The 121,810-nt window shown below is 36.9% G+C and overlaps 1 long non-coding RNA gene across 1 annotated transcript; it reads right to left on the bottom strand.

The window, feature by feature from the left end:
- Positions 1-39,359: 39,359 nt before the first annotated feature.
- Positions 39,360-70,689, bottom strand: LOC145279090 (uncharacterized). Its single transcript, XR_013868393.1, has 2 exons — positions 70,567-70,689; positions 39,360-45,084 (listed from the first exon to the last, which is right to left on the bottom strand). It is a non-coding gene; the product is annotated as an uncharacterized LOC145279090 (long non-coding RNA).
- Between the last annotated feature and the right edge of the window lie 51,121 nt (positions 70,690-121,810).

The raw sequence follows: 121,810 nt of genomic DNA, 5'->3' as shown, positions 1-121,810 counted from the left end.
GTATTAGATATATGCAAAGTGAATGCTGATGCTCAAAATGTATAAGACCTAATTTTTAGTAAAAGAGAGTTTTAGAGGTGTAAATGTTTTACTTCTTATAAGATATATTCAATGAATACAGCACAAAAGGAACAACAAACAGTGTAGAATAGGGTTTTATTGGCAGCAGGAACTTGAATGTCGAACTGAGATAAAGGAAGAAGGTTCTTTTTGAGGTCATTGGCAGTCAGTACATTCCCTGTGTTGTCCCCAGCTAATAGCAGTTGTCTCCACTGGAGACCGTCACTGCTAGATCAAGATGTCTGGTGGACAGGGGACGAGAGAGGATAGGTGTTGCTTGGCTTAAAGTCTGATCCTGACTGAGGTTCTCCAAAGTCTTTCTAAGGAGCAGATGAATCAATATGCCTGGTTAGCTGATAGGTCAGCATATGGCCAAAAAACTCAGAGGGGGTGGCATTGATTCACTAGAGAAAATAGTTCTCTGCAACTCCTACAGAGTTCTCTCTCTGGAGAGTGAACGACTGTAAAACAGGGCCTATATATTTATTTATTTATTTATTTATTTTCAAAAACTAAAAATAGAACCGCATATTATTTCTACATATTTTGACATAAACAACGAAAGCAACGCGATTTTAAAATTCTCTTAAAAATCGAATAACTGATTAATTTATTTAAAAAAAAGCTGAACTACATATAAACTGAAATAAAATATTAAGAAGATTCTCATATTTTGCCCCCCCCCCCATAACGCGATTTATCGGAATTTTTTTTTTTGGGGGGGGTGTTCACATATTTATTTTTTTTTTACACATCAAAATATACTGGAATAATGACAAACTTTGTTGATTCATACGAATTTTAGTGATTTTTCTTCCGAAATTATTGGCCCACCGAGTTAGTCAAATTTAGACCTTAGAATTCATCCTTGTCCGTTTGTTCGTTCATTTAAAAAACTTTCAATGACTACGTGTTACATTTTTCTGAAATTTTGCATGAAGTTACAACTAGGCAAGGGAGGAAATGTAGCATTTTGTGAGTTTTTATGAAAATTTTTGTTGCATTCCCAGGGGGTCAAAAGGGGTCAAAATGGTCAAAAATACCACTTTTCAGGAAATAGAATCGTTTCCGGCCACTAGATTTTGCTGAAAATTACTCAAAACAAGACCAAATTATATACATCTGAAAACATAATATTTGACCCTGGGAAAATTCTGGTTGCTTCTCCAGGGACTAAAAAGGGGTCAAAATAAGCAAAAATAGCACTTTTGGTATATAGTATATTTTGCGACGATTAGATTTTGCTGAAAATTATCCAAAAGCAAGATCACATGGATATACATGTGAAAGCATTATATATTATAATTTTTGGTTTCATCATCAGGGAGTCAGAAGGAGTAAAAATGGTGATTTTTAGCCCAAAATGGACAAAAATAGCACATTTCGGTATGACACTACAGTGTCATGAGTTGACTGGTGAAATTAATCAGATCTTTAATTAATTAGGCAGATTATAATAGACTAATTTAATTGTGGAAATAATTAGTTTTCAAATTACTGAATCATTTGAATTTGAATAAATAACAGATTGTGAAAATCAGTTAAAACGAAAAAAAGAAAAGAAAAGGTCACCAAATACAGATATGTTGAAATAAAACAACGGAGTTGTTAAAAGAAAAACAAAATCATTTAGATTTTTAATGAAAATGACAAAAGTGTCAATCTTTTGCCAGTGGAGTTGACCTGCTAACCTTTGTGAAAAGCAAGATAATTGTAAGATGATATACAAAGTTATCGTAAGTTAAACAAGATTTCGATTTTAATAAAAATGAAAATGACAAAAGTGTCAATCTTTGGCTGACGAGGTTGGTCTGTCAACTTTTGGCCAAAAAGCAAAACAAATGTAAGAAGGTGCACAGAGTTTTCAGAAACAAAACAAAATCATTTAGATTTTTAAAATGATGAAAATGACAAAAGTGTCACTCTTTCACTCGCGGAGTTGACCTGCTAACCTTTGCCAAAAGCAAAATAATTGTAAGACGATATACGAAGTTATCATAAGTAAAATAAAATCATTTTAGATTTAATAAGACTGAAAACGACATAAAACTGTCGAACATTGACAGGTACACTGGGTCAACCTGATCAGGGAATAAAGTGCAAGGTTTGACACAAGACCTTGGGAGCGTTCAAAGGGAATTGAAACCCAGATCATTAATTATGGCAGTAGACCGACCAGCTCGAAAGCTGGGCCTAAAAGGGTTAGAAACGGCCTGTCTCTTCCTTTTATACTTGTTTCCGGTGGTCTTTTGCGCATGTGTGGATTTCCATTGAAAGGGAAAGTGACATCGTCCTTGTGTGCATATGTGAACGCATGTGTGAGTACATGTGTGTACGTTAGTGTGTGTGTATATACACATGAATGTGAGTGTATGTATGTGAACGTGAATATATGTACGTGTGTGGACGTGGGTGCGTATGCTTGTGTGTGCGTATGTATATGACAAGTAATATAGCTTGAAATGTGAACGCGTGTTTTTGTGTGAGACTTGAAAAGACTCGCGCAATACTCCCCTTCCTAGGAAAAAAAAATATGCAGTGTATATATATTTATGTATATATATATTTTTTTGTGAGTAATGTTTTCGGCAATTGATTTTTCGTCCTGTTTTTTTTTTTTTGCTGTTGGTGTGGTTGTTTGAAATACGTCAAAAACGGAATGTCAAAAATGGAGTGTGTTCGTGAAAAAAGTATTTACTTACGCGTGGAAAAGCGTTTACTCTTCTTTTTTTTGGGGGGGTGACATTTGTTTGTTCAGTTTTTGTTGTGTGCTGACATGTGCAACGAGTTGCTTGGACAGAGAAGTGAATTGTTCGTTTGGAAGGAAACTTTTTGTTCCGTGGGACGTCGTGTGTGTGCTCAGTTGACGGTATCTTTGCAAGTGAGTCTGCGGTAATGTGTGCATCGTTTGGACTGGTGCTAGTTGCGCATTCGTTCATGGTTGCCGGCTGTCAACGAAATTTCCAAGTTGTGAGTTTATCAGCGTGCATGGTGCATCCCAACTGGTGTTGTTGATTCAACTTCTTCCTATGTGTTGATAGAGATGTCTTGTAATTGTTTCTTTGTTGGTGCGTCTGCTGTGCGGCAGGGAATATGTATAGGCCTATGTGATTTTGCTCCTCGCATTTGTTGCAGGGTAATGTCAGGAAACTGTGAAAAATGTTTGTCGAGCTCAAATTTTTCTTTTAAATTCGCTATGAAGTCGACAGCTCCGTGTTCATTTTCTGCCGAGTCTGACGAAGGGTTTCATCATTGTAGTTTGTTGAGGTCCTTGTCAGTAGCAGTTCACTTGTTTTTCTTGTTGAAAAGTTTTTTTTTTCTTTATCAAATAAAATGCGCATCTCGCTCAAATCAATTAATTTCAAAACTGTAGGGTCGCCATGCTTGTTCGTTTCACGTCAGTCGGGCGCCAGTTTGTTGTGGACTTGTGGCATAGAAGGCAATACTTGTTCGTCTCGTGTTCGGTTGTCACCATTTTGTGGTGGTGGTGCAAAATAGGGAAAATGAATTGTCTCGTGGAAGAAATGAACGACGTGTTAAATTGAATTAAACGAACAGGAATTTCTTTCGTGAAAGAAACAAATGAAAGAAAATGGTACCACACGTGTTTAGTTTGTGTCTCTCGCTGTTTACTTGTGAGAAGAAAAGTGTATAGTTTGCCGTGCGTCTCTTGTTGTTTGCTGGTTTATTGTTTCGTTCAACCTCATCCATTTCATTTAAAAATAAAGAGGTCACCATCATTTGTAGAGGACTAGGATATATAAATCCCAATCCCATTACAAAAGAATAATGAAACGAATGGAATTGAAGGAAACAAAAACTCAATTGATGGATAAGATAAACGTTGTTTATTTATTGTTGAAAGAATGAATGCTTAGATATAACATGTGTTCATGTCCGCGTGGGTGTAACCATCGTTCGTTGCGGGACTGGTGTTGTAGAAAGAAAAGGAAATGTGTGTTCATCTCAAGCTCGGGTCACTATCGTTTGTTCGCGCGTGGGAAGAGAAGTGAGTAATGTAATAGGACGGGAAATGGCAGTCCATCGTGTAGACAAAGAAAAGGATAGAGGGTTGACGTCAGTTAGCAGTCAGCTACGCGAAGGTGTTCTCAGGGACCAGTAGTAGATAGAGAGAGAAAGAGTGAGAATGTGTACGTACGGTCTGTTAGCCTTTTGCCCCATATAGTAGCAAAGTGGACGTGATGCACGCAGTCGGTCCATAGATCAACCAGCTCGAAAGCTGGGCCTAAAAGGGTTCGAAACAGCCTGTCTCTTCCTTGTTTCCGGTGGTCTTTTGCACATGTGTGGATTTCCATTGAAAGGGGAAGTGACGTCGTCCTTGTGTGCATATATGTGCGCATGTGTGAGTACATGTGTGTACGTTAGCGTGTGTGTATATACACGTGAATGTGAGTGTATGTACACGAACGTGAATATATGTACGTGTGTGGACGTGGGCGCGTATGTTTGTGTGCGCGTATGTATATAACAAGTAATATAGCTTGAAATGTGAACGTGTTTTTGTGTGAGACTAGAAAAGGCTCACACAATGAAAAGGCTCGCGCACTACCAAAAAGTGACGAGTTTTCCGGGTACGAGTTTTCCAGGCATCGTAAAGATCCATGATCAGTTTTGCAAAAATTGTCAGATAAAAACAAACGGGGAGGAATGGTGGGACTGGTGGGTTCATTTCATTATTCTATCACATTTCATTCCTATTCAGCTTTTATCAACATTAGCTTTTCGAACACAATTGATTTTTTAAAATAAAAGTATCATTCATCGAATTTTTTTTCTTACATAAAAATAATACCTAGTATTAACTGATGCAAACTTTATCTTTTTGTATGGCCGTTTTTGCGGCAGATTTGCCGTTTAGTTGTATAAATAGCCCTGAAACCTATTATCACAAAAAGGGACACGTTGGGTCGACACCGGTATATAGCGATTAAGGCACCGCCAAAACTGGGGGGGGGGGCAGGTAAGTACTTTTTGACGGACCGTCTTTTTAAAAATCTACCAAAAATCAGGTAATTATCCAATCAATACGAAATTTTCAGCGATTATTGAGAGAAGAATGAACTTTATAACAGTGTACTTATTTTTCATAAACGATATTTATATATATATATTTCTTTTTTGCTTACAAAACCCTCCCTTGTTTTGAGAGGGTTCCAAATATGCTTAAAATAATCATCTGAAACTGAACAAAACAGATTGTGTTGTTGTAAGGGACAGGATTATAGATTTAAAAAAAATGCTTGCATACCTTATTTTGACGTCTGAATATCAGAACTTCGATTGTGTTTAATTATCCCGCTTTTTAGTTTTGAAGTATGAAATTCGGTGAATATGTTAAGTAAAATAATTATTTTAAGTTAAGCAAAACAAAAAAAAATCTTTTTTTAATATTTCTACAAAAAAAGCCATTTTAAACTCTTTGATAAATAAATTAACAATTTTTTTTTTAGCGTGGCGAATAATGCATGACCATTATTAAACAGAGCATGCTTTGAAGAATCGATACAAAACAAAAAAAATTCGATAAATATTGTGCCCTTTGTGTTAAAAATAGCATCATTTTTTCGATCCCGTTTGAAAACATTTGCCGCCTTTCAACTACGGTGGACCAAACGCGCTGAAATAATTTTCTTTTATTCTGCTTTAAATTGCCCTCCCCCCATTTTGGCGAGCCTGGCTAGCAGTATCAGAATTTTCAGCCGAGTCGCCATAAGAAACAGTTGTTTGAATAGACACCTATCTGTCTATCAGATTATAACAATATGAAAACGTAATTTAAACCCGTAAATTTTATTTCAATAAAACGAGCAAAGACCAAATTTTAATATCATAAAAGCTTTAATAGAGAAATAAACAATTTTATTTATTTTTCCTTGGATTGCTTCACTTAACATTTCACGGAATGTCGAACAAATAACACTTACGATATATATTTTAAATGGCAAAATATCAATTACCTGCTCCATGAGTAAGATATGCTTTCTTTTAATCTTCCTGTATGAGAATTTATTCATATTTATGTATTATAATCCATGTATTTTTTAAATGGAAGGATTTTTCCAACACATATCGCGACAACTCGTGTGTTTAAAGAAAGTTTAAAGAAACCGGATGTTAAGATTCTCACTTTGTTATCTACGGAAGCCTATAAGTGTAAAAAAACACTAATTCAGAAACGTTAGTAATCTCGATATGGGATTATATTCCTTCAAATTTTCCACTTTTAAAGGTTTTCGGGGCGCTGAAAACGGAAATAACCATTTATATATACGGCAAACGAAACTAGTAGTTTCCAAGATAAGAAATTTTACAAATGGTCACAAGTCTGCTTAAAAGAATGCTTATGGTTGGTTCTGTCCGACTTCTAAATACCAAAGGGAGATAACTTATCATCCTTTTTTTTTAATTTTGGCGCGTTTACGCTATCGTACATGAAAACTGGATCTTTTATTTTTGGATTTACATGGATTACGGAATGACGAGGATATGAAATGTAAATTTTTTTTTTTTTAATATCTTAAAGAAATACCTGAATTTTTTTTTATTTAATCTACTATAAATCTGCATTATAGGGTATCGTCTTTTTTTTTATTATATCGAAAAAAAGGAAACCAGGAATTGAATATAAAAATCTACACTTACCGAAAAATATTGACTGGAAAATTCTAAACGAAAATTAAGTTTCTACTTAAAAAAAACAAAAAAAAAAAACAAAAAAAACACGTGGTTATCGAAAAAAGAAGGATTTACATTTTGGATTTTACCGGTAAATTTACAGATAAGTGATATTTTTTTGTTGTTTTAAATTTGAGTATTTTATTTATTGATGTTTTATCTTCAATTTGTGATATATAAAACGTGTGAACCAAAATTAATTATTAAAATTCTCATAGACATTTCAAAATGGGGGGGGGTGAATTTATAAAACAACGTTTGTCTAAAATATTATATTCAGTTTATCGGAAAGAGCATAAAATTTTACATTCACCCTGAAAAAAACGTAACAATTGAACGAATAGGAAAATTTTGATAGATTTTTAAAGTTTAAAAATTGAAAAATATTCATCTCATAAAAATCAATTGATTTTACTACATAACAAAATGGCTGCCTGAGCGCACGCACGCACTTTGTAAACACTGTTTTTTAAAAAATGAAAAATAATATTTCTATTATTTTTTAAACAACTTAAATAGTTTATTTTGGAAGTATATTCTATAAAGAAAATAAATAACCCACTTTAGAAAGAGAAATTACGAGTTTTCTATATTTTAATCGCAGTTTTCTGTTAGGGGTGTCAAAAATTCCCCCAAAATTCTGATACTGCTAGTACTGGCCAGCCTCAGCTTTAATAATACATTGAAATTTTCGTCACTGAAAAATAAGGTTTTTTTTTTGCCTGTTTGGTCTTCCATAGTTTGCTTTTTATCAGGTACAAACGTAAACATTGTCTAGATCGATGCAAAGTAACTGGTTGCCTATATGAATAAGTGGAATTATTTGAAATCCAGGTACTTATATTATAATATTTTTGCATATTCTCATAGAAAATAACCCTAAATCTTAGTTAGACAAGAAATAAACAAATTAATTATTTGAAAAACCTTTATTTTTATTTTTTTTTTTTAAATATTTATGTACGTTTTTTGTGCAAGACAAAAAATGTCAATTGTTAACTTTGGGGGAAAATTTAACATTTAAAATTTAATCAAAAATAGTAGAAAAAGTTTTACATTATTCTGTTTTCTATATGATAAAATTCAGGGTTTTATCTTTCTGGAAAAAAAAAAGTTACTCAGAAATAATGGATTTTAATAAATGTAATTTCGTTTTAAAAAACAACAACTTGATTTTTCGGCCATTTTTGGCGGTGTCTAAGTGAACCAACCACGTTCTATAACAAATAAAAAAAAAAAAGAAATAATAATGAAAGATAAAGTTTTAAAATGATTAAATGTGTTTTATTTTATCATTTAAAATTTTATTTTATTTTATAATTTAAAAGGTTTATTTTTTTTTATAATTTAAAATTTTTATTTTATTTTATAATTTAAAATTTTTATTTTATTTTATAATTTAAAATGTTAAATATTGAACAATACAAATAATACGTTGATTAACAAATAAACAAAAAAAATAAAGATGAAGTTTAAATTTCATTCTTTTTTTGTTAAACAACGTGATTAATTTAAATTAAATTTTAGGATTACATTTTCAATAATCACGTAAATATAAACAAACGTTTGTTTACATTAATCGCTATATAACGGTGCCTACCCAACGTGTCCCTTTTTATAATAATATAGTTTAGGCACCGCCAAAACTGGGGGGGGGGGGCAGGTCAGTACTTTTTGACGGACCGTCTTTTTAAAAATCTACCAAAAATCAGGTAATTATCCGATCAATACGAAATTTTCAGCGATTATTAGGAGAAGAATGAACTTTATAACAGTGTACTTATTTTTCATAAACGATATTTATATATATATATTTTTTTTGCTTACAAAACCCCCCCTTGTTTTGAAGTGGGAACAAATATGCTTAAAATAATCATCTGAGACTGAAATCAACATATTGTGTTGTAAGGGACAGAATTATAGATTAAAAAAAAAAAAAAAAAAAAAAAATTGTTTGCATACCTTATTTTGACGTCTGAATATCAGAACTTCGATTGTGTTTAATTATTCCGCTTTTGAGTTTTGAAGTGTGAAATTCGGTGAATATGTTAAGTAAAATAATTAATTTAAGTTAAGCAAAACAAAAAAAATTTTTTTTTAATATTTATACGAAAAAAGCTATTTTAAAATTTTTGATAAATAAATTAACAATTTTTTTTTAGCGAGCCGAATAATGCATGACCATTATTAAACAGGGCATGCTTTGAATAATCGATACCAAAAAAAAAAAATTCGATAAATATTGTGCCCTTTGTGTTAAAAATAGCATCTTTTTTTTCGATCCCGTTTGAAAACGTTTGCCGCCTTTGACTATGGTGGACCAAACGCGCTGAAATAATTTTTTTTTATTCTGCTTTAAATTGCCCCCCCCCCCATTTTGGGGAGTCTGGCCCCCACACACATACGCATTAAAAACCAAACGCATACAAATGGTCACCCATCTGGTACTGGCCAGCCTCAGCTTAATAATACATTGAAATTTTCGTCACTGAAAAATAAGTTTTTTTTTACCTGTTTGGTCTTCCATAGTTTGCTTTTTATCAGACGAAAACGTAAACAGAGTCGATCTGAACTCTACGTCAACGCGAATATCTGGTTACCTATATGAATAAGTGGAATTATTTGAAATTCAGGTACTTATATTATAATATTTTTGCATATTCTCTTAGAAAATCATCCTAAATCTTAGTTAGACAATAAATAAATTAATTAATTATTTCAAAAACCCTTTTTTAAAAATATTTAAGTACGTTTTTTGTGCAAGACAAAAAATGTCAATTGTTAACTTTTGGGGAAAATTTAACATTTAAAATTGAATTAAAAATAGTAGAAAAAGTTTTACATTATTCTGTTTTCTATATGATAAAATTCAGGGTTTTATCTTTCTGGAAAAAAAAAGTTACTCAGAAATAATGGATTTTAATAAACGTAATTTCGTTTTAAAAAACAACAACAACTTGATTTTGCGGCCATTTTTGGCGGTGCCTAATATAGTTCGAGGCTATTTGTACAACTAAACTGCAAATCTGCCCGTTTTTCTTGTTCAATTTGACTTTCGGATAAATCGTCTTCTCACCCAAACACACAGAAAATCTTTCTTTTTTTTCTCCACCAATATTAAAAGTGGTCTGATTTTTTGTAAATAAAAAAAAAAAAATAGGTAATGTTTTTACCTACCAAAAAATATTTTTTAAATAAACATTTAAAAAATAGTTTTTTTTTTATCTCCACTCATATTAAAAGTGGTTTGCATTTTTACATTAAAAAATAGGTGATTTCTTTTATTATAAAAAATATCAATAAATGTTCAGCAATATATTCTTTTCAAATTTCACACAATATGTGACAACAAAAAATAAAAACCAGACTTGAAATTATGATAAAAGAAAATAATTATTTTAATTTTCTGCGAACTAGTTTTTCCGGTCGCCATCTTAAATGTCGAATCCCATATGTAAAGCTCATCTCGTTTCAATTAACTAATCTTAGAATCGTTTCTTTGTTGATGAAGATTGCCAAACATAAAGTAAGTATTTCTTGAATTGCTTTTGGGAGTTCTTTTGGTATTTTTTTTAGCTAAGGTCCACCTCCGCCATTTTCTTTTAAATGACGACTTTTATAAGTTTTCTACTATGCTGAATACGGAAATCGCATTAAAATTTTGCAGAAATAACTAGTTATCGAGATATAAAACGTTGTATTATGGATTGTATTCTTTGGCGGCCATCGTTTTCACGCGCATGCGCGCGTTCCATAAACAAATCTACGCGCGTAACAAAAATGGCCGCCAAAGAATATAATGCATAATACAACTTTTTATATCTCGATAACTAATTATTTCTGCAAAATTTCCAGGCGATTTTCGTATTCAGCATGGCCGAAAACCTGTAACAGTCGTCATTTAAAAAAAAATTGTGGAGGTGGAGGTGGACCTAACCTGAAAATTTACCGTTCTTTTTTACTACATGGGCGACGGGCGTGTCCATATCATTATTTTTCCCTTTGCTTTTAATATAGAAACGAGGAATTTAGGAAAACTCGTACCCGGAAAACCCGCACCTGGACAACTCGTCCCTTTTTGCTAGCTAGGAAAACCGGTCCATTGCTGAATAAATATCGGCTGCATACATATTTTATGACCGTTCTTGAAGGAGATATTGCTTTTAAAAGAGACTATACCCCCATAATATTAAAAAAAAAATTTTTTTTACTTGTTTACTATTGTTTAAAAAAATAAAATTGATTTTCTAAGTGTCCGTTTTCTTCCTAATTGGCTAAGTGGTTAGTGGTTTCACTTATTTTAAAGCGATTATTCTGTTCAAAAACGAGACTACATAGCGCATATTATTTTTTTCAAAATATTTATACTTATTTACTGTTGTTTTTAAAAGATCAACATCGAATTTTCTACCTAGCTGGCTAAGTTGTTAGTTGGTTAATTTATATTGATGCATTTAATTCAGTAGAATAATAATATAAAAAAATAAGTAGCGTTGAGTGTTACGTGAGAACGAGAAATAATGTCCGACATACGGGTATCACATCTTAGGGGTCTTGATAATCGCTAAAAAATAGAAGATTAAAGAAAATACTGAGGTAGATTTAGTTTTAAAAAGAGCCCTGACCCTTCAAAAGAAAATTGTTTTTAAAAGAGACTATACCCCCCCATAATATTAAAAAAAAAAATTTTTACTTGTTTACTGTTGTTTTTAAAAAAATTAAATTGATTTTTTTAAGTGTTCATTTTCTACCTAGCTTTGTAAGTTTTTAGTGGCTCAACTTATTTTAAAGAGTTTATTTAGTAAAACAAAAAACAAAACAAAGTATGTGGACTGTTACTTTTGAACAAAACATGTCTGACATGAGAGGATTACATCTTAGGAGTCTCGATAATCGCTCAAAAATAAAAAAAATTAAAGAAAATACTGAGGTAGATACAGTTTTAAAACGACCCCCCCCCCATCCAAAAGAAAATAAATTTGTATACTTTAGGTAATGTCCAAGATCACTGCTTGGAAAAAAAATCAAGCTCCTGGAAGTGGATAAGGTTTATGTAACAAAAGCAAACGGAAGACACAAGAAATGAAATATATATTTATAAAAAAATTTCTTTAGTTTTTAACATTTCTTGTGTTATTACGAAACAACCTAAAAAAAGAAAACACTTCTATCATCAAATAATAACACATAATTCATTTAGAAAAATTAATTTAGTTTTAACACTTTTTGTATTCACAAATCAACAAAAGGCACTTGTACAGTATGCAGACGGCAGCCATTTTTTCTTGATGCATTTCACTAAACCGTCGTCAGGTGGCGCTTTTCGGTCAAAAAACGTTTAAATACTTCATTTGTTGTAACTCTTCAAAGTTGTTTTAAGAAATGTTTCATTTAAATCATTTATTTGTTCGAAAAAAAAAGAGCTATTTTACTTCATAAAAACCCAATGTTGTTTTTATTACAAAATTGTTTTATAAAAATTATTTTTTTTTTACGCAGAATTTTAAATACATGTTTTTACAATTATATATTTATACATTTTTATATAATGAATGTTTGGATTTTCAAATATTTTTCTGTTCTGAAAAAATCTTTTTTTTTTACTTATTTGCCACGTTTTCCAAGAAGAAATTGGAGTTATCACCCCCTACCAATAGCCGCAATTTGGATACTGCAGAAGTGTCCCTGAAATTACTTTTAAATGATACCTTTCCCTCCCATGTTAAGAATGGCTTTCGAAATAATGTTATTATTTCAGTACGGTACCAAAAATATATACGTTTTCTTTTTTGTTGCTTTATAATAACACAACAACTTTTAAACTAAATTAATTCTTCTAAATAAAATAATTGCTTTCTTTGATAATATGTAAGTGTTTTCTTTCTTTTGTTTCGTAATAACACAAAAAGTGTTGAAACTAAATTATTTTTTAAAATAAATACATGGTTTCGTTTTTCAACTGCAACTTAGCCAGCTATGGTAGGAAAATCGATTTTGCCCTTTTAAAAACAACAGTAAATAAGTACAAATATTTTTTTTTTAAATATTATGCGGTTTATAGTCTCGTTTTTGAACAGAATAAACGCTTTTGAAATAAGTGAAACCACTAACCACTTAGCCAGCTTTGTAGAAAACGGACACTTAGATAATCGATTTGATGTGTTTTAAAAAACAACAGTAAACAAGTAAAAATATTTTAAAAAATATTATGGTGGTATAGTCTCTTTTAAAAATATCTCCTTCAAGAACGGTCATAAAATGTGTTTTAAATCGATATTTATTCAATAAGGGACCAGTTTTCCTACTTAGCAAAAAGGGATGGGTTTTCCTAAATTCAAATTCACCACAGAATCCCACCCCCATATGTAACACGATGTAACTTTATTATAAGGTAATATTATCAATATAACTTTTTCACCATTTAAAAGAAAAAGGGCATAGTAAACTAGGGTAAATGTTACCTATGCTACAACAGAACACCAACCACCATTTGTTTTTTTTTTTAGGTATTCGAGGTCGCTGACAAAAAATCTGATAATCAAACCTGTCGCAAATTTATGGTTTGCATGGTATGAACCCCTGGACCCTGGGACTATTTTGCGACATTTACCAAATAGAATACTCTTTTACATTTCACAAAAATTCTGTTTACATTGGGGGCGGTGTTGGGGCTGCCACCACCACCCTGCCTCTCCTCTATGTAAACAGAATTTTTATGAAATGTTAAACAGTATTCTACTCAGTAAATGTTGACATGCAGAAGCACCTGGTAAACTACACAAGTTCTATATTTAAATATCCCTAAAAAAAGAATGAAAAATATAACCTGTTTAACTACACGTTCTATAATTGAATACCCCCCAAAAAAGAAAAAAAAAACATGTTTTTGTAAACTCATGAAAACTTTTTTTTAGATCAATTAAAAAGCATTAAAACCTATGTAACACACAAAAAAATTAACCACTTTTTTGGGGGAGAATCTTGTTATTTCAAAATGTCTGCTAAAGATTCCTCCGTGATGTGATAAGTCACTTCACTACACAAGTGTGCACGCAAACACATCATGTAAGCAAACAGTACTTAAGGTGGTGAAATGGCGTAAAATAATTTCAGGGTCCAGGTGTTCATACCATGCAAACAGTAAATTTGCGAGGGATTTGATTATCAGATTCGTTGTCATTGCCTTTTAATATCCCTAAAAAAGCATATGGTAACATTTATCTAAACTAGTAATAATTTTTAAAAGATTATTTCATCGTAAGAAAATAATGAAATTGTGAGACGAAAATCGTGTTTACATAATTGATGCTTTAAAATAACATTCCCATGTAGCATACATTCTGAGCATGAAAACTTACCCGGGTTTAATAAATCTAGCAAAAATCAACTAATGGTCAGATTTTCGTGAAATTTTCGATATTATCCATTTCAGAATGAAATTACATATAAAATGCAGTTTCCGTAAAATATATGAGAATAAATATATTTTAGTGCATGTCCACCCCCATATTTATTTTTTTTCGAAATTTGAACAAAATCGATTTAAATTGATCAAAATTTCTATTTATTATGAAACATAAGAGTTCAAATAATATTTATTTTTTCAAAATTTAAATACATGTCTGGAACAAAAACTTACTTTGAAGTTGCAATTAAAAAATTGATATACATTTAATATTATTACTCTTGATTAGTAGCGTTTTTCTAATTAATATATACTATTATCAGTTGAATTGCCAAGAAAAAGAAACTTTCTAAAAATTAATTGATTTTTAAAAGATTAAAATTCCATTATTTCAAATTTTATGTTATGGCATAGATTTTTAATTAATAGTTTCTAATCTTTTTTGTAAATATGAAGTTATAATATAAACATGACTCTTGCCAGCTATTTTATGGCTAGATTAAAACCGATTGAAAAATATTATTGTGTTAAAATAAACGTTTTTTAGATGCACTACGATCCTCTTGTTTGTCTTGTTTTACCAAATGAAATATGGAAGCCGGTAATTAACCAAATGAACTGGTTGACTGGAACATTCACCTCCGCAGTTGTGTTCTAAAACTTCACAGCTAAAATCAATTATTCTGTTTGTGTTTACTAAAAAGTAACCAAATTATCTATTAAAAATAAATTGTCAAATCATTTTTATGAAGTTTTCTTTCTTGTGTTTTACATTTATTTTGAAATTTTTTCCAATCTTTGAGATAATTTTAAAAACTCAACTTTTTTCATTAGCGTTTGTTTTTAATTTTAGCAGTAATGAAGTGGTCAGAGTCTTTAGTGAAAAAAAATATCAAAAATGAACTCTTGTTTTTTTAGTATTTGATAATGTAATTTCTTGGGTATGGATTTAGGTACTTATGTGCCATTTCTTGATAGGGTTTTCAAGTTAAATTCAATTATTACGGTATCTTTAGTTTATTAAATTTTTAGGTGAAAAGTACAGAATATTTAAAAATCACTTTCTTCTCTCCATGTTAAGAATGGATTTCTAAATAATGTTAGTGTGTCAGCATGGCCCTTTCTCTAAATTATTTTGTTTACACAATTTTTCATTAATATTAAAAAAACAGGTTCATTAGATTTTGTGTTGTTAAATAAAAATACAGAACTTATGCAGAGAAAGGAGCACGCTGACATTATAACGTTATTTAGAAACCTATTCTTAACATGAAACTGTCTGTCTTGACTTTTACCTAACAATTTAATAAGATACCATAAAAATTGAATTTAAGTTGAAATTATTCCCAACTAGCATTCAGGGGAGAAAAACGCACTTTTCTATAAATAATGGGACATTCCATGCCAAATCATCCAGGCCACTTCACCACCCCTTCAGAATTTTTTTTATCCTTTTGACCCCTGTAAGATATACATAAGTTATGATGAAATGCCGAATTCCAGATCAAATGGAACCCTGTTTTTTGAGTCCAACCAAAATAAAGGCAAGAGGCTAAAAACAGACTGTTGCAACATGTTGTGACTGGACTACCTATTGTTACAGAATTATAAATATTTTAAAAAGTATTTAGTTTCTGGCCTAGAAAATTGCATAATAATGAATAAATATTTTTGACAGAGAAATCTGAAAATCAACCTTTGGAAGTCATCTTGTGTCTTGATTTTTGTGCCCATTTATATGATGAAATAGCTCCACCGGAATCCCCAAAAGGGGATTACTTTGGGGGTCAAGAAAAGACAACTCTAGAACGATAGGACTTGCAGAATATATATAGTTTCACACTTGCTGTTTTATTCCGTCACATTAAAATTTACAATTTTAAAAAAGTCGTAGTTGAAAATGCTCAATTTTTGTCTAATGTTGGTAAATATAAGAAAGTTTTATGGCTACGTGGGTGTAATTTAGAGGTATATATGTGTTTATCTTATGATTTTATATTTCAGTCGCTAAATTCTCTTACTCTTAGATAAAATTTTATCTAGCCGTATTTGGCCACAGAAATACATGATCTAGAACGCAAGTGCATTATTACCCTCCTCAGTGTGATAGACCTATGAATCTTGTCAGGTCATCCTCCTAGAAGAAAAAATCTGATATAAACCTGTGCTTCTAACAGCATATATAATTGTACTGAAGTGACTTGAGCCGATTATCTGGTTTGCAGAACTGAATTGTTTAAGAAGTTGCTTTAACTGCAACTGAGTGTTAATTATATTCATCACTGTACCTGTGCTGAACTGCATTGTACATCTCCCCTGTGGATTCTTCACCAGTGTCTCCCTCCTTGTACAGCAACTGCATTGTTAGGCACTACCACTTCAGTGGTACCTAGACACAGATCCTATATGTGCATAGTACATTTGCAAGTACAGTCATAGCCATGTTATTGTCATAATCTGCTTTATTGTGCAAAGGACCTCTCAATTTGTTTCTTGATGATTATGTTATATAAGCAGGTGTATGAATGCGTTCTATTATGACATACACATTGAATAGTTGGGTTTCATATTTTATCTGTATATTCATGTACATATAAATGCGTGTATATATATATACATCGTATCATTTAGTTGATCGTCTATATTTTAACACCGATTGACGTGGATGTATCAAAATAGTTGTAGACAAACAGTTTTTTTTAACAGATGTAAATAACACAACACTTACTTGAATTATTTACGAACATTTGTTTTCATGATCCGGCAGGCATTTTCAGTTCTTTTACATCTTGGCTGTCTGAAATGATGCCGCTTGCTGTGTCATTTTGAGTTGTCTGTTCTCTCTAATATCCAGCTAATGACTCCTAGAATCTCCCCAAATCTACATCACACACAGGTTCTCGGAAATCTGTCTTTTTACGAATTTCATTTACCCATGTAAGTTGGTTAGCTCTGTTATCATGAGAATTAACATGCACCATATCAATCTTTAGTGAATATTCTGAGGCCAACTTGAAGCATGGGAAGGTGACACCTAATTTACATTTGTTTGGACAATGTGTCAGCTATCCACTGATATACACATGCAGAGTTCATTCATAAATGAATTGGTTTGCTTTCTACTGCAATTCAAGGTTGTCCTCATGCATCTTCTGCCATGGAACCATTGCTTTCTGCAACCACACTGGCAATGGAATGAGTGTCCAACCACACTGTCAGATCTTCTCCGCAGATACACTAGTGTTCTTTCCTCTGATCACCATGGGCTACTTCGATCATCCATGTTAGAATAGTATCTTACACTATCATCCCATTCTTTCGTCCACTATGCTGAAACCTATTTTTAATTATAAATCCTTTATTTATACCTTAAAATATTTTGTTTGCAGTAACATGTATATAATTAACATGTTTTTCATGAAATTAATTTTTTATTTTGCAGACTATGCAGCAATTAATAAAAGAAAACAAATGTCACTGGATAAAAGCCTGAAATGAAAAAAGTCCTTTTGAAATATACGTTTTTCTTTCATTAAATAGCATTTTCTGATAATATATTAAAAACAAATGCCTATCAATTGTAAACATATTCCTTCTAATCATAGACTTATTCAGTAGAAACCCAGCTGGAATATATTTTACAACTGCATAACAATTACTTATGTGTGCATATGACACATATGACACATATAAAGTCATATGATTAGTCCCCGCATGTGTGAGTATTACTTATGGTCCCATTAATAAATACAAAATTTCATTTATCTACAATACTAGACAAAATTTAGTGTTGATTAAAATTATAATTTTAGTTATGTTTGTGAAACTATCCAAATTTTGAGAATCTATGCATCTTGTTTGATTATCATCTATATATGATATATAAAAATTGAATATAAAATTTTGTTTCTAATGATCAGCCAAGATATGGAAACACATACTGGAGAGAAACCATATTCTTGTGAAGTATGTGGCTCTTCTTTTACACAGAAACATTCCATGTTGCAACATATGCAAACACATATGGGAGAGAAACCATACTCATGTAAAGTATGTGACTGTTCTTTTACAAGAAAATCAAATTTGGTGACACATGTGCGAACACATACTGGAGAGAAACCTTATTTTTGTAAAGTATGTGGCTTTCCTTTTACACAGAAACAACATATGTTAGAACATATGCGAACACATACTGGAGAGAAACCATATTCTTGTGAAGTATGTGACTTTTCTTCTGCAAGGAGATCTAATTTGCTTAGGCATATTCAGACACATACTGGAGAGAAGCCATATTCTTGTGAAATATGTGACTTTTCATCTGCAAGGAAATCTCATTTGATGACACATATTCGAACACATACTGGAGAGAGACCATATTCTTGTGAAGTATGTGGCTTTTCTTTTGCACAGAAACAACATATGTTGGAACATATGCGAACACATTCTGGTGAGAAACCATATTCTTGTGAAATATGTGACTATTCTTGTGCAAGAAAATCTCATCTGGTGACACATATGCGAACACATACTGGAGAGAAACCACATTCTTGTAAAGTATGTGGTTCTTCTTTTGCATTGAAGCCAAATTTGTTTCGTCATATGAAAACACATACGGAAGAGAAACCACATTCTTGTGAAGTATGTGGTTCTTCTTTTGCATTGAAGTCAACTTTGTTTCGTCATATGAAAACACACACGGGAGAGAAACCACATTCTTGTAAAGTATGTGGTTCTTCTTTTGCACAGAAGTCAAATTTGTTGAGTCATATGAAAACACACACGGGAGAGAAACCACATTCTTGTAAAGTATGTGGTTCTTCTTTTGCACAGAAGTCAAATTTGTTTAGTCATATGAAAACACATACGGGAGAGAAACAAGTGCAAAGGAGATTCAAACAATTGCACTTAAAGGGACGGTTAGAATCTTAAAAAGATCTCTCGGTTGAAGTGTCTAAAATAGCAGGTGTATGTTTGGCATCTGGTAGGATGCCTCATCCCTGGCTTAAACAAAATGATAAGAAAAATGAAACAGAGAGAAACCTTATTCCTGTGAAGTATGTGACTTTTCTTCTACGAAAAAATCCTGTTTGGTGAAACATATGCAAACACATTCTGAACTCAGTGTTTGAGAAATAAAGAACTTAAGTGGAACATTCGAATATCTATGTATCTCATATAGACTTCAAGTTTTAGTCCCAGGTTGTGGGCCCTTTGATTTCTGAGAACTTCGACTGAAGTAAAATAAAACAAAAAAGAGAGAAACATGTAATGCCAACTGGAGAGAACTAGATTGCCCACAGTAGAAAACTTGAATGCCTATTGGAGAAAACTTGAATGCCAACTGGAGAAACCTTGAATGCCTACTAGACACTACCCTCATGCTTTAGGTCCATCGTTACAGGGGTTTTTCAGAAAAACCTGGCATGAGGATACTTTTCCCTAGAAGTAAACCCTGACCAAATATTCAAAACCACATTTTGTATTTGCAGCGCAAATACGATCTACTTCCTAGGGCTTATTCACATTAGCGTTTACAAAGAATGGCACACATCTAAGTGATGTTACATCAAGTAATAGCACCAAGCTGGATACTCCACGAGATTAGATAAATTTTTTTCTTGGAATCCAGTAAGACCAAGAGACCAAAACGAAAGATATACTACAACATATGAAAATGATTAATTAGTGAGAGGAAAATTGTGTTCTCAATTTCTTTACTAACTCAGTGTTTGAGAGATAAAGAACCTAATTGAATATTCGAGTAGCTATGTAGCTCATATAGAGTTCAAGTGTTAGCCCCAGGTAGTAAGCCCCTTCATTTCTTAGACCGTTGACTGAATTAAAATAAAACAAAAAAGAAGGAAACCATATTCTTGTGAAATATGTGACTTTTCTTTTGAAATGAAACCTGGTTTGGTGACACACATGTGAATACATTGAGAGTCCAAGTCACCCAATGTTTGGATGCTAAGCCTTATCGCCAGATGGCCTTTAAACTGTCCACCATAACAAAGTATGTAAATAGCTCGATTGGAAGATCTTTGCAGAGATGCAACTTGACAGATCGTCGGACATCTGGGAACGTGAACCACCATCAATAACATCAAACAGAAAATGACAGTATTCTATGACAAAGACATACAGGTGGGCAGACACTTAAAAAACCAGGCTATCAAGTCAGACATTGTCTTATGGAAGAAATCCAACAGAACTAAAAACTCGAAAATCTGCACTAATTATTGATGACACAGTCCCAAATGACTTTAATCTTAATAGAACTGAACGAGAAAAGAAAAATATCAGGACCAAAAAAAATGATCTAAAAAGAAAACAGGGATCTCTGAAAGAAATGAACATTATCCTGGTTGTGATAGGAGTAATTAGCCTAAGAAGAAAAAAAACGTTCATAAATATTTAGAAGCAGTCCTTGGAAGACTGAGATGTAACGTAGTACATATAGCAGCCATAACGGGAACAGCGTCTGCTCGTAAAAGAGGCATCAGATATAAATTAATTTTTAATGGAATCGTATGTAAATAAATGAAATATTCTGTAACATAATCGAACATAAGTTCTATGCAGATTTTTGAAAACTAACTGAAGTAAAATAAAGAGAAACCATATTATGAAGTATGTGGCTTTTATAAGGAAAGGAAATATGCTTCAGCATTTTCGAACACTAACATGATATCATATTCTTGTTTAATATATGCCACTTCTTCTCCAAGAGAAGACCATATGTTGCAACAGATGCCAAAACCATACAATCTCAACCTTGAATGGTCGATCAATGTTGTTATGAAACAAGAGCTAACAAAATAAGCTCTATCATGAAACTGGCCAAATATTTTGGACAAGACTTACTTACAAATGATATGCTTTTTATTACTCATTAATATATACAATAATTTTAAAAGCAAAAGAATAATTGAAACAAGTAATTTTCAATCGATTTAAATGAGTTAATTCTTTAACCCTATAGAAATAATTATTTCTCTTCCCATCTTGAAATTTCATTGGTTGAGATCTACATATGCGGTCATTCCGGAATGAAAGAAAGATCATTCAAAAATGAACATTCCAGAGATTACAACAAACACAGCTTCCTAGTGTAGAATCATTACATGTTAGATAACACGATTACAAAGTTTGGAATCTCAAAAAAAAAAAATAAAATAAATAAAATGATTCGTACTTCATTTAAATTATTAACTACTATTTTCATTAATATCTTACTAACATCACTAGGAAACAAATTAGTTGGTTTATTGATTTTTTGCCAACTAGAAATTGGGGGATTCATATTTTCCTTGCTATTTACTTTTATTTCATTTACAGTGACTAATTATTATTTATATTTTATTACGGATGCTTTAGAAAAATATTTTGTCACATTTTGTTTACGAGTTGCTGATTTAGTTTATTTAGTTTACAATTTTGTTTAAATTATAAATGCTTCAGGAACTTTAAATGGCTAAAATAATTCACACTATTATTTCACGTGTTCAGATGTGGTTAATTGCTTTAAATTAACTTTTTAGTTTAGTAATAAGGATACCACAATAGTATTTCGTTATTTAACAACAAAAAAGGTTAAATATGAAGATATTTTTTCCACCTTCGACCAATCCTTTAAAATTAACTCTTTTATAGATTTTTTCAGGGTGCTGAAAACAAAAACCACGTTTAAAATTCTGGCAAAGTTTTAAATATCTGAAGAAATGTTAATTTCAAAAAAGGTTCTCGAGAGGGGGGGGGCTGAAAATGAAAATAATGTTTAAAATTCCAGCAAACAAGTACTTTAAAAAATATTTAAAAATGTTAGTTCAAAAAAGTAAGGGATCACCTCTATATAATAATTTACAGTACAATGAACACTCACTTTTTATCTATCTTTTGTTGGGGGTGAGGGTCACCATACAATTAACACTTTCACATAAACTGTGCACCCACCTTGTTTTTTTGGGGAGGGGTCCATGTATTATAATCGATTTGATGTGCTTCTACCACAACAAAAGGGGTGCTTATTTGATGTTACATTATGTTCAGTGTATGTTGAACCCACCAAAAAAACGTGGCCATAAAGTGGCTGCTAATTTCGCCTTATATTATTATAGTAAAGTGATCCTCCCCCCACTTTTTAGAAACTAACATTTGTTTTCAACACACTCAAAATCCTTTAAAAGGGGTAATTTTAAAGGACTTTTTGAGGGCAGAAAGATTTTTCATATTTACCAAAAAAAGATATAATGCAAGATGAAGTTTTACAGTAAGTAAATGTGTATCATGTTATAATTTATAGTTAAAATAGTAAATGTGTATCATGTTATAATTTATAGTTAAAATAGTAAATGTGTATCATGTTATAATTTATAGTTAAAATAGTAAATGTGTATCATGTTATAATTTATAGTTAAAATAGTAAATGTGTATCATGTTATAATTTATAGTTAAAATAGTAAATGTGTATCATGTTATAATTTATAGTTAAAATAGTAAATGTGTATCATGTTATAATTTATAGTTAAAATAGTAAATGTGTATCATGTTATAATTTATAGTTAAAATAGTCACTTTCTTTAATAGCGTTTAATTTATATTTGGTGACTACTGGAATTTAGTTTCCTTTAAGTGACACAGGGTTTGATAGCTTTTTGTCACCATAACTCCAGTCTTGCCAACTAAAATATCATACCCTGAAAAATACCCTGAACCTTCCAGCAAATTTTGTGACAACCCCAACCCCCAGCACAAAATGGAGTATCTATTCCAAAAGCGATTTTTAAGATGAGGTTGGGGGTTGGTAACCAACAAAAACAACAACCATATTTTAAATTTTTACGTGAAGAGAGTGGAGTGCATGCTACTACTGGGCAACGCCAGTTAACGGGTCCTGCTAGTATTCTAATAGAAGAAAAAAAAACTTCACCTACTTGTAAAGCACAACGATCGACTTTGTTTATACACAAAATGAGCTTGGCTTTCAATATCTACGGATGATCAGAAATGAAATAAAATACTTTTCTTGCTTATGATTTTTGGTAGATTTTCTAATAGTTTTAGTTTTTCGATTAGACTTGTCTAACATAATCTGTGTTTTAAAAATTTTGGAATGAATTGAAGTTTACAACATAATTATTAATAATACTGGCATAATTTCAAAATGACCTAATTTTCTTGAAAAATAATTACCGACATTACAATTATTTTTCTATTAAAGAATATTTTACAATTGACATTGATCAAATTTACTTATGGTGTGTTGTGGGGTAAGGAAACTTGGTTGTGCAGACCAAGCTTTACTCAACTTAAACCCAAGGTACAGCCTGCAATACAAAAGAACATAACACTCCTGAGACATATTGTAAAGACAGTGACATATGAACAATGTACATATATAACAATAAATAAATGGTGAACAATGTGCAAACGAGACCACTGACTGGTTCAAAACAGCAATCGAAGCGCATGTTCCCATGCGGAAATTTTATTGTAAGCCCCACTCTCCCCAATGGTTTACGTCGACTTGTGCAACTGCCATTGCTCAAAAGCAGCATGCATACCTTAGGTTTAACCGACATAAGTCCAGTTCAAACAGACAGAACTATATAGAAGCTAGAAATATCGTTAAGAAAGAAATAGCGACAGCTAAGAGAGAATTTACGGGAACCACTAAAAAGCGCATCGAAGCACAAAAATTAGGAACTCGAGACTTCTGGAAAATCTAAAACAGTGTAGTAAATAATGGGCAATCAACAATTCCCCCACTAACCAACAATCACGAGGTTGTCTCCTCAGCAACCGACAAGGCTAACATGCTTGCCAGTCGGTTTGCCTCAAACTCCACACTGGACCCTTCCAACCACCCCCTACCTCAATTTCCTATGCGGACAGACGCCATGCTAGACGATCTGAAAACCACCCCTGCTCAGGTGCATGCTATCATAAAAACCTTGACACTTCAAAAGCATGTGGACCCGATCTTATCCCAGCTGTGCTATTAAAAAAGTGCTCAGCCGAAGTAGCTCCAGTTCTCGCCAAACTCTACAACAAATGCTTTAATGAAGCTTGCTTTCTGGGCTGTTGGAAAACTGCTTCTGTTGTACCAGTGTTCAAGAATTCTGGCGAAAGGACTGACCCATCAAATTATCGTCCCATTAGCCTCCTCCCACTTTTTGCCAAAATATTTCAGACCTTAATTAACCATGCTCGTCCATCATCTTACAGATGCTAAACTTCTGACTGACAAATATGGATTTAGACAAGCCCGTTCCACAGCAGACATCCTAACTGTGATTTCTGAACGTATATACCATTTGCTGGACAAAGCGGGGGAGGGCAGAGCGGTAGCTCTAGATATATCTAAGGCTTTTGACAGGGTATGGCATGAGGGTCTCCTCAGGAAAATTAGATCATACGGTATCACTGGTAGAATACTTAACGTAATTAAATCCTTCTTAGATAAGAGAAAAATCCAGGTTGTCATCGACGGTCGTACATCTAAACAATATGATATAAATGCGGGGGTGCCCCAGGGTTCTATCCTTGGGCCTCTTATGTTCCTGATATTCATAAATGACCTCCTCGACAAAATTGCCTCTGAGATGGGTATATATGCTGATGACACTACACTCTATGGCAGGCACGACAGGAAGACGAATGAACACCTTTCTAAAGAAATGGCAGAAACACTGGAGGAAGACCTCCAATCTCTGGTGGAATGGGGACAAAAGTTGTTGGTCGCGTTCAATGCTGCCAAGACTAAACTAGTTTCATTCAATAATTACAAGAAACCCTCTCTACCACCTATAGCAATGGCCAACGACTCTGTATCTGGGAGTACATCTTTCAAACTCCTTGGCCTAACGTTCACAGGAAACATGAGTTGGAGCAATTACATTGAAGGCATTGCCAGGGCCGCTGCAAGAAAGGTGGGCTCTCTCTACCGTGCTAGAAAACTACTAACACCCGAAAGTATCCTGTACCTCTATAAGGCCACCATTCGCCCATGTATGGAGTATTGCTGCCACATCTGGGCTGGTGCATCTGCTACTAGTCTCTCGCTCCTTGACAAGGTTCAAAAGAGAGTCGCAAACCTGATAGGCCCTGAACTGGCATCTAAGCTTCAGCCTCTGTCCTATCGACAAAATGTTGCATCCCTCTGCCTTTTCTACAAGTATTTTAGTGGTGAATGCTTTGACGAACTGCAATCACTTGTGTCCCCACGACGTGAGCACCCTCGACAAACCCGACAGGCTGCTAAATCCCACCCCCACACTGTAGAGATCCCTAGATGTAAAAGATCTTTTTACTCCAATAGTTTCTTCCCCAGAACCGCTAGACTCTGGAATTCCATCCCAGGTCCCTGCTTCCCCAACAGTACTGACGTGCAGTAGTTCAAGTGTAACGTGAACCGACACCTTGCTGCCCAAATCCCTACATAGTACCCCAGTAGTTGTTGCCCCTGATAGTAGCCCCCTACACCAAAGTGGCAATTTGCTTTGTTTGGAGTGAAAATGTAATAAACAAAAAAAAATGAGGTAAAGTAAGTAATGAATATGTCTGCACCGATGCTGAGCTTGTTTCCCGCCAGTCTCCAAAACATAAACAAATATGAAAACGCTCGCTAACAAAGTATGAAAATGTCACAGTAACAACAAAGTTAACCTACAAAACCAATATAACATTCTTCCTTCCTCGAAAGAAAATGATAGTACTGTAGGTACGCGCTGACACAGCATACCTTAGATAAACTAGAACAGAATTAATAATATACACAAACACATGTACACATCACCCCTCCTCTCAGCCAAAGACATCTATACCTGATTTAGTCCCAGCCATAACGTATAGGAGGTTTTGAGATATGAGTAGATTTCCTTGTTTCACATGGAGTGTCATTTTCACAGTTCAAGTGTTGTACCTCCTCAGCAGCAGTCTCTTCCTGCACTGAGGCTGTCTGATCTTCTACGTTAGGTACCACAGGTGTTAGATGAGTCTGTCCATGTTCCTTAAGGTAAGTTCCTTGAATAGTTGAGGTGTCAGGACACCGGACTAGATCACGGACAGATACCGTAGTCTCTCGCCCGTTAGAGTACCTGGTGGTGGCATAGGTGGGATTGCAGTCAAGAAGTTCAACCTGATCCACAAGAGGGTCATTCTTGCTGCTTCTTGCAAACCGTCGCAGCAACACAGTACCAGGTGTTATTAACCAAGAGCAGAGAGTTTCCATGAGTCGAACGCTGTTGAAATGTAAAGAACCTTTCATGTGGCGTGGTGTTGGTAGAGGTACATAAGAGTGATCTTAAGGAGTGCAGCCTATCTGGAAGAACCAGGTCCCAGTGAATATCAGGCAAGTTACGGGACTTGAGAGCTAATTTGACAGATTTCCAAACTATGCCATTATATCGTTCCACTTGAGAGTTGCCTGTGGGGTGGTATGGGGTCGTGCGACTGGTTGCAACTCCCTTTTGCGAAAGGTAGTCTTTTAGGTCCTTAGACATGAAGGAAGTTCCTTGGTCAGAATCAATGTAGTGTGGCATTCCACAAAGAGTAAAGATCTACTCCAGACATTTTATCACCGTCGAAGTGTTCATATTAGGACAAGGGAATTTGAAGGGGAAGCGTGAATACTCATCAACCACTGTCAGCATATAAGGGTTACGTGAAGCAGTAGGTAAGGGTCCCTTGAAGTCAATGCTGAGCCGCTCCATCGGTTGTGTTGCTTTTATTAGCCTCCTTTCTGCAGGATTGTAAAATCGAGGTTTTAAGTCTGCACAGATCCTGCAGACAGCACAAGTTCTCTTCACTTCCTCTGTGGAAAAGGGGAGATTTTTTGTTCTCACAAAATGCAGCAGTCTGGTTACTCCTGGATGACAAAGTACATTATGAAGATCTGTGAGGGTTGATGATGTAAAAGCTGAACAACAAAATGCTCGAGTGAGAGTATCTGGCACCACGTTTTCCTTCCCTGGTCGATATCTTATAGTATAACTGAAGGCTGCAAGCTCCAGTCTCCATTCTTGTTCAGTATTTCCTCTCGGCCTCCTTAAATGGTATCTGATGGTAAGCACTTTTCAGGTCGAAAGTAGAGAATACACTGTATCTTGCCAAGTTGTTGACCATCTCATCAATTCTTGGAAGGGGGTACGCATCAAGTTCTGTGTACTGATTGTCTGTGAGTAGTCAATACACATTCGTTTCTTGTGTCTGTGTGTGGGATCCTTCACCACTACAACTTGAGCTCGCCAAGGGGACAAACTAGTCTCAATTATGTCTTCTTTGAGTAATCTGTTTACTTCTTCCTCAATAAATTCTTGGTCTTCCTTACAAAAGCGTCTTGACCTGGAAGCAATTGGGTTGCAATTAGGTGATAAATTAGGGAACAGAGAGGGCTCATCTAATGATGCTGTAGCAAGAGCACAGTATGCATTGTCTCCCTTCAGAGTCAACTCAGGCCTGGGTCCTCCATACTCAAACTTTACACTCAAATGAATCTGCTGGAAATCCTGCCCAAGGATCAAGTCTGAACAAAGATCTTTCATTATTCCTAGTCGTATACCTGAATAGTATTGGTTATTAGGGTTGAGTTGAAAATCTGCTATTACAAATCCTGGAAAACTAGTGACATTTTCATACTTCGTTAGCGAGCGTTTTCATATTTGTTTATGTCTTGGAGACTGGCGGGAAACAAGCTCAGCATCGGTGCAGACATATGGGTGTCTCGCTTTCATTACTTACTTTACCTCACTATTTATTGTTGTATATGTACATTGTTCGTATGTCACTGTCTTTACAATATGTCTCAGGAGCGTTATGTTCTTTTGTATTGCAGGCTGTACCTTGGGTTTAAGTTGAGTAAAGCTTGGTCTGCACAACCAAGTTTCCTTACCCCACAACAGTAAGTTAATTAGAAAAATAAAGGCTTGTTACGCTTTTGTGCCGAGATTTATTTTATACATGTATTGTTACCCTTTCATCGGTATATGTTTTTTTTCTCGTGAAAACATATAAATATGGCCAACCGATTTCTTCCTCAACTCGCGCTTGGCACCTGTCTCATGATTGGCTGATGTAAACACTATGTCACACTCTGCCTTCCTCTTTTTCTGCTACTTCTATTACTAATATATAGTGTACGGTGTCGCCCAACTAACTGTCAGTGTAGGAAAGACGAAAAAAACAAACAAACAAAAAAAACGTATAAAAGATAATCACAAACTGATTGTAAATAGCGTCGCCTACATTGAGCTTAAACCCAACGGATGTACGGAATGACCCTGCTTTGTTTTTTGCAAAGTGGGATTAATATTTTAGGCAGAAGGCGATATCCGGGCAGACTGATAAGTTTAGCCACGTAGCAGCTATTTTATCTTACGATGTTATCACCGAGGTGAGAGAGTTGATTATATCTCCTCCCATGGAGAAACCATATGGCATCCTCTGAGAAAGAGTGACAACGGCTGTATCAGTTTCTGCTCACAGGCGAATCTTACAATTATTATAACATGAAACTCTGGGGGATAGCACGCCGTCACAGTTTCTAAAACGCCTGCAGAAGTTGGCTGAGGGGGCGATGGACAAAAAAATTATTAAACACATCTTCCTGCAGCGCATACAAACCGAATATAAGGTGGTAATAGCTGCACAAGATGAGTCTATGTCAGTTGAACGGTTGGCTGAGATAGCCGACCATATAGCCGACATAATGTCGACATGATCGTCAATGGTGGCTGGCGTTCAGACATCCAAGAAAGACGAGCTACTGTCCAAACTAATGGAGAGGCAGACCAGATTGGAAGCTTGCATGAACGAAATAGAGGACATCGCGAGACTTACCCTAGAGCATAAGCAAAGGCGTGGGGGTGCCTGAAGCCACTCCAGAGAACAGGGCAGGATAGGATTATTTGCTGGAAGCACAAGACGTTTGGGGAGAAGGCAAATTCCTGTATCCCACCTTGTAGCTACAAGAAGTAAGTCCAGGAAAAGCCTAAACCGACAGAATACTGCAGCATCAACTGTCGGTGCATCTCGCTCTGGCCGTCTATTGTATGTGGTGGATAAAAATTCAGGAACGTCCTTTTTGGTGGACAGCGGGGCAGGGGCACAGGTGTCTCTCATTCCCACGACTGCAGCTGACAAGAAATTTCATCCCTGTAAATTTACCCTACAAGCTGTAAATGCCTCGTTAATACGAACATATGGGGAGAGGTGTATGAACATTAATTTAGGCCTGCATAGAGCATTTACCCACATTTTTATAGACAGTGCTATTTTAGGTACTCCATATTTTTTTTTTGGGGGGGGGAGAGGACTGTAGGGGAATAAAAGAGACAACACTGGGTTACGGTGTTAGGGTTAGGGTTACGGTGTAGAGTAAGAATTTAAATTTGAATGTATAAATGCTTTGTAAATTTTGTAGTCAGGAATTCAAGCCATAATTAAGTAGATATAAATTAAAACGAAAAACAGGATATAAAAAATAAATAAAACGATGATTTAAAAGAAATGTTGGTCTAGAAATAATTTAAAATTTTAGAGAGAGGACAAGAGAAAATTGCGTAAATGGTATTTTTGGGAGGTTTTCGGATGTGATAAGACAAAAGTTAGAATTCTTCTTTTTGCTTTTTTTGTCAACTTTTTCACAAGACAGGCCCCAGTAATTAACTAGATGTGTTTGAAAATATGTTGAATATTTTTCTCTTCGATACTTTGGATTTGTTTTTTGTTTTTTTTGTTTTTTTTTTTTAATATTCGTTGGAATGTATCGATAAACCTCCCAGTCTGTCTGACCATTGAAATGTAAAGAAGTGATTCTTATTGTAATTGGAATGCTTTAGACCATAAAGAAAAGGCGCTATAAATGGCTTACCCATATTGACGAAGCAATTTCTTTCTATAATCTGCAAAATGCTTTACGGTTATGGCATGCTGATAGTGTTAATGTTATATTACAAAACTGAGCGCATGGAAGCAAGAAAGGGACAAACAAAAAGATTGAGTTCAAACTTTTAAAGTTAAAACAATCGTGAAATGAACTGCTGACTGTGTCAGGATATGTTGGCGGTGGTGGCAGCAGCGGTAGAAATGCTGGTCGGGAGTTGATATGAACTTGGCGACGATCTGATGTTATTGTCAGGATATGGTAGGGGTTGCAGCAGTCACAAGAACGAGGCTTTGGTGTTTTGGTATCTGGAATATGGGTGCAGCAGCGGCGGCTATAGCGAAGAAGGAGTAGTCTTAAAGGCTACTGTGCGATAGCACAAGGGGGTTGGCGGCGATGATGCAAGAGGAGTAATCTTAATAGTTGCTGTCGCTGATAGAGGATTGGTGATGGTGGCTGCTCCTACTGGTAGGGCAAACCTCGTTGCCGGCCGCATCTTTCTGCACTCTTCCAGCGCTGACCACATACTTCTGCAGTCTTCCAGCGCCTGCATCCTCCTGCACCCTTCTAGTGCCTGCCAGCTTCCTACAGCCTTCCAGCATCAGCCACATCCTCCTGCAGCCTTCCTACACGCTTCCAGTACCTACCATACCTTCTAGCACCACTTGCAGCTCTCAGCAAGTTACTATTCTTACTTCTTTTTTTGTGAATAAAAAGTGATTCCTCGTCTTTCAACTGACTTCAGTCTTTTCGCCATTCTTCCTTTTGTTTTGCTGTTTCATTCTTTTTGGCCTCTGTGTCTTAATATTTTAGTTGTACGATCAACTGGTTTTTATAACCGTTGTTAAACCCTATGTAACAAATGTGTTCTAATAGGCATTTATAATGTTGGGGGTTCCCGTCTCGCGGGTATCAAACAATACGAAAGAATAACAATGCAGGCATTAACATGTTAACAACAGCTCGGTCGCAGTCAGACTGGCGGCCAAAACATACTTTATTGAAGAGCGCACATAAGTCCCTAATAGTAGCCCCCTGCTTCAAAGTGGCACTGTGCCTTGTTTGGGGTGAAAATTGAATAAAAAAAAGAAAAAAAAAGAGTTATGTCCCTTGATTGGGGACATCACATCCCTCCCCATCTTGGTGGGACAACTTGTCTTATTTTAATTTTTTTTTTTTTTTTACTAATTTTTTATTTTATTATTTCTTTTTATTTATTTATTTATCTTACATTATGAAGTCTTTGAATCTGGCTGGGGACAGTCTTTTCCAAGATGGATTTCGTCTCGGTAACTGGTCAGCTATTTGTGTTTCGGGTATTTCCAGGTCTTCTGAGGTGTGTGGATTGTACTCACTTTCCCAGTCGGAATCAGAGTCAGGGTTTTCATTCCTAGGTGTTATGCGTTTTAGCAAAGAAGAGTTTCTAGTCATTTTGTGATTTCCTCTCTGCACCGTTATCATACTTCCCTTCATTTTTGTAATGGTATATGGTTTAGGATTGTATGGTGTTGACAGTTTGTTTTGTCTCTTCTGTCTGATCAAAACCATATCACCCAGGCTGAGAGTTGTTGTTTTTGCCTTTCTATCAGCGTACCCCTTCATCTTCTCTTTTCCTTTGGAGTCATTTTCTTTTATTCTTTTATGTATCGGCCCTGTTACTGGGCTTTCGATACCATTTGGTATGCCGATGTTCATTTTTCGGTCCGTACAAGCTTCAAATGGTGATATTTTAGTGGTGGTATGGGGGGTGGCTCTATATTGCCTTAGGAAATGTGGTAATTGGGTCTTCCAGTTGTGGCCTTCCACCGTGGCTGCAAGAATGTATTTTTTTAAGGTGCGCATGAAACGCTCTACTTCACCATTTGCCTCCGGCCATAGAGGTGTAATGCGTCTATGTTTGAAACCTGCTTGTGCCGCTAAGTCTTTAAAGTCTTGTCCTTGAAATGGTGGACTGTTATCAGATTTCAGAATGGTTGGATATCCTTGTCTAGCAAAGATCATGTTTAAACGGGGAATAACTGTACACGCAGCTATTGAGGGTATTACCTCCACCTCAGGGAATCGGCTGTAATCGTCGATTATGACTGACACATAGTCACCTGATGGGAACGGACCTGCAAAATCGACTGAGATTTCAGTCCATGGTGCAACTGGTAGTGGTGAGGAGTGTATGGGTTCGCGGCTCATGTGCCTTGGGTCTGAGGTTTGGCAGGGAATGCATCCGTGTATTGTTTCCTCCACCAGTCTATCGATTCCTGGGAACCATACATTTTCCCTTATCAGTTGTTTGGTTTTGACCATGCCCTGGTGAGATTGATGGGCTAAATCGACGGATCTCTTCCTCAATTTTGAGGGAATTACAAGCCGGTGTCCTCGAAGGACGAGACCATTGTGTGTTGAAATTTCATCCTTGAATAGGGAAAAACTTGACAGCTGGGGATCATTCCATCGTCCATCTTTAACAGCACCCTTGACCTTTTGTAACTGGAGGTCCTGTTCTGTGGCTTGTTTGACTTCCTCAAGAGTTAAAGATTTTGGTATTATATTCTTAGCTATATACCTTATGTAGGCTTCTGCTACATTGTCTTTAGATGGTATGTGTTGTGGGTGACGAGTCAGATAGTCTGTAGGGTTTTGGTCATCTTTCCCAGGACGGTATACCAGGTTGTATTGGTAGGGCATGAGACGAAGACGCCAGCGTTCAATTCTTGTTGTTATCGGTTTGAGACTTTTCACAATCCCAAGAAGAGGTCGATGGTCGGTGGTGATTTTGAATCTCGCTCCATATAAGTAGAGATGAAAATGTTCAGCTGCATATACCACGGCTAACATCTCTCTCTCAGTTTGAGAGTATCGTTGTTCTACATCTGTGAGGGCACGACTGGCATAACATAGCACCCTCCCATCTTGTGTCAGAACTGCACCTAACCCAACTGGGCTTGCATCTACCAGGATGTCGGTGTCTTTCTTCGGGTCGAAATACGCCATCACCTCAGCTCCAGTCAAAGCTTCCTTTAACTTGTTTGCAGCTGCTTCTTCTTCTTCTGTCCATCTCCAATTAGCATCTTTTTTTTGTGATCCGTCTCAGTGGTTCACTAATAGTAGCATAATGTGGAATAAATCGAGCCACATACTGTGTCATGCCCAAGAATGATCTGACTTCACTGATGTTCCTTGGAGATTTGCATTTTGTAATAGCAGAGATTTTCTCTGGGTCAGGGGACACTCCATTCTCACTGAAAATGTGTCCGAAGAAAGTCAGTTTCCGTACAGAAAAAAGGCATTTTTCTTTGTTCAGCTTGGCTCCTACTTCTTGTAGACGTTTCAGGGTGTTCCTCAAGCTGATGTTATGAGATGACTGGTCACGTGCATATATTATTATGTCATCTGATAGGTTTTTCACTCCTGGGATGTCTCTGAGGAAGTCTGATATAGCTTTTTGAAATAGTTCAGAGGCTGCATTCACGCCAAAACTTAGACGCTTGTAACGAAATAAACCTGCATGTGTGGCAAATGTCGTTATATATCTGCTGGGCTCTTCCAGTTCTAGTTGATGATATGCATTGGAGAGGTCTAGTTTGCTGAAAACTGTACACGCATTTAAGTCCGCTATTAAGTCGTCTATGGTTGGCATTGGATGTTTAATCCGTTGAATGGCTTCATTTGCCTTTCTCATGTTGACGCAAGTTCGTACGCTACCATTTTTCTTGGGAACTACGACAATCGGGCTAACCCATGGGGTAGGTCCCGTGACTTCCTCAATCACATCCATTTCTGTGAGACGTTTGAGTTCTGTCTTCACATCTTTTCTCACATGGAAAGGTATCCTGCGGTGTCGCTGAGTTACGGGGAAAACCGATGAGTCAATGGTAACTTAATGGTAACTCCAGAAATTTTTCCCATCTTTCCATCAAACAGTGCATGGAACTCGTCTTGAATTGGGACCGTCACATGGAACGTGAAGTTAAACGTTATCATTCCCAATGCTTCAGCAGAATTACCGCTCAAGAGGTTCTGCAGTCCAACTAAAGGATTTTCGCTGTCGACCTCAAATATTTTAGCCTTACAGGATTTATCACGAAATTTTATGCTCGCATTGATAAATCCTCGGATGGGTATGGCATGTTTCGACCTGTACGCAAATATCCGGGTCGTTGTTTTGTTTATACATGGTTTGTGTTTTAAACCATCATATATGTGTCCAGCAATTATGTTTACGCTAGCACCCGTGTCTACCACAAACATTACAGGGGAATTATTTACAAGGGAGGTAACTTTTGGTGTCTTATTTGACGGTGTTAATTTCATCGAGTATACAGACTCGTCACTGGACGTAGAGGGAGATATCGGATTATTAACAAGGGCAGTAACTTTTGGTGTCTTAATCGGATTATTGACAAGGGCGGTAACTCTTGGTGTCTTAATTGACGGTGTAGATTTTACCGAGTAAATAGATTCGTCACTGGATGTAGAGGGAGATATCGGAGGAGGATTGGTGAAACGAATTACTCTTACCGGCTTTGCTTTGCATGCTCTTGCAAAGTGGTTTTTCTTGTGGCAATTCATGCATTCTTTTCCTCGGGCTGGACAAGTCGGGTGTGTAGCAGAATATCCACAATAGTGACATGTTTGCTGTCCGCCATCTTTTTTTTTGTCCACCTCTTGGTCTGTTCTTCGAGGTGTCACGGCGACTATTTTGCTGCGCTGTCCGCCATCTTTTTTTTGTCCACCTCGTGGTCTGTTCTTCGAGGTGTCATGGCGACTATTTTGCCATGAGTGTCCACAACAACTGTCTTTACTGTCGTTGACGTTGAAATTTTCATTATTTCTACGTGTGAGACGCGTGCGGTTCTCGTTGCTGTAAATAGCATGTAATTCATTTCGTTCCATGCCTGCAGCACACGTATCAGCCAGTTCTATTGCCCTAGACTCGTCCAGGACTTGTTTCAGCGTAGAGTTGTCTCTTAGCGCCTTCCTTCTGACTTTAGAGGATGTGCACCCCTGCAAAATTTGGGTTAGGATCTCTGTCCTTATCTTCAAACTCGCACGTAGTAGCTAGAGTCCGTAATCGTGCATGGTACTGGTGTAAACTTTCGTCCATGTTTTGCATAGCCCGTCGAAATTAGAAAAGTTCATATGACGTGTTTTTTTGCGGCGTGAAATGATCCGTGATTTCTTCATCGTTTCATACTCGCCCGAAACTACATTTGCCGTCGTCCAAAATGTTTGTTGCGCCTATGTCCTTTTGCTGGTCCGTGAATAAAATGGAAAATATCAAAGACTTCGTCTCCTGCATAGTGAAGAAGTGTTGCTTTTTTCCTTTTGTCGTCGCAAATGTCCATAGCAACAAATAAATTTTCTAACCTGTCTATCCATTTTTTCCAGCGAACGGTAGTCGTGTTTTGGTCCGCATGTACGCTGAAACTTAGAAAAACTGGTAATCCACCGCTGGCCATTTTTTTTTTTTTTTGTATTAATTCCGGAAAAAAAAAAAAGATTTTTTTTGTATTAAATTCCGAAATGTAACGTGAGCTCGTCACGAAAAATTCTCGTCGCCAGATATAATGTCGGGGGTTCCCGTCTCGCGGGTATAAAACAATACGAAAGAATAACAACGCACGCATTAACATGTTAACAACAGCTCGGTTGCAGTCAGACTGGCGGCCAAAACATACTTTATTGAAGAGCGCACATAACTAAGGGTAGATAACTCCTAGAGTTATTTCCCTTGATTGGGGACATCACCGCATTGTACTGTTGTAATGTTTTATTGGATGGTTATTTGTGTTTATAAGCTGCTGGTTGCGTCTGCGAAATATTTGTGTTTTGTATTTTGATTTTTCTTTCGATTAATGGCTTCCTCTGGCAGTTTTCTTTGTAGAGGTGAGTTGTGAGTTATTCCGTTGATGTGGGTATATAAGGGAATGTGTTTTGATGTTGTCGTGTGTGTTTAGGGTGATCATTTGTGTTATGTCGACAAACTGGGGTTTTCTTCGCGTCGCCATTATTTTCATTGTCACTGTTCCTGCTGGTGTCTGGTTTATTCATATAAATATGGAGGGATATGCGATATAACAGAGTAAAATAAATTGATCTGATTTCAAAGAAATTCAAACTTGTATTTAAAAAAAAAACAAACATCCACACATTAAAGTCCGAGTAAAATGAGCACATTATCATCTATAAACAGTTATACTGCAGAGAAAAGTCTATTTCATCGCCGGCTGGATCTAAAATCGATAAAGCTATAGTAATCGCTACTTTTCACTTCAAACGAGTGAAGATTTGAGAAGGTTCGAGATAATGCACATAACTAATAGAAAAAACGGAAAAGTTAAAAAGTTGCAGAGAGAGACAAACAAGAAACATAAAGAACTAAAGTGTGGGAGTTGAAACTCCCAGGCTAACTCGATTGTCGCCCTTTAACTCTGATAACTGGAGAGTGACAGTCATGTGACTTCCTGTTGCTTATCTCTCTCTCCCTCTTTTACACTGAACTCTCGACCAGTCAATATGTAACGAAGAGCTGCTCCAGTGACATTGGCCACACAACAGTGCTCCTGACTAACCCGCCAGCCTCTCACCAATCGCAAGTTACGTTACTCATTTCTCAACGAACTCTTATTCTTTCTATCTATATTCTTAACATTTCTCTTGTAAATAAATCTGTATTCTTTGGCTGATATATACTGGCATGTTTTCGTCATCATTATGCGACTTTTTGCTTTTCAATCACACTACCATTCAATTGATACAACCAACCATGGGGATGGGATCGTCTATAACACAAACAGACCATCCTGTCCCCATTAAAAAAAGTAAACAATAGCAGCAAAAGAATGAAAAGTAAGGTAGAAATAGAAACAGTACAAGCAAAACAGGACCTTTGAAAATAATGAAGGCAATTTGTTTCAAAATATAAACAGAAGATTAAAAACAGAAAAACTGGAGCAAACAGAAACAAAACTTCACTGGAGCAAGATATGAGAAGATCGACAAGATCTCAATAGCATTGCTAAATGGCTGAAAAATCGAAGAAGTAACGGGTACTATTAGAAAGAAAACCCTAGAGACAACTGTAAAAAAAAAATGCTACATACGGAAGCAACAAATCACGACGGAATCTGATTAAAAAATTCGAAAACATGATGGACGTACCTGAATGGATAACCAAAGGTTGAAACATATTGATGCAAATATACACAGAAAATGAAACCATCCCAACAACTACAGATCTATAAGTTGTTTACGAACCATATGTAAAATTTTAACAACACAACTGAGAGAACAACTTTACTACTCCCTTAATAATCGTTAACTACTTTATAAGAAACAGAAAATGAACCTTTGTAAATAATGAAAGCCAATTCTGTCAAAATGCAAACAGAAAAAAATGTTATGTTGTTGGGGGTCATATTTATCATATTATGTGTTTATATCAGATGAGTGTATATCGTCGGGGACACATTTACCGGACTGATATTTGCATCTGATACATTATTGATGGTGGAAGAGACAGTTACCACTAGAAGGGTATTGCACAAAGTTCATCTACAGATGATAGACAAACCCAATGACGACAAAGACAAGTTTACAATTATAAATGACAATTCTATATTCTATCATCTGCATGATTCATGAATCAGGAGCTGAAGCTCTCATGATTACTTGGTATCATATCGCCCCTTCCACTCCAACGGGCATCAGCTCCCAGTCTGACTAGTCGGTCTTTACTGCTCTCCGACCCTGTCTGCTAACTGACTCGAACCCATCTCAACATATTAGAAATTCCCTTTCCTTTTTGACGTCAGAGGCGTGGCCAACAATGTGATTCGTTCACGTGTTCAAATTACACATGCACCTAGTCACATTTTGTAAAAAAGAAATTCCTAAATGATTTGTTTCATTTATAATCTATTTATTTCATCATTATTTAGCTTGTATTGTCCATTCTTTTAACTGACATTTAATATCCAGTTATTTCTAAAAGAATGAACAATTGACTGCATTCCTAAATTGAATATCTCTATTATCTTTTAACTCCTGCTTACTGAGTTCGATTCTATCCTTTTCCAAATATCATTTTCAAACAAAACTATTTAATTACAAAGGTGTCCCTTTTTGTATAACAATCCTTTCCTTACTCATTTTCTAAAACTTTACGCACTTTAAATTCCAGTACATATTTTCATTGAATACAACTTAACAAAGAAAGATCAGACACCATAATTAAAAAAAAAACTTTTTAGTCAGCCCTTTTCCAAGTAACTCCATCTGCTCTCCGTGGTATATTTCTTTTGGGTGTAGGATAGTACTTCCTATGATCTATATCAGCTGTTTAATCCAGTCACCCTTTATGCCATAAAACGAGGTCCCATTTTACCTCTTTACCAACCAGACAACTCATCGTCCACTGTGTCCTGACTCTTTCTTTGCATGGTTGTTCTACTAATTAGAGCTTTGTCTCATTTTTTATCTATTTTGGGAAGGGGACGTACATTAAATCTCTACTTAAATCTTTGTAATTCACTTCTAATTTTCAAGATATACATTTTCATCATAATCATTCACTCGAATTCCCTAGCTTGGATTCTTAGAACTCAATGAAAAGATATCAGAAAACATTACCCTTAACTAAATAACCCCATTTCCCTGCTCCAAATTCCTACTTGCACACTGAATGACGATAAATTTATGCAATTTTTTCTTTCTCTTCCATTAGTGTCCAAGATGCAAAACAGGGACATCCCACATACATTCATCTCTAAAATAATTATAAGGTATCTTGTTACATCTTTTCTTTCTACGTATTTATGGCATATTTTTTACATTTTCTTTCTTATTACGCTGAGTGATCTGCCCTTGTACTGACTTTCCTTTGTCATCTATGTACCTGAAGACTTCTTGTATCTACTCAAAGTCTGCATTTTTAACTTATTGTGTCAAGATTAACCATTTTACTCGAAGCCATTATTGCAGCCTGCTTTAAGTCTCAACATAGCAGATGTCCATCTGTTTTTTTTTACAGGTGCACCCAGTGCTGTTCCCTGGCAAGTGACTTTCTTGTGAACAGATATGGACAAAAAAAAATCAAAAAGGAAAATTCTATCTTTATCACATCCGAAAACCTGTCAAAAATACTCGTTTACGTAATTTTTTCTCTAGTCCCCTCTCTAAAATTATAAATTATTTCTAGGCCAACAAGTCATCATTTCATATTTCCTCATAACCTGTTTTTTTCACTTTAATATATATCTACTAAATTATGGCTTAAATTCCTGGTGACAAAATTTACAATACATTTATGAATTCAAATTCTTTTTTCTCAACAATATTTATTCAGACATGTCAACAATTTTCTCAAAAAATTGTCATATTAACATTTTCACATGCATTAAGCAATTTATAACAATTCAAAATATGTTCTTTTAGACATCAAAAGTTCAGTATAAGTTTCCAATTTTTTCTGAAGAACAACAATAAAAGTTCTGTTAAACACAGGAACACAAAATTTTTATGTAATCATTGCACACTCATATAAACTCACATTAAAAATTGTCCTTTATTTGAAAAAAAAAAACAGAAAGCTGAAATGTTCACTATACTCAGAAAAATGCCTTTTATTTCTTCGCATCTTTTTAGAAATAATAATAAACACGCGATTAAAAGTACATTTCAGTTTTATACAAATTTGGATTGACAGATGATCTTTCACAATTCCCTACATTGACAATATTTCCAAAAATTATTTTATCAATGAACTTTATTATCGTGTAATTCATTTTGTGTTTCCTTGTTTTTTCTTACAATTAACTGTCTTTTTATTTTTGGCATATCGTCTCCTTTTTTAATACATTTTTTTTTGTCCAACATTAAAATTTACACAATCACAATTTCTTTTTTCTTCATGAAAATATTTCATGGCTGATTACGGCCCATTTCTTAATTATGCTTTAAATATGCACTTTTTTTATTGTCTTTTGCTTCTTCTTTTCAAATCATTTATTTTAGATTTTTATTATGTTTTTTTTTCTTTGTGGCATATCATCTTTTTTTAAATACATTTTTTACTTTCGGGTGTGACTGTATAGTTTTACATCAAGTTTGTTTGAACCTTTTTTCTTTGTGTTTTTTCTTCACATTGTTTGTAGTTTCCAGGTTCATTACCTCCTTCGAAAACAGGACAGGTTACGGCAACCAAATTAACATACAATGTTGTGTAGCAACATATCAGAGGACAAGACATTTATGTGACACAGCGCCGACACGGCACCAAAACAGTCATATTACGTAGTCAGGGATAGAAGGATATCTATTGTTCTCCAAAGGGCACGAGCTAAATGTATAAATTGTATATATTGTTTAGCCAGGGGATATGATATCAACGTATAACCTGGGTCATGTTGTATCAGAGAGTTATCACACGGGTATATATTACAGATTACAGTTCATATTTTCATAAAGGTATCATTTAATTATAAGAATGATACATGCTTCATACCTTTTCTTTCTTGAAGAGTTCTATTTTCACTGCTGGGCTCTGTGATGTAAGATGAAATGACCAACACAATAACCAATTGACATTTGTTCTTCCTTCTTTTCTGAGCCTACAGAACACTTTACATGTTTTAAATATAAATTTATTTCAGCTATCTCAAGGGTCTTCACAAGGAGTCTGCATTACGGGTCTACATGCTTGTTTTTTACAGCTCAGTTCCTGGCTTGTTTAAAGCATGTCCGTTCACTTCCATGACCAAACTCAACTCCTTTCTCTAACCTTCCCGACCTCTTGACTTCAATTCAGTTATGTCGTCATTCAAAAGTACGTCTCCCAATGTGTGACTTTCCACATGCACCATCCCAAGTTAATTTTGTTTAACATAACTAATTTGTAAACATCCTCAACTAACCCCCATTGCTATATTTTATTCTATAAACAATTTTAACAATATCACTGGATAGAGAGATAAATAGATAGACAGATAGGTAATCATTTTCTGCTTCTTTCAGAGCTTCCCTCTTTATGAGAGTGCATTCCTCTGGTATATATTTTCCAACCTGGGAAACCAGAAATCACAGGTGGCCAACTGGAATAGCTTTCTTTCCCTTAAGAAGGTTAGATTTTCTTATTCCTCGAGTAACATCTGATTTGATAGGTCAAACTTTGAACAATGGTAGCAAAACAGCAGTACCTTCTTTTGAGCAACAGTCCATGGTGAGGCCTTTAAGCCTCCTGTGTTCCTTTTTTTGGTTTCTGCAGTTGTTGATTGTGAGAGGCCAGGATATTTTTTATCAAGCCTGGCAATATTGTTTTGCTTACCTCTTCCTGTGTGGTGCATGAACGAATTGAGAGGCCCTTTTTATCCTGGGTGCCGGCCGGCTAGTACTTTCTTTTGTTTATACTTTTATTTATTTTGTCTTTTTTGAAAATTTGCTTAGGGTTTATTTCCTGTTAGAAGTATCCTTATATAAGGGTCTTTGCCCTGACAAACCCCTATAAAGAGAGACCGAATACATCTAAGAATCGTGTCTAGTAGGCATTCAAGTTTCTCTCCACTATGTGTTCGCATGTGTCATTAAATCATTTTTCTTTGCAGAAGAAAAGCCACATACTCAGCAAGAATATGATTTATCTTGATTATGTGTTCGCATATGTAACATGTTTTTTTGTTGTAAAAGATGAGGAACATAGCTCACAAGAATATGGTTTCTCTCTTCACTTTGTTTTATTTTACTTCAGTCGAAGTTCTCAGAAGTCAAGGGGTCCACTTGAACTCTATATGAGATACATAGATATTCGAATGTTCTATTAAAGTTCTTTATCTCTCAAACATTAGGTTAGTAAAGAAATTGAGAACATAATTTTCCTCTCTCCGATTAACCATTTTCATATGTTGTAGTATATCTTTCATTTTGGTCTCTTGGTCTTACTGGATTCCAGGACAAGAATTTATCTAGTCTGGTGGAGTTTCCAGCTTCGTGCTATTACTTGAGGTAACATCACTTGGAGAAGGTGCATCATTCCTTAGAAAAGCTAATGTTGGTTAGAAAGGAGATCTTATTTGGGCAGCGAATACTATGTGATTTTGAATATTTGGTCAGGGTTTACTTCTATGGAAAAAGTATCTCCATGCCAGGTTGTTCTGACAAACCCCTATACAGAGAGACCTTAGACGCTCGAGGACAGTGTCTAGTAGGCATTCAAGTCTCTCTTTTTTTTCATTTTTCTTAAACTTTTTCTTCTAGGGGATAGGACATCCAACCAGATGTCTGACATTTACCCCTATTTTAGTGAGTCCAACCAAGAGATCTTTTCAGGATTCTAGCCGTCCCTTTCAGTGCAATCGTTTGTATTTCACTTGCACTTGGTTCACCGGGTATGCTTGCTATGTACTTTTTAAAAGAGCAAACAAAAAAGCGACCGTAATAGAGGTCAGTGTACCCAATGATACAGGGCTCAACAGAGTTGAAAGGGAAAAGATAACAAAGTATCAAGGACTTATGTATGATATGAGACGAAATTGGAAATTAAAAGACGTTTCAATTATACCAGTCATCATAGGAGCAACTGGGCTTATGAAAAAGAACTTTAAAAAGTACATTCAAGTCTCTCCAGTATGTGTTCGCATATGTGTACTTAAATAATATTTATTTGCAGAAGAAAAACCACATATTTCACAAGAATATGGTTTCTCTCCAGTATGTGTTTGCATATGTCGCAACATGCTTTGTTTTGTTATAAAAGAAGAGCAACATACCTCACAAGAATATGGTTTTTCACCAGTATGTGATCGCATATGTTGCTGCATGCCTTGTTTTGTTATAAAAGAAGAGCAGCATACCTCACAAGAATACGGTTTCTCTCCAGTATGCATTCGCATATGTTGCAACATATTTTGTTTCTTTGTAAAAGAAGAGCTACATACTTCACAAGAATATGGCTTCTCTCCAGTATGTCTTCGAAAATGTATCATTAAATCATGTTTCCTTGCAGAAGAAAACCCACATACTTCACAAGCATATGGTTTCTCTCCAGTATGTGTTCGCATATGTTGCAGCACAGAATATTTCTGTGTAAAGGAAGAGCCACATACTTCACAAGTATATGGTTTTTCTCCAGTATGTGTTCGCATATGTTGCAGCACAGCATATTTCTGTGTAAAGGAAGAGCCACATACTTTACAAGAATATGGTTTTTCTCCAGTATGTGTTCGCAAATGTCTCACCAAATCATTTTTCTTTGCAGAAGAATAGCCACATACTTTACAAGAATATGGTTTTTCTCCAGTATGTATTTGTATATGTTTCGGCATGCTTTCATTTGTTGTAATACATTACAAGAATATGGTTTTCAGCAGTATGTGTTTGTATTTGTTTTAACGTAGAATCTTGTTGTGTAAAGGGGGAACAACATACTTCACAAAAATATGGTTTCTCGCCAGTAAGAAGTTCCGATGTAAAAAAGCCACACATTTCACAAGAATAGTTTCTCTTCAGTATGTGGCAACAGTGTTTCAGTATAAAAGAACTACAAACTTTGCAAGGATAGTGTTCTTTTTGGCATCAGATTCATTGTTCATTTAGAAAGAAACCAAAATATTTAAGATTTATGTTTTTTATACTTTTAGTTGTATTTTGCAAGAAACAGAATGAATTAAAAAATATTTACATATATTCGTATATTTTGTGTATTTAACATCAATTATTCATTGAATTGAAGTCATGCTACTGATATTCACGTGCAAATTTTACTTGCTTTTAACAGTGTGCCAGTGTTGCTGACAGCTAACTTGGCATCTTAGGATTTGAAATAAAATAGATCTGATCTTCTATCTATGCAGATCGTTGGAAACAGAAAATCAATTTTATATTCAATTAATTTTTATGAATCTGATATAGATAATAATAAAAAAAATGATGAAAATTTCAGGAATAAAATTAAAATTATAATTTTAATCAACACTAAATTTAATTTAGTATTACGGGTGACTGAAATTCTGCTTTATTAATGAATCAAAGTCAATTATATTCACATGTGTGCAACTATGTTATGTAATAGGTTGATCACAAGAAAGTGCCGATCCATCTATTTTTTTTCTATTTCTGTATCTATCCATCTCGGTCTATCTAACTGGAGATATGGACGGGAGATGAATATGAAGAATATTTATAAGATCTGTCAAAATATGGTAAATCATATTATAGACATGTTTACTGGAAGAGCTGGTCAGCTGATCAGATCTATGTGCGAGTCACGTGATCAGGTTAGCTGGAGATTTGAGAGTTGAAGTTTGATCATTGAGCAGAGCGGACAGTTTAGCAGGTCGCCCCGTCCCCTTCACTGGGGAAGGAGCTGACGTGTGTGAAAATAGAGACCTAGAAGTAAATCATGCAAGCAAAGATATTTACTTTGCCTTCTGCGATCGGCACCTAGAAAGTGAATAAAAACTATATAAAGCAAATCATCGTCTTGGAGTCAATGTGCTTCATCCAAACAGTTTCCAGCCTCCCCTCCTAGAACAAGATGAATTCCAGGCGGACAAGATCAACGACGCATGTAGTTAAGGTATGTCCAAAATACATGTATCACACACACCCACCCGCATATGAACGATTCAAAATAGACAGAAACATAAGTGAAGAATCACCAACAATAGACATTTAGGATGAACCCTTTGTCCCAAGTGTGCATATCAACATTTAGATGATTATACAACAGATTGTTTTGGTGTCTTTTTGCTATACGATACTATAACATGTTTTATTAAAATTATATTTATATATGTGCAGGACTAGTCATATGAACTTAAATGTGTGTTATATGCCCCCATAAGCAGTTGCAAAAAGTACTCTAGTTTAGTTTCTATTGATTAAGTCTAAGAATAAAAGAAATACGTTCACAGTTTATAGGTATTTCTTTTCCAATATATTATCAGAAAATGCTATTTGATGAAAGAAAAACGTACAGTTTAAAAATATTCCTTTCATTGCAGGCTTTTATCAATTTGCATTTGTTTTCTTGTATTGATTGCTGTATATTCTGCAAAATTCAAAATAAATTAAAAAAATTAATTTCATAAAAAGATGGAAATTATATACATGTTGTGAACAAAATATTTTTCACGTTAAGTAAAGACAGTTTTTGTAATTAAAAATATCAAAAATAGGTTTAATCACAATGGGCTGGAGGCCAAAAATTTATTAAGAAATCCTCAAATTCATTATTGCTTCATTAAAAAAAATACTTTTGCAATACTTATCCATAACGAAAATGAATGGATTCTTTTTGTATAGATAATATTTAACTAAATTTTCACAAAATTATTGACATCCAAAATGTAATGTTTTTAAAAATAATTTGCAAATCTTATTCAGTTTACAAAAGAAATAAATTCTTACACTTCCACAAATTTATTGATATGTGGAACTGTACGGAAGACAAGAAATACAATAATATTAAAAAAAATGTTTTTTTTATTTATATAGAAAAGTTTTCTACTAGTTTAAAAAAAATTGAAAAAGTATACCATAATTTCAATATATCTGACAATTATAAGAAGTTCATTAATTGAATAATATTTTCCTAATAAAACGGACATGCTATTTTAATTAGAATATTTTTGAATAGGGACAATTTAGATTTTACGTTTCTCTAAGACATCCATACTTGGGATTAGTTTTAAATTCAGTAATACTCTGAAATTGTTAATGACGTCTGTTTCACAATGTCTTCTTTAAAATATAAGTAATTTTGTAAAAAAATTGTTTACATCTTTTTATTTTCTTTCAGTATGTACTGCCTACTGTGACAAGTTTATTGAATCTCTGAAAATATTATTTGGATGAGTGGTTGGCGAGCACAATGCCAATCTCGTCTATTTTTTGCAGTACTGTCCATCCATATTTCTTCAAAATATTTGTTAGTAGAAATTATACTATTTTAAGAAAGAAAATCAAAATTAGATTAATCCGATTTTTAGCACTTAAAGATAACACTTTAGTAAAAGTATTTTTCTTACAGAAAATAATAGATTTTCACCAAGATTTAAAAAAATAATTGGTTCATTATATGCTGTGATTGTTAATTTTTGTTACTCATGTTCACCCCAGGGTATATTGTAACTTGATAACAGCAATTATGTGAACCATTTTCACATATTTACAGGGTCCATGTAATGAAATGAGTATGATGTTGGTTACATACCATTTCAACTCCTGCATGTCAGTTCAGTCATGGAAGCAGAACGAGAATTAAAAAAAAATCTAGCAATCCCGGGGAGAAAGTATTAGAGTAAAAGACTTTTTTTGTCTAGAGACTTCTAGGGGTAAAGGATGAAAATTTGTAGCTAAATAGGCTTGTTATTAGTGATGGCTATTGATGATTGAGAAGTCTTCTAGCAATTGTTAGTCAGTGGCATTAAATGTTACAGACATTTCACTACAGATCGTTTTCTTAGTATTCTGCCATTGCCTTATAATCTGTTTTTCATTAATATCTCTTAGAAGCATAGTATAAGTAGCAAATACAGCCATCTCACACAATTTCCGAGAGATCATTTATGAATATCAGGAATAGTAAAAGTTGAAGCATTCCACCTTAATATTATGCTGTTTTAATGTACATTCATCAAGGATAATCTGTATTTTCTCTTGTCTATAAAGGATATAATTCTATTTAGTATTCGCCCATTAATACCTCATGGTTTAGATTTTATTAGGAATACTTCAGGCAAAATTTGCTCAAATGCTTTTGATATATCAAAGGCTACTTCCCTACTTTCTTCTGCCTTATCCACTGTATTGTATATATGGTCAGATTCGACCATTAAAATATCTGTAATATCTGCTCAGAATAAATCTTTTAATGAAGTTGTTTATCTTTTTCTTCTGAGAGGCAAGTCGAGAATGGGACAGTGTAAGGGAAAGAACCATAGAGAAACTATGAGTGCAGCATCCTGTTGCATCTGTATAACTTAAGAAGCCAAGCATAGTACTGTTGTGGATATTAAAAACACCAAACAGGTATGAAAGCATTACAATCTGAACCACGTCTAAGCTTCTAAGAGAGAATAATTGGTTATCTTAGAATAGTTCTGCATCTATATTTTCAAAGACATGGTCGATTATGGTAGAGTGCTGAGTCATGGGACAATGTTAGCGTTTTTTTCGGGATGTCATTTAATTTTTGCTTAGAATGACATTATATAATGATAGTTTAGGTATGTGGTAGAATGGGTTAGGCAAAGTGGCTCTTTTTGATACAAAATATGAACATACAAGTACACTATTAGCCGAGTCTTGTCGACTAAATGGTTAGGACTTCTGCAGTGTCATTCTGAAACAACAGCCAAACAAACTGTCAAACCTGTATCCTTAAACTATCAATAAAGAATATTGCAGACCAGTAAAGCAAACCTAAGTGGCAGGGAATCACCCCCAATTTGCTCAGAATGGTTTTGGGTCATTTTGACTTCATTTTTCGAGTTGAAATCAATGGAAATATTTTGTTTCAAATCGACAGAATTATGCAGGATCGGGTCATGTCACATGGATGAAATTGTTTGAGCCCATGTTGAGTCATGTATATGACATCATTCGGTTTCTATTTCATCCATGGACACATGTTGTGTTGAGTTGTTTCAATGGAGTTGTTTGGGATCGTATTGTATCATTTTGACAGTTTGGGATTGTGTTGGGTTGTTTTAACCAGTTTTTACCACAGCATTCTTTATTAAGAAATTTTTATATAAACACTAAAATGAACTTATTTTTGTGTATAATATTTTAAGTCGTGTGGGCAGGATGGGTATGTATTTTAACTGAATCCATATGGCCTCTAAACTTTTTTTATTCATTTTTTATGTATTTTTTGGGCCGTTAGCGTTTAGGTTACTGTACGTTGATAACTAAACAATGAATTGGTTGTTTTCAATATCCAAATTCTTTTCGACAAAAAATAAAAACTTAAAATAAAATACCTAATCTTTTATTGTATTAAACATCAACTTAAGAATCTTGAAAATAAAAATGAAAAAAATTGTAATACAAGAATATTAAGAAAAAATATTTTTAAAAATTGGAAACATTCTACTAACCATTAATTTCGAGAAGTATGGATGGGCAACATTGTAAAAAAAGAAAATGACAAAACTTGCATCCCACCCACCACATTCTACTAAAATCTAATATATAAATCTCACCATGTCTGTCTGTCTGTGTATGTCTCCGTTTTTCAAATTGTATCTCCTCCTGGACAGATGGTTGTGGATGGTAGGCAGTAGCTCGAAAGATTGCATTTTTGGTGCAGAATTTTATTAAAGCTATTTACTCCATTAAAATATTTGCTAAGGGGTTAAAAAAAGGGTTCAAACTTGAAAAAAATGAACCTTGGCAAGTGTAGCGCCATGGCATCTTTCTGTGTATGTGTACATCCTGTAACACATACATCTATTTAGTAAATTTACCACTGTTTTAAAGCAGTTGTCCCTTTGGTGCAGTGGATAGCATGCCCAACTATGAACACCACTGTTGCAGTTTCAATCTCCACCATTTTTTCCTTTTTATTTTTTTTTTCTTATATTCCGATATTCTGGACTTTTAAATGTTTTTATAAAATAATTAAACAGGAACACTTTCATAAAAAATATGCAAGAATGTTTTTGATGTACATATATATATATATATATACATATGTATATATATATATACAGGGTGACCCAAAAAAACGGGCCCCAACTTTAATTAAGGCCCGTTTCTTAGTGTTTTGTCCGAATGAAATAAAACTTTGGTCATAACTAGTTTATTATATTCAAAACATCAAATCAAAACACTAAGGTCTTTGGTAATGGCTCTCATCTCCTCCCTGATGGCTTCCTTGAGTTCTGTGATGGCTCTGGATTTCCCTCCGTAGACTCTGTCCTTAAGATAGCCCTAAAGAAAAAAATCTGGGGGGCTTGGGTTCAGGCTATGGGGTGCCCACTCAAAATCAGTCTTGAGACTGATCACTCGGCCTCCGAAGTTCTCTTTCAGCCAATCTCGAGACAGGTTTGAGATGTGAAAACTTGCTCCGTCCTGCTGGAACCAAAACTTGCTCATGACCGACCGGTAGATGGTCTGGAGCTCACTCTTGAAGGTTTTGAGGACCTCCATATACCGCTCCTTGGTGACTGTCACTGCTGTGCCAGATTATTCGATGAAGATTGGTCCGATGATGCCTCTGGCCGAGATTGCAGCCCACACCTTGCACTTAGGAGAGTGCAGGTGCTTGGTGGCTACTTCATTGGGTCTGGAGGATCCCCAGAAGATATTTGTCTTGAAGTTCGCCTTTTCATCAAGATGGAAGTAGGCTTCATCTGAGATCCAAAGGAGGTTAAGGAAACTTGGTGTCTCCTCGATCTTCTCGAGCATCTTGACTGCCATAGCCCTCCTCTGCTTCTTGTCTGCAGCTGTAAGAGTCTGCAGCGTCTGTATTCTGTATGGGTAAGCCCTGATATTGTTCACCAGCATTCTCCTGAAAGTCTCACGGGACATACCGAGGGACTGACTTCGCTTACGCACAGAGCGTTTCAGACTCTGCTGGAGAGACTCTCTCACTCTTTTGACCAGCTTGGCTGTTCGCTTCTTGGGACGTCCGGAGCGGCTTGGACAGTTCTCTTTGGCAGCGTTGAGGTTCTCCACGGTCCACCCAGTTCTGAATTCTGCTTTTGGATGGAGTCTTTTCACATTCGAACTGACGCATGAAACTGTCCTGGGTTTTCTTAAATGAGTCTGTCTTGTAGTAAAATTTAACACAGTGTATTCTTTGTCCCAGCTCCCACTGGGGTCTTTTTTTTTTTACATGGTGGTCACCACTTATCAAGGCCCGGAAGCCACTCAGGGATAAGGGTTATTGCAAGTACAGTACGTTAGTGTGGAGATTTAATGAAGTGTTTACTTAAGAGGGCGGTTCATTAGGAATTTGTTAACATTGGACTTGAAGACATCCAAGTTGTAGTTAGGTGGGAAGCAGACAGACGGAACAGAGTTCCACAGGAGTCTTGATGTACTCACGTATACATATATATTTGTATATATGTATTAGTGTTGGGACGATTAATCGGAATCAGAACTTTTGGGGGTATTGGAATTGGTTTGGGAATGAGAAAAATTTTCAATTTTTTAAGTTCTCTCTATCTGGCCCAAAATATACCCCTGTTTTCTGAGATGCCACCATAAATAGTACTCTACATGAATCCTTGATGTAGTTTTCACAGTACCAAGGTACCAGGAATCCTGATAAGCAACAACTATATATTCACCAGTTGATGGTAATTTTTGCCATTTCTATTCTGTTGTTTTACTGAAAATTCAACTATGTAAACAAAGAAATAAAATGGTAATTTTTTACCTTGTTTCCACCTCAATATTTAACATGATTACTTTTATAAGTCTTAGGATATGCTGGAAACTAATATCACATTTAAATTTTCTGCAAATAAGTAGTTTAATGTCATTTCTTACATTATAGCTGGTAGCCATCTTGGTACGCGTAAGCGCACAAATGTAACCCTGAGAAACTATGGCCACTGGCAATAACATAAGAAATGACATTTCTTAATATCCGCAAAGCTACTTATTTGCGGAAAATGTAAATGTGATATTCGATTTCAGCATACGCAAAAACCTTAAAAGGTAGTTATTTTAAAGAAAAATGTTAAGGTAGAAACAAGGTAAAAATTTACAAAATGCATCACAATGAAATTCTTTATTGAACCGCCTTATTATTATTATTATTATTATTATTTAGATATCCTCAGTTAAAAAAACGGGTTTGTTTTACAGATTCCAAAAAATTGTCTTGGCAATGAGTTAAAAATAAATTCAAGTTTCATGATATATTTTATTTAATTGTTAGGTGAAAGTACAGAATACTTAACAAAACAGCCTTCCTTCCCCATGTTAAGAATGGGTTTCTAAATAATAACGTTATTATTTCAGCATGGTAGTATAAGTGCATAAGTACCTTTCATTTGTTATATATTTGTTTTTTTATTTTTGAGTTTTTTACCACTAAAAAAAACACAATTCTATCTTAAGTACAAGTAAGAAGTTCTAAACACCATGATTACAGAAACGCATGTACTTTGTACTTTTTGTTGTTTTTTAACACTTTTAGTACATGTGTACTAAAAGTGTTAAAAACAACAAAATAATATTGTTTGGAAATCAAATTTGAAAAACTTTAAAATAATTTTTTTAAATTGAAAAACTCAGAATAAAAAATGAAACTGATTTTCTGCTTTCGTTTTGAAAGCAGACAAAACAGGGTTTTTTATTCTTTAGTCAGCTGAGTGCATAGCAATCCGTTTTCATCAAGCAGGTTTGAATTTCTATAAAAGATAACATTTTAAAGAAATTTCCGCATAATTAATAATTATCAAATATTTACATATTATACATGAAAATAATTCTGAAACTACTATCTCTATGAAAATGGATGATATATACCGATTTATCTTATCAATTTTGAAATATTCTTCGTCAACTTTACTCGGTCGTAACCTTGCTTCCTGTGGTTGTAAAAATATAAATCAAAATCCAGTAGAGATGGACTTCTATGCTTATATAGCCTGTACAATTTCAGCCATATCCAATCAAATTTGACCCCGCGCATATGTATCCAAACGTAACGTATAAAATGTAAACATTGAAAAACAGTTTCCCTTTTTTGCTGTAGTCATTTTTTTTACCGTTTTTTTCATTTATAACTTCGGGCATAAAAACACTTAAAAGAAAAATAAATTGACATCATTGGAATGCTTATTCTATTTTCTTTCCATCAATGTAATTCTTTTAAAAATTGACAAACAAATAAAAAAGATATGACTTGTTGAAGCACATTAGGTATGTAATATTGCCGATGTCCACGAAAATACAGCATATGCTTGTAATGCTATTAACATCCATAAAGAATTGAATGGTCCAGAAATGATGATTATTTTACATTAAATTTATATTCTAAACTGACCTCCCACTCGAAATATTAAAATGATTGCTTTTCTTTCCATCAAGTTTTCTAAAGGGTTTCACATGTAATCACCTAAAGAAGTAACATTTCATTTAGAAATAGAGATCTAGCTGAGTGTTAATCTATAATTTTTATTATTATCATCATTATTTGCATCTCAATTTTGTTTTTGTTTTACAGTAAACCAAATCAATTTAATAACCCACTAATTTTTATAATTAAAATAATATTTGCGCTTCATTCATAAAGAAGGCACTGAATAGTAAACAAAACCCATGTAAAAAATAGTTTTCTAAATAGTAACATTATTATTTAGAAATTCATTTGTAAAAATGGGAGGAGGCGTTGTTGAATATTTTGTTCTTACATTGTTTTCTTATTTTGTATTCTAATCGTTGACTAGTTTCAACTGTTTTTGAAAACTTTCAAGTAGTATACGTGTACACTAACAACGAACTGATACAATTTGATCTGGCTTTGTTTTAAATCAAAATAAACCTTGTCTTATAATTATCAATTAATTACAAGGAATTTCAGAAGAATATATATGCGGAAATTGGTGGGGGCTAGTGTAATAATTTTAAAATTTACAAAAAACAACAAACCTCTAAAGATTTATAAAGTTGAAAAGAATCGGAAATTTAGAATGGAATGAGTAATTGTATCAGAAGCGAGAAAACTTTTGGAATCGTCCCATGACTAATATATATTATTTTATATTATAATATATATTATTTTTTTAGATTTTCGTCTCTCTGGTAGTATTTTATAAGATTAATTTGTTAATAAATACAATTTACATAGAAATTAAGACAGACGTTTAGGAAATTGACCTCCATCCTAAATTCAATAGTATACAAATTTTTTCACTTTACAATTCCTGTGTTGCAATTACAATAACTGTAAGTCACACTTCATATTTCAACATACTTCACAAAATACATAAAATCATAATAATAATCCAGAAAAAAGATTTGTGATGTACATACCCGACACAGAATGAAAATGTCACATTCCAAAAGTCACTAAACTTTGAACATATCGGTAATTTTTCTTTGCTGTAAATCATTTCCTTTTTTCCCATTTTTAGTAATTTACATAGATTAATATATGAATTAAGATTTTTTTGATTTTAACAACTTTATAATTGTGCAATTCTTGCGTTGAAATTATAATATTTTTGAAAATCCAAAATTCCACATATTTAACAATAAAATAAAAATTTTAAATATTCTAGAAAAATCTTCATGATGTACAATACACATACCCAGCATGGTATTAAAACGGCATACTCCCAAAAGTTACATAATTTGATCAAGTTGTTATTTATTTTTCAGAAAATTATTTCTTTTGTTATATACATAGTAAATCATGATTAAATTATGAATTAAGCTGATATTCACCACTTACTGCTATTTATGTCAGTTTCTTTACACCAAATAAGCTAACTCGATTCGTAAGATTTATTCAAAGTTGAAATTCTTACTAAAAATATAATTGTTTATTTTTATTACAACTTTAGTTTGAATCCTAATTTAGTCACGCAAATTATTGACAAGGATTAACTTCCAAAACAAAATGTCAACAATGATCTTTATTCACCTATTTATTATTAAAAAAAACAAAACAAAAACTGTTGAACAATGGACTGTTTTCTTCCATAAGTTAAAATTGCTGCAAAGGGGTCAAAATTTAAAGAAATTGGAACTTGGCAGACGACTTTAATTTCCCTTATATGCATGCGTGAATAGAAATATGCGTTAATGTTAGTTGAATTTCACTTATTTACATCCAATACATGAGACAACTAGAGTGCTATAAGTTTTGTTCATCGATTTCGAATCTAATCGAATGAACCAAAATCATATTTTTTTTAACTTTTGAAATCACTAACATTCATTGGATATAATGTCAACTCTTAAGAATTTACGTGGCTCAAATAGGAATGCATTCCTTAAAAAATATCATTCGATAACGGAAAACCTATACGTGTTGTCGTTAGTTAAGAAACTAATTCATTGAATTGCAACATACCTTTTTTTCATTTTGAACAGCTTCATTGGGTACACTCTCAACTTGAAATACTGTGACTCAAATAAAAATTAATTCCTGAAAAAAATATTGTTCGATCATGAAACCCTACATGTTTTGTTGTCGAATAAAAAATTATTGATTGAATTGCAACATATCTTTCTTTTCATTTTTAACTGATTTGACTTATTACCCATATATTTTACCAATTGTTTTCGAGAATATTTTGACCGTATTTATTTTTACATTCAGTGTGCAAACATATTCATAATATGTTTTAAAAATTGATTTTTTTATTAAACCTTTTCTTTCTTTATTATTTTACAATGTAAGATTTACAAGAACACTTAAAAAAAGCTTTTACACATTTTTATTAGATGAGAACAATAAACTTAAACCGTTGCCTCATTTCTATTACATGACAAAAAACCTTTACAACAGTTATTAGCCAACCAGAATACTACAATGCAAAAAATATGCTAATCTTTGATCAATCAATAAAAACATTATCATCAACCCAAACAATGGAGAGATAAAAGAAACCCATCAGAAAGCCATGGGCAACCAAACTGTGAAGACTGGTCTGTTAAAGCGACTGCCATGTCAATTTGATGATGGATGCCTTGGTCAAGTGATTACGGGTGTTTGTCCTATTATTGCCTCAGGTGTGAGTATAGATATTATTGTTGCAACTGGGCCTTCCACAAGTAACTTTTTAATTGCAGTCTCAAGTACTGCCATGCTGCATGATAAATACAAGCTTAGTTTAGCAAGGAAAGCACAGGACAAAGGAAATGCAAAAGACTCCAAGACAATCTTTCAATGTGAACATTGTTTGAGAAAAGATACTACAATTAAAGCTGCGTTGAGAGCTTCTGAGACTAAAGTTCAGCATAGTATTCATTTGAAATATGATGCTGCAAGAACTTCAGTTAATAAAGTGCAATGTGCAAACGGCTTAGCCAGAGATGCTGTGGCTATGGCTTCTGCAAGCGCTTAGAGCATAAAGTGCAACACGTGCTCTACAGAAGGGTAGTTTCCAAGATGTGCTCTACAGAGGAACAGTTTCCAAGTCGTGCTCTACAAAGGAACAGTTTCCAAGGCGTACTCTACAGAGGAACAGTTTCTAAGGCGTGCACTACAGAGGAGCAGTTTTCAAGGCGTGCACTACAGAGGAGCAGTTTCCAAGACATGCTCTACATAAGAGCAGTGTGGGTAAAAGTGCTCACTCATTTTTATATCCTACTTCACAAAATAAGAGAATCAAAAAACTGTCTTTCCTATCATGTACTGCCTTTTAGAAGTACATAAATAAGTTGGCCATCTTGACCCTTCTTTTCTCACGGAGCAACACAGGTAAGCCCTTCATTATTTTTGCAGATACACCACATACAAACCATTTAGCCAGAGATGCTGTAGCTACAGCTTCTGCATGACTGGGGTAAACAACACCTGCTAGAAATATGCGCTTAGATAGCATGTTGCAATATAATGCAAATTCACAAGGCATTTCTAGAGTTACAAAATCATGTTAGACTTTGAAAGCTTTCAAATATTTAGCTGACTCCAATTACTATGTTCATCCAGATATTCAAATTGGTGGCATGAAAAAAAATTGTTCAATGAGCCAGGCTAAAAAATGGACAACTGAGACTTTGGGCATATGTTGTTCTAATGGCAAGGTTTAACTCCCTCCTTTCATGAATACTAGCGGGGGGGGGGGGTACTCGGCGTTGCCAAAAGTGTTTTTAGGTGTGTGCATGGGGGGGATAAGTAATAACCCTGAAACGATGTTAAAAAAATCGGAAAAACCAAATAAAAAAAAAAACAGCGAAACGCTGTGTGTATAGGGGGGGGGAAGTAAACTAAAGAAAAATAAAGAAACGTTGCCCGCGTGTCTAAAGATGTAAAAGAAAAAAAAATAGTTTTGGTCGTGAGGCTGGATTGAACCCGGAACGTGGAGGTGAAACTAACTCCAACCACTTTACTGTGTAGGCCAAGAGTAAAAGGAATTGATTATAATGTTAAAATAAGGGTTATAAAGCGAGTGAAAGAGGTTTGATTGACAGATAGCCACTAAATGAGGTCATTGCTGGAGCGTTACGAGATGATGTAGCAGTATTTCGTTTCCTGTCTAGACATCTCTCTCTGTCTCTCCCTCTCTCTGTTTGCATTGTGTATGTGTCTGTGTGTCTCTCTCTCACTTTGTCTTCCTTACTCTAAAGACTGGAAACTTCGATCGTTAATATTTTTTGTAAGCGTTTTTTTTACTTCACATTTTTGGCTTGTTATTTTTCGTTTAATTATCGTATCTAACTATTTTGAATGTGTTAATAACTTTGTTAACGTTGCCATAGCGTAGAAGTTCATAGTTTAGCTTGTGTAAGGGTTAATTTTTTTTTACCGATAACATGTTTTTTTAAATTCAGACTGCCATTAGAGCTGGCTGACGTCAAGATCACGTGACATGACTCAGCGGGTTTTAAATACAAGTTGACTCAAAATAAACGTCCCCGTGTATACTTCATGTAGAAGAGTTGGCGCCCGTATTTTTTGGGGCAGTTATAAATCGATTTAAAAATATGTAATGTTTAACATTAAAATGTCACTTTTTTGGGCCCCCCCCCCCGCTACAGAAAATCGATCAGTTGACGCACTTCTGATGGTCCTTTTGGGCTAATTTTTCGATATTTTTCGTCCGGAGGGTGGGGCGTTAAGATGATACCAAGTTTGTGAATTTTTGTTCCGTCGGTCAAAAGTTTTTAGCAGACACACAAACATAATACATTTTCGCTTTTATATATATATAGATTTCACAACCATTGAGGCAGCTGCTTACTGGATCTAATGCTGAATCAAGAAGTTTCCTCAAAGAAATTTGACACTACAATTCCGCCTTCCAAATGACTTTATTTGGGTCGAGTTACAAACATGATGGTGGATTCATGCCAACATTCAATGTTAAGGGACAAGTACACCACATGATTGGATCATTGCACCCCGTAAACAATCAAGAACCCATATACCTCCAAGTCTACTTTTATGTCTTATTACCATCAACAGGCTGCAAAACGTAACTCAATTGCATTTCCTAACAAAAACGATTCCCTTGAGGTAAACAGCAGATTGAGTCTCCTTCTAGATCTGCAGTTATATGCAAAGTTTCAAGTACACACTTGAATCTACTCCACTCAATAACTTCTCAATAGTAAACGATGCTGAAAAATGATCAACTAGTGAACATGCACGTCAATATAACTCACCCATTATAACCAAAGTTGCAACTCTTTTATCTGGTGATCAAAGCACAAAATGTGACATTATCATCGAGAGTCGGGATAGCAGACTTCACAGAATCTGCGAAACACACAGATCATATGATGCACTCCAATATCCATTAGTTTTTGTTTACAGAGAGGATGGATACCATTTGAATATACTTCAGATTGGCTCTTCTAATTCAAACAATCCTACCTCCAAAGTAGCATCTTGTAAAAATTTCTATACATTTCGATTCATGATTCAACCTGTTACAATCACCTGCATCAAGAAATATTCAATACCTATTCAACCAGTTTGCTACTGACATGGAATCTGAACATCAAGTTAAATCAGAAAAAACTTTAATTCAACAAGCTTCATATACCTTCATACAATGACATAGATCCCACCAATTTGGGAAAAGTGTGTATTCTGCCTTCATTGTTCACAGGCAGTCCTCGAATTCAGGTGAATGAAAGGACACAAGATGCGATGACAATTGTGTGTTACCTTGGTAGGCCCGACCTATTCATAACTTTTACATGTAACCCAAAATGGAAGGAAATTACAACCAAACTTTTTTGAAGTCCGATTGCAATACATCGACATGATCTGATTGCCAGAGTATTCCATCTAAAATTGAATTCGTTTTGCAACTACGGCAGTTGATTAACACACACGTCAAACTTCTAAAGCTTGAATTCGTTTCACAACTACGGCAGTTGATTAACACACACGTCGAACTTCTAATCACACTGATGCAGTTGATACACACTGTCGTTGATCTTCTGAACATACTCCTTTTATTGTCCAAGCGTTTGTCATCAGCCAATCGGCAGCCAGAAAAACAGTTACGTAAGGCCTGACGTCATTGCTCAATAATCTTACAAAAACCACAGCCGCCATTTTTAATTTCTGCCCTCCCTGTGATCCTCCCAGCAGGTAAGACAACACGCACAGACACGTGGTCACTTTCTTCCTTCATTCTGTTCGACTTTACAAAAATTGCATAAACTTATTTATTTGATGAAATTGGGTGAAGTTTTCAGGCTTGTTCTATGTGACATGTACACAACTGAATAGCAAAAGAGAGGATTGGCCCATGCTTATTTATTTGATGAAATTGGGTGAAGTTTTCAGGCTTGTTCTATGTGACATGTACATAACTGAATAGCAAAAGAGAGGATTGGCCCATGCTTATTTATTTGATGAAATTGGGTGAAGTTTTCAGGCTTGTTCTATGTGACATGTACACAACTGAATAGCAAAAGAGAGGATTGGCCCATGCTTATTTATTTGATGAAATTGGGTGAAGTTTTCAGGCTTGTTCTATGTGACATGTACACAACTGAATAGCAAAAGAGAGGATTGGCCCATGCTTATTTATTTGATGAAATTGGGTGAAGTTTTCAGGCTTGTTCTATGTGACATGTACACAACTGAATAGCAAAAGAGAGGATTGGCCCATGCTTATTTATTTGATGAAATTGGGTGAAGTTTTCAGGCTTGTTCTATGTGACATGTACACAACTGAATAGCAAAAGAGAGGATTGGCCCATGCTTATTTATTTGATGAAATTGGGTGAAGTTTTCAGGCTTGTTCTATGTGACATGTACACAACTGAATAGCAAAAGAGAGGATTGGCCCATGCTTATTTATTTGATGAAATTGGGTGAAGTTTTCAGGCTTGTTCTATGTGACATGTACACAACTGAATAGCAAAAGAGAGGATTGGCCCATGCTTATTTATTTGATGAAATTGGGTGAAGTTTTCAGGCTTGTTCTATGTGACATGTACACAACTGAATAGCAAAAGAGAGGATTGGCCCATGCTTATTTATTTGATGAAATTGGGTGAAGTTTTCAGGCTTGTTCTATGTGACATGTACACAACTGAATAGCAAAAGAGAGGATTGGCCCATGCTTATTTATTTGATGAAATTGGGTGAAGTTTTCAGGCTTGTTCTATGTGACATGTACACAACTGAATAGCAAAAGAGAGGATTGGCCCATGCTTATTTATTTGATGAAATTGGGTGAAGTTTTCAGGCTTGTTCTATGTGACATGTACACAACTGAATAGCAAAAGAGAGGATTGGCCCATGCTTATTTATTTGATGAAATTGGGTGAAGTTTTCAGGCTTGTTCTATGTGACATGTACACAACTGAATAGCAAAAGAGAGGATTGGCCCATGCTTATTTATTTGATGAAATTGGGTGAAGTTTTCAGGCTTGTTCTATGTGACATGTACACAACTGAATAGCAAAAGAGAGGATTGCCGCATGCTTATTTATTTGATGAAATTGGGTGAAGTTTTCAGGCTTGTTCTATGTGACATGTACACAACTGAATAGCAAAAGAGAGGATTGGCCCATGCTTATTTATTTGATGAAATTGGGTGAAGTTTTCAGGCTTGTTCTATGTGACATGTACATAACTGAATAGCAAAAGAGAGGATTGGCCCATGCTTATTTATTTGATGAAATTGGGTGAAGTTTTCAGGCTTGTTCTATGTGACATGTACATAACTGAATAGCAAAAGAGAGGATTGGCCCATGCTTATTTATTTGAGGAAATTGGGTGAAGTTTTCAGGCTTGTTCTATGTGACATGTACATAACTGAATAGCAAAAGAGAGGATTGACCCATGCTTATTTATTTGATGAAATTGGGTGAAGTTTTCAGGCTTGTTCTATGTGACATGTACATAACTGAATAGCAAAAGAGAGGATTGGCCCATGCTTATTTATTTGATGAAATTGGGTGAAGTTTTCAGGCTTGTTCTATGTGACATGTACACAACTGAATAGCAAAAGAGAGGATTGGCCCATGCTTATTTATTTGATGAAATTGGGTGAAGTTTTCAGGCTTGTTCTATGTGACATGTACACAACTGAATAGCAAAAGAGAGGATTGGCCCATGCTTATTTATTTGATGAAATTGGGTGAAGTTTTCAGGCTTGTTCTATGTGACATGTACACAACTGAATAGCAAAAGAGAGGATTGGCCCATGCTTATTTATTTGATGAAATTGGGTGAAGTTTTCAGGCTTGTTCTATGTGACATGTACACAACTGAATAGCAAAAGAGAGGATTGGCCCATGCTTATTTATTTGATGAAATTGGGTGAAGTTTTCAGGCTTGTTCTATGTGACATGTACACAACTGAATAGCAAAAGAGAGGATTGGCCCATGCTTATTTATTTGATGAAATTGGGTGAAGTTTTCAGGCTTGTTCTATGTGACATGTACACAACTGAATAGCAAAAGAGAGGATTGGCCCATGCTTATTTATTTGATGAAATTGGGTGAAGTTTTCAGGCTTGTTCTATGTGACATGTACACAACTGAATAGCAAAAGAGAGGATTGGCCCATGCTTATTTATTTGATGAAATTGGGTGAAGTTTTCAGGCTTGTTCTATGTGACATGTACACAACTGAATAGCAAAAGAGAGGATTGCCGCATGCTTATTTATTTGATGAAATTGGGTGAAGTTTTCAGGCTTGTTCTATGTGACATGTACACAACTGAATAGCAAAAGAGAGGATTGGCCCATGCTTATTTATTTGATGAAATTGGGTGAAGTTTTCAGGCTTGTTCTATGTGACATGTACATAACTGAATAGCAAAAGAGAGGATTGGCCCATGCTTATTTATTTGATGAAATTGGGTGAAGTTTTCAGGCTTCTTCTATGTGACATGTACATAACTGAATAGCAAAAGAGAGGATTGGCCCATGCTTATTTATTTGATGAAATTGGGTGAAGTTTTCAGGCTTGTTCTATGTGACATGTACATAACTGAATAGCAAAAGAGAGGATTGGCCCATGCTTATTTATTTGATGAAATTGGGTGAAGTTTTCAGGCTTGTTCTATGTGACATGTACACAACTGAATAGCAAAAGAGAGGATTGGCCCATGCTTATTTATTTGATGAAATAGGGTGAAGTTTTCAGGCTTGTTCTATGTGACATGTACACAACTGAATAGCAAAAGAGAGGATTGGCCCATGCTTATTTATTTGATGAAATTGGGTGAAGTTTTCAGGCTTGTTCTATGTGACATGTACACAACTGAATAGCAAAAGAGAGGATTGGCCCATGCTTATTTATTTGATGAAATTGGGTGAAGTTTTCAGGCTTGTTCTATGTGACATGTACACAACTGAATAGCAAAAGAGAGGATTGGCCCATGCTTATTTATTTGATGAAATTGGGTGAAGTTTTCAGGCTTGTTCTATGTGACATGTACACAACTGAATAGCAAAAGAGAGGATTGGCCCATGCTTATTTATTTGATGAAATTGGGTGAAGTTTTCAGGCTTGTTCTATGTGACATGTACACAACTGAATAGCAAAAGAGAGGATTGGCCCATGCTTATTTATTTGATGAAATTGGGTGAAGTTTTCAGGCTTGTTCTATGTGACATGTACACAACTGAATAGCAAAAGAGAGGATTGCCGCATTGGCTTATATTCTCGGTTCGTTGAAGACAACAGTGCAGTCTAATGATATCAATAAAATTATTTCTGCAGTTTCCAGATCCTGCATTAGACAAGGATTTATACATGAAAGTAAAAGTTCATGATTCGTGATCCATGCCAACTTTTCTTGTGCAAAGACAATAAAAGATGCAGCAAGAAAAATTCTACCCACGAAAATTCTTTAGTCAAACTCAGACTGATATGGAAGGCTACCCACTTTACAGACACCGCCAACCTGCAGAAAGAGGTTTCACTGCATGGATTATAATAAAATATTGCAGTTCCGTCAAATGTACTTTTAAACTTCCCTTGAATCTTGTTTCAGAGGAACGTCACTCTGCGATATTTCCAAGGAGAGCCTCAGAGCTGATTTTTTTGAGACAATGTCACTTGATTGTGTGGGATAAATTCACCATGGCTCACAAATGAGCAATTTAAGCCTTGGATCGATCACTAAGATATTAGGGAATCTCATGAAATCATAGCTGGTTTAACTCTTTTGCTTACTAGAGACTTTTGTCAAATTTTGCCTGTCATTCCAAGGGGGACCAGAGCCGATCAGGTTAGTGCATGTCTCAAGTTATCACTCTCATGGCGTCAGGTTAGAACACTTCATTTAACCACCAACATGCGTGTATGACTTCATGGAGACGACATATTGGAAAAATTTTCTGAGGATCTTCTTAACATTAGAAATAGTTGTGTACGATCAGACCCAAATGATAGCATTGACATCAGCAATATATGTTGCCTGGTAGACACTTTGGATGAACTAAAACAATCCATTTTTCAAAGTTGGCGGATAACTACCATAATTATGAATAGCTATGTGACAGGGACATAATAGCTGCTACCAATTCAACTGTTTCCAAAACAAATCATCAGTTGATAGAAATTCAAATCTTTCAACAAAAATATGGATCCAAAGGATGATGTAAAATTTCCTGTTGAGTTTCTCAATTCATTAAATGTCCCTGGCCTACTTGACTCTCAAGTAAGGATGTCCAGTAATTCTTTTACGGAATATTGCACCACTAAAACTTTGTAATGGCACAAGACTTGTGATTAACAACATTATTGAACCTACCATTGTAATCGTTTTTTTTTTGTTTTCTTTTTTGGAAATTGGTTGTCAGTTGTTTGTTTTACGGCATATCAACCCTTTTCAGGTTATTTAATGCTGAATACAGTGATTTTGAAGAACAATTCTTTTTGATAGAGTATATTTGTTTTTTTCAAGTCGGTTTCTATTTAACCATAATTGGAACCCTAACAGGTACTACCAGTCTGGGTCAAAGTGGACCTGGGAGCAATGGCAATTAAAGGGTGGCTCCACACTCCCCAAAGCCCACAAGCTGGGACCTCACCATCGGATATAGTTTAAGGTCATATCCAGGACCTTTTGAAATTAGGGAATGAGTGTGCTTCAGGTATAAGTTGCTTATTTTCGGATTTGTGTCCCTTTATATTGAGCTACATCGTAAAATACTATGTGGAGAAGTATTCTTCTGTGCCTTGTAAGGATATGTTGTGGAATAACTTCTATGTAAAAAATTTGGTGAAGACACACCAGTCACCTTTGGATATGCTACAGTTGTATGTTGATCCTGTAACTATCCTGCAGGATGATGGATTTGAACTTAAGACTTGTAATAATAGTGAATTGGTATCGCGTTGCATGTCATTGGATAATAATAGTTCTTCTCATGGAACTACGCATGAAAAAGTTTTATGTTATTTGTATAATCCTATATTGGATGAGTTAAGAGTTATTAGTAGTGATGCTAAGAGGATTGTCTCTACTAAGAGAGACATGCTGTCGGCGAATTCTTCAGTGTTCGATACTCTAGGCTTAGTGTTGCCTATTACCATTAAGGGTAAAATCATACTAAGTAAGTTATGGAAGCTGGGTGTTTCCTTGGACCAGTGGGTTCTGTGTGAGATAATGGTCTCCTGGAATAAGTTTAATGAAAATTTTGTCAGTGTTGGAGATATTGGTTTCAACAGACGTTCAGTTGATACCAACTCCACGGCTATTTTAATTGGTTTGTGATGCTTCTGATCAAGCCTATGGCATTGTTAAATATTTGTATCAACATGGCCAAGTTGTTTGCTAAGGCTAAGGTTGTTTCCTCTATCAAAAAAACTCTGCCTACATTGGAGCTATTGTTAGTATATTTGGGCATTAAACATATCAGTGTTAGTTAAAATGTTTCCTATACTGTTGAAGGAAATTATAGTAGCAATTGACACTCAGGTAGTGTTGTCATGGTTACTGTCAGAAACGGCTAACATGAAGTGCCAATTCACCATGAATCGTCTGAAAGATACAAGGGCGATGGTTAGTGAGTTACGTGATAGGGGTTACATTCTAAAGTTCAAGTATGTGAATGCAGTCGAAAATCCTGATTTTATAACAAGGGGAATTCCACTGATTAAATTCATCAAAGGAAAGTGTTTTTAGTTATTGGGTCTGTTATGGTTGGAGAGTGACACCTTAATCTGATTATGATTTAAAGTTTCTCAGTGTGAAATGTAAAGAGTTGACTAATGCTTACACCAGTTGTAAAGAAAAATTATGTCCTGTTTCGGTAATTGAGTTGGACAGATTCTCTTCTTTAAATAAGTTAATAAGAACATTAACTGTTGTGTTTAATTTCATTACCAAATTGAAGGATGTGAGCAATAATGCTAGTGTGAAAACTAAGTTGTATTTAATTAAATTAGCACAAAGTCAATTCTTTGCCAAGGAGAAAAACTTTTTGGAACATCCTGATCTCGGCAAGGTACCTTCGTTAGTATCTAGGTACAATTTATTTTGGGATAGTGAAAACTTAATTTGAAGTCGTGGACGATAGACACTTCTGATTATTTTTCTAGTGATGTACGTCATCATATTTTATTACTTAAATCGTGTCACATTACGACTCTGTTTATTATGGATTGTCATGCTACATGCAAACATTTAGGGATGGCTACAACCATCTTCGGGACAAGATCAAAGTGTAGTATCTGTTCTTCAGATGCTGCACTTCTATTTCTTGTTCTCTTTCGGTGGAGGAGAAATCCTTCACGACTGAGACAATTTTTATTTCTGTACCTTTTCTCCACATTAAAAAACGACCCTGGTGTCTAACTCTGTCCCGTGGGGAGGCATAGTAAATAGGTACAACCATCCCTAAATGATTGTGCACTGCAGTATTCTGATTACCCATGGCCATACAAGCTGTAAAAACTGTCATCTCTGATTGTGCTATTTGTAAAAGATATAATTCCTTGTCCTTCAAGTATCCCAAAATAACTAACTTACCTATGCATAGGGTAAACCTTGTTAGACCATTTTTACATACAGCAATTGATTTCACAAGCCACCTGTTGGTTAGCGGTGACAGTGGATCTAAGAAAATGTATGTGTTAATCTTTACTTGCTTCACCCTCAGAGCTGATCATTTGAAACTCTTGCTGGATATGTCTACTCAGTCTGTAGTTTTGGCTTTCCTATGATTTTTTAACATGTTTGGTGTTCCTACACACAGTTACTCTGATAACGCCTTGTCCTTCATCTCAGATTGTGACTTGGTAAGGAAGATATGTTTGTCTGATGAGTTCAGAGAAAATCTTTATAGTTGTAATATTAAACATCATATTATACCTATGTGCTCCACATGGTTCAGAGCAGTATAGGAAAGATTGATTAAGATAGTTAAGTATTGTTTATTTAAGGTCATAATTCGTAATAGATTGGATTATTTTCACTTATTGACTGTCTTGTCTAATTTGCAGAATGATAGACCGTTAACTTATCATTGTTCTGATAATTCCAGTTTAGAAGGGATTAACCCTAGTACTTTTATTCCCCCCTTCCATAGAAATGCAATATTTTTTAATCTTGATGAAGATCCGTTTTGGATAGTCCTAACAGATTGGATCTAGTACAAAGTTTGAAGTGCAGAAACTCCCTTTTGCACATATTTAAACATTATTTGTTCGACTTGAGGGAGTTGTTTCAAGATCTATAGCTGATTTTAAGAATAAGATCAAAGTAGAAGATGTGGTTTTGATCAAGCGTTTTACAAGGCGAAGACCTTATTGAAATTTGGTTAGAGTGATGAAACTTATGCACAGAAATGATGGATTAGTTCGCTGCCTCTTGATAAAGAAAGGTGATGTTTTACAGAAGGATTCTTTGAAGCAATTGTTTCTGTTAAGGCTTATGGTTACTCATTCATTTCAAGTGTCTTTGTCTGATGAAGGTGGTGATTTTCCTTGTGAAAATGATAATGAGGTTGTCAATGCATCCTGACTTTATTATTGACTTTATGGTATTGAATTTGGTTGTGCAATTTCTTTTTTCCTCTTTTTCTAATTAGGAGAGTGTTGAAATTTATTCTCACTTGATTTCTCTTCCTTTCTTTTTTCTCCTCGTCTGGGGAAAATAGAAATGAAAATACAAACGACCTACCTGTGAAGCGCTCACGTGTCTGTCTGTCATGCGCATTGGACAGGAAAAAGAGAAACCAAGATGGCATCTGCGATATTTAACAGACCAGTCTCATTGGAATTTTCGGCATAACATCAGGATTTGATCCCAAGCTGATTCTCCTGAGCAGTCAGTACAGGAATGGGTGGAAAAGGCAGAATCAATATGCCAGCTCAGCAGTGTGAAGTGTCTATCATTTCTTGCCTCCTTTTTGTTACATTGCTGTTAAATTTTAAGGAGCATAGTAACTATGAACCATGGATGACCGATGTTGTGCATAGCGGTTAGTTATCTGTACATTTGGATAATTTATGCTACAAGCTAAATGTCTGATAACATATATTGAGCTAGTTTCTAACAGTATTTTGTATAATCTTTTAGTTTGAACCTATTTTCCCAAAGTGAACATATTCAACAGAGACTTTGCCGTTATTTGTCTTTTTCAAATATATTGATAAACATTGTACATTTTTCGAGCTGAATAAACATTTCACATTCAATAAAAACACTAAAAACTTATCCAGTTAGATGGAAAAGTAACTTATCTTGTCTTTGATATCATTTATTTGTTAAATATTTGTTTTTTCGAATCTATATTTATAGTAAAACCCGAAATTTTTTCTCGTTTTATTTCAGCTTTAGGTTCTAATAATGTGTTATATAAAATAGTTTTCATAATTTTTATTTGTCAAATAATTTACGCTACTAGATTACACATTTACCCATCTGTCATTATAACTTTCTATCACACATAATCAAAATAATCTTTCAAACATAATCAAAACGTAATCGAAAACTTTTAAAAAATCTGATGAGCCAGATTTGAAAATATGAGCCCATGAAATTGGGCGGTTAGGTTAACTAAACAAAGAAGTTTTTTAACGGTTTCAATATCCAGATTCTTTTCAGGGCATTCAAAAAAAAAATAAATAAATAAAAGAAAACTTAAAAAAAAAAACAGATTGAAAAGCTTTCAATATAATTACAGTAATTTAGCAGAGAAGCTAACAAACAACTATACGAAAAAAAAAAAAATGCAAGAAATAAATGTTACTGTAGCCATTAAAAGTAAAATTTATACCTGGCTTATTTGTTTTAGTTTTCAAGTAGTTTTTATTGCTCTTTATTTAATCTAAAAAATTCAGTTTTTCTGAGCGGACCCGAAAACAAAAATGTCCGCATCTTCTTCATAAAAAGCCTCGTTTTGAATTCTTTTGATATTTTTTATGAGAGTACCCAACATACTATAAACAACCACAAAGACCCCATGTTAAAAACGGCTTTAGAAATACCCCCCCCCCCAACCTCGAAAGCCGTTCTTAACATAGGGAGGTTGGGGGTGTTTATTCTTAAAGTGGTTCTTAACATGAGGAGGTTGGGATGTTTATACTACACTGGATACTCTCATATAAAAAAATAAAATCAAAACACCTGTAAACCTTGAATTCAAAACGAGGCTTATTTTTTCGCCAAGAAGATGCCGCCAATTCTTTGTTTTTTGCTTTTTTTTCAAATCAGCAAGGAAAAACAGAATTTTTTTTCTTTTCAATAAAAACTACTTGAAAACTATAACAAATGAGCCAAATAGGTATAAAATTAACTTTTAATGGCTATGGTAACATTTATTTCTTGTACATTTTTTTTTCGTATAGTTGTTTGTTGGCTTCTCTGCAAAATACCGAAATTACAATTCTTTGTTTATATTGAATTAAGGAAATCTCGTCCCTGGAAAACTTGTACCTGGAAAACTCGTCCTTTTTTGCTAGGTAGGAAAACTGATGATCGATTAAAAACACATTTTATGACTATTTTTGAAGAAGATATTAAAAAAAAATACACATCCCATAATATTGTTTTGAAATAATTTTACTTGTTTACTGTTGTTTTAAACAAATTGAATTGATTTTTCTAAGTGTTCGTTTTCTACCTACCTTTGTAAGTTTTTAGTAGTTCAACTTATTTTAAAGAGTTTATTTAGTTAAAATTAAAAAAAAAAAATAGTAATGTCGAGTGTTACTTTTGAACAAAAAATGTCCGAATCGAGAGGATCATGTCTCAGGATTCTCGATAATAACTCAAAAATAGAAAATTAAAGAAAATACTGAGGTAGATATAGTTTTAAAACGAGCCCCCCCCTTAAAAAAAAAAAGAAAATAAATTTGTATATTTTTAGGTAATGTCTAAGATCACTGGTCAGAAAAAAGATCAAGCTACCGGAAGTGGATATCATTGATTATGTAACAAAACTGAAAGGAAGACACGAAAAACGAAACGATATATTTATAAAAAAATTATTACAAAACAAATAAAAAAAGAAAACACACCGTGTATATATATATATATATATATATATATATATATATATATTATCAAATAATAAAACAAATATTTTATTTTAAAAAATTAATTTAGTTTTAACATTTTTGTGTTCACGAAACAACAAAAGGCACTTTTGCAGTATGCAGGCGGAGGCCATCTTTTCTTCGTGCATTTCACTAAACTGTCATCAGTCAAAAAACATTTAAATTATTAACTCATTGATCAACTTTCAAAGTTGCTTTAACTAAAAAATGTTTCGTTTAAATTATTTATTTGTTCTAAAAATTAAAAAAAAAAGCTATTTTATTTTATAAAAATCTAATGTTGTTTTCATAACAAAATTGTTTTATTAAAATTTTCTTATGCAGACCTTTAAATAAATGCTTTTACAATTATATTTTGACCCATTTTTATACAATAAATGTTTTGGTTTTCAAATATTTTTCTATTCAGAAAAAAAATCTTGTTTGTTACTTATTTGCCACGTTATTTCACTAAGAAGAAATTGGAGTTGGCGGCAAAATTAATCTCATTTTCTATTTCTGGCATGTGTTTGCTGTAACAAAACTTGGGCCATCGTACATGAAAAATTATCACATTTCACTTATCAGTTTTTGTCGTTAAACACGCGACCAATTTTCCATTTTTTTTTTATTCTCTTGAAGAAATACATGAGTTTTTGATTAAATACATTTTAGTTTTTCTTTTTGGAGTGTTTTTTTTAATCTAAAAAAAAAAAAAAAAAATATTGAATGAAGCAGAAAAAATTGTGGTACTAGTGCACTTATTGATCTGTGCTGAAATCATAACATTATTTAAAAAGCCATTCTTAACATGGGGAGGGGGAAGGTGTTTTGTACCTATTCTGTACTTCAACCCTACAATTGAATAAAAAAAACATATAAAACATTAAACTTGGAAATACGATTTAAAAAATAGCGTGGATAAGTAAGTGCACTAGCACCAAAATTGTTGTAGATATTTAATCTTTTCAGGTCAAAATTTTTAAAATGTGAGGTTTCAGTTAAAAAAAAAAAGAAAATTCAACGTGGTTAAAAAAAAAGTTTTAAACTTTTGACTTTACAGGTAAATTTGCACAAAACTATACTTTTTTTGTTTTGTTTTAAATTAGATTATTTTATTTATTGATCTTTTATCTTCAATTTGTGATATATAAATCTGAGGTGAGAAAAGTAATTATTTTCATTTCAATAGACATTTCAAAATGGGGGGGGATTAAAAAAGCACATTTGTCTAGAATATTCAGTTTATAGGAAAGAGCATAAAATTTCGCATTAAACCTGAAAATATCATAAAAATTGAAAAAATAGAAAACTTTTGATAGATTTTTAAATTGAAAAAATTGAACTTGTAAAATTCAATTCATTTTATTACGTAAAAAAATGGTTGCATGAGCGCGCGCACGCAGTTTGTAAACACTGTTTTTTAAAAAATAATATTTTTATTATTTTTCAAAAAACTTTAATATTTTATATGGGAGTATATTCCATAAAAAAATAAACACACCACTTTCAAAAGAGAAATTACGAGTTTTGTATATTTTATTCGCAGTTTTGTGTTAAGGGTGTCAAAAATTCCCCAAATATTCTGACATACCTAATGAGTCACAATGACTGAACAAGTTTTTTGTTTTTTTTTAAACAAGAGTTAAAAATAATTTTAAAAATATTATGGAGGTGCGTAGTCACTTTTAAAAAACAATATCACCTTCAAGAACTGCCATAAAATGTGTTTTCAATCGATATTTATTCAATAAGAGACCAGTTTTCCTACCTAGCAAAAAGGGACGAGTTTTCCGAGCACCTTTATATTCAAACATGGAATTTCTGTATTAAAAGCAAAGGGAAACATTAAGGTTTGGACGCGCCCATGAAGTAAAAAAGAACCCCCAAAAGAAATTACGTTAAATACTTACTTTTTGTCTGGCAATCTGCATCAACAAAGAAATGATTCTAAGATGTGTTAATTAAAACAAGATGAATTTGAACGTGGGATTCGATATTTAAGATAGCGAACAGAAAAGCTAGTTCGCAGAAAATAAAAATTATTATTTGCATTCACTATGATTGCAAGTTTGCTTTTTATTTTTTGTTAATCCGCATTTTAAAAAATTGTGTTGAATTAAAAACATATATTTTTAAATGTTAAACATTTATTAATAATTTTTGAGCAATAAAAAACAATGACTATTTTTTTTTATTGTAAGCAAATATCCAACCACTTTTAATATGAGTGGAGGTAAAAAAAACGAAAAAAAGTAAAAATATTGTTAAACATTTATTAAATATTTTTATGATAAACATCCTATATTTATTATTTGAAAAAAATCAAATCACTTTCATAATGAGTTCGGATACAGGAAACAAAAAATTGTGTTAAACATTTTACAAACATTTTTTGGTGATTAAAATATCGCATATTTTGTTTAATTTAAACAAATCAAATCACTTTTAATATGAGTTGGGATAAAAAAAAATAGTGTTAAACATTTTTAAATATTTTTTGGTGAGTGGGGATAAAAAAATAGACAAATATAGTGAAAACACCACTAGGTGTGTCAGAAATTTCGTGAAAAATATTGAATAATTCCACCCTGCCTTTCCAAGCTTATAAGTACTCGAAAAATGTAATTCAAGCCTTAATATTTTTTTCAATTAAAAGAGCAAGGACCAAGGTTTCATTAAAAAAAACAAAAAAAAAACAAACACCGTGGGGTTTTTTAAAAAAGGTTTTAAACTTTAGACTTTACAAGAACATTTCTAAAAAACACTACTCTTTTTTTGCTTTAAATTTGAATATATTATTTATTGATCTTTTATCTTCAATTTGTGATATATAACACTTTGGTGAGTAAATTAATTATTTACTTTTTAATAGACATTCCAAAATGTGAGGCGTGAATTAATTCGACCCCCTATCTTTTCAAGCTTATAGCTAATTGAAAAATGTAATTCAAGCCCTAATTTTTTTCAATTAAAGGAGCAAGGACCAAGGTTTATTAAAAAAAAAAAAAATGTGATTTTTTTAAAAAAAGGTTTTAAACTTCGGGCTTTACAAGTAAATTTCTAAAAAACACTGCTTTTTTGTTTTGAATTTGAATATATTATTTATTGATCTTTTATCTTCAATTTGTGATATATAACACTTTTTTTTTTACAAGGTAGTCACCACTTATCAATGCCCGGAAGCCACTCAGGAATAAGGTCTATTGTAAGTACAGTACGTTACTGTGGATATTTAATAAAGTGTCTACTTAAGGGGGCGGTTCATCAGGAATTTGTTTACGTTCGACTTGAAGACATCCAAGTTGTAGTGAGGAGGGAAGCAGGCAGATGGAACAGAGTTCCACAGGCGTGCAGTTCTAAGAAAGAAGCTTTGTTCATGGAATCTACGTTTTGATTTAGGCATAGATAAAGAGTGGGGAAAGTTTTTGACAGTTGATTCAGCTAGACGGGTGTTTTTCGTAAAAGATTGCCGTGGGTGGACCAGAGATTGGAGTTCAGATGAGCACCTGCCATGGAAATAACGATAAAACAAAGATAGGCTTACAACGTCTCTTCTGTGGGAGAGAGGTTGCAGGGAAGAGAACAAGGCATCTCCCACTAAGCCACAAAGTCTATTTTGTACTCTGTCAAGGCAGGATAGGCTGTTTTTAGCAGCTCCTGCCCAGATATGGCAACAGTATTCCATCCTTGGATGTACTTGGCTTTTATATAGATAGAGAATTGCATCAGTAGTGATATATCTTCTGGAGCGGTAGAAGGATCCCACCATCTTTTCAGCGACCTTGGCAACAGACTTGATGTACGTGTTCCATTTCAGGTCAGGAGTGAAGGTCAAGCCCAGAAGCTTGTCGAAACATAGGGCTTCTCCTAGACCATTTCAATTGATGCCAGATGGGGATCAGAGCATTGATGATGTAAAGATAGGAGTTTGGTTTTAGATGCATTAAAGGTAACCAGCCACGTCTTCCCCCACTGAACCACTCATTCGAGATCAGAGGAGAGAGAATCAGAGAAAGCTTTGTCATTTACAGCCTTTGATGTGTTGCCGTAGATGCAGTACTTATCAACATAACAAATGCCCACGTGTTTGTGCAGGCATGCACGACAACAAAACTTGGGTTTTTATAAGCGGAAGTCTCAAGGTTGTCAGGAATCTCCGGGTGCATGCGCAAGAGGAGGGATTGAGAGAGTGGTATAAAAGGCAGGTCGAATGAGAACGTTGTTGTTGTTGTCAATGGACGTTACAGTGACGCGTGCGTTAGCAGTTGATTAAGAAGTTGTTTTTTTTGTGTCAAGTCGTGCACCTCGGTGAAGGTGAAGGCCATATAAGTCGTGCACCTCAGTGAAGGTGAAGGTCATAAGCTATTTCGGCGATTTCGTTTTGTCTCTTTTCCTGAACAACTATGGCTGGGGCAAAGTTTGATTTAAAACTGATACCCGAATTCGACGGATCCACTTCTGTTGTCGACTGGGTCGAAAGGGTTGAGCTGACCTGCACCCTCTGTTAAGTAAAGGGGGTGCATACCGTGATTCCCCTGAGATTGGCTGGAGGCACCCTGAGTGTATATCAGCAACTTAGTGCCGTGGAGAAGGCTGATGTTACCTCGATAAAAAATGCTTTATACAAGGCATTTACCATGGATCCCTGCACGGCCTACGAAACATTTGCCTCTAGGAAGCTCATGCCAGGAGAAACCGTGGACATCTTCTTTGCAGAGCTAAAGAAACTTGCAGTTCTTTTTGGCAATGGAGTGTCAGAACAGACACTGGCATACGCGTTTGTGGCCGGCCTTCCCACCCATGTTAAGCAACTGTTGAGGGCTTCCACCAGCATATCGGTAACGCCCATGGAACATTTGTTGGAACATGCTCGAGCCATTATCAGAGATGAGGAGGACCTGAGGGAACCGGTTGTAATGATAGCGCAGGCAGCAAAGACTAATGCTGAAAAGAGTCCCAGTTTGAGACCCACGACCAATGGGAGATGTTTCTGCTGCGGCCAGCGAGGCTATTTCGCAAGAAGTTGTACTAACAAGGGGCGGGGGCACCCGCGCTGTTTCCAATGTGGTAGTTATGAACATTTATCCCCAAATTGTGCGGGAAATGCATCAGGGGGCAGGACGTCAGCGGCGCCCTGTTCCCCGGACAAGATTTAATTAAGGCGCAACCGACAATAAATGTGTACATGAGCCAAGTGCCTTGTTCAGCTCTTCTCGACTCCGGGTGCTCACACACCATCATGAGTGCCAAGTTGTGTCGAAACTGGACAAAGCAGAACATCAAAGTAACCACAATAGGTGGCAATACACAAGCTTGCTGTGGAGCCGGAACTGTCAAAGTCCACACAGACTCTGGTGTGGCCGCAGACATTAATGTGCTGGTGATGCGGGGGGATTTGCTGGGATTCGATGTACTGTTGGGATATGATGCTATTAAGACACTGGGAGGAGTTGTTATCGGGAGAGATGGGACTGTGCGGTTTTTGGAAACCCCAGTGTGTGCTGCAGTTCACATTGATCGGCCTGATTTTAAGGTGGACTACGACCATCACCAAAAAGCATGGACTCCATCATGGAAGTGGACAGAAGTTAGGGTGCCAACCCAACTCAAGAATAGCATTGCAGAGTACTTGATACCCGACAAGGCTTGTAATGAATATGAGAAGGAGCTTGAAGCATGGATCCAGGATGGATGGCGGATCCTCTACCCCAACAAGCTGGGACCACCCAAGGGTCTGATTCCTTTAATGGCGGTAGTCCAGCATAGCAAATCAAAGTTCGTCCGGTGCTGGACTATCGTGAACTCAATAGATACATTGAGACGTACACTGCCGATGCTGACGTGTGCACCAGCAAGCTGAGAGAATGGCGCCAGAAGGGCTCCAATGTGTCTATAGTAAACTTGTGGAAGGCTTATTTGCAGGTGCGAGTGGATGAGACATTGTGGCCGTTCCAGACAGTGTGGTTCCGGGGTCAGAGATACTGCCTTACTCGACTTGGCTTTGGGCTGAATGTGGCACCGCAAATCATGAAGACCATTGTAAATGTAGTGTTGTCCCAGGAAAAGACCACTGAGGATGCAACATCGGCCTATGTTGACGATGTGTACGTCAATGAAGATATACAATCTGTGTCGCACGTCAGAGAAAAGTTAGCTCAATTCGGGTTGGAGTGCAAGGATCCCGAATGTCTGAGGGATGGAGCACGGGTATTAGGATTGGACGTCTGCGGGAAAGACGGTACCTTACGATGGAGGCGTGGCAGTGAGATTCCAAACATCCCTGATGTTATTACACGGCAGACTATTTTTTCCTTGGGGAAACTTATTGGTCACTTACCAGCATGTGGCTGGCTCCGAGCAGCTGTGGCCGTCATCAAACGCAGGGCAAGTTTAGTAACTACAGGTTGGGATGATGTATCTGATGATGCTCTTATAACTCTGATGACGACGGAAACCCTAGAGAGAGTTGACAAGGAGGACCCTGCTCGTGAAGAATGGTGTGTCGATGGGGACACTGTGAATGTGTGGGTTGATGCTAGTTCTTTGGCATTGGGAGTGTTATTGGAGCAACATGGAAACGTAATTGAAGATGCGTGCTGGCTGCGACCCGTGAATGATGCTCAATACATCAACCTGGCGGAAGTGGATGCTGTTGTGAAGGGTTTAAATCTGGCACTGCAATGGCAGTCAAAGAAGATGCACTTGTACATGGATTCTCTCTGCGTCTACCACTGGGTGTCCGACACTCTTTCGGGACGAATGAGAGTCCGCACTAAGGCAGCCAGTGAGATGTTAATCCGGCGGAGGCTAAACACCCTGAAGAGTCAGGTATCGGAGTATGACCTGTCGGTGAGTGTAACGCTCATGGCATCACACTGTAATCGTGCAGACCAACTAACCCGTGTGCCTCACAAATGGTATGAAGCTGTGAAGACAGGCGTGGAGTTTGCTGCTCGATCTTGCACAGTTGGCACGATTAGCTCATGCCAAATACAAAGAATTCATGTGCAGAGTGGACATCCAGGTATCAAAAGAACTCTGTATTTTGCTAGGCGTGTGGACCCGGCAGTGACAAGGGCGGATGTCAGGCAGATCATCAAGCACTGTGAGGCATGCCAGTCTATCGATCCTGCACCTGAGCAATGGGAGAAGGGGCGATTGGAGGTTGAGCATGTGTGGCAACGAGTAGCGATGGATATTACCCATTACAGTGGTAAGCCCTTTCTAACCCTTATCGACTGTGGACCCACTCGTTTTGCGGTGTGGCGGCAAATGATCAGGCAGGACTCAGCGAATGTTGTCCGCCAGCTGTCATCTATCTTTTTTGAGCAAGGTGCGCCGGAAGAGATATTGACGGACAACGATGCTGCTTTTTGTAGCCACCAAGTTCGGCAGTTGTTGAATGAGTGGGGTGTCCGACTACGACTGTGATGTGCTCATGTGCCATCAGTGAATGGCATTGCTGAGAGGAGCCATCGCAGCATCAAGAGAATTGCTGCCAGAAAGCAATGCACCATTACGGAGGCCACGTATTGGTATAACATCACACCAAAGGATGAGAAGACACTAACAACAGCACTGGCCAATGCCATACACACATACTGTGTTAGGATGAAGAGCATTGACACTGTCCAGCCAATCGACGAGGAGAGTCATGACAAATACAAGGTAGGGGATCCAGTTTGGGTAAGACCTCCTGGAAACCGGTGCACCACCAAGTTCAAGCGAGGACGAATATCTGGAGTGGTCAGCCAGCAGTCGGTCCTTGTTGATGTATGCGAACGTGAATATATGTACGTGTGTGGACGTGGGCACGTATGTTTGTGTGCGCGTATGTATGTGACAAGTAATATAGCTTGAAATGTGAACGTGTTTTTGTGTGAGACTAGGAAAGGCTCGCGCAGTTAATATTAAGTATTATTTTTTATATAAGAAAAATGTGTCATTATTTTATTGAGGATGTCAATGGATTAGAAATGACAGAACGATCGATCGGCTTTTACATAATGGCGTCTTTATTATCATTTGTAAACAAAGCAAAACGTACGCCGGTAAGGGACGCAACTCGAGACGGTGAAAACTTTTATTAGTTCCTCATGCAACATCTTCCCTTTTCTCAATGACAAAACAGAAGAAAAAAAGTCTAAGAATGAAAACAGAGTCTATAAAATATAGTGGTCTAGACATTCATTGGGCTGATTACCCTCATAGCTAACAGGGATTATTCTGCCCTTTCACTTATGTTGTGAAATCCCTGAATCTCATAGGATCTCTTACCCTCCTTTCCGACCGTGTTGTCCACAACCTTTCCGGGCCTGGGTTTGTCAGGGATGAGGTCGGGTTTGGGCTTTCTCTTATTTCACCTTCATACTGAGGTGATTCTGTGAATGCATATCTCTTCTGTACCCCGCCCTGAATTCTTGGGTAACTCACTCTGCACTTCATATGGCTGGTGTATTACTGATGTGAGTGGGGTTGTCTCTGCAGTTTTCTTCAAATCTACTCTATTCCGTCGATATAATTCCCCATCTACTTTTATATGGTATGATCGTTCATCCAGTCTCCGCCCTACCACTGTTTTCCTCCACTCTTTTTGACCATTTATGTGTGGTTTCATCCGTACTACATCTCCAGGATACAATGGTTTCAGTAGTTTTACTTTGTGGTTGAAAGAATGTTCTTGCCTTCTACGGTCTTGCTTCACCATTTTTCTTATATTTTGGGGAAATTCTGGCTTGAGTAAATCCTCTCTTGTTGGGAGAAGTGTTTTTGTTCACCTTGACATCAGCTTCTGAGCTGATGATAAGAGACCCCTGCCTGGCGTATTTCTGTGATACAGCATTGCTAGGTATAGGTCAGCCTTATCTTCCATCGCTTTCTGGAAAAGTTTTTTTTGCCATCTTTACTGCAACATCCCTCTACTCCCAGGTGTGTGGAATGTAGCTTTACTTTCAACACTCCCCGCTGTATCAGTGGGACCACTACCCGGTCTCCTCTGAAAATTATCCCATCTTGCACCGTCATTTCATTCCGCATATTAAAATATGGTCTCACCTCTGGGTCAAGATGTATTTTGTCTTCTCGCCATCCTTCCAGAATTACTTGCTACAACTGTTGCATGCTTCTGTCTTCCTTCGTAGCTGAGCCATTATTTCCCAGCCAGCAGTACTATCTATTTACCTATTAAAGAGAGCTTTAATTCGAAGCCAATATGCTGGAGTAAACACTTGACAATAATGGCGCTACCACAGAGATTGTCGAATGTAAAAGCTGCGCTCGTTTAATTACGACGGCATTACACATTTTCTGTCGTGTATCTATCGTGGAAGATCTTGATTTTCTTATTATATAACGTAGATTTCCCACTGTTTCAGTGGTTGTTATAACTTTCAATCATTTTCTGACATATATATATATATATATATATATACATATATATATATATATATATATATATATATATATATATATATATATATATATATATATATATATATACAGGCTCGAGATTTGACATAACATATATTGAAATTTCGGAAAATCTTTATAATCGGTTTTCAGCAAGATATTTTGCCGTCAAAGTTCAATGATCTGACCATCGAAAACTTTACCAAATCTTTCCGCCAATTTTGGATATCAACTCTTGAAATTTTATATGTAGGTTAATTGGAAATGCATTCAAATGTTTAATTTTATTTAAGCCCAATACAGGAATATATTCTGCTTTCTTGACATCATCTTCATCGTTCATTTATTCACCGCCCAAGCCATAGATGTATGCTCTTGATAGCGTGTCTGCAAGGAAAATTTTCTTACCTGGATGGTACAGAACTGTAGCATCGTAAGCCTGTAGTCGCATCAGCATGTTTTGCAGTTGTTTGGGGCATTTCACCAATTCTTTTTTCATGATCGCTTCCAGTGGCCTATGATCAGTTAGTACTGTGATCTATCGACCAAACGTATATTGGTGAAACTGTTCACATGCATAGACTACTGCTAGTAGTTCCTTCTCAATCTGTGCATACCGAGTTTCTGTGTCAATTTGATTGATCGTCTTGCAGTAGTGCAGCCCCTATGCCCTTCTCACTTGCATCGCATTGAATGACCAAAGATTTGTTGGGGTCATAATACCTTAATACTGGTGCCTCACTCACTAACTCTATAATTTTCTCAAAAGCACTTTCATGAATTTGGGACCATGTCCATGGCACATCTGCCTTCGTTAAATTTCTAATTGGGGCTATCATGTAAGATATGTGTGGTAGAAATTTTGCCAGGTAATTTACGAATCCAATCGATCGTTACACTCCCTCCCCATCTGTTGGGCACGGGCCACGGCATCTCTTTTATGACTCTTACCTTCCCAGGATCACGACGTAAACCATCACTGGTAATCATATGTCCCAAGAAAGATATAGACGTTTGTCGTAGATTCAATTTTTCAGCATTCTATCGCATCCTACGATAACGACGTCTCTGCAACAGTTTCTTCAGTTTTTGGTCATGATCAATTGTTGCTTCTTCCATCGTTTTACCCTTCCCAATTGTAACAGTAGGATAACTCTGTAAATTATAAGAGTTACCTCCCTTGTATTGAGTCATAGAGGTGGTGGTGGTTCCCCCAAGATGGCCGAATAAAGCAGTTACTCGTAACCTGTTAGCAAAATTAAATTTATTGGGCAACTCATTTCAAAAGAAGGTATCCAAATAGACCAAGAGAAGATTAACGCAATCATGAACATGACCAGACCACAAAACGTGTCTGAACTGCGACGACTGCTAGGGATGGCCAATCATGTTGGTAAATTTGCTGAAAATTTAGCAGAGACCACAAAACCACTCAGAGATCTCCTGAGGAAAGACAATGCATGGATTTGGGATGAGCCTCAGGAAACTGCATTTAAAATACTAAAGAAAAATCTGAGTTCTGCACCGGTACTGCTCAATTATAGTGCTGATAAGCCAACAAACATTTCGGCTGATGCATCTTCCTATGGCTTGGGAGGAGTACTGCTCCAGAAACAAGGGAATGACTGGAAATCTGTATTTTATGCATCGAGAGCATTTACTGAAACGGAACAGAGATATGCTCCGGTTGAGAAAGAAGCCCTTGCAGTCACTTGGTGTTGCGAAAAATTTGCCAACTTTTTGATTGGGCTGCATAAGTTCATAATTGAAACGGATCACAAGCCATTATTGGCATTATTAAAAACAAAACGGCTTGATGAACTAACCCCAAGAATACAGCGTTTCCGTATGCGCTTAATGAGATTCACCTATGAAATCATGCATACCGCTGGGAAAAATCTCATTACAGCAGACACTCTATCTAGAGCTCCAAACAGTCTACCAACCAAACATGAATTTGAGCAGGAGACAGAGGCAGACATGTTCATCCGTTCAATTATACAAAACATCTCTGTACCGGCAGGAGATTGGAAAAAATAAGGGTGAAACAACACTCTGACAAAATCTGCAGTCAAGTCATGAACTATTATAAAATGGACCATTGGCCTGAAACCGCTACACAAGACCCTCAGCTAAGACCCTACTGTTTTATAAGGCAGGACCTTACAGTCTGCCAAGGACTTTTACTGTATCAGAACCGACTAATCATCCCTGCGGATCTTCAAAAAGACATCTTGGATCGTCTTCATGAGGGACACCAAGGTATAATAAAATGTAGAGCATTGGCACAGAGTAATGTTTGGTGGCCAGGATTTTCAAAGCAAATAGGGGAGAAAATAGAAAAATGTAGTATTTGTGAAAGAGAAAAAAGATATCCGCCAGAACTCCTACAACCAACCAAGTTGCCAGACTACCCTTGGCAAAAAGTTGCGATGGATTTATTTGAATTGAATGGCCACAAATGCCTCATAGTTATAGACTATTATTCAAGATGGATAGAAATATCACATCTTGAAAATACCAATTCAAGTTGTATCGTAAACCACTGCAAATCAATATTTGCTAAGTACGGTATACCTGAAATGGTAATAAGTGACAATGGCCCTCAATTTATATCTAAAGATTTCCTGGAGTTTGCAAAAATCTATGGTTTTATTCACCTTACCAGCAGCCCATACGATCCTCAAGGCAATGGCGAAGCAGAACGTGCTGTTCAGACAGTCAAAAATCTTTTTAAAAAGTCAAAGGATCCTTACATTGCTTTACTTAATTACCGTACTACTCCACTACAGCATGGCCAAAGCCCTGCAGAATTGTTGATGAATAGGAAACTCAGGACTCGCATTCCAGCACTTCCTCACCAAAATGAAAATTATCAACAAAGTATCGAAAAATTCAAAGAAGCAGACGCTCGGGTCAAAATGAAACAAAAGTTGTATTTTGATAAACGTCATAGAACTAGAGAACAAACCCCTGTTACCCAAGGACAGGCAGTTTGGGTGAAAACACCCAAAACGAGCTCAGCCAAAGTGTTAGATACTGTTACTCCAAGATCAGTCCTGGTTGAAACGGACTCAGGATTGTTTCGTAGAAACAGAAACCATCTTCGAAAAAGAAATGAGCACATCGATTTTCCTCAAATAGCTGCACCGACAGAATTGTCTGCCTTACCAAATGCCTCCAGAGACATTCCTGAGTGCAGCTACAATAATTTAATGGGACAAACTAACCAAACAGATGTGCATTCAACTGTACACGAGGATATCCAATCCTTTAACTCAGAAAGTCCCAAAGTAAAATATACAAAGAGTGGTAGAAAAGTTCAACCACCAGAGAAACTTTCACTATGAACTTGGGACTTGAAAGGGAGATGTGGAATAATCGGAATTACCTCCCTTGGACTGTTAACCCTCTTTCCTCAGATTGAACTCTTTTGGAACGAGAGACAAAAAATGTAATGTAATCGAGCCCCACGCTGGCTGTAAGAGTGAGTCAATAAATCCTGTCGTATTTCATATTTCTCATTTTGTTCTGTTCTTATACTAAACCCTTCAAAACCTTACAGTAATCTCCCACAAACTAGCCAGGGCAAAGCATTTTACAAAACTAGATGCTAAACATGGATACTGGGTTATACACCTAGATGAAGAATCAAGTCTGCTCACTTGTTTTAACACTCCGTTTGGCAGATATAAATATTTGAGATGTCCGTTTGGTCTCAAGGTATCTCAGGACATATTCCAGCAAAAAATGGACCAGATACTGGAAAAATGCGACGGAGCTATCGGAATATCGGACGACGTATGCATATACGGGAAAACAGTGGAAGAGCACGATAGAAAACTCAGGAAGACAATGGAAACAGCCCGAAGGTACGGCCTCGTCTTCAACAAAGAAAAATACAAAATAAGCCAAAAACAAATAAAATTCTATGGCCTCATTTGGGACGAAAACGGCTCACATCCAGACCCAGAAAAATGCGACAAAATTAAGGCAAAGCCTACACCCTCAAATCCCGAAGACCTACAACAATTTCTAGGTATGATACAATACCTAAGTCCGTTCATACCGGAACTCAGCTCTAAAACAGCACCTCTGAGAACACTACTAAAAAAAGATGCGGAATTTCAGTGGAATGAAACACACAGTAAAACCTTCCAAATGCTAAAAGATCAAATCCACGAAAAACTTTGCTTAGCTTATTTTGATCCTAATGCAGAAACAGCCATCCCAAGTCGATTCAAGCATGCTAGGACTAGGAGCGGCATTCATAAACAATAACAAAGTCATTACCTTTGCTAGCAGTAGTGTTTGGATGCGAAAGATTCCACACCTATATATATGGAAAAAATACAGATCGACTCCGATCATAAACCCTTAGAAAGTATTCAAAACAAGAACATTTCACAAGTCCCCCCCACCAACTACAAAGGATGCTACTAAGGTTGCAACCATACGACGCTCAAATCAAATACAAGCCTGAAAAGGTAATGTGCATACCGGATTACTTATCAAGAACCCAACCTACTTCAGGCAAGGAAATCGAGCTGGACCTGACAATACACACCATAAACATGACAGCTCAGAAACAAATAGAATTACAAGACGCAACCGAGGAAGACGAAGAACTAAGAGTCCTCAAACAGATGATATTGAGTGGATGGTCAGATGACATAAAGAATACACCAAAAATAATTAGAAACTACTGGTCACTAAAAGATTGCTTATCGGTACAGGATGGGATGGTCACGAAGGGACAGTCCATAGTCATACCGAAAAGTATGCAACATACAATACTACAAAGAATCCACGATGCACACCACGGCATCGAGAAATGTCAACTGAGAGCAAAAACCAGTGTATTCTGGAGAGGAATGCACAAGGATTTAGAAACACTAGTGAGGACGTGTGTGATCTGCAGAGAGTATCAGAGAAAATACTCTAAGGAAACAATGATCATCAAAGAACACGCAACGCGACTGTTTCAGATCATTGCAGCTGATATTGTTTAATTTAATGGTCAACAGTTCCTACTGATTGCCGATCAATATAGCAAAATGCCATTCGTTAAAACACTAAAAAGCATAACTAGCACCAGTTGTATCGAATACTTCAAAGCAATCTTTGCCGTTCATGGCATACCTGAAAAGCTATACACGGATAATGCCAGGTACTTTGTATCCAACGAATTCCATAACATTGCCACAGAATGGGAATTCACTCACACCACATCAAGCCCCAGGTACCCACAATCAAATGGATTTATAGAACGCATGATCCAAAGCGTAAAGATGACAATTACGAAAGCCAAACAATAAAAATTAGATTGTCAAAAGACTCTTCTATGCCCCAGAACAACCCCACTTGACAGCCATCTGCTATCCTCGGCAGAAATCCTATACAATAGGAAAGTAAGATCAAAACTCCCAACCCTGTTAAACACGGATACTCCAAAAGATAATGAGATCAGGGAACGATTGTGGGCCAAAAGCAAAAAACAACAACGACACTACAACAAGAGTGCAAAAGACCTCTCGGAATTAATTGTTGGTAGAAAAGTGTCTGTCATGACAACTGGCAACCGGCGACAGTGGTCGAGAAATGCACAGAACCACGCAGCTACATCGTCAAAATGCACAGTGACGGAAGATTGCTGGGATGCAACAGACGACACCTACAAGAGCTACATAATCCCCGGAGACAAACCATGTGTAACACACCCACGCAATAGAACAGTTAGGATAATATAACACCACCGTCCCAAAAGAACCCTGACACATTGGAGACAACAGCTCCATCTAACATCAACGATGGATACATCCGATCAGACAACCTAAGTCAACCAATTGAATCGAACCAACAGCCAGAAATAACAACACAGGGCCGACCCAAAAGACGGTGAGCCCCCCAGAAATACAAGGACTTTATACTATTCAAATAGACAATAAATTATATATATATATATATATATATATATATATATATATATATATATATATATATATATGGTAATAAACACCGTTTCTCACCGAAGAGGATGTAACAGTAGGATAACTCTGTAAATTATAAGAGTTACTTCCCTTGTATTGAGTCGTAAAGGTGGTGGTGGTTCCCCCAAGATGGCCGAATAAAGCAGTTACTCGTAACCCCGTGTCTGAAGTGTATTCATTACAATTATATGTATAACGTCGTATTTCACCAATCACCAGAAGATCATCCGCTTTGTTAACCACCCCTCTAAATCAGACACATTGTCAAAAAGGGTCTTTTGAAATATCTCCGGTGCTGGAGCAATCCCGAAAGGTAAAAATTTCCACTGGAACCTACCATATGGTGTACAAAATATTGTTAAGCGACTGCTGGCTTCATCTAACTTTACATGCCAAAGTCCATCTCGTAGATCCATGGAAGAAAATACTTTGTTGTCAGCCAGTTCTGGTCGTAAATCGTCCAGTGTAGGTAACTGAAAATGTTCCCCCTTCAAAGCTTTATTCAGTGGTCTTTGGTCTATGAATACCGTAGGCTTCCATTTTTCTTAGTTACCAGTGCTAAAGCACTTACCTATGGTGTTGGATTACTCACTGGCTAACATTTTTCTTAACCAGTTTTTCTAACTCGACTTTTAGCTTGTCCTTAAATGCTACTGGTATTCTCCGTGTTGCTGCAACATTTGGTGTTACTCCTGGATCCACCTGCAAATGTACCTCTCCTGGTAATTGACCCAATTCTTCCTTGAACACATCTCTGAAGTCATTGATAATGCTGTCTGAGAACTGGCTGCTGGATTCATTCATTTGGGAAACTTTGGCGACCATTTTGAATTTGTTTTGATTGATTGTAAGAAGTTCTATTTTCTGGATTGCATTTGTTCCAACTAAGGAATTGAAATTCTCTTTCACAATGACAAACTTGACTGCACATTTTTTTTTCATTTTTGGGATTCATCATGTTTACTCAACACTCTCCCAATGGCTTCACTTCTGCTCCATTCCACATGATAAGAGTCTTATTTGAATGTCCCAGTGTTTTTCCAATCACGTGTTTCTCATTCAATATGTTCACGGACGCCCCACTATCGAGCTGCAAGGCAGTTGGTGTCCTTTCACTATCATTTCCGCTTTTATCACCTCCTGACTTACAGCATTTACCATTTCCTTAATTGTTACGCTCTCTACATGTCCATAATCTGAACAACGACTACTGAGGTTTTCCTGGTCATAATTTTTGGTGTTGACAGCCTGCACCTTCTTTTTCTTGATACTTTGCATTTCACGGCAAAGTGGTTTTTTCCTAACATTTATAACAGGTTTTACGAAATGCAGGACATAACTCTTTTCTCGCTCCATGCCGCATGCACACACCCAGCAGTCTCTGTCAGATTGTGTCCATGTCTTTCTCCTGGGTTTACAATCAACCTTATTCACTCCTTCAGGCCTTAGGATTCTGGACTGGACTGTAGCATTTTCAGACAGCTTACAGATGTCAATACATTTTTGTAAGTCTGTCTTATCTCTTCTCTATATAAATAAAATGAACTCATTTTTTCCCGTCTGATTTTGACATTAATAGGATTAAAAATCAAGATATTTCATGCAAATATAATATGCACAAACGGCAGAACAATATCTGAGGTGTGTTATAGGCTTATCATTTCTCAAATTCCTTGATAATCTTAGATTTCTATACTTTTTCTGCTGAGAAGTCACGGCCAAAATCGGTTAAGATCAATGGAAGTGGTAAAATATTTTCTCTCTTATAAATTCCTCCTCCCCCTGCCACCACTTAACACCGTTTGGGGATCGTTCACAAGGAACAGTTGAGAAGAGAACACCGGTTTGGCTTCGTAGTTCTTTCATGTGAAGTTATTTAAAATCACTAAACTAAGCTGCAGTGCTCTGTGGCGTAGTGGTTAGCGTGCTGGACAATTCACATTATATTTTCACGTTTGCGCCGACCTACCGTAGTCGTTTTTTTTTTGTTTTTTTTTTTCCTAAACAGCTGGAATGGACTTTTCTTGGTGGCCGAACTGTTAACGTTGCAGATGTTTTTTTTTTTTCACACTTTATCTTCCTACTTTTACTCATGACTCCGGGTTTGATCCTTCCTACTTACCTACCATAACATTTTTTAACCCCCCCCCGTCCCGGAAACAAACACTCGGGCAACGCCGGGTACCCCCGCTAGTTTTCAATAAATCAGCTTGTGTCTGGGGGGGGGGTATTCCCAGTACTACCTGATCTCTGAGTACTGATGAAACACAATTGTCGCAAAAATTGCACGTTTTTATCAACGTCTGAAGTGCCGTAATGAAAGATTCCACAGTCTCTGATTCTCCTTGCTTTCTAGAATGAAATACGTAACGCTCGTAGGTTTCATTCGTTTCCCCTATAGCATATTTATCAAATGCCTGAATAATTTCGCTGGGTGTTCTTTCGTCCTCAGCTGTTAAAAATTGAAACCCGTAGTAAACTTTCAGTGCGTCGTCTCCCAACAAAAGTGTCCTCTGATATTATAATGGCTGTTTCGTCAAACACGTAATAATGGTGTAGTTATACCATTTCAGTTTAAACAACTTCCAATTTACCACTAAATTGTCTTTTATATATAGGGGCGCCGGAGGCCTTATGCCAACCACTGGTCTGTTTGTTTCTTCCATGTCCGCTTCCGGCATTCTTTTCACCGTCCACGTGACGCACATATAAATTACAATTCGAAACAAGAACAATAAAGTAACTCATCTGTTTCTGCAAATAACTTTCCTCTTCTTACTCTTTTCTACATCTTACTTGGACTGTTTCCATCCCACCGCTGCCGCCATGTGTCATTACCTTATTGAGGATGTCAATGGATTAGAAATGACAGAACGATCGATCAGCTTTTACATAATGGCACCTTTATTATCATTGTAAACAAATCAAAACGTACAACGGCAAGGGACGCAACTCGAGACGGTGAAAACTCTTATTAACCCCTCCTCATGCAACAAAAAAATGGTCAATGTCAAGTTTATTTCCAACTCCTGAAAAAACTTTAAAATGACGACTTTTAAAAGTTTTCGGTGGTGCTGAAAACGAATATCACATTAAAATTTAGGGCAGATAAGTAATTTTCAAGATATGAAGAAATTTCTTTTCCAAAAAGTGGGGGATCACTTTCCTATATAAATTTAACGTAAAATGAGCACCCAGTTTCTAACCACCTAGTAATTCCTTCATATAAGACAAATTTAACTGATGTTCGTTTTCAGCACCCCCGAAAACCGGCATTTTTTTTTTTACTAAAGAGATTCGTCCATTTTCCATAAGTTAGGACGCTAATAATGCTGTCAGTAAGCTTACACAGGTGGTTTACAAAAATATACTTTTGTTTTTCGTTCGTTTTTATTCATTATTATTATTATTATTATTATTATTATTATTATTATTATTATTATTTATTTTTTTTTTTTTTGAGGAGGGTATTCAATGATAGAACTTGTATAGTTTTTAACAGGTGCTTCTGTAGTTTAATTAACCGTTTTTCCGTAAGTAACGTGCCCATTAACCATTAAAGCAGAAGAATCGTTTAATATTTCACAAAAATTCTGTTTACATTAGGGTGCGGTGTGTTATATATTGGCATCATTGAGTTCTCACTAGGGTTATCATCCTGGGGCGCCATTTTGAATCATTGAGGGGGGCCAAATTGAGCTTTCGTTACATTTGAATATGTTCTTCATTTAGGGGCACTTTTTACGTTTGTGTGTATACACTATATAACATCAAAGATTCCGTGTGATTGTCTCTAATATAAATGGTTGTGTGGTTGATTATCATAAAGGGAATCGTGTGTGTGACATGTAATTTCTGAACCTACCTCTGTTTCTTCTCGCTGTTGAACCATCTGGCAATTTCTCATCCTGGAGGGAGACTTGATACCTGTTTGACGAAGATTTATCACTCCAAGACGATGAAATGGTTTTATAGTTTTTTATTTCACTTTCCCCAGAGGTTCTGCAGAAGTGGAAGTGAAATCGGCTTGTGTTAGTTCTTCTTCACACACGTCAGCGTTCGTCTCCCCCCTCCCCAGTTAAGAGGGGGAGACCACGGAAAACGTCCTTCTTCTTCAAAGCTCAAATCAAATCTCACAGATCTAGCCAACCACGTCACACATACGTAATTTGGTCAGCTGACCTTTGGTTCTGGTAAACGTGTCTACCTCCACGTTTACTCACCTCTCTCTCTCTCTCTCTCCCTCTCTCCCTCTCTATTCTCTTATAGAGACACAGAGAGAGAAAATAGAAAGAGTAAGAAAGCCAGAGAGGGGGGAGAGATGCTCGTTAACAGGTGGAGAGGTGTTGCCTTTGGCGGTGACACACTTGTAGTGTAGATAATGGCGCGAGAATAAAATAAGATGCCAGTAAACCAAGCGTACGCGTTGTGTTCTTTTCATTAATGGGAATCCGCATGCAAAGATAATGAAACATGTTGGCAGCGGTCGGTCGGATGAACAGAGTCCCAAGGAAGAATACAAAATTGTAAGAAAAATAAACGAAGATAAGTAATGTTTGATTTATTGTGTTACATTCCACACACACACACACACACACACACACACACACACACACACACACACACAGTTTGTTTTGCTTTATCTGATCATTGTGATCTATTTGCGTTTAAATAATATGAAAAAAGAAGTTTAAACCAATTTGTTCGGCCGTAAAACACAAGATTGTATTGGGAAAAGAAAGTGTCCGAACTTAACGTGGAAGGGATAAATAGACCAGTGGCGGGGATACGACCCCCATAAGCACTGTGTATGGAAATAATCTGTCAACGAACTGAAAGCTGTTTATATTAAGATGGAATAACTATGCTATCATCACGTATCTAGCGAGACAGCCAGTACCATACCAAACGGCGATGTTGCTGCATACACTTGGAGACAAAGCGTTAAAAGTATATAATGGGTTTCAATTTCTGATTCCGGAAGAAGAGAGAACACCCTATGAAATTCTCCAAGCGTTCGATAAGTATGCCATTGGAGAAATTAATGAGACATACGAACGATATATCTTCCACACAAGAAAACAGGGAGAAGGTGAAACAGTGGAAGCATTTATCACAGCACTCCGTACGTTGATAAAGACATGCAATTTCTGTGAGAATTGCGTCTCTTCCATAATACGAGACCAGATAATTCTTGGAGTATATAACCCCCACACCCAAGCAGAGCTGCTTAAAATGAGACAGTTTGACTTACAGAGATGCATAGACATATGCAAACTATCAGAAAATGCAACGCTACAGTCTAGAATTCTGAGACCCGAGGCAGCTAACAGAGTGGACTTGAGACCTAAGGGAAGGCCAACAACCACAGAAAGTAACAGAGTGTAGGGCGTGTGCATTGCAACATGAACCCGGAAAAGAGTTTTGTCCAGCTTTCGGGAAGACGTGTTTCAAATGCAATGGAAAGCACCACTTTGCAAAAAGATGCAAATCAAGAAAAAAGAATATTCGGTTTGTTGGAAACAAGATAATAGCGATAGCAGTAGTGATGGTTCAGACTATGGACACGTGGACAGTGTGACCACGAAAGAAGAAATCAATTTCATCAGACCTGAAGTGATAAAGGCAGAAATGATGGTCAAAGGAAAGCCGGTTGTTTTTCAGCTAGATAGTGGAGCCTCAGTGAACATCCTGAACGAGAAACATGTGGCGGGAAAAACACTTGAGCAGTTCAATAAGACCCTTGCCATGTGGAACTGGTCTCAAATTAAACCGTTAGGAGAACGTCGGATAAAAATGATAAACCCAAAAAACCAGACTCAAGTATGCAATGAAGTTTGTCATTGTAAAGGAAGACTTCCATCCACTACTTGGAGCGAATGCCATCCAGCAAATTGCACTCATTAGTGTGAACAATGACAAATTTAAGAGGGTTGCAAACATATCTCAAAAAGACAGCAGCCAGCACGCGGAGAGCACCATATCCGAATTTTGTGATGTATTCCAGGAAGAATTGGGCACGTTACCTGGAGAGGTTCATCTGGAGGTGAACTCTAATGTAACACCACATGTTGCAGCGGCTCGAAGAATACCAGTGGCTATCAAGGTAAAAGTGAAAGCCGAATTAGAAAGACTGGTCAAAAAGAAGGTAATTGAACCAGTGAACGAGCCAACACCATGGGTAAGTGCCTTATCACTGGTAATAAAAAAAATGGAAAGTTACGGATATGTATTAACTCCAGACACCATTAAATAAAGCTCTTAAATGGGAGCATTTCCAGTTACCGGTACTGGGCGATCTCCTCCCAGAACTAGCTGATAGCAAAATTTTCTCAACTCTTGATCTAAGGGATGGATTTTGGCACCTGAAGTTAGATGAAGCCAGCAGTCGCTTGAACACTTTTGCCACTCCATATTGTTGGTTTCGATGGAAGGTTTTATCATTTGGAATTGCTCCAGCCCCGGAAATATTTCAAAGAGAACTATATAATAATGTGGCCGATTTGAAAGGAATCATCAACAAAGATCTTCTGGTAGTCGGGATTGGTAAAGCGATGGAAGAAGCAACAGAGGACCATAATAGAAAACTCAGAAGGCTGTTGCAAAGATGTCGTGATCGTGGAATGCGATTGAATGCTGAGAAAATGAATTACGGCAAACATCTGTATCATTCCTGGGTCACAGGATAACCAGTGAGGGGTTACTTCCAGATCCTGAGAAAATAAAAGCCATAAAAGATATGCCACGGCCAACAGACATTAAGGGATTGCAGCGATTGGGAGGATTCGAGAATTATTTGGCAAAGTTTCTGCCCCACATCTCTGACGTGATGGCTCCAATTCGCAACTTAACAAAGGCGGATGTGCCATGGACGTGGTCTCAGATCCATGAGGAAGCTTTTGAGAAAATCAAAATGTTGGTGAATGAAGCACCAGTATTGAGATACTATGACCCCAACAAACTATTGGTCGTTCAATGTGATGCAAGTCAGAAAGGAATGGGGGTTGTGTTGCTAAAAGAAGGTCAACCCTTAGCATATATTAGCCGAGCACTTACAGACACAGAAACCCGATATGCACAGATTGAGAAAGAACTATTGGCAGTGGTTTATGCCTGTGAACGGTTTCACCAATACACATTTGGTCAACAGTTTACAGTACTGACTGATCATAAACCATTAGAAGCAATAATGAAAAAGGAATTGGGGAAATGCCCAAAGCGACTGCAAAAATATGTTAATGCAGTTGCAAGTTTACAATGTGATTGTTCTATACCATCCTGGTAAGAAGATGTTCATAGCAGACACATTATCAAGGGCATTCATTCATGGAGTGAGCAATGAATGTATCAATGATGATGATGTCCAGGAAACAGAATATATTTCAGTGACAGAAAGAAGGTTGCTCGAATTGCGCTCAGTCACAAAAGAAGACAGATGTACGCAGATGTTACAGCGAATAATTGTGGGACAAAATTCATCTTGACCCAGAGGTGAGACCAATTTCAGCATGCGGAATGAAATGACGGTACAAGATGGATTAATATTCAGAGGAAACCGAGTAGTTGTACCAATAACACAGCGAGCAGTGTTAAAAGAAAAATTGCATTCCACACACCTAAGGGGTCGAAGGATGCTGCAGAAGAGAAAGAGAATGCCTGTACTGGCCAAATATGAATAGTAACATCAGAGACTTTGTCTCAAAATGCCCAACGTGCAGGCAATATAAGGTAGCCAATCCTGCATAGCCTTTAATTCCGGAGAGACCCTGAGCAAAAGTATGAGTAGATCTCTTTAGCTTTGCAGATAGGGACTATCTCTGCACCGTTGATTATATGAGTAATTTCTGGGAAATTGACCATCTCCCGACTACACAATCTAGAACGGTGATCACTAAGCTTAAGCACCATTTTGCACGACATGGGATACCAGATCAGGTGGTAACTGATAATGGACCACAGTTTAGCAGTCAAGAATTCTCCACCTTTGCAAGAAAGTGGTGTTTTGCACATACACCCGTCAGTCCTTACAATAGCAAGGCAAATGGAAAAGTAGAATCTGCTGTAAAGATGGCAAAGAACCTTTCCGGAAATCAATGGAAGATAAGGCTGATCCATACATAGCGATGTTGGATCACAGGAATACGCCAGCCAATGGTCACTTATCACCTGCGCAGAAGCTAATGTCAAGAAGAACAAAGACACTTCTTCCAACCAGAGAGGACCTACTCAGACCAGAGCTACACAAAAATCTAAGCAAAACAGTTAAGTGGGACAGCAGAAAGCAAAAGCATTATTTCAACCGGAAAGTAAAACACCTTCAGTCAGTGCAACATGGAGATGTGGTACGTATTAAGCCACACATAAAAGGTCAGCGAGAGTGGAAGAAGGCAGTTGTTTGGCAGAGACTGGATGAGAGGTCATACCATGTCAAAGTTGATGGGGAGTTGCTCCGACATAATAGGGTGGATTTTAAAAAAACAACGGAAACACTCCCATCACCATCATTGTTTCCTCAGTCATACCAAAGGGCTAGCGAGAAGCCACCAATAACTGAACTGTCAACTACAGAAGGGGTTTGTAATTCACAAACACCTCTGCTCGAAAGTAATAGAAGAGAAGGAATGAGGCCGGCGACACCATCCCCAGCAAATCAAAATACTGAAGGAATGAGGATGACACGCTCAGGGAGACTAGTAAGGAATCCGGCTAGATTCAAAGACTATACGAACTAATTGAGTCCAAGTGAAAAGGGCAGAATAATCCCTGTTAGACCGGAGGGTAGTCAGCCCAGTGAAGGCCTAGCTCACAAGGACAAAGCATTATTTTGTTTTTGCATTTGTTATTTGTGTTTTTGTTAGTGGATGTTTTTTTTTCTTTGTTAGTGTTCTTAAAAGGGGGAAGATGTTGCATGAGGAACTAATCTCATGTTATACCACTAGAGTATCGTCCCTTGGCGGTGACAGACTTGTATTGTAGATAATGGCGCAAGAATAAAATAAGATGCCAGTAAACCAAGTGTACGTGTTGTGTTGTTTTTGTTAATGGGGATCCGCATTCAAAGCTAATGAAACAAGGGGCAGGTGGTGATGTGAAATATTAAACTGCATAAGCACCTGTTAACAACTATACAAGTTCTATAATGAAAAAAAGGAACGAAAAACAAAAGTATGTTTTTCAAACTTACTGACAGCATAATTAGCGCCCTAAATTATGAGATAAAAAAATGAACGAATCTCTTAGTAAAAAAAAAAAAACAGCGCCAGTTTTCGGGGGTGTGGAACATGAATATCACAGTTTAATTTGTTTTATATGAAGAAATTACTAGGTGCCAGAAAATGGGTGCTCCTTTTACGTTAAATTTATATAGGAAAGTAATCCCCCATATTTTGAAAAAGTAATTTCTTCATATCATGAAAACTACTTATCTACCCCAAATTAAAATGTGATATTCGTTTTCAGCATCATTGAACCTTTAGAAGTCGTCAATTTAAAGGTTTTGGAGAAGTTTGAAAGAAACTTTACATAAACTAAAAAAAAAATCGATGAATGATAATTTTATTTTAAATAATTAATTTGTTCGAAAAACCAATAAAATCTGAATAGGAATGAAATGTGATAAAATAATGAAATGACACCAACCCCCGTTTGTTTTTATCTGACAATGTGTGTCATTATCAAGGATGTCAATTGATTGAATAAGACATAACGACAGATCAGCTTCTATAAAAATGGCGTCTTTATTTACATCTGCCAAACATGAGTACACCGGTAAGGGGGCGTAACTCCAGCCGGTGAAAACTCTTGTTCAGTCCCTCATGCAACATATTGGTTACCTGGTAAACGTTTAAGATTTGTAAGCCGGGCTTGGCTAGGAATTTGCATGCTGTACAGGCGATTTGTTATTCTAATAATAATAATAATAATAATAGTAGTAGTAGTAGTAGTAATAATAATAAGTATTATTATTACTACTACTACTACTATTATTATTATTTTTAACATTATTATTATTATTATTATTATTATTATATTTGATAATTAAAATGAAAATTATCGGATTTATTGTGTTAATTTCATTTTTCTTTTTTGTGTGTTTCACAGAAAAAAAAAGCCCACCATACATGCGCAACTTAACTATGTGTGAAAGACAAATCGTGGGCAAACTCCTACAGACGTTATGGAACGAGCTGCTACCGCTGTTACTGGAGGGCAGAGTGTGAAGAGTGCTGCATTGCTGCAAAGGACTTTAATATTGATCGAATGACACTCAAGCGGTACATGGACAAACAAGGCAGTCAACCAGCAGGGACTGCTTACACGCCTGTTTCCTTATGGCAATTGGTTTTTAGTCATGAAATGGAAAGGGATTTGGCTGACCACGTGAAACAATTGTCAAACATGTTTCATGGTTTATCATTGAGAATATTTCGCACACTGGCATATGAGTTTGCTAAAAAAAAAAACTGTCTCAATGTGCCACCAAGTTGGGATCATGAGAAAAAAGCAGGACATGATTGGTGGTTAGGCTTCACGAAGCGCCAGAACCTATCAATTAGAGTGACAGAAGCAACATCTTTTGGGCATGCCACAGCCTTCAACTGCCGAGTTGTTGATAAATTTTTCAACAACTTGAGTCAGATAATGGACAAGTACAGGTTCTCACCAAGTGACATTTACAACACTGATGAGACTGGGTGCACCACTGCACCACCGTTCAAAACCCTGGAGCCGTTGTCACAGAAAAAGGAAAGAAACCAGTTGGTTCAATCACCTGCGCTGAACGGGGGGAATTGGTAACGGTGGTGTACACTGTGAGTGCAATTGGATCAGTCGTGCTTCCTCTGTTCATCTTTCCCAGAGTTCACTACACAGATCACTTCATCAGATGTTGATAACACCGTGGATAGGGAGGGCAACACGAAGTGGCCGGATGAATGAAGAGGTGTTTGTGGAATATTTAAATCACATCATCAAGCACACCAGATGCTCACCAGAAAAGAAAATCCTCGACAACCATGACACACACAATTCTTTTTAATGTTGTGAACACAGCAAGATCTCATGGCGTTGTCTTACTGACCATTCCACCACACACTTTCCATCGTCTCCAGCCGCTCGACCGGTCAGTGTATGGATCCTTCAAAACAGCGTACAACAGAGCCATGGATGGATGGCTACGATCCAATCCAGGGAAAGCAGTAACAATATATGAAATCCCAGCTCTAGTGAACCAAGCCCAGATGATTGCTATGACACCATTGAACATTGCTGCTGGACTCCAAGCCTCGAGCATTCATCCATTTAATCGAGACATCTTTAGTGAAATTGACTTTTCCTCTTCTCTTTCAACTGACCGTGAGCAAAATGTGGCTGCAGAAAGCCTTGAGGAAAAATCTGCTTTGGAAGATGGAGGAACATCAGGTGAGGTTCCTAGAGCAGTCTTGCCCGTGCCCAGTGATGATGTCTAGCCACAAAAACAGCAAGCAGATGATCTTATTCAACCATCCGCATCTGGGTGTTGTGTTTCATCTAACTCACATGATGTCATGCATCGTCCATGCATTTCACCATCTGCAATTCAGCCATTTCCGAAAGCATCACCAAGAAACGCATGAAAAGGTGGTCGCAAAAAAGGGTAGCTCAAAGATTTTGACTGACACCCCTGAACTACAGGAGCTGATAGCCCTTTCTAAAAATAGAAAGATGAGCCTATTAACAAGAACAAAGCAGTGTTTGTTCAATGCTGTGGGAAAAAGTCATGTCCCCCGAGATCTAAGACCCCATGTTCAAGGGACACTGATTATTCAGATTTTTAATTTGATGATGTGTCATCAGATAGTGATGGTGATATTGATCTGGATAACCCAATAATCGAAGGTGACTTTGTGGTTGCCCAATGTGCTGGCAAATCACGAACTGTGAACTACATTGCTCGGGTTGACACTCTCAACGGGGAGGACTTTGAGTTCGAAGGTGTTTTCCTTCAAAAAGTTGATGGCAAGGTAGGAACGGACAATCCTGTGTTTGTTCCAAACTCAAAGTACGAAGCGGGTTTCAATGCAGAAGATGTTGTTTACAAGCTGCCACAGCCAAATAGTGTTGGCAGTTCTGTCCGTTGTTCTGGCCAGCTCGTGTTCAACTGTGACTTGTCACAGTGGCAACTTCATTAACTTACTTTCAGATACATGTTTCAAATTTTGTGCTGGTTCATTCGCTGTAATTAACATTTCTACTTCATTATTATAATTTGTTTTATAACCACAGCAACAATTTTGGGCTTGTTCTTTCTTCATTTGCAACACATTTTTGCGTGGCACAACTTACCCCTCCTGAGTGGCAAAACTTACCCCAGAGGTTGGATCAACTTGCCCCATGGTCGGGGCAACTTGATATGCATTTTTGTAAAGCTCATGGTCGGTTTAGGTGTGCTAGCAGAAGACTGCAACTTGTTTCACAATGTTCCCAAATAAAAGAATTGAAAAAAAAATACACTCATCTTTGCAAAATAATTAGTCGTTTGGGTTCTGAACAGCCAAAATAGAAAATTGGCTCAACTTACCCCGCCTTCCTCTAAGTATTATTTTTCATGTAAGAAAAAAATCGATGAATGATAATTTTATTTTTAAAAAATCTGTTGTGTTCGAAAAGCTAATGTTGATAAAATCTGAATAGGAAAAAAATATAATAACACAAGAAATGATCCCCATTTGTTTTTATCTAACAATGGGGGATAAATGTTGTTTACAAAGTATGATAACCCAGAAGAACGGCCGAGTCAATGTCCGCAGTAAACGGTGTCTGGTCAGATTCAGTTAGTGATATTAAATTCCACCAGTAATATTACTTCAACCTAAAAGTTCAGCCCTCTTAAACCAAAATATCAGGAATATATGGGACATAGTTGACGGCACACCATTAGCAGTGTCAGAAATCGCCATTAAAATTCGAGATAAAAACTTGAATAATTAGACTTACTATCTTTCGATGCTTTTAACTACTTTAAAATGTAATTAAAACCCTAATTTTCCCCCAATAAAAGGAGCAAAGGCCAAATTTAAAATAATAACAGGTTTATATTTTGAAATCGGGTTTCTTTAAAAAAGATTTCAAGAAAATCAACAAATTTTTACTTACTTCGAATATAATATATATAAATTCAAAAAAATCACTTACCTATAAAACATACTAATCAATGGGTACTTCCATTCTTCATTGTTATTTATATTTTATATTCCATGTCCTTTTTAAATAAAATATTTTTTAAGCAAGGATTAAAAATACCGCGACATCAGATGTTTCACAACTGGAATAAAGAGAGACAAACGTCTCCTTTTCCTCGCGTTGAGAACTTCCGTGGCCTTAAGCGCCAGAATTAATCTCCCTTTCTATTTCTGGCTCTAAACAAAGGTAATGGGGCATAGTATCTGAAAAATGATCATATTTCACTTACCAGTTTTTGCCGTTAAAAAAAATTCCACTAGACTGATTTTCCATTTTTAATCTAAAAAAAAAAGACATTGAATGAAACAGAAAAAAATTGTTATAGGTATTCTATCTTTGCAGGACATAATTTTAAAAATGTGAGGTCCCACTTAAAAAAATCAACGTGGTTAAAAAAAAATGGTTTTAAACTTTTGACTTTACAGGTAAATTTGCACAAAACTATTCTCTTTTTGTGTTTTAAATTAGCTTATTTTATTTATTGATCTTTTACCTTCAATTTGTGATATATAAATCTGAGGTGAGAAAATTAATTATTTTCATTTTAATAGACATTTAAAAATGGGAGTTTAATTTTAAAAAACGTTTGCCTAGAATATTATATTCGGTTTATTGGAAAGAGTATTAAATTTCACATTAAACCTACAAATATTGTAAGAATTAAACCTATAGAAAAATTTTGATAGGTTTTTAAATTGAAAAAATTGAAAAAAATTTAACTCCTAAAATTCATATTATTTTAATTGGAATTCATTATTGAGATGAGTATTGTTTATATTAATTTATAAATTATAGATATGAGCATTATTTATATTAATTTATAAAGCATTTACCTATAAAAATACTAATCAATGGGTACTGTGATAGTATGAACCATTACCTCCCCTTAAAGAATTCTTCAGTAAAGAAGTCTTGGATATACCTTCACTTCCGTTTGACACGGAACTGCAGTTCAATAAAAAAAAAATGGAGACCGTATTCCGCTTCTCATAAATGAATCTCATGTTTTGGTATTCTTTTACATAATGTTTCATAGTGGCAAGCGGTGGTTTTTCCCATTTGGGAAACCTTACGAACAGGTCGTCCCTATTACATACACACGACAATAAAAGAAATATAAAAAAAAAATAAATAAATAAATAAAATTGGCCACGTTCAGACCGCATGGGAAAAATTAATACTTGGCGCCAAGCTTCAAACTGTGAGTAAGCATTGTTTTTCATGTTTCGTGTTTCAAATGCAACGAAAATAAATAAATACATATATATATATATATATATATATATATATATATATATATATATATATATATATATATATGCATTACTGTCATTAAAAATATATATATACATATATTATGAAGTATATGTATAAATTCTCAGACGTTTGGTTTGAGTTGTCCCCCTTTTCAAATTGGCTGTTTGGAGAAATCGAAAACTAGATGGCTCTGGTTGATAGTCAATTTGCATAAGTGGAGAAATGGGCAGCATATAAACGGCACGTTTTTTATAAGCAGTGTGAAGAGCGCAGAGAGTGAAACGACGGTTGGAAGAAGTGACGGTGAATTCTTTTTGGACGTTGAAGAGCTCAACCTTTTGGAAGGAACAGTTGTGTCTTATATATTTTTTAAAATTTCTTTTTCGTTCTACTTCACTACAAGCTATTTCGGCGGGAACTATGAAAACAAAGAGGATCAGCAGTGAAATGCTTAAGACGTTCTCTGGAGAGGGAGATGTTATAACCTGACTGACCAAGGTTAAACTTGTCGCTAAGTTGCGGGATACCCCTGTATCTTGATGGTGATGCTCTGGCCCTATATCTGGAAATGCGGGAGGAGGATCGACTGTCTGTTGACGCCATTAAGGAAAAGTTGAAGGAAGCATTTACCGAAAGGCCGTTTGTGGCATATGGCAAACTAAGCCGTATGGTGTGGACCGGAGAGCCTGTCGATGTTTACGCCAACAATATCAGGAGGTTGACGGGACTAGCAGGATTCAATGGAGGAGGCCGTCGACAGATGGTTAAGATGGCCTTTATCAATGGCTTCCCGGATCGTATTTCTATAGCTCTGCAGCAACTGCCCGGTGTAAATACTATGGAGGTGGCGGAGTTGATTACACAGGCTAGCCAGGAAAAAAGAGTGAGCAGGGGATCGTAGTTGTCGCTCAACGAAGCAAACTGCAGCAGGAAATTGTGAAGGACGAAAAGCAGAGAGGACTGTGGCAGAGACCCAGGTTCTCTGGCAAATGCTACCGATGTCAAGGCCCCCATATGGCGAGGGAGTGCAGGGAGCCAAAGCCAGAAGTCACGTGTTACTGCTGTGGGAAAGTCGGCCACATCAGCAGATTCTGTCCCCAGGGAAACGAACAGGGGGAAGCCACTGAGCCGGTGGCTACCCCACTTATTCGATGAAGGCACTTCAGGGTATGTCACCACAAGTAGAGGTGACCCTAAATGGACGAAGTGCAAAAGCCCTTGTCGACACGGGCTGTACTTCAACAATTGTCACTAAAGACATGGTTGACACATGCAATGGAACCAGCAGCATTACGGCAGTTGACGGCAGAGAGGTGAAGTGTAATGGCACAAGTATCGTTCGGTTGATGTTATTAGCAAAATTGTCACGGGTATCGATGTGGTGCTAGGGATGGACGCAATTGCTCGACTAGGGGGCGTTACGGAACTCCGTGAGATTTGGAGGACATCAAGGGGCTGCAGGCGTGCAATTCGAAAATGGTGTCACAAGAATGGCCAGGTCAGACAAACGTTACACGATAGAGGACCAAGATTTATCTGCACACTTTGATGGTGAGAAATGGACAGTCAAGTGGGCATGGAAGGGAGAACCTCCCATACTGAACAACAGAGTGGAATGCTACGAGCATACGTTGCGAGGAGGCACAAGAGTTGAATTTGAGAAAGAGGTGGACCGATGGATCTCAGAGGGGATTTTAAGACCATGGACGGAGAAGGTGGAAGGTGTGCTGCCGTTAATGGCGGTTGTTCAGCCCACAAAACAAAAAGTTCGGCCAGTACTGGACTTCAGGGAGCTGAACGTACACATTGCATGTCACATGTCGATGTGATGGACGTGTGCGGAGAGACCATGCGAGAGTGGAGGCAGATTAAGAAGGCTGCGACGATTGTGGATTTAAAATCTGCATACCTACAGATCCACATTTCACAGGAATTCTGGAAATACCAGCTGGTCAGATACAAGGGCCGAACGTACTGCCTGACTAGGTTGGGTTTTGGCCTGAATTCTGCACCAAAAATCATGGCAGCGATCCTCAAAACGGTGCTAAGCAAGGAGGATGCAGTCAGAAGAGCCACCAGTTCCTACATTGGTGATATTTTTTATTTTTTATTTTTTTTTACACAGTGATCACCACTTTTCAAGGCCCGGAAGCCACTCAGGGATAAGGGTTATTGCAAGTACATTACGTTAGTGTGGAGATTTGATGAAGTGTTTACTTAAGGGGGCGGTTCATTAGGAATTTGTAAACATTGGACTTGAGGACATCCAAGTTGTAGTCTGGTGGGAAGCAGGCAGACGGAACAGAGTTCCACAGGCGTGCAGTTCTAAGAAAGAAGCTTTGTTCATGGAATCCGCGTTTTGATTTTGGCACAGATATAGAGTGTGGGGAAATTTTTCACAGTGGATTCAGCTAGACGGGTGTTTTTCGTGAAGGATTGGCGAGGGGGGACCAGAGATTGGAGTTCAGACGAGCACCTGCCATGGAAATAACGATATTTGGTGGATGAGACGGTAACAACTGCGGAGGACGTAGTAAAACACCTCAACAGCTTTGGGCTAATTGCAAAACGCCCGGAATCGTTGGAGGGAGGAGCTGTGTTAGGGCTCCAACTAAGAAAGAACCAGATAGGACGGTTAGTGTTCCGGAAGGGAAATGAGATCCCGGAGGTGTCGGAAAAATTGAGCAGGCGAGAACTCTTCTCAATATGCGGAAGACTGGTGGGCCATTACCCTATTGCAGGATGGCTACGAACTGCATGTAGTTATATCAAAAGGCTAGCTAGTGGAGTGAAGTGGGAGGATGGAGTTGATAAAGAGACTGTGGACATTATGAGAGAGATTATTGAAGAGGTGAAGAGGAAGGATCCAGTGAGAGGTGTTTGGCATGTACCCAACAGTGCAGAAGGTGTTGTGTGGTGTGATGCAAGCTGTATAGCAGTGGGGGTCACCTTGGAGATAGGTGCTGTTACTGCAGAAGATGCTGCTTGGTTGCGGAAGAAGGGCGACGTGGCTCACATAAATGTGGCGGAACTGGATGCGATTATGAAGGGCATCAACTTAGCCTTGAAATGAGGGCTACAGAATGTTGAGGTGAGGACCGACTCAGTCACTGTGTTCTCTTGGATCCAGTCCGAAGCTACAGGAGAAAGGAGGGTGAAGACAAAAGGCGCTGCCGAGATGCTAGTAAAGCGTCGATTGATGATGTTAAGGGAGCTGATTAGGGAATTTGATCTTCAACTTAGGGTCACTATCGTTCCTTCCGCGAAGAACAGAGCAGATGTGATGACGAGGGTGCGGAAGACCTGGCGCCGAATGAGGCGGCTGCTGCAATATGTTGTTTGGATGAAGACACTCTGACAGATTTGCATGATATGCACCATTTTGGCGTGGATAGAACCTTGTTCTTAGCCAGGAAGGTGGACCCCAGAATCACAAAGGAGGCCGTTAGGACAGTGGTTGAGAAATGCAGCCGGTGTAAATCAATCGACCCTGCGCCGAGTAGACACGAAGCTGGTGAGGTTCAGGTGGCAGAGAACTGGAGCAGGTTGGCGATAGATGTAACGCACTATCGACAGAGGCCGTATCTGTCAATGGTCGACTGTCGACCAGAAACAGTAGCCTTTTGGAGGGAGATCAAGGCGGAAAATGCAGGTGAAATTGCAAAGGTCTTGGAAGAGGTGTTTTTGGAGAGGGGTCCAGTGACGGAAGTGCTAATGGACAATGGAACTGCCTTTAGCTCAGCTGCCATGGAGAATGTGTTGGATAAGTGGGGAGTGCGGCACTGCGGCGATATTTCAGAGCTGCATATAGACCAGGCGGAAACGGAATTGTGGAGCGGCATCACAGGACCATTAAGGCTATAGCTGAAAGGGGCCAGATTTCGCCGCCAGAAGCTGTCTTCTGGTATAATATGGCTCCAAAGTCAGGGCAAAAAGTGGAGTCAGTGCCGCAGAGGGCAGTCTTCAAGTACGAGTGGCGGCATCCCCGAACTGCACAGGTAACCGCGGAGGAAGGCGAGATGTGAGCTACTGTGCGAGTGGGAGAGGAAGTGTGGATCAAACCGCCTGATGCTCGCTGTACCACACGCTTTGAGAGGGGCATTGTGACAAGTGTCCAGTCTCCGAACAATGTATCTATCGACGGCATCCCTCGACACATCCTTGATGTGCGGCCGGTAGTGGTGTCATCAGAGGAAGACAGCGACATCGAGCCAAGTAGCGACGTTCACGAAGAGGCTCCGCGGAGATCGCAGCAAGAGAGACGGCCGCCATGTTGGTCGAGCGACTACGTGATGGGTTGACATGTGATGATCGTGTAGATCAAGGGGGCGTGTGGTTTGAGTTGTCCCTCTTTGCAAATTGGTTGTTTGGAGAAATGGAAAACTAGATGGCTCTGGTTGATAGTCAATTTGCATAAGTGGAGAAATGGGCAGCATATAAACGGTACTTTTTTTTAAGCAGCGTGAAGAGCGCAGAGAGTGAAACAACCCAGCCAGCCTGCATGATCGGCCCATCATCGGCCCATTACATAACCGACGATCAGCCGACAAACACTGTAATGGGCCGATGATGGGCCGATCATTCAGGCTGGCTGGGAAACGACGGTTGGAAGAAGTGACGGTGAATTCTTTTTGTGAATTATATTTCTTTTTTGTTCTTCACTACATATACATGTACATTTGTTCTGTCAGTTTATTAAAAAATAAATAAAATAAAATAAAATAAAATAAATAAACGGAAGACTGAATTTATATCGTCTGGAACTAAACGAAATAAATAAATACAATGGCTACAAACGAACCGTCGATGAATTGGTCGTCCACAGACCTAACCGAAGCAGTTCGATTATTTAAGCAACGTTGTAATCTTTACTTCTCAGTTAAAAATATTTCGTTGGAAAAACAGGTCGACCACATCCTGCTACAGTCCGGAGAAGAAGGCCTCAAAAGATACAACACTTGGTCATTCGAAAACGAGGCCGACAGGAATAATCCAGAAATAATTTGGGAAAAATTCGAGGAAAGACTGCAGCCTCAATTAAACTTCCGAATCGCTCGTTTTTACCTGCGCCAGTATAATCAAAAGGAATCAAAGAATTTCGAAGACTTTCTGGCCCGGTGTAAATGGCAGGCATTGAAATGCAAGTTCCGGGATATCCAGGAAATGGAGGAACACCTCATCGAGCAGGTTATATCAGGAACAAAGCACCCAGAACTCCAAAAGCAGCTTTTGCGAAAGGCGAACAATTAACACTGCCGGAAGCTATAAACTGTGGTAGGACACATGGAGTTTCCATAACCCAAATGAGACAGTTGCCTGAACTAGAGCAGAAAAAAGCATGAAATAGATGCAATCAAGTACAAACAGTGTAACAGATGCGGAGGCTCCCATCCGAGGCAAAAATGTCCAGCATGGGGTATCACATGTTCCGCATGTGGACAACAAAATCATTGGGCTTAGGTCTGCGCAAGCAAAAATAAAAACGCAGCAGGACGTTTTCCGACACGCACATCATGGAAAGATGGAGGTAATAAACCAGGACATGGAGAAGCACAAAGGGACCAGTACAAACACTGGAAACACGGCAACCGTATGCACTCAGTAAATACCTCTCAGAGGGATAATGAAGGGATTTATAACAAGTCTGAACAAATGTCTTTCGACTCTATTCAAGAACAAGGCGACAGTCGGACAGAGGTTTTCACAGACCTTGTAATCAAGCTTCCCAACCTCCCAGGCACCCATTTTCTGAAAGCTAAGGTTGACACAGGAGCCGAAGGCAACATACTTCCATTACGTACCTTCCAGGAGATGTTCCCACACCTAATAAGTGCAGCAGGACAGCTACTCCCCAGTGCAACAAAGGATGAACCAACTGTTCTAACAGCCTATAATGGTTCTCATATTACCCAACATGGATCCGTTAAAATAGCTTGTTCACACAAAGGAATATGGAAGACCATCAAATTCTTTGTAGAGACAACAGAAGGACCTACCATCATAGGACTACCTTCAATCAGAGACCTGAGTCTGGTAACGTTACACTGTGCAATCCAGGAAACACCAGTCTCAGTACGTTCAACACAGAATCTCGCAAATATGTACCCAAACCGCTTTGACAATATCGGCAATTTGGAGGGTGAATATCACATTGTCCTGAAACCAGACAACACCCCTGTCATACATGCACAAAGAAAATTTCCTATACATATGAGGGAGGAAATTCAGACCGAATTGGAAAATAAGGTATCATACGGAAAGTAACCGAGCCTACACCATGGGTCAGCAGCTTGGTTTATATGCGAAAAGGCAATGGAAAGCTCCGTCTGTGTTTAGATCCAAAAGATTTAAACAAGGCCACCATGAGATGCCATTACAAGACCCCAACAATGGAAGAACTTGCACATAAACTCTCTGGTGCCAAATATTTCTCCAAGTTGGATGCCAAGAATGGATATTGGTCCATCAAACTAGAAGAAGCCTCACAACTGTTGACTACCTTCAACTCCCCTTTTGGAAGATTCTGTTTCCAGCGGATACCTTTTCGTGTGGTGATGTCTCAGGATGTGTTTGCCCAGAGGATGGGCATGATTCTGGAGAAGTGCTCTGGCACCTTAGGGCTAGTTGACGATGTCATTGTCTTTGGAAAAACCGAAGAGGAGCATGATAGGAACCTCCGCAATCTAATGAGAATTGCTCAAAAGGAAGGATTGTGCTTCAACCGCGAAAAGTGTGCCATCAATAAGAAACAAATTTGTTTTTTTTGCGCAATCTATGATCAGAATGGTATGCACCCTGATCCCAGCAAGGTAACAGAAATAAAAATGTTACCTAGTCCAGCAAACACTACCAACCTGCAGAGGGTGTTGGGAATCATCACATATATGGCACGTTTCATTCCACACCTGTCCGATCTCAAAGCACCTTTGAGAGATCTCCTAAAGAAAGAAGTGGAATACCAGTGGACAGAAAGTCACCAGAGATCCCTCCAGTAAAGCAAGGATCTAATTTGCAAAGACATGTTGCTATCATACTTCGACCCTTCCAAGCAAACTGTTATCCAAGTCGATGCATCAAGTAAAGGACTCGGCGCCGCCGCACTCCTGCAAGGAGGTAAACCCATAGCTTTTGCATCCAAGTCCTTAACAGAAACTGAACAACGCTATGCCAACATAGAGCGGGATCTACTTGCAGTTGTTTTCGGCTGCGAACGATTTCGGACTTATATCTATGGAAGTGCGTTCCAGGTGGAAAGTGATCATAAGCCCTTGGAAATGATCAACTTAAAAAATTTGGTTGCAGCTTCACCTCGCCTCCAACGCATGCTACTACGTTTGCAGGGGTATGATATGACAATTGTATATCGTTCTGGAAAAGATATGGCACTAGTATATGGATTCTTAAGGTTACCAAATAAAAAGGCTAAAGAAGCTATTGACTTGGATCTGAGGGTGGATTTTGTTCAATTTTCAACCCAAAAGCTAGCTCAGCTAAACCAAGCAACAAGTGAAGATACCGCACTATGTGAATTGAGGGACATTATTCTGAGAGATTGGCCCGACACTCTCAGAGAAATGGGCAAGAATATGAAACCTTATTGGCCCTATCGAGACGAACTGTCCATTGAAAATGGCATATTATTGAAAGCAAACAGAATAATAATACGTAAATCGATGCAACAGGAGGTATTACAGAAAATACATTATGGGCACCAAGGGATGGAGAAATGTAAACTCCGAGCCAAAAGTTGCATTTTTTGGCACAACATTAACAAGGACATCGACAACATAGTACAACAATGTACCATTTGCCAGCAGCACAAAAAAATGCAGAGTGCTGAACCCCTGATGCCCCATGAGATTCCGGTCAGGCCATGAGAGATAGTGGCTACCGACTTTTTTCACATTGAAGGTCTCAACTTTATGCTCATTACGGACTATTATTCCAAGTTCCCATTTGTGCGAGTGTTGAAGGAGTTCTCCAGTCAGGAAGTTATTAAACTGACAAAGCAAATATTTGGAGAACAAGGAATTCCAGAGAGAGTGTTAAGTGACAATGGCCCACATTTCAGCTCGATACATTTCAAGCAATTCGCAAAAGAATGGGGGTTTTGAACACCACACATCCTCACCTAAGTTTACGCAGTCAAATGGCTTTGCTGAACGCTGTATCCAGGGAGTGAAATCTGCATTCAAAAAAGCTGCCTCAACCGGTCATGACTTGGATATGGTATCATTATGCTTGCGTTCGACTCCTTTAGATCATACCCTTCCCTCACCAGGTGAGCTTATATACCAAAGGAAGTTAGCAGGGAACATCCCAGTCAAATACACCAACCAAAACGCTAACAAGGAGAAAATAATGGAACGACTGTATCAGAAGCAAGAAAAACAGAAGATGTACCATGATCAACATACAAAAGAGCTGCCCAGACAGCCCATTGGACAACCTGTACGTGTGTTAAATAAAGAAGCAGGTGAGTGGTCTCCTGCAGTTGTCACACAATTGGACCGAGAACCAAGGTCGTACATACAGCATCTTAGAGTAATCCCCTCCAGAAGCATAGCACATCCACAGATGCACTCCACTGAAATTCCTCAGGAACCTACCAGGGACGGTTCATCGAGTATAGAAACGGACAGTACACAATGTCAACAGGCACCTTTCAAACGTACACCCCATGGAGTGCCAGACACGGGCACCTATAGCAACCATACGACAGTTCAAACCACCAGATCTGGACGTGTCGTCAGACCCCCCAAAAGATTCAGAGATGAGACAGTTACTAACTGACTTTTTATTTTCTTTTTTATCTTATCATTGTAAATAAATTCATTTTTTTTTCTTTCAATTTCAATTATTAAAAGAAGAGGGATGTGATAGTATGAATCATTACCTCCACTTAAAGAACTCTTCAGTAAAGAAGTCTCGGATATACCTTCACTTCCGTTTGACACGGAACTGGAGTTCAATAAAAAATGGAGACCGTATTCCGCTTCTCATAAATGAATCTCATGTTTTGGTATTCTTTTACATAATGTTTCAGTCACTACTTGAAAAAGAACTTTAAAATTTCCTGGTGAATAATGACGCAGATAAAATATTAGAAAACACGTCAGAATGGAACAGGAATAGAAAAGGCTAGATTTTTAGTAGTCGAGAATTTCCATGTAGATTTTTGCTATTTCTTGGAAAATACACCAAAAAGCTTTATTGGCGTAATTAATTTTAAGAATTGACAATAGTCGAAATCAGCTATGAAAATTAAAATAGACACGTTAACAGAAAATAACACTTATATGTTGATTTTGCCACGAAGAAATAAATGTTTATAAAAATGCCTTCAGCATCAGGCGTTGAACACTATAAAACAAGGTTTTTTGCAAAAATACTTTCTTAAATTCATGAACAAAAATATTTTAAAATGCAGCAATATACTGTGAAATTAAAATTACCCCTGAAGACTAATTAAAAATAAATTGTGTGTGGATGCATGATAAATCATTGTGCTGTTTAAAACAAAGTGGAAGAAACTGGAATCGAATATGTCATAATTATTTGATTAAACAACAATTCAAACAATGCCCAGTGGAATCATGTTTGTACTCTCAAAATTTAAGCAATGAATTACAGATTTCTTATGTGATTTGACAACATTTTATTCACATTAAATTGTGATGTAATGTTAATGTTTAGAATGGATTAAATAAAAAATTCAAAATGGCCAATCTTGGTCAGATATGGTTTCTGGCCATACAATTTACTCATGAAAAAGGATATTTTCTGAAATTTACCTTCATTTTAAAATCATAGCAATTATGGTGTGTTTTATATTACGTGTTGATACAGGTGAGTATCAAATAAAACCATGTTAGTAACTTGTTAGTGAAGCATTCATGAATAGAGGCGAGACGCACATGGTAACGTAACAAAGAATTTATTAACACTGAATAGATAGCAGTTTACCACTAATACAAGTAGTGGGAGGTTGCAGTCAAGAGTGACGGTGGCAGTCACTAAGTCAAAGGGAGATAACTCGTGCTTATGTAACATCTCCGGTTTTTTTTCTTTTGTTTTAACTGAAAAATAAAAGTATTTTTATTTTTTAGAGTTTTCTCATTTAGTCTCTGTATCGGACTGGACATTTAATTGGTCTCCCTTTCTTTGTGGAGTTTGGTATCATTTTGTTTTCCGAGCTTGTTTTTGATACGACTTGTTTTTGAATATTTTCTTGGTTAAATATGTTTTCATAGTCGTGTTTGATTTTGAACTTTTGATTTTCTTTTGTTTTTAAAATATTACGTCTGCTGCGCCGTACATATTTTCCTTGTTCTGTTTTTATTAGATATGAACGAGGCTCTTTTAATTTTTTCACAATCTTACCTTTTATGTTCCATTTTTCTTGTCTTTCGTCTTTCTTTAGTTCTGATAGTTCTTTGGACTTTTTATTTATTTCATGCTTTTTCATTGTTTTGTTGTGCATGATATTTGGAAGATTTGTCCTTAGCGTTCTTTTCATCAACTGTTGGGCTGGTGACGGGGTTTTATCTTTTAATGGTGAAGTCCGTAACGCTAACATTGCTAGGTATGGGTCTTGTCTACTTTCAAACGATTTCTTTAATGTTCTTTTAATTGTTTGAATGTTTCTTTCTACTAATCCATTCGATTGTGGATAGTTCGGACTTGTCGTGATATGCCTGAAATCCCAATCTTTACCAAATTGTCTAAATTCTGATGATCGGTACTCAGGTCCATTGTCACTAATCACTATTTGTGGAATGCCAAATTTTGCGAAGGTGTTTTTTTATTTTATTGATTACCGTACTTGATTTGCAGTCATCAAGTTTGTGGATATCAAAATATCTAGTCGTGTAGTCTATTATCACTACATACGCTTTACTATATAAGTAAAATACGTCTGTCGCAACTTTGGTCCATGGTGTTACGGGTATTTCGTGGTGTATTAGTGATTCTGACGGTTGTCGGTTTCTGTGATCTAGACAATGTGTGCATGTGCTAACCATTTCTTTTATTTGATTGTTTATGTTAGGCCAATATACGACCTCTTTTGCTCTTGCAATGCACTTTTCTATGCCCAAATGTCCAGTGTGGATTTTTTGTAGGGCTTCCTTCCTTAGGGAGGTTGGGACCACTATTCGTGTACCTTTTAATACTAGTCCTTTCACAACCGATATGTCATCGCGGACTGGCATATATGGTGCTATTGTGGGTGGCACGTCCATTTTTTCTGGCCAAGTTGATGTCGCATATTTCCTGAGCATTTTTAGTGTTAGGTCTTTCCCAGTCTCCTCACGGTATATGTTGAGTTTTTGGTCGCTCATTGGATATTGTTTTATAATGGTATGGATATATTTGTCCATTTCTGTATCCGATATTTCTTGTTCGCTGTCTGTTATATATGCACGTGATAATGCATCAGCAATTACGGATTCTCGCCCTGGAATGTATATTACTTCAAATTCGTATTTCTGAAGCGCGAGTAAGAATCTTTGTATTCTCGGAGGGCTCTTTGTAATGGATTTTTTAAAAATTTGCCTTAATGGTTTGTGATCATTTTTTATGAGAAATTTTCTTCCATAGATAAATTGGTGGAATTTGTTGCAGGCGAACACTATGCTGAGTGTTTCCAATTCTATCGGGCAGTAATTTTGTTCTGCTGGGGTTGTCGATCGTGACGCGTATGACACGGGTAACCATTTTTCATCATGTTTCTGTTGTAACACCGCACCCAATCCATGTTTGCTGGCATCGGTGGTGATTTTAATTTCTTTGCTGGGATCATAAAATTTTAAAACTGGTAGGCTAGTTATTATCCGTTTTAGTTTTTCTATAGCCTCTATTTGAGGTTTGTCAAACGACCACAGCGTATCGTTGTGTAGCAGTACTCTCAACGGTGTAGTTACCTCTGAGTACTCTGCTATGAACTTGCACAGGTAGTTGGTCATTCCCAAAAATCGTTGGATATCTTTTTTATTTTCGGTAGAGGCATGTGTGTTATTGCCTTTATTTTAGAAGGGTCTGGTTTTATTTCTTCATCAGTGATCAAATGACCTAAATATGTTAATTGCTTTGTTGCAAATTCACATTTATTTTTGTTTAGTTTTAATCCAGCTTTGCGTAGTTGACTGAATACCTTGTCTAATGTTTTTATATGGTCCTCTAATGTTTCTGACCATATTATTATGTCATCCCGTGAGTTCTTCATTCCAGGTATGCCTGCTATTATTTTTGCAACGTGCTTGAAAAATTTCAGAGGCACTATGTATTTCATATGGCAGGCGCGTGAACGAATAACGACCAAATGGCGAATTAAATGTTAATAGCTTAGAGCTTTCTTTATCAACGGGTATTTGCCAATATCCATTTAAAGCGTCTAATTTCGTGAAATATTTTGGATTTTCCATTTCTGCAAATATTTCTTCGGCGGTGGGTAATTTGTAGTGTTCTCTTTTTATGGCCTTGTTTAGGTCTCTAGGGTCCAAACATAGTCTTAATTTTCCGTTCGGTTTCTCCACTATTACCAGAGAATTTACCCAATCTGTCGGTTCTTCAACGGGTTTTATTATTCCCATTTTTGTCGTTTTTTAACTCCTTTTTTAATTTTGGTTTCATCCCAAACGGTATGTTCCTTGGAGGATTTATGACGGGTTTTATGTCCGGATTTATGGTTATATGATGTGTGACTGGTAATTTTCCAATGTCACCAAAGCAATCTTTATATTTTTCTTTTAATGCTTCTATGTCCGTCTTGTTTATTTTATAAGTTCTTTTTATCAGTCCTAGCTCTTCCGCTGTTTCCGTGCCGATTACTGCGTTTGCATTTGTGTTTGCCACAATGAAATGCGAACTTACTTTTATATTTTTATTTTGTAATTGTATAACACAGCTCCCTATCGTGGGAATTTGCGTACAGTTGTAGGCGGTTAATTTTATAGACGTTTTATTTAATTTTGGCTTTGGTTCAATATTTCTATATATTTTTGCTGGTAATACGTTTACTTCAGCACCTGTATCGATTTTGAAGTTGATGAGTGTTTTGTTGCCTCGAATCTTTACTTTCCATTTGTCAGTTTGTAGTGGCGTCTACATTTTTTTTCAATATGGCGTCCATGTTGAACTGATTTTGCTCCACGTGGTCTGAATTGTGTCCGACATTATATAGTTTCTTCTTTTTCGTTCGATACACTCGAGCGAAGTGTCCTTTTTTGCCGCAATTTGTGCAATTTTTATTATATGCTGGACAGTTTCCTTTTTGATGTGACCCAGCGCAGTATGTGCATGTCTCAATCCATTGTTGTGTTTTCGCGGGCTTTCTGTCTTGTCGTTTGAGCATGACTTTGGAAGACATCTTGTTTTTCTTTGGGTTTCGGATTGTTGAGATACTTTCTGTCTCGCATGCATTATCTTAGAGTGTCTCTTCGTTTCTTCAGCACTCAGGCCTGCTTGTATTCCCTTTTGTAGATCCAGTGAAGGTTCTCTAAGCATTCTTTCTCTTAGCATGCCGTCATGGACGCCACAAATTAAAATGTATTTTATTAGTCTTTCAGTGAGGTCGTCGAATTCACATTTGTTCGCCTTTTGCCGTAATTCTGTGACGCACTCATCAAATCTCTGTGTTTCTTTCTGTTTGCACGTGAGAAATTGATATGTGAGAAACGTCAGGTTTTTTCTTGGTTGGCAGTGCGCGTCAAATTTTTCTATAACTTTTTTTAAGTTTAGCTTCTCTTCGTCATTTTCAAAGTTAAACGTATAATATATTTTCCTTCCCTCGTTTCCTATACAGGTCAGCAATATTGAAGTTTTCACCTTCTCCGGTTTCTTGTCCGACTCTGTAGCTTGCAGGAACAATTGAAATTGGTTTTTCCACGTTTCCCATTCCTGTCCGAGATTATCCAAAGAGAAGTTCAATTCTTTTGGATGTGGTAAAAATTCCATTTTTTTTCGTGAAAATATTAATATACGGCGGTGAATGTTGACGGTTCGATGTTTTATTCTGACACCATTTTATATTACGTGTTGATACAGGTGAGTATCAAATAAAACCATGTTAGTAACTTGTTAGTGAAGCATTCATGAATAGAGGCGAGACGCACATGGTAACGTAACAAAAAATTTATTAACACTGAATAGATAGCAGTTTACCACTAATACAAGTAGTGGGAGGTTGCAGTCAAGAGTGACGGTGGCAGTCACTAAGTCAAAGGGAGATAACTCGTGCTTATGTAACAGTGTATTCACTTTCTATTTTATGAGGTTTGTATCGGTAAATATAAAAAAATCTGTGTTATTTAAAGTTTATTTTCAAAAATTATTCAGAATAAAACATTAAAAATAATTGATTTCTTAGAAAAAAATTCTATTCCATTTTTATTTAAAATACTCTCAAACAAAATGGAATTAAAATCGATTTAGGAAAACTAATTCTTTCGAACAAATGCTGCGATGAAGAAGGTAACATTTAGAACAAGGAAGAAAATTATTTGGTGAAAAGCGTCATTAAATTTGGTAGGTTGTAAAAGATAGGCACTCTAATAGAACAAACTAGTAGCATTGTAGTCAACGAAAAAATGTAAAAATGCGTTAAAGGAGAAATTTTAAGTAAGAGCTAGAGAAAAAGTAGGAAATGCAAAAAAAAAATTTAAAAGAAGGAAAGTTTTTTACATGGCAGAAAAAATTGTACTTGCATTATGGACAAGTTAGGCACATTGCAATAGAAAAAAGTTATTCAATTGAAAATCGCATAAAGTAATTACACCAACCTCATTCTTGGATTGGGAAGATGAAGGTAGTAAGGGCATTTTATTGATTGAAGGAAAAGTAAAATGTGTTGGTAGAAATAATTAGTTTATTGAAACCAACTTTGTAGTTTTCACTTATATATGTTACGCCACAAGTCATTGCATGTTACAAATGATCAATCTAGGTTTTGGATTTCATATTTCAGTATCACTTATTGGTCAGCATGGCGTCACATGTCAAATTTAGCATCTAATTTAAAAATATATATATTTCTTCAATGTTAACATTACATTTCTTGTGCTTAACGTTGTTTCAAAACACCCATAAACGACGATTGACTGTGGCTCCGGGCACTTTGCCCTATGGAAAAATCTGTGAGGTGAAACAGGCAGTGAAATAACAGCAGCCCTTGACGTGGTATTTCTGGAGCGTGGTCTGGTGGAAAAGCTTCTAATAGACAACATTACTGCATTTAGATCAGTAGCAGTTGTGGATGTGCTAAAGAAATAGAATGTCTATCAATTCTTTAGAACTGCCAATAGACCTAGTGGCAACGGGATTGTAGAAAGAAACCACCGGACAATAAAGGCAGTGGCATAGAGAGGGAACACCGCAAATATGCAAGCAGTCTATTCGTACAACATGTTGCCTAGATCGGGGCAACAACAAGGGACAGTTCCACATCTGTCAGTATTCAAATACTCCTGGAGGAATCCTAGGATTGAGCCAGCAAGTAGGGAGAGGAGACAACAGGGACCATCAAACTCGGTGATGAAGTATGGGTGAAGCCCACAGGGGCACAATGCATAACACAGTGGAGCAGAGGACGCATTACCAGGAATAATACTAGCAACAACACTGTGGTAGGTGGAGTACCGAGACATATTCTTGATATCAGGCCAGTGGAAAAGGAAACGGAAAGTGATGTGCAGTGGGGGGATGGCAAGACACCTCAAAGATCAAGTGGGGAAAGACGACCGCCACAGTGGATTATGAAATGTGATTCAGAGATCAGGGAGGCCTGTTGTTTAAAGTTAGCAGAAGGAAAGGAGAAAAAACAGGGGGAAAACAGATTCAACAAACAGAAGTCTTACCACGTGTGTGTCGGGCGAGGTTGGATGAAAGAGAGAGAGAAATCAAGATGCCGCCCACAGTTTTAAAAGGTGTGCTCTGGTGGAAGTCACACAAAATCATGCGGGAGACGTGTATAAAAGGAGTTGACAGGTTAGGTCGGGGAGAGGCAGAGAGACAAAAGTTGGTGACAGTGATGATCTCGAACCCGGCGGTTGTTGGCTTGCAAAGACGAATTTAAAAAAATATATATTTCTTTAATTTTAATGTCCTAAACCAGGAACACTTCAAAGTCCACACCAAAATAAATGCACAGACAAAAAAAAAAAAAAAAAAAAAAAAAAAACTATCAATAAAAACACGTATCCATGTCGGGCAGTTTTCGTTTTTCTCTAAACGCACATGGTAACACCATATTAAAATAATATATAAAAAAGTGCACACAGCGAACGAAGAGTAAAGTACGCCAATTTTCTTTACAAGGTAGTCACCACTTATCAAGGCCCGCAAGCGACTCCGGGATAAGGGTTATTGTGTGTACAGTACGTTAGTTTTGGAGATCTGATAAAGTCTTAGTTAACGAGGCCATTCATCAGGAATTTGTTAACATTGGACTTGAAAACATCCAGGTTGTAGTCAGGTGGGAAACAGGCAACCGGAACAGAGTTCCACAGGCGTGCACTTCTACAAAAGAAGCTTTTTTCATGGAATCTACGTTTTGATTTTGGCACAGATAAGGAGTGGGGAAAATTTTTGACAGTGGTTTCAGCTAGACGGGTGTTTATCGTGAAAGATTGGCGAGGGGGGACCAGAGATTGGAGTTCAGACGAGCATCTGCCATGGTAGTAACGATAAAACAAGGATAGGCTCGCAACGTCTCTTTTGTGGGAGAGAGGTTGCAGGGAAGAGAAAAGGGCATCACCCACTAGGCCACGAAGCCTATTTTGTACTCTGTCAAGGCAGGAGAGGCTGTTTTTAGCAGCCCATGCCCAGATGTAGCAGCAGTACTTCATCATTGAACGTACTTGGCTTTTATATAGATAGAGAATAGCATTAGGGGTGAGATATCTTCTGGAGCAGTAGAAGGATCCTACCATTTTTCCAGCGATCTTGGCAACTGACTTGATGTACGTATTCCATTTCAGGTCAGGGGTAAAGGTCAAGCCCAGAAGCTTATCAAAACATGGAGCTTCCCCTAGACGAGAGCCACCCATATCAATTGATGCCAGATGCGGATCAGAGCGTTGATGATGTAAAGATAGGAGCTTGGTTTTAGATGCATTAAAAGTAACCAGCCACTTCCTCCCCCACTGTACCACGCACGCTAGATCAGAGGAGAGAGAATCTGAGAGAACTTTGTCAATTACGGCCTTTGATTTTTTGCCATAGATGGTCGTGTCATCAGCATAGATGTCAATGAATGATTTAAGTATGTGTTTTGGGAGATCATTGATGTATATCAGGAAGAGAGTTGGGACTAAGATGGACCCCTGATGACTCCAGCATTAATATTGATGGCCTCCGATTTCTGCCCATAAACTACTACTCTTATGAGCCTATCGGAGAGAAATGATTTTATGATCGAGAAAACATTTCCAGTTATACTGTAACTGGAAATCTTGTGAAGTAGGGCCTTATGGCATACCTTATCAAAGGCCTTTGATATGTCAAGAGCAATTGCCCTAGAAAGGAAGCCTTTGCCAAGAGATTCACTAATCCTATGAGATATAACCGTTAGTACATCTGCTGTAGATCTAGCAGAACCGAAACCATATTGCATTTCACTAAGAAGGTTATTTCTGCTGAGGTGGTTGACTACTTCTCTATTTAATATGGATTCCTGCAGCTTACACATGACACACAGGAGACTTCTTGGTCTGTACTGAGAGGGAGATTACTTATCACCTGAGTCCTTAAATACAGGGCATACTGATGAGGTTTTCCAGGGTGTTGGGAAGCACTGCTCTTTAAGGCAAGCTTAAAGAGTTTTGTAAGTATGGGGGCAAGTTCTAGTTGAAGCTTTTTCAGCACAATGATTGGAATGCCGTCAGGGCCAGTTGCTTTACTGGAATAAAGGTTCTTAATTAGCTTGGCGACATCACACACATATATTTGCATGTTGCAGGGTGTGTTGTCCGTTATAGGAGGAAATACGGGGAGTTGATGGCCTTCGTCGCATAGGGTAGAATTAGCTGCAAAGTTCTTGGCAAATAGTTTGGCCTTGTCTGATGCTGACGAGATGACCTCAGGTCCATTTGATGATAGTTGGTATAGAACGCAAGCTTCTGTTCAGGATCCTATTTGCTATTTGCCAAAACTGGTGGGAACCAAGCTGCTGATCAGCTACTTTGGATTTAACGGACTGAGCATATAGCTCTCTTGCATTTTTTATTACTCTTTTGCAGTGGTTGCTGGCAGTCCTGAAGGCAGCTTTAGTCTCAGTGCATCTATTACGTTGGTAGCTATGGAAAAAATGATTTCTGTGCGCGATGGCAGCAGCACATTCTGGGGAGAACCATGGCTGGCTGTTAGGTTTTTGTTGGAATTTTTTAGATGGTATGAATCGGTATATGCCTACAATTAGCCATTCGGTCAGGTCTGATACTATAGAGGACACATCCTTTTTAAACATGGAATGCAGTGGTAGATCGGATATAAGTGTACGGAAGCTATCCCAGTCAGCGGTAGAGTATCGATATACAGTACAGTGGAGAGGTACATCTCCAGACTTATTGCATTTCGTTTTTATCTTAACTGATACAACCGCGTGGTCGGAAAATCCCAGATGATACAGAACGGAACTTGACCATAGCTCAGGGGAAGTTGTGAGAAAAAGGTCTAGAAGGCTAGCATACTGACCTGAAGTATCGGGCACTCGGATAGGTTCGTGGACAATCTGGGTGAGGTCATAGGCAATGGCAAAATCATGACAGACCTCCCCTCATCATCTGTCTTGTTAGAGTGGGTCAGCTATTCTGCATTGTGGACATTGAAGTCACCACAAATCTGGATGTTAGCTGAAGGGTGAGCAGATAGGATGTGGTCAATTTTTTTCAGATATGCTCTTAAGGATAGTAATTTCGCTGTTGTGGGATATCATGGTCTGATATTTTATTTTATTTATTTATTTATTTTTGCCATAAAACGAAGAAATAATTCATACAAATGATTGTGAACCAATCATGTTTTCTGTCTCGGAAAATCTGGTTGACGCATTCAGACTTTTCAAACACCACCGTTCGCTATATTTTTCTGTGAAAAATATCCTAATCGAAAAACAGGTACGCCACATACTACTCTTATCTGGCGAGGAAGGATTTAGAAAATATAATGACTGGACGTTCAAAAAAGATCCCGACCAAACAGATCTAGAGATTATTTGTCAAAAATTTGAGAAACGACTGGAACTTGGAGTTTATTTCTACATTGAACTTTTCTATCTTCGTCAATACAAACAAAAAGAAACTACGGAAAACCTGTAGATAAACATTGGTTCAAAATTTGAGAATGTGTTTGTTTTGAGGAAAATAGCAAATCGCGAACCGCAATTTGATAACAAATTTAAATAATAATTTTTAACGATGGTATTCTTCAAGTAAGCGTAGAATAATGACTGTCACAGTTCGGTTTTACATTTCTACCAGGCATGCATATGTAGGGGGCTAGGATATATAAATACCCCAAACCCGTTACAAAAGAATAATGAAACGAATGGGAATTGAAGGAAACAAAGACTCAATTAACGGAGAAGGTAAACGTGGTTTATTTGCTGTTGAAAGAAATGAACGTTTTAGTTATAACATGTCCGCGCGTATGTAACCAATGTTCGTTGCAGGACTGGTGTTGTAGCAAGAAAAGGAAATGTGTTTTCATCTCAAGTTCGGGTCACTATTGTTTGTTCACGCGTGGGAAGAGAAATAAGCGTTGTAGGAAAATTGAGAATGGTAGTACAGCGTGTGTACGCATTGATAAGGAATGAACCTTTGTAGGGTAGTATGATTAAACAAAGCGTACTTATCTTTTCAGACGACGGGTGTGGTAAGTGGGCGGCCGGTCGTGCTACTTCGGTGATATGTGTCAGGCTTTTAACTTGAGAGCGGCGACTACATTTATCAACAACTAGCAGCGCGGCGTCTTCGCCTCCTGTGTTTTTCTTCTTCTTTTTCTTCTTTGGTTTGTGTGAAATAGTCATTGTTAGAATTGAAGGCATCTTGGGCCATAACGTGAGAGCGGAGTTGGCTTCAGTTCACTGGTGCCTTATTTCCTCTTCTTCTTCTTCTTCTTCTTCTTCTTCTTCTTCATCTCTTTAGGTCGGGTGGAAGACTGTCCGTGCGTTCATTGACGCAGCTGGGCGAATCTCCTTTTTTCTTTTCTTTCTGGTCCCCTCCTTTTATAGTCGTAAACCGGCTCCCAGCGGCTGTGATATTTTAGGCCTTTATTTTCGGCGGGAAGCTCTGCCATTGGTTGATAATTCTTTTATCGTTTCTTATTTTTCTTTTTCCAAACGGAAGCGATGCATGGAGCCATGTGCAAACGACGATTTTTTATTTTGTCTCTTATGCTGGAGACGTTAGCATCCGGTTGGCATGTTCCCACACACATCGCCACCCGAAATAGCGGAGCTATTCCGAGAGTGTCCGTGAGGATTTTGGTGGATTGGTTGGTTGGTTGGTTGGTTCGTTGGTTGACAAAGATGTTTAATCTCTCAGCAGATTGCCGTTCGCCCTGTTGATATAGTTAAACGTCTTTCTTTTTTCTTTTGCAGAAGGAAGGTGTTTGTATAATTGTTCGCCAATTCTTATTTTACTCACGTAAATTGTTTTGAGCAACAAAAATAAAGTTAGGTTCTCGTAACCTTAGCAATAATACGTCTGTCCTTTTATTATTATTATTTATTTATTTTTGGAATGCGCTTATTCACCGTGGTCGGCGGGTTCACCATTTATGGCCCATAGGTTTTTTTTTGTTTGTTTGTTTTGAAGGTTGGGAACCCGGAGGTTTATTTGGTTAATGACAGTTTTAATTAGAAGAGGTAAAGTGTTCGTAGGATGTTTGCAGGTGTGTATGCATGCTTCGTTCAACCTCATCCATTTCATTTAAATAAAGTGGTCACAATATTTGTAGGGGACTAGGATATATAAATACCCCAATCCCGTTACAAAAGAATAATGAAACGAATGGGAATTGAAGGAAACAAAGACTCAATGGAGAAGGTAAACGTGGTTTATTTGCTGTTGAAAGAAATGAACGTTTTAGTTATAACATGTCCGCGCATATGTAACCAATGTTCGTTGCAGGACTGGTGTTGTAGCAAGAAAAGGAAATGTGTTTTCATCTCAAGTTCAGGTCACTATTGTTTGTTCACGCGTGGGAAGAGAAATAGATGTTGTAGGATGGTAGTCCCGTGTGTGTATGCATTGATAAGGAATGAACTTTTGTAGGGTAGTATAATCAAACAAAGCGTACTTATCTTTTCAGACGACGGGTGTGGTAAGTGGGCGGCCGGTCGTGCTACTTCGGTGATATGTGTCAGGCTTTTAACTTGAGAGCGGCGACTACATTTATCAACAACTAGCAGCGCGGCGTCTTCGCCTCCTGTGTTTTTCTTCTTCTTTTTCTTCTTTGGTTTGTGTGAAATAGTCATTGTTAGAATTGAAGGCATCTTGGGCCATAACGTGAGAGCGGAGTTGGCTTCAGTTCACTGGTGCCTTATTTCCTCTTCTTCTTCTTCTTCTTCTTCTTCTTCATCTCTTTAGGTCGGGTGGAAGACTGTCCGTGCGTTCACTAACGCAGCTGGGTGAATCTCCTTTTTTCTTTTCTTTCTGGTCCCCTCCTTTTATAGTCGTAAACCGGCTCCCAGCGGCTGTGATATTTTAGGCCTTTATTTTCGGCGGGGAGCTCTGTCATTGGTTATTAATTCTTTTATGGTTTCTTATTTTTCTTTTTCCAAATGGAAGCGATGCGTGGAGCCATGTGCAAACGACGATTTTTTTATTTTGTCTCTTATGCTGGAGACGTTAGCATCCGGTTGGCATGTTCCCACACATATAATAACCATCAGTTACTCTTAAATTAAATACGAAACAGTGTTTTGATCAATGAAAATTAATTGCGATACGTCATTCTGTAAAATGGCTAGTCCATATGAAATGAACCACCTAGTCTTATATTATTGATGTACTGGTGGACGAGACAAGTAACTGCAGAAAGGGCAAGAGATCATATCAACATATATGCGTTGACAACAAAACCATCACAGTCGTTAGAAAATAGATAAATTCTTGGGTTGAAGAATTTTCGGGGTTCAATATGACAAACTACTCAACATTTGTTAAACTGGTGTCGAAAGTAGCTACTCCAAAACTCGTAACTCTGCTATGAAAACTTGCTACAACATCCAAACCCAAACTGCCCCAGTCTCTAAAAACCACTCTTGTAATTAAAAAAAATTGCATCTCATTTGCATATTAGATAACAAGATCGCAAAGTCTCCTGTGTGTTATGAGTAAGTTGCTGGAATCTATATTAAATAGAGAAGTAGTCAACCACCTCAGCAGGAATAACCTTCTTAGTGACACACAATATGGTTTCCGCTCTGCAAGATCTACCGCAGATGTGCTGACGGTTATATCCTACAGGATGAGTGAATCTCTTGACAAAGGCTTCCTTTCTAGGGCAATTGCTCTTGACATATCAACGGCCTTCGACAAGGTATGGCATAAGGGTTTACTTCACAAGATTTCCAGCTACGGTATAACTGGACATGTTTTCTCAATCATTAAATCATTTCTCTCCGATAGGCTCATAAGAGTAGTAGTTTATGGGCAGAAATCGGAGGCCTGCAATATAAATGCTGGAGTCCCTCAGGGGTCAATCCTGGCCCAACTCTCTTCCTGATCTACATCAATGATCTCCCAAAACACATACTTAAATCATTCATTGACATCTATGCTGATGACACGACCATCTATGGCAACACATCAAAGGCCGTAAATGACAAAGTTCTCTCTGATTCTCTCTCCTCTGATCTCGAGCGCGTGGTTCAGTGGGGGAAGATGAGCTGGTTACCTTTAATGCATCCAAAACCAAACTCCTGTCTTTACATCATTAACGCTCTGATCCCCAGCTGGCATCAATTGTGATGGATGTCTCTCGTCTGGGTGAGGCCCCGTGTTTTGACAAGCTTCTGGGCTTGACCTTTACTCCTGATCTGAAATGGAACACGTACATCAAGTCTGTTGCCAAGGTCGCTGGAAAAATGGTGGGATCCTTCTACCGCCCCAGAAGATATCTCACTACTGATGCAATTCTCTATCTATATAAAAGCCAAGTACATCCAAGGATAGAATACTGTTGCCATATCTGGGCAGGAGCTGCTAAAAACAGCCTATCCTGCCTTGACAGAGTACAAAATAGAATTCATGGCTTAGTGGGTGATGCCCTTTTC

The sequence above is a fragment of the Euprymna scolopes genome, chromosome 1 (genome assembly GCF_053919585.1).
Source record: "Euprymna scolopes isolate OS-2025 chromosome 1, ASM5391958v1, whole genome shotgun sequence".
Taxonomy (NCBI): Eukaryota; Metazoa; Mollusca; class Cephalopoda; order Sepiida; family Sepiolidae; genus Euprymna; species Euprymna scolopes.
Note: the sequence above shows the minus strand (reverse complement) of the source record. Positions and strands in the feature narration are given on the sequence as shown.